General features: G+C 37.3%; 7 protein-coding genes across 14 annotated transcripts in view; 3 read left to right on the top strand and 4 right to left on the bottom strand.

Annotated features, from left to right (window-relative positions):
- Positions 1-43,816, bottom strand: part of coro1ca (coronin, actin binding protein, 1Ca) — a 48,476-nt gene extending 4,660 nt beyond the window's left edge. Inside the window, exons 1-8 of one of the 4 annotated variants that reach the window (XR_013784362.1) lie at positions 43,664-43,816; positions 21,426-21,625; positions 7,181-7,303; positions 3,858-3,987; positions 2,384-2,565; positions 2,066-2,185; positions 1,790-1,894; positions 360-1,283 (exon numbers count right to left, since the gene is read on the bottom strand). Coding sequence is in view for 2 of the 4 variants with exons in the window: in XM_079419835.1 (XP_079275961.1) it covers positions 1,138-1,283; positions 1,790-1,894; positions 2,066-2,185; positions 2,384-2,565; positions 3,858-3,987; positions 7,181-7,303; positions 21,426-21,625; positions 41,509-41,530 (1,028 nt within the window). In the remaining 2 variants the exon portion in view is untranslated. Of the gene's footprint in view, positions 1-359; positions 1,284-1,789; positions 1,895-2,065; positions 2,186-2,383; positions 2,566-3,857; positions 3,988-7,180; positions 7,304-21,425; positions 21,626-41,508; positions 41,628-43,663 lie in introns of those variants that run through there. The other 3 variants (XR_013784363.1, XM_079419836.1, XM_079419835.1) reach the window with 3 other exon arrangements.
- Positions 43,817-44,489: 673 nt separating this feature from the next.
- LOC306870755 (uncharacterized protein) lies at positions 44,490-47,117 on the bottom strand (the record flags this gene model as incomplete). The annotated part of the gene is made up of 1 exon (XM_079418179.1): positions 44,490-47,117. The coding sequence occupies one exon, from the start codon at positions 47,115-47,117 to the stop codon at positions 44,490-44,492; it is 2,628 nt and encodes an 875-aa protein (XP_079274305.1).
- Positions 47,118-56,566: 9,449 nt separating this feature from the next.
- Positions 56,567-88,252, bottom strand: LOC306871737 (protein phosphatase Slingshot homolog 1-like). 2 transcript variants are annotated; one of them, XM_079419860.1, is made up of 15 exons: positions 87,829-88,252; positions 82,812-82,849; positions 68,831-68,931; positions 64,433-64,497; positions 63,176-63,297; positions 62,995-63,063; positions 62,704-62,769; positions 61,742-61,936; positions 61,421-61,514; positions 61,066-61,194; positions 60,761-60,807; positions 60,310-60,456; positions 60,013-60,213; positions 59,131-59,809; positions 56,567-59,048 (listed from the first exon to the last, which is right to left on the bottom strand). In XM_079419860.1, exons 1-15 carry the CDS (start codon positions 87,907-87,909, stop codon positions 57,975-57,977), a joined length of 3,108 nt encoding a protein of 1,035 aa, XP_079275986.1. In that variant the 5' UTR covers positions 87,910-88,252; the 3' UTR covers positions 56,567-57,974. The 2 variants fall into 2 exon arrangements, with proteins under 2 accessions (XP_079275986.1, XP_079275987.1); XM_079419861.1 differs by lacking the exons at positions 82,812-82,849; positions 87,829-88,252 and adding an exon at positions 73,958-74,207.
- Positions 88,253-95,265: 7,013 nt separating this feature from the next.
- Positions 95,266-98,409, top strand: dao.3 (D-amino-acid oxidase, tandem duplicate 3; the record flags this gene model as incomplete). Its single annotated transcript, XM_079418131.1, has 10 exons — positions 95,266-95,459; positions 95,595-95,709; positions 96,119-96,195; positions 96,328-96,393; positions 96,650-96,704; positions 97,458-97,562; positions 97,646-97,725; positions 97,893-98,010; positions 98,096-98,194; positions 98,278-98,409. The coding sequence occupies 10 exons, from the start codon at positions 95,266-95,268 to the stop codon at positions 98,407-98,409; spliced, it is 1,041 nt and encodes a 346-aa protein (XP_079274257.1).
- Positions 98,410-98,572: 163 nt separating this feature from the next.
- Positions 98,573-116,493, bottom strand: LOC306871929 (synaptic vesicle 2-related protein-like). 3 transcript variants are annotated; one of them, XM_079420196.1, is made up of 17 exons: positions 116,439-116,493; positions 115,115-115,298; positions 111,009-111,169; positions 107,055-107,140; positions 106,711-106,809; positions 106,465-106,536; positions 106,223-106,347; positions 105,565-105,628; positions 105,283-105,408; positions 105,015-105,143; positions 104,061-104,134; positions 103,766-103,842; positions 103,217-103,321; positions 102,389-102,500; positions 102,205-102,286; positions 100,880-100,969; positions 98,573-99,940 (listed from the first exon to the last, which is right to left on the bottom strand). In XM_079420196.1, the coding sequence occupies exons 2-17, from the start codon at positions 115,147-115,149 to the stop codon at positions 99,728-99,730; spliced, it is 1,650 nt and encodes a 549-aa protein (XP_079276322.1). In that variant the 5' UTR covers positions 115,150-115,298; positions 116,439-116,493; the 3' UTR covers positions 98,573-99,727. The 3 variants fall into 3 exon arrangements, with proteins under 3 accessions (XP_079276322.1, XP_079276321.1, XP_079276323.1); XM_079420195.1 differs by having other exon boundaries at positions 115,115-115,384; positions 116,439-116,472; XM_079420197.1 differs by lacking the exon at positions 115,115-115,298.
- Positions 116,494-116,515: 22 nt separating this feature from the next.
- usp30 (ubiquitin specific peptidase 30) lies at positions 116,516-124,889 on the top strand. 2 transcript variants are annotated; one of them, XM_079420193.1, is made up of 13 exons: positions 116,516-116,606; positions 117,120-117,229; positions 119,300-119,482; positions 119,572-119,675; positions 119,844-119,942; positions 120,058-120,103; positions 120,422-120,516; positions 120,612-120,671; positions 120,829-120,915; positions 121,024-121,104; positions 121,223-121,445; positions 122,002-122,110; positions 123,691-124,889. In XM_079420193.1, the coding sequence occupies exons 1-13, from the start codon at positions 116,536-116,538 to the stop codon at positions 123,935-123,937; spliced, it is 1,515 nt and encodes a 504-aa protein (XP_079276319.1). In that variant the 5' UTR covers positions 116,516-116,535; the 3' UTR covers positions 123,938-124,889. The 2 variants fall into 2 exon arrangements, with proteins under 2 accessions (XP_079276319.1, XP_079276320.1); XM_079420194.1 differs by lacking the exon at positions 116,516-116,606 and adding an exon at positions 116,650-116,731.
- A 237-nt stretch (positions 124,890-125,126) lies between these two features.
- pxmp2 (peroxisomal membrane protein 2) lies at positions 125,127-128,953 on the top strand. Its single transcript, XM_079418544.1, has 5 exons — positions 125,127-125,336; positions 126,059-126,181; positions 126,810-126,972; positions 128,008-128,127; positions 128,225-128,953. The coding sequence occupies exons 1-5, from the start codon at positions 125,227-125,229 to the stop codon at positions 128,291-128,293; spliced, it is 585 nt and encodes a 194-aa protein (XP_079274670.1). The 5' UTR covers positions 125,127-125,226; the 3' UTR covers positions 128,294-128,953.
- Positions 128,954-144,179: the final 15,226 nt, after the last annotated feature.

Below are 144,179 nucleotides of genomic sequence, written 5' to 3'. Positions count from 1 at the left end.
GAATAATATACTTATACTTTTTGATGACTATTCATGTACTATAGTAATAAAGAGAAAGATATGATGGGTTTGCATGCCGCTTGAACGTCATCCCACATTAAAGAGCACCAAAACAGTATTTATTGTTTGAATTTCGTTATGAATTCAGCAGAAATTTAAAGCTGATACTTTGTTTATTAAAAGGTAACAGAGTACTAAGCTTATTGCGATTAATGGATAGCAAGTGCGCTACAAATAACAAAGTTCACGCATTAACAGAACAGCATATAGACTCTTGATAAGAAGTCATATCATTGGTATCGATTATAAACGAGAATTGTTAACGATACTGCTAATGTCCACACAGCTGACAGCTTTACCTGTTGTAGTTTGTTCAAGTTGTGCATGAAATTGGCACTGCTTTTCTGCACTTTTACTTCACACGTCTCCATCATTTTCGGTCTCTCTCATGCTGCCACAACTGGAGCAGCAGGTGTGCCGTCATCGCTGAGGGCTTTTTCCACCAAAACTTTGATGCGCATCGTCTCAGTTTATTACGTTAACATAACAAATGATGTGATCGCAAAACAAGCAGGAAAAAAGGCATTACATGCACATTTTTAACATTTAAATTTATATAGTCGCCAGTGGTGATCTCAGCAAATTACTATTTTTGGTCACAAATGCGGCGCAGTCTGGAGCCCTGAAAAACTCGGAAAACTAGCAAAACCTAGACTAAATCAACTACATAAAAACAATCAAAACAACAACAACATGCAAATCTTATAAAGAAACATCCAGGTCATATTTCACCTTAAAACAAAAAGAAAAAATTACATACATACATGTAAATACATTTTTTACCCATTACATTAACACATTATTTTAATTATTATAATTATGCATATCCTCTATTTGTCATTGTTATTACTATAATAAGAAAACCATCCTGTCTAGTTACAATTATCTATTACTTTATTTATTGTATTTAAATAAGTAAATAAGTAAAACAAATGCAATGTGGAAATACTATATGGTCCTAAAAATAGGATAAAACAAAAATAAATATAACTTATTTTGGGGTGAAATATGACCTGGTCATATTCCTGATGTTTCATAAGATTCTCCCACATGCTGCTATCATTTTTCTTGCTATACCTTGCGATCTCACACTTGTTGACGTCCAGCCCTCTCTTGGGCATGTATCCCATGCCCCTCTGAGGCTCCTTAGTGGTAAAGGTGCTGAGGTAATGGACAAAAGGAGCTTCGTCTGTGATCTCAAAGTAACGGATGCTGCTGTCACCCTATTAGAGACAAAACATCAGTCAGAACCAAAACACACCAAACCATTGTACCATTTTACAAAACAACATAACCAGTTCTAAACATCCAGGTGTACACTATCACTCAAAAGTCAGTAAGATACTTTCATATTCTTGAAAGATCTTGAAAGAGCTCACCAAGGCTGCATTTATTTGACTAAAAATCCAGTAAAAACAGTAATATTGTAAAATATTACTGCAATGTAAATGTACAATTTCTTTCTGAATTGATGAATAGTCAGGAGCCATTCCTCCCATTTTCAGTGTCACATTATTCTTAACAAATCATTCTAATATGCTGATTTGGTGTTCAAGAAACATTATTATCTATGTATATTATCTATGTGGACTGCAGTTGTGCTGCTACATGTTTTGAAAGAAAACAGTGTCACATTCCAAAACAGGAATGGAAATTCCAAAACAACAGGATTTGAAATATTTGAAACTTTTGACAGTCTTTTGAACAGTAACGCATGCGCTGCGTTTACCTTTCCACACAGGTAGACCACGTTAGTATCAGGATCATAGAAGGGCAGGAGGACTCCGTTACTGGTGTCCATCTCATGGACAGAAACTGGCTCCTCCATATTGTCCTGCCAGACAAACAGAGCAAACATGAGGTCTAATTATATTAAAAAAGACAAAAGATATGTTATTTTCTTAATTCGGAAAACATAAGAAAGATCTAATTAAGACTAGTCTTGGCATTTATTCATGAGCAGGTATTAGAATTAAATCGCTCTACTTTTTCCATGGCAACTTACCGGATCCCAGAGGGCGAGTTGTCTCTCGCTCATGCGGCTAAAACCAGTGGTGAACACTTTGCCGTCAGACAGGAAAATAGCTCTCATGGGTCTGGCACCCTCATGGGCCTTGTCCTTCTCCTGTCAGCGAAACACACACCATAACACATCACTGCTCTCATTCACTCAAACTGAGCGGCCGAATGCTTCGAGTCGAGCACAAAACACATCCGCACAAAAGCCAGAGAATCACGTCAGTCCATGTCATTCAGAAACTACTTTATTCAGATTTTACAATTAAAATTCAGAAATATTATCTGCCTATTTGCAAGCACTCACCGCAATGATCTCCTCCTTGCGTGGGTCGATGACCCGGACTTTCTTGTCCTTGCAGGCGGTGCAGATGAGGCTGCCGTTACGGTTCCAACAGACGCTGAAGATGATGTCAGGGTGCATGTCCTCCAGGGTGATCATGGCCTCTCCCGTCCCCACATTCCAGACGATAACCACATTATCACAGCCTGCAGACAAGCCCATAAGAAAACTCACGAGATGGGCAAATAATCACGTGTGAATGTTAAAGATGCTGTTCATTAGATAGCAGCAGGAGCGGCTTTTTCCATTTAAACTTTCTTTGACAGACACTGATAAAGGCAACTGAAGGATCTGAGGATCCTCAAATGCAAAATGTGCCTTGCATCAAGAGAGCAATCATGCATTTGTGTTGTTTTTATTTTTCTTGTTTTTATTCATTTATAATCATTTATTAGCCTTTTATAAAATTAGATTTTTTTCAATAATTTCTCATTTGTATCATTTATTATTTTATAATTTATTCGCATATTAGTTTGATGTTTTTATATTTCCTATTATTTTTGATGCTTATGCATTTTTATTATTGTTTGATCTTACGATTGTGGGGTTTCATGAACTATTTTGTCTGAATGATTGAGGCCCCATTTACACTAGTGCATTTTTGTTTTAAAACGCATAACTTTTGCTACGGTTACACCTATCGTTTACACTACTCCGGCGTTTTCAAGGTCGAAAACGGAGACTTTTGAAAACGCTGCAGACCCCATTTTAGTTTGAAAACTCCGGGGTTGCGTTTCAGTGTAAATGGACCAAAACAGACGCTCTGCGTATCCTTGATGACTGTGTAAACAATAACATAATACTCGTTATAGTACCCATAGATATGTATGGGTAGATTCCCCATTCAACTGCTCCAAGCACGCAGACAATAGGGAATCTACCTATACATATCTATGGTTGTACCTGCATGAATGGTCATGTGTTGTGCTTTTTCGGTTGTGTAGTGTAAACGGAGATCGTTTATGGAATGTTGTTGTGAATTAGTTTGGTATAACACTACTTGCTGGATTTGTTTTCATCAGACGAAGTCTAAGCATTGAAACAAACAACTAAGATTATACAATAAGCTCCTTTTTATCATCATCACTTAGTCTCTTATTTCTACCCTTCACTAGCTTTGCGCAGTCAACTGATAGAAGACTGTTAAACACTGCTTTTGGGTACAAGACAAGTATTGCTGTTAACAGGTTTTGGGTATTAGACAATTTTACTGACTAGTTGTTCAGTTACTAGACAAAATAGATATTTTCTGACATGATCTGGCGACCAGAGCTGGATCTAACAGTGTTTAAAATTTTCAAAACATGAACGCAACAGAGACTGAGGTGCATCATTTCCTCAACCCCATCTCCTCTCTGTTCCCTTTTATTTCTTGTCTGCTCTGTTACGGGTTCCACCAAGTTTCCTTCTCCCTGATGGATCAGGTGAGGCTTCTCACCTGCGCTGAGCAGAATGTTGCGGGCGGTGGGATGCCAGGTAACGATTCCCACCCTTTTAGAATGACCCTCCAGCACTACCACTGGCTCTGACATGGAGGTCACCAAACCGTTCTCTGGGATCTGCCACACCTGAAAACAACAAATATTCAAAAATACTCATTTTCTTATAAAAACATTATTGAAGCGCAAAGATACATGGCAGGGAATTAAATCCAATCTGTTTACTTTTGGTAAATGAAATAATGCTGGAAAAAAATGAAATGTTAGATGAAAAATTAAAATGAAAAATAAAATGACAAAAGCACATTACTACAATTACTACAACTTAAACGAAAAATGAGCATTGAAAATATAAAAATAAATGCAAATAATATGAAAAAACACCCAGTGTATAAATATCATTAATTTAAACAATTATGTTTGATTCAGTTTTATAGTAATTATATTATGATGAAATCTGAGATTATATATATTGTTTAATTTTAAATGATTCGTTTTGACTCGTTTCATTAATTTTCCTGAAGGTGGCAGCAGAGCGCAAAGAAAAGTTTTTTTTCCCAGCGGAGTTTTCATTTTAAACAAGGATTAAAAGTACAGATGGCAGAAAAAGTTAAAGTACTATGCTAGCATGGGATTTTGAAGTCAGCCTCTCTCTCTTTAACTTCCTTTTGTCTCCTTATACATAACACTTATTCTCATCATTTATTAAATGGCTCTCTAAAAACACTCGAGTCTGATTGGATAATCACAGCATTTTAATTTTTCTGTATAATGACCGCTGAACTGTGTAATAGAGTGGAGGAGTGTACATTATTCCCTCACACAGACTGCTAAACCCATTTAGTGTCATAATCATAGGTCACTAATAAAATTACCCTCCAGCATGTCTATACCTCAATATAATTCAGATTTTATGACTCTGGGAAGGTAGGGCAAGGAAGAACAGTAGAAATAATCAACTTCCCAGGCCTCTGTATTCCCCAAGAGAGGACGAGAGACAGTGTCCTATTAAACTCAACACTTGTGCACTCATTACACGTACACCAGCACTGCAGTTGTTGTTTTTCAGCACACTGGCCAAATATGGGCTAGTAGCATGATAAACAGACCCAGAGCCAGCCAGACTGACCTCAGAACTATAAAATAGTAACTGCTGATTCAATGACTTCAGGCTGGGCTCAAACTAATCTAAAACAGTCCAGAAGAGCAAGCCTTCAGTTGCGCTGTGATCCCATCAACTGCCGTTCACATGAGTCATGGGGCAGACTTTGCCAGCCACACATGGACTCAATGGATGGGTGGAGATGTGATGCCGGCTATTCAAGGAAACTTATCAACAAATGCTCATATCCACCCATCAATAAACAAGCTTTAGAATGACTGCAGGAGTTTAGCTAGGGTTACACTACATGCAATAATAATGAGCCGCACAATGCCATCATCTTGTGCATTTCTGTACAGAATCAAAACTAGCTGCTATTCAACATCTGGTCACGCTTTATATTAGGTGGCCTTAACTACTATGTACTTATTGTGGTCATATTGCATTGCAAAACACATTTGCTGCTATTGAGGTGGGATACGGGTAAGGTTAGGGACAGGTTTGATGGTATGGGTAGGTTTAAGGGTGGGTTAAGGTGTAAGGGATGGGTCAACAGTGTAATTATAAATGCAATTACAGAAATTAATTACAGATGTTATTACATAAGTATTTAAAAATATAAGTATAATGTAAATGTACACAATAAGTGCATTGTACCAAATTATGAATTGAAATGCAAGTACATAGTTGTTAAGGCCACCTAATATAAAGTGGGACCCAACATAATTTAGTCAGTCAAATTAAGTGTAGAAGAAATGGTCACAATTAGGGGTTTAAAAAGGTGTATAATTCTGACAATTAACATCACATTATGTTCATTACAGAATTTAATAGTTTAATTTATATACATTTAGCCTATAATATTTATACATGTAATATTAACAAAAAAACTTTAGCATTAAACTGATTAAACATAACAATAAAGACATTTACGTTACAAAAGATTTCCACTGAATGATGTTTCTAATTACAGAACCCTAAAAATATGTTTTGCACACAAAATTGAGCAGCACAACTATTTTTAACATTATTAATAATAAATGTTTCTAATGCACTAAATCAGCGTATTTGAATATTTTCTGAAGATCACGTGATACTGAAGACTGGAGTAATGATGTTGAAAATTCAGCTTTGGCATCATAGAAATAAATTACATTTAATAGATATTAAAATAGAAAACGGTTACTTTAAATTGCAACATTTCAAATAATTTTGATCAAATAAACAGCTTTGGTGAGCATGAGAAGCTTTCTTCAAAAATATTTTTAAAATAATCACAGCTATATTCTCAAGGAAAGTTTTAGCTATAGCTATTAATCTCTTTGGCCTTATCCACCATGAGAAATTCAATGTACCATATATTTTCATTAGTTTAAAGGGGTCATCAGATGCAAAATTCACTTTACAAGTTGTTTGAACATAAATGTGTGTTGGAAGTGTGTGTACACATCCCTCCTATAATGATAAAAATCCGCCCAGTGATTTTTTTTAAAAAATCCCCTCTCTCAAATCAGGCTGTTCTGAGATTCCTATCAGAGTGACGTAGTTCTGCACAGGCCGCTCCTATGTTGATTGACAAGGCCGTCTTTCCTTAGATCCGCCCTGAGTGAGCTTTCATCAGTCCGCCATTGTGTCGACTCCGGTGCAGGGGAATACAAGAACGTGTCGATTAAGCGATTGAGGTGTTTTGTTGTTAGATGTAATAATGAACATAGCAGTCATCATTAACTCCTGACATCTGAGCCGCTGAAGATGCAGAGGATTAACGTTACTTTCGTTTTGAAGGGAATGCGCCGATCCCGGTCTACATAAACGCGTCTATGTTCGCGGGAATCATTTATGATCCAGCTTCATCTACAGAAGTAGTGAGTATAAGGGTTTTTTATGAATCTTTGCAAATAGCCTTTCCTAATAATGTACTAGTTAGCCAGTTTCACAGCTGAAGTTTACGGTCTGCTCGTCACTCCACGGAAGAGAGGGGCGGGGTCTGCAGAGCTCATTAGCATTTAAAGCAACAGGGACTAGAATGGCTTGCTAAAAACAGAGCTGATTTTGACAGGGAAAAAAAAAGGTGTTTTTTACACGACCATTGAGAAATTTTAACCAAAGCACGTTATTGACTTTTCATTAAGATCCTAAAGAATCATTAACTTGTGTAAAATGGGCATCCGATGACCCCTTTAAGTAAATGTTAAGCAAATGTAAGGAAGAGTGACGTACCATCACGGTGCAGTCTTCAGATCCACTAGCGATGACCTGGTCATTGTGAGGGCACCAGTCAATGTCCAGAACAGGGCCAGTGTGGCCACATACTGTAGGGTAGGCCTTATCTATACGGCCCGACTGCAGAGAGAAAACAAAGACAATATTAGATTATGAGAGCGTTCGGCCCTTTGGGTGAATGAAATGAGCTCTGACAATGCCAGCCAAGCTCTGCGTAACACCAAAACAAGAAAGCCATTCTTCTCCAAATTTTCAAACAATAGCTCATCCGGTCATTCAAACCGACAGCAGAAACATTTACACACGACAGCTGATTTGTAATAAAAACAGAATGCGGGGCTTTTGTTCTCACAGCTTGGCTTCCAAATGCAGACACAGAAATATGCGTGCAACAGGCCCTTGACCCTTTCACTCGGAGTGAAAGGTCACGAGGAGGTTTGGGCGTGAAGGAAGTGTGAGAAAGCTAAAATGAGCCTGCCACTTGAAAAATGCAGATTTTAAAATAAAAAAATATCTTTGATAACAAAAAAAATAACTATAATTAAATAACCTATGAAATTAAATAATAATAATTAAATATATAATAAGAATAATAAATAAGTATAACAAGAAATACTAAGAATATATTAATTCTATTTTATTTTGCTGAAAATACACATTTAACCAATACTGGGAATAGAACAATTAATTACATTTTATTTTTGTTACCACAGTGAAATAATGAATACATACAACATACTAATTATATTTTATTCAGCTTTGATTGCATCCGAAGTTAAAATATGCAATATTTAATATTATTTAAAAATATTTAATTTAATATTCAAAATGTAATATTTTAAAAAAATAAACGTAGGCAAATAGTATTGGTGCATATAAATTAAATCAACGGTGGAAATTGATTTTTACTGTATTTTACTGTGCTATATTTCAATTACCATTTTGTATTTAAAGGGATATAGGCTCATGCAAACGCAGCCAGATTTGGACCGTCAAATCCAATGCGACTGTTTGCACGCATGTTTGTGTATGAAAAACAGTGTTATTCTTCATTCTGAGCACATCATGTAATGCCATTATACAGTGCACAGGCCTGAAGACTAGGGGAAAAAAATACAACAGAAGATTTCCCTCCTCTCCCTTGTACACAGCTAACAAAGAAGCCAAATAAAGGCACGGCTGCGGTGCCATGCCCAGTCAGCTGACTGGCTGATGACATCAGTGCCCTCTGCTCTCCGAGTCACGACCTTTGATCTCTGCACAGGGCTACGTGATCAGGTTTCATCTGATGGAGAGACGACCACACCCACACTTTTGTCCACGCGGCTGCTGTGTTTATGGTGCCGTGTCTATGGTTTTCTCAGGCCCAGCTTGTACAAAAAGACTCTACCCACCTGTGCGGAAAACCACTCTGTGTACACATTCCTTCTCAAGTCTGGGCATGGTTATAACATAGCCTTCTGAAAGAGAACCACCCCATTTTCGAATGAGAAGAACGAATAAGGCGCCAAAACAGCATTTCACAAACAAAAGATCAAAGGTAATTGGAGAGAAAGGGAGATATACGCAAGAAGATGTTCTTAAAACAGAGAAAATAATCCAAGACTCACACACAGAGACCTATTATGAGGAACGCTGATTACCAAACATGAACAGCTAAACAAACACTCAGACATACTCATACAGCGCTGCTGCTCGCCAATAAAAACAGAATTCATTTAAGGCTCCTACTTCACAATCCAGCTGTGGGCAGCAGTTGATCAGCCATCACATGCACCAAAAGACAACAAACCAAGATACGTGTTGGCATGAGACTAGTGTGAGAGAATCACTGATGTTGTCTGGGTTGTGAAGTTATGACGATGTACTGCTGGTAAACTATACATGCTATACGTGCAGAAAGGAATGTAACGCAACTACCTGTAAAGCGATGCAGGAAAGTGTCACGGAAATAGAAAGTCGTACATCTACAAATGTATTAACACCTTTCAACAGTCCAAGAATAAGCATTTTACTGAAGAATTCATGTGCTTTTGAAAAAAAATCTAGATAAACAGTTCTGCTTTTAAACCCTGCTTACTGTAAATGTAATAAAAACAAAATATATGTAAAATAAAAAAAAAAAAAAAAAAATTTAAATAAAAGACGGGATATAGGCAATCCGTGGGCAGCAGTATCATCATGCCGTGCTACAAGAGAAAACATACCAAGAACCCTTGCTATCTCATGATCTTTTGCATTTGGTTTTTGGCTTGTTTAGTCAGTCATGTGGAAGGAAGCAATGGCAGAAAAGATGGGGGGAGGTGATATAAGGGCACTAGTTCTCTCAAGAGAACCAGTAAGTAATCATAACTCAAAGCCTCCAAAAGAGGAGCATCAGGATGATGCATATGCATTAGCCTCTATATTGATTTCCTAACATTATTGCCATTTGGTTTTTATGGATCGCTGACATTGGAGCAGAAGGTCATCAGTCCATCAGTCATCCATCTGCTTATGGATTCTAGATCAGCTTGCTTTATTATTTATTAACACATGCAGAGATAGTATATAAAACTTGTCTGTGTGCTTACATAGGCAGGCTTGTGATCACAACGATGAGCAAACTGTAAAAACAGCTCAAAAAACTAAAAAATTTGTCATTACATGAAACATCAAAAAGACATCTATATGATGTGTGCATTTTCACACATTTTTAGAATGCCTGCTAATTGAAGTACAAAAAAAAAAAAAAAAAAGTTACAGCAGTTACAGGTAGATTTTCTTTCTTTTTTTTTTGCAACGTTTATGATTGTGGAAAAATCCAGAGATAAACCCAGTATGCATTATGGTAAATTATACACTTACAGGGGGGCTCTGCTATACTTATCATGAATATTTATGTGAATTAATTATAGCTTACTACAACCGGAGCCATCCAAAAATCACTGCTGCAGTGAGTGCAGCGAGTCTAACCTGTTGCATAGCAACTGTAGCAGCATTACTGCAGATCCCTCACCTCGAGTAACACAGGTCTGCCTTGACTCATACAATCAATAAACCAGGATTCCGCGCCTCAATATATGTGTGAGAGAGCGAGAGAGCGAGCGAGCGAGCGAGAGAGAGAGAGAGCGAGCGAGCGAGCGAGCGCGAGAGAGAGAGAGAGAGAGAGAGAGAGAGAGAGAGAGAGATAAGGAAAGGAGGAAATGAAAGAGACAGAACGACGCGACACACTGTGGAGGCTGCCAACAAAACGTATTACAGAAGCAGAGCCGCTTTCGGCAGAAGCATGTCTGTCTTATCTAGTCAGTGTGGAAATTTCCATTTCCTCTGCGAGCCCAGAGGCAGCAGACTACAGCTGACCTGACTGAAGCACCCCAGCAGTCGTCCAACCAGATGTCATGAGCCACACCAACAGCCAATCAGGACTGAGAGGGCGGGGCCAGCCGTGTGTCAGAATGAGAGCTGCTCAGAGCCAGCAGGTGTATGCAATTGGCTAATACATATGACCTGAATGGAGAAGGAGGGTAGAATATGAGGTAATGAGGTAGAAAAATCACCAGTTATGAGAGATCCTGAGTTGTGACACTGTATATGTATATGTACAGTGCCCTCCAAAAGTATTGGAACAGTAAAGACAAAATTGCTCTGTTGGCTGTGGAGTCAAGACATTTACAAATATGATTAAAAGATGAATATGAGACAAAACTACAGAATGTCACATTTTATTATTGGGTGATTCAACACATAGATGTTTTACCAGCTAAGAAGTTCAGCACTTTTATAGTTTCATCCCTCTATCTGATGTGAGCATAAGTATTGGAACAGTTGCCTCACAGGTCTTTCTAAGTGATCAGCTGTGTCCTGTTGCATTAATTCTTCAGATATTAAAAGCAGGGAATGTGTCGTATCAGTTATATTCATTACTTCTGTATTCTGAATCTTGCATTCGATGACGACACAGACAAACCAGGATGAAGATGAGGGAGCTGACTCTGAGAGAAAAGCAAGTGATTTGGATGCTAAAAGAAAAGAGGAAGTCAATTAGAGCTCTAGCAAAAACAAAGGGCATGGAGAAATCAAGAGTTTGGAAACCACCAGCGACACCAACAACCAACAACGACCTGATCGGCTGAGAAAACAACAGTAGTTGATGACAGACAAATCATAAAAGCTGTGAAAATGAACCCTAAAAGACGTGTCTGTAAAATCACCAACAACTTCCAGAAAGCTGGGGTGATGCTCTGACAATCTACTGTCCTCAGGAGACTTTGACACATAATTACAGGTGCTACACAGCAAGATGACCTCTGACATGTGACCAGCACCAGAAATAGGAAGGCAAGATTAGAGTTTGCAAAAAAGCACAAAGGTTCTTTTTATTTGGTCAAACATTTATGTGTTGAAACGGCTAATAATAAAATGTGGCATTCTGTAGTTTTGTCTCATATTCATCTTTTAATCATATTTGCAAATGTCTTGACTCCACAGCCAACAGAGCAATTTTGTCTTACTTTTGGAGGGCACTGTGTATATGTGTGTGTGTGTGTGTGTGTGTGTGTGTGTGTGTGTGTGTGTGTGTGTGTGTGTGTGTGTGTGTGTGTGTATGTATGTATGTATGTATGTATGTATGTATGTATGTATGTATATATATATATATATATATATATATATATATATATGTACATTTGTACTTTAAAGAAACATTCCATTTGGATATGTAGTAGTTTATTATTATTATTATTAACATAGATTTATTATTATTATGATTATTATTTAAATTTTCTCTATTACCTTTTAGGTTGTTCATCAAGACTAAGCTGTATAATAATAATAATAATAATAATAATAATAATAGTTATTATTTATTATTAAATGAGTATTATTTTTGTATTGTCATAAATATTATAAACAATAAGAGTTAAAGAAATCTCCTAATGACCACAGTGGACTTGTCACATTAACCAAAAAATTCCCTTCACACTGCCCCCTTTTCTTCTACGCTTCTCTCAAAGAATCTATTGGGCGCAAGCACTGTGCTTCAGCCAATGGAAAGAAAAGAGGAAATGGGTCTGGAAGGCTGACAGGCGGGAGCTGAGAATGACCATATAAGGTAAAATCTGCAGTCAGCAGCCGCCGGAGCTCAGTCGCTGCAGCAGGAACAGTAGGGGGCTGCTGGAATACAGACTGGGAATCAGAATGACACATCCATGGCCACACACACACACACACACACACACACACACACACACACAAGTTCAGTTCTGTCCATGTGGCAGCACAGGATATATGGAGGTGGACTCTGAGGAGACTGAACTCTCACTTCCTTCCTGTGTGCCCCTTTTTCTCTCTTCTCATCTGTGGTGCTCTCATTCTCCTGCTTTTCCGCTTTTCTGTGAAGTGACAGCACGAATCATATGGGTCTTCACAAGGGCCCAGTTCAGAGGCAGGAATCCCAAAAATGTGTCCAACATATGGTTGGATCAATATTAAATATTTTGGCTTTAATATGATTCTAAATCAATACTAAAGCAGCAAATAAACAGCCTAGGATTGCTGATTATTTGAAAACAGGGCTGTAGTACAGATTTAATTTCATTAATATCAGTAATTTGTAACCCATCCAGCTTCAACTTAAATTCTGTGCAAATGTCGTGCAAAAAGTGCTAATCTTTTTTTAATAGCTAAATTGAACTCATCAAAACTGATGAACTTCACATTGTTACTCAGGGCTGCACACCGTTAATCACAATTATTGTGCTCAAATTAAAATCATGATTATCATTTAAAAATATATATATATATTTTCATCAGAATTATTGCACTTTCATATAAGCACAAATCAACTTTCATGGTTTGCTCACAGATTTAGTCGCAGAAAACAGCGCAAATGTATTACATGAAAACAGACTGGTCACATTTCATATAATTTCAGCAGAATATCTCAATAGAGATTGCTAAACTCCAACCTGCATGCTTGCTGGTGTTTTTTCCATAATGCAGAGAGCGTGTGCTCATTGTTGCATGGTTGGGTAGATTAAGTAAAGCACCGGGCAGAAAATGTATGGATTTAATAGAAAAGCTCATTTCAGAATAAATTACCAGTGGGCAAATATCACAGTCATTTATGCCTAATAAATTGGGAGAAGCAGAAATCATGATTACTATTAAAATATGATTTATTGTGCAGACCTATCTAATCTGAACAAACACTGAACTGATTTGAGCTGAATAAAGACGCTACTGTCTTTTAGGGTCTCCATAATTGATTCTGCTATTTTCATCTTTATCTCTGTGAAGCTGCTTTGACACAATCTGTATTGAATAAAGCACTATTGAAATAAAGGTGACTTGACTTTTTGTGAACATTTTGTGATTACCTGACAAATGCTGAACTCGAAGCATAAACTGCAGAAGACTCACTCAAATGACCAGACAGTAAGTTTCAAAGTCACTAAATACATGCTCTGGAAGTCTGGTTCCTGGTTTCTTCAGGATTTGAGTTGCCATTTTTCATAACAGAGACTTGGCATAAGTGTAAACGGGCAGTTTCCTGTGCATTTGTGTGGTCAGGCAGAGGGGATTGGTCAGTGTGAATGGAAAACATGAATGCATTGTCTGCGGAAGACTATGGCCATCCGTTTTCCACTACTTCCTTCATACATTAATGAGAGAACACAGCTGAGTGAAGGGGGATGGTGTTAGACACCTGATGGTCTCCTGAGGGGGAGAGACAATAAGAGTCTGATTCATGCTGCTCTGCCTCCCACACAAAGAATCCAGCCACAGCCCAGCTCAAACTCCCTCCGGCTGACAGGACGGCATGACAGAACTTCACTGCTCTTCAAGGCAAAACACACCAGAGTCAGTTAAAACATACAAATGCATCCACTGAAGAGTAGGGTATCATGCCATGACATGCCACATTCAGGTAAAGACAGAAGGCAGCTCAGTCTATCAATAAATAAATCAAAAAGAAGCGTTTAAAATTAGCATATTGCCTACAGAGTGTCTATATCAAAAACTGTCTGTGTCTGTCTATATAGAACAAAACTAACTGACAGCAAACAAACACTTAATTGATAATTACTTTTGCCAAAATTAGTAGTAAACAAATGCAAAAAAAATTAAAATAAATTTTAGCAAAAACACCAAAATAAAAGAAAGATTAATAAAAACAAGGATGTGAAAAAAAAAAAAGTTTAAAATACTAAAACCAATTTTTGAAAACAACAACAAAATGGCCAGTATTAAGATTCTTTATTATTTAGAATAAATCTTGCCATAAATAAAATGACAAAACACTAAAAACTAAAATTACTAAATTTACACAATATTATTCATTTATTTTAGAATAAATAACAAAATGGGCAGAATTCTATATATGTAGAATAAATAACAATTCATAAATACTTAAACGCTTAAAACTAAAATTAATAGTTTCAATTAATATAAGTGAATTTAGGCTCACAACACTATAAATTAAACTCTACATTTATTTTGAAATTTGCAAAAATTTAAGTGAGTGTTAGATAATGGCAAAAATAATCATGTTAAAAAAAAAAAGGACATGAGCATGTGCAAGGAAATAACCAATATCAACTCATACTGATGTAAAAATAAATAAATAAAAATATTGAAGAGAACTACAGGAATGCTGTCTCAGATGCAGGTCAACTAAATGCTGACCCACCCTGGGCCTGCTGATATATACGTCTATCACTACCTCATCAGGATAGTCTGTCATTGTTATTATTCTGTCATTATTAACTCACTCTTATGTCGTTCCAAACCTGTATTAACTTCAGAGCTCCCTAGGGATGGGTACCGAAACTCGGTATTAAATCGGTTTCGGGGCTAAATTATGAAAGACCGGAGTATCGATAAACTCTGACGTTATCGGTTCTGCTGTCGGTACTGGAGAAATTAAGAAAACACACATACATTTATTGTTGCTATATACACAATCTCGCCAGCTGTTTTTATGTGCAATAATATTCAAACACTTGTCTATGATGCATTTTTGCTATTCGCAATTCAGAAGCGAGATCGCGCTCACAAGGAGGAGCTTCTGCACGGGCAATGAAAGCCCTGTTTAATTATGACAGAAGAGAGAACTAACTATTCAAACATCTGCTTATGCTTTAGACCTGCGGATGTTATATTAAGCTAAGTTTATTTTTTTATTTCGATTTTGGCTTCTAAGGATTATAGCCGCATTTCTTCTAGCACAACTTCCTTCCCTTCACCGGCACGCATTCGTTCCTCCCCAACCAAAACTTAACGTCTGAATCAGCTCAATCGGTGATTGTTGTTAAATGCCGTCTTTACTGTTGCTAAATTGCAGGACACGTTTGATAAAACGCTGAAAGTACAATCCGCTGTTCCCCAGGCTGAAATGTGTGTGCGTGCAAAATGGACAAGCAAAGTACACTTTGAGCTTCGGGCGCATCAAAATAACACACAAAAATGTCAAAAAATACACACAAAATGTGTCAAAATGGCCGGCTACGAGAGTATTCACTTAAACACAGTTTGTGTTTTAATTGGACGAGAACAGTTGGGAGAAAATCCGATGCGTGTCAGTATATTCTTTTAAAGTGACAGACTGGAGCTTGAGCCATCAATGTTAATCAAAGAACAAAATGGAAAGAGAAAAATCACCCACAGCTCTTAATCTGAATAACGTTATAGCTTTAATAAGCATTAATCTATCAATACATACAGTGAAAACTATGCAGTGTTCATTTACATTTGATTACTTTTAGATTTCTTTTGTAGCTATTACTTACCTGAACATTAATATTAGTAGACCTTCATGGAAAAATGAAAGCACTGTTTATTTTATTTCATTTGTATATTTGTTTTATTGTATTTGTCAGTTTGTTTAACTTTGTTTCTTTGTTCATGTTCTTACTGTATCTTATCTTATGTATATAAAACACTAAAAATGCCTGCACACTGGTACATTTACAAATTGATGTTTTATATTAATTTAATAAAAATTAATATAAAACATCAGACATATAACAATATTATTCAGAATATAAAGCAAATGTTAATTCAGCTCCTAATCGGTCATGTATATATAAAACAAAAAGTACCGATAAGAATACCGTTAAAGTACCGGATCGATAAGCAGTATCGGTAAGAGTAGTAATACCGTTAAAACCTTAATGATACACATCCCTACTGCTCCCTGCTGGGAAACAATGGACAGACGCATAGGTCTGAGGATTTTGGGGAATGAAGTGAGGATGAGGAGTTCCCATACAGATATGAGCTGGGAAACAAAGAGCAGTGCAGAACCTGGCATACGCACAGGGACAATAGCTCCCCCAGAGCCAGCTGTCCGATTGCAGGGGGCTTCTGGGAACGGGCGGCCTGGGAAGACGGACATAGACAGATGCAGTGCTGCAATAAATCAGAGCAGATACTTAGGGAGGGGTGCAAAGCGTCAGATGAAGCAGAAGGACAGCAGACAGGACATAACCCAGACACAAAAGAACTAAACAAAAGACACTGAAGTGAAGAGTTTCTTTTGAAGGCTAAATTTAAAGAAACTAGGGATGTAATGATCACTCAACTCAAAATGTGATACGATTCATGATACTGTTTTCATTATAAGATTTTTAACTAAATGAGATTCATAAATTATGAATGAAATAGTGTCGTTTTATTATTTCTCAGACAAAATTCTGCACATTTCTTTGTTTAATTGAAATATGCCAAAAAACAAAACTAAACTGAAATTTTAAAAAAATCAAATCAAATAAATAAATACAAATAAAATAAATCTCTTCATATAAACAAACTAAGGCTTTGTCTGTGCTCTTTCCTTTTTAGAGGTAACCACTGAATTTCAATCATGATCCAAACAGAGATGCTGCGTACATGCAGCATGAGCAGTTTTTAAAGGGATCATATGACGTTGCTAAAAAGAACATTATTTGTGTATTTGGTGTAATGCAATGCGTTTATGTGGTTTAAGGTTCAAAAAACACATTTTCCGCATACTGTACATTATTGTTGCTTCTCTATGTGCCGCCTTTCTGAAACGCTCCGATTTTTACAAAGTTCATCATTCTGAGAAGCGAGGTGTGCTCTGATTGGCCAGCCATCTAGTGTGTTGTGATTGGCCGAATACTTCAAGCGTGAAACGGAAATATTACACCCCTCGCCATATTGTGATACCATGTCCCAGCGCGACAACACAAAAACAATAAAACCCATTATAAACTATGCATTTGTTGCATCTAGTGGGGACATAATTACTGATTATAATGACTTGTACTGCCTTTTTATGCTTTGCGTTGCATTCGGCCACGTAAACATTACCATGTCTGCATTTGTGATCGGAGAAACCACAAACAACTAGCACTACTCTACACTGCTCAAAACTCGCGTTTGAATCGTCAGTGGCAAATTCTTTAAATAAGAAAACATACTTACAGGCTGTGAGTCAGAAGCGCCAGACTGTCCTTGCAAAGTTGGAACTGCCCCACTTTATCGAAACAGCCTTTGTGCAAGCCAGCATTGTAGGCTACTCTTCCAGGATCAGGAAATAGTTCTCCGTAAAATGCGCTGCACACACTCTAATATTTGGGTTTAACTGTTCTGGAACAGTGTTGTAAATACAACTTAACCACTGATTTCTAGTTGTGTCCTCTTTTGGAAGCCCAAACAAAGTACTTTCGCTTTCACAACGAAACACAGCGTCTCCAGGACATGGCGCCGGTGGAAGCAACAATACTATACAGCGAGAATAATAGTTCCGCCTTCTTTCATTGCGTATACATTTGGGAGGTGTTTTGCAAATCTTCCCACACCGTGACGTAGACATGTGGGGCGTGTTTGAATGAGCTGTTTTAGGGGGGTGTGGTCGAGTCTTAACTTTTATAAAGAATATATTTTTGGTTTTGAGACTTTGCAACTTCAGGGATCTTATCGATGCACAAACAGCTTGTAACACTCCAAAGAGAAAGCGAAACTTGAAATCACATCATATCATATAACCTAAATTAGTTTGTATAATTTGGGAATTTGAACTAAACTACATTAAAGTGCCCCTATTATGGATTTTTGAAAATTACCTTTCATGCAGTGAAACACAGCTCCAAGTAAATGAAAACATCCAATGAGAACATACTTTGAAAAAATTCATCATTGAGCGAATCGTTTGGGAGTTGAGCAAGTAAGGTAAAAATAAATGCATATTATAAGACAATGAAAGTGTTTTTTGACCTTGCATGCATGTCAACTTGTTGGGGACTCCCAAAACCAAAATTTCATTACCCATAATAGGAGCACTTTAAACATCTGCATGAAACAAAAACAGCAGATGGGCTGAATGAAGCGCAAATTCACTCTCTGGCAGCAGATGGCACAAATGGAACAGCAGCAAAATGGTGCTTCGTTGGTTACCACTAAAAGTGCGCTTATGAACGTTACTTTAATATGCATTATACAGAGTCAAGATGAAAAGAAAATACCATCTAAACTTTTCTGAAGACAGCTCAGTTCCCATTAGAAATACAGTTTATAAACTCCCACCCCTACTGTATCGCGATTCATTTAACATCTCAACCAGCTCGAATAGTCACATATTTGTATTGATTTTTAACTGGCTCGGGGGGCATTGTTACGTCCCTAAAAGAAACCTTACAAAAAGCAAGCTATGACAAGCTGTCCCAACTGATGCACATACTGCAAGTATGACAGTCTGAACTGGTCTAAAAATGCACTAAACTAGGAAAATCTGTAGAATACAAAAGCAATGACATACAGATTCATTCAAAAAACCCTTGGAGTCGCAGCAAAAACGATTAATCCCAGCTCATTTCAGTCCTACGTCAAAAGAACGGACAGATGGATCAAGCAATCTGCTCGGGGAAGACACAACAGTGAGAATATGAGGACAAACATGACTTATTTTCACAGATTAATAAATTCCCCTCACACTTGCATTATTCGTCTGAACATTAGGGTTGGAATGACAATGGATTTATACTTGTGTAATCCATCACATTTTTTAAGTTAACCTGAAACCTGAGCTTCAAGATCCAACAATAAAACCAATAATGTTAATAGTCGTTTGTAACTGTCCTCAGTAGCCTGAGCTCGTCTGGCCGGGCAGCTGAGCGTTTGAGTGTGACATCATTTACGAGCGAGTGCGCGTGTGTGACGCTGATGACAGGCTTCGGGATCCAGGCGAGAGCCCGAAGAGGTTTGGATGTCACAGTCGCGTCTGAGCGCTCTCTAATTACAGAGAACTGTTCCGCTTGTCAACACCACTGCTCTGGGTTGTCGTGCTAATCTCGCCAGTGTTACCACAGTAATCTGAGATGTGCCAAATGACACCATCAGACATGTGAATCCAACACTTTCTACAGATGGACACCTACTAAATACAAAACTCATAACTAAGGCTTACAGGAATAGTTCACCCAACCATGTCATCATTTACTCATCTATTTTATGGTGAACATAGAAGATATTTTGAGAAATACTGCAATGCTTTCTTTTTTGTCCATAAAAGGGAAGTCACTGGGAATCAAAACTAACTCTCTTCAAAATATCTTCATTTGTATTCCCACAAAAGAAATAAAGACAGGTTTGGAACGATATTAGGCCAAGTAAACGATGACATTTTTCAATTTTGATTGAACCAAAATTAAGTATGGTTACAGTCCATTCTTACAAAATGCTATGCTCACAGGAAGTGAGTGTCAATGCACAAGTTAATGTCAAGTTAACGCACAGATTATAAAATATAGAGATTTGCTTAGAGAAGGTGACTGGCTAAACACAATGTCCTGACCAGAATATTACAGAGATCTAAAGAGAACTAAAACTGAATTACCATAGAGAAAATAAATGAATACAATTATTATTATTATTATTATTATTATTATTACATGAACATTATTACATTATCACATTAATTAAATGACAGAGCGCTGCAGATTCAAATCACAAATTCGACTTTTGTCATCACAAGCCATTAGGAAAGAAGATATCCTCACATCACTGGGTAACAAATAACTTTGGGCTCGACAGATTAGTTAGAGTTGGAAATACTGTCACAGTAATGTTGATTGTCATTTTGGTAGTGATGCACCAAAATCAGCTTTTACCAAAACCAAAATTTTAAATTAGCTGAAAACCAAACCCAGAAAATGAAGTTCATTTAAAAATCAATTAACACACATAATTTTTTTTTTTGCAGTTTCTGCTTAATATTTTCAGTTGCTGACATTACGGTGCATCACTATATAGATGCAGCCTGGATTATGTGAGGTTTTTAAACATCTAAAGTATTTCTTCAATAAGGTAGAGCAAGTATAATTCAGCATGACATGGCCAGAATATGCTCACCAACACTGAGACTTCCAGCAGAGAACCATCTACTTCTAACAGCTCTGATACAAACAGATCAAGGCAGACATCTGATGAATCATACCCATCATAATCACCTCCATTTGTAGAGACGCAGGGTTGTAATTACATGTGTGTACATTCAAACATGGACAAAGAACATAAGCGTAACAAAGCTGCAGCTTGAGACCGCTTAAGGGGAGGTTGCAGTGAAGAAAGGTGAAGGTGTAGAGTTGATCCTAACATCAATTTTGCAGAAACAGATCACAAATCCATTTCATGGTTTAGCTCTTTAGCCACAGTTAGGATATAATCTCACCTCAGCTTCTTGTAGGTGTAAGGCTTCTCTTCTGCTAAAGCAATGTTCTTCTCAAACTTTTGAGGAGTAGTTCACCGGAAATGTTTACTCTTTATACCAAACCTGGATGCTGGTTACTCCATGCAAAAATGAATCATCTTGTCCCACTTCCCCCCTCAGACTGGACCAAATGGTTCACTGAAAATTAGTTTTTACCCTTTTTTCTCTTGTTATAACTTGACAACTAACTGTCATTATATGGAAAAGGGTGTGATCATTTATTGATAATAAATTACATTAAAATAGAAAATAATTTTTTTATTGTTACGATATTTCACAATATTACAGTGTTTAATGTATCTTTGATCAAATAAAATGTTTAGCTAAATGTTTTGACAGGACAAAACACTAGCATTAAGACATCACCCGTTTCTCTCCCCTCCATATTTTTTTTTTTAATAGGCCTACTTTTAATAATTCCAAACCAGAATTTGACTAGCCATCTAAAACAAACAAACATAGGATGCAACTGCTATATAACCACCAGGAATTCCACTTAAACATAGTGCCATTCTACACATCTCTCACCTTATGAAGAGGCAAAACCATGAACGCTCCTCCTCCGCTGGCTTCCACAATTATGGCAACAAATTTGGGGTTGACTGCGCAGAATGCGCTATCCCACGTGACCCGGGACACCCTGATGTCATCATAGCACTGGTCGTTCTTCACCGCCTGGCCGAACACATGCCGGAATTTACTCTGTCGCACAACCCGTTTGAACATATCTGCAAAGAAAAACAGGACGAGAATGAAAAATGAAGTCATAACATGAACGCTCGAGTGCTTTCACTGAACAGACATGAGCCATGTACAGGAAGAAATGGTTTAAATGCCACGCATTCATACTAACTTTTCTTAAATGACAAGTAAATCTGAAAAAATTCAATGCATTTCAAGTGCCATTCAATGCAAATTTCAACTAAGGCACACCATCATCACATTAGTGCACTGCAATCCGTAATCCAATGGTGTTGTGTGTAAATAGCACTTTTACAGTGCTTAAACAGGATCTTAATCCACTAGCTAGTTTAAATATAATCCTAAAATGTGACAAGTGCTGCAACAGTTGCACTAAAAGTCAATAATTACCTGAGCAGAACAGTGGCACTTCAACATGGCACAGTTAACTGCTAAAACTGCCAAACACCGACATGATTTCAAAGTGTCTGGCACACAGAACAATAATGAAATCCATCTCCAAGAGCTCTGCTGAAAAACCAAAGCCAGTTCAAAGTGGGACAAGTTCGTTTTGACAGAACACATAGCAGATGGGTTTACCATCACCAATGTGGAAAAGAACCAGAATAAATCCCCACTCAGAACGCATTACTACCCTATTTCTCACAGCAAACTCCATGTCAGCATCAACACTACACATTGGTCTCTATGCTATCTGTTTCGGCTTGTCTTGCATCAGTTCTAAAACAAACCTGAATTACGAGAACATTGTCTTTGTGCCATTTCCCAATGAAAACAACTGAGGCCCAACTGAAACAGTAGAAACTCTAGGGCTGGATAGAGTCAAAAGCAAAATATTACCCTCATTGCTCAGGGGGTGAGAAACAATGCGATTACAGTAAGTCTCTAATGTAGTTAACACCCAGATAAGCACATTTATGGTTGGTTGATCTGTATATATGCCGCAATCCTTGCAAAGCCCATCAGAACATGTCTCATAAACGTTTTTTAACTCTTTGGTGAATGAGTTGACTACAGTGAACAGAACTTCAAAGGCAATTTTTAAACTCTAAAGAGCAACTCTAAAGGAACACACAAACTACAAATGCGTCAGTTGGACACTCTTTTGTTTCTGTGACATTTTATTAACAAAAGGCCGCCTGATATTGGGCAGATATGGTCATGATGCTACATCTCACACTTCCTCCAGCACCACAGAAGGCCTCGCACAGCGCACTATTATAGCAGCAGGCTCGAAATACCACACACACTCCAAACTAACTCAACTGCTGCGATTTCCTCATTCTCACCCCTTTCATTGCCTCATTTCCCAAAGCTGGTGAGGTCGACTGCCTGAGGGTAACTCAATCTCTTCGGAAGCACATGTGGAACCGAAAAAGGTTGTTTGGGCAGCAGAGACAGCCCTTCACAAGTTCTCAAAAAGCAGATTTAGGTTTAACAAACTGTCTTTTGTGCAAATAAGGATGTACACAACAACAGACACAGGAAACATTGTGGTTACACTGCTTCTCATCTATGTTACTGCTCAGCTGATTAAAGCAGCGAAAGAAATGAAGCAACAGAGAGCTACAAGACAACAAACCCTAAATTTACAAACTACCTTGCCTAAGACAGTATGCTAGCTTAGCATACTAATTGAATTGCTTCTTAACTGTAAATTAGGCTGAAAACAGGAGACATTTAGCCTATGTAACTATTTGTGACTTAAACAATTAGTTACAAAGGGACAGAAAACCAACAGTAAATTACCAGAAACGTTCCAGATTTTTTTGGAAACTTTAAGAAAGATTTATTTGTGAATATTTCAGTTATAATATCAAATTATTTAAATTATTCACTGATTACACTGCAATAATGCTGCAGGTTACTAGGGGTGTAAGAAAATAGATACACGCGAGTATCGCAATATTTTGTTTGGCGTTACTGTATCATGTGCGGGGCGCAGCGGGCGGCTGCAGCTTTCTCTCGTGTTGGGGGTGTTTTGTGCAGTTGGGGCGGTGCTCGCGTCGTGGTCGCAGCGATTCCACGCAGAACATAAATACAAACGGAAAAACCTGTGACATCCAAGTTTAAAGGTTCTGAGAATGTTCAACATTTGTATTTATTTTGTTTTACAAGCGTTTTGTTTGCTTTAGGAATCCTGCAAGCCCTTTATTTTTCATTAAAACTAAGCAGATGTAATTTTTTTTTCAGATCAAAATGTTATGACATTGTATATTACAATTGTGAACTTAAACTGTGAACCTTTAAAGCAGGGTATAAATATATATATGGTCTTTTTTATCAAATACATTTTATACATGCATTTAACTAAAGAATCCTGCAAGCACTTTAATTTTTCCCCTTGACTCATACTGCATAAAAAGTGGTTCAATAATGTTGAATGTTGCAGGGACTGATTATTGCAAATGCAGATCCCAGTGCGTTCTGGTTAAAAAAAAAAAAAACATTTATTGCTAAGGTTTGCATATAGTGGTGTGCTCTTATTGACAGCTTTCCAAAAAATATATCCTATTCCTAAAATAAGAAATATCCCAATATATCACCTTGCTTACAGTAATCGCAATATATCATATCACAACCCCTGTATCTTCCAGATTCTTGCCAATACAGAGGCCTACAGGTTACAACTCTGAACTGTAAGAATCAACATCACATAGCCATATTGAAAATTGTGACTGATCAGGAAATTAGTAGAAAAATGAACAAAATAATGTGGGTTTATTTATTGGCCATTAACTTCATTATAAAGATTAGACTACAATGCAAATAATACAATATTTTAAAAATGGAACAAAACAGAAACTTCAAAAACGTTCTCAGTAATCCAAACTGAGATAGAATAAAAAAAAAAATAGGAGTGAAAAAAAGTGACAAAAAATGCTTAAATTTAAAATTATTTAAAATGAACAGGAATCAATTGAATTGGGGAAAAAATTTATCAAAGTGGAGCAATAAATAAAAAGTGAAATGTGGGCAGAAAAATACATGGAATTGTAAGAATCTTTAAAAAGGCATCACGCATAACCCTCACCTGGCTCAGAACATTTTCCTTTGCAAGCCTCTGCAAAGGTTCTGTCTAGTGTTGCATTCGTCAACAAAAATTGTGACTAAATATCCTCGTCAACAAACCTTTATCACGTGACGAAAACGAGACGAGCCGCAACGTAAATGCTGGTCATGTGACGATGACAATAATTAAATATATAATGCAATAATTGTGTTGAGACTAAATGTGTTTTGCAAAATAACTATGCTAAAATGTCTCTTCATTTTCGTTGACAAACGAGACGAAACGAAATGTTATAACGTTATTTCATCTCGTTTAGTCGCGTTATTATTATTTTGCAGTACTTCTGTTTCCTGTGTCTCTTCTGGAGCTGCATCAGGTTGCACTGCGCAGACGCAGGCGACGTCACTTCCTCAAGCCCCACTCGCGGCATTATTTAGAAGACGACAACAAATATGTTAACATGTTTGGTTGGTAAAATAAATGTTGTAAATTCAAATCAGAGCATCTTCCTCGTCTGGAATGGATGTATTCTTAAGTCTATAAGGTAACATTAATATAATAAGATAACCTTGTTTGAAATGGGTTTGGCTAAAATAAAATGTTGGTTTCGTCTATACTACTAGCGCAGTGGTGGGCCGTCAGGGGAAGCAGGGCCTTCTCTGCTGGCCCTATAAAAAAGTAAATTGTGTGAAAAATGTTTTTATTGATTATTTAGGTATCATTTTCATTTGTGTAATGTCCACTAAATTGCCTATGGTTAGTTTAGTTGAGGTTGAACTGGAATATCCTTCATAAAAAAAGTCTGAGGCCAGTACTACAGATAGTGCTACCCTTTTGTTGAAAGATGTCACATCTGATTTGTTACAAGCATTAGTGACAGAATCATCAGCCAATCAAATTGACGTTCAATGACAGCCCGCCCTCTGGGTCCAGCTACGTGCCCAGTGCTACCCCCAGCGTTAGACCGCCTCTTTAATCAGGGATTTCTAAGGTACGAACATGAAAGTAAACGAAAAGAAAATGACAGCTGCAGTCATCGGCGCATACACCAGATCCTGTTGCCGATCTACTAAAATCGTCTTTTTCAAGGCGCTCTTTTGCAGACAAAAGAGAATAACTGAGAAAGGAAGACCTACACCCAAAGGGAATTCGCTAACAAAGGCCAGCAAAAGGTTTTATGCGCCATTTCAACGATTGCAACTATGAGTGCTATCAGTGGCTAACAGCTAGCACCGAGCACAAGTTATTTTGTTGGCTGTGTTTACTTTTAAATCCGAGTAAAGTGGGATGGAATGACAGACCCATGGACTTTATTTACAAGTGACAGGTGAGTGCTTTATTTGAGGAGTATTGTATCATGCACATTATTATGGAGGTGTAGGTGGTGTGTTGATAATACTGTGGTGTGTGGATGTCCAGAGTTTGTACAGTTTTGCTGCTTTGGGCGCGTCGTCATTTTAGAGTGACATGAATGTGCATAGTGACTCGTGTATTGGCGGATTACTTTTACTGACCATGTATGGAAATTTACTCTGCATTTAACCCACCCCAATCTAGCCTACTATTAAAATAGTTGATCAGCCGTCATTGTTTGTTGAGAGCCTGTGTGCAGCATAATGTGCGCATTATATGCATATAGCTGTGTTAGCTGTAACATGTGTAAGATGTGTACAGCTGAAGTTGAAGTTGAGCTTTATTGTCATTCCGCTACATGTGGGGACATACAGTGGAGCGAAATGTCGTGCCTCGCAGGACCACGGTGCTACATAAATACAGACATACAACAATGAAGTAAAAAAACACTATAAACATATACACAACTAACCTTGCTTACTGAAGGCCCTGACTAAAACCCCACGGTATGCCACTGCTACTAGGTACTTATACTATATTGACTGGGTTAAATAGAATTACTAAAGTGACTAAAATGCAATTTTCATTGACTAAAACTAGACTAAATGTCATCAGTTTTCGTCGACTAAAACTAGACAAAAATAGTCATGGATAATTCTGACTAAAATAAGACTAAAATGCTCAGACTTTTAGCTGACTGAAACTTGACTAAACTAAAAAGAGTATGAACGTGACTAAAACTAATAAAAACTAAAATGACAGCTTCACACAAAGACTAGACTAAAACTAAAATTAAAACAGGCCGCCAAAAACAACACTAGTTCTGTCAAACATTCACTCTCGCCTGTAGCAACATTATGCTTGCATGAGCATTCAGAGGCACTGCATGCATTCTTTTGCCTGTGTTAATCAATCACTACATCATCTCTATGGTATAAAACAAGCTCAATATACATCCCGAACAGAAAGATGTAATTCACAGCACGTGTAAGTCAATACCTCATGATTGTGAAATTTATCATTCACCACACCTCAAAATCAAGATAAAATCAAAGTGAATCACAGTTTTCCTCTCAATCCACACCAGTAGCAAGTGGCAAAACTACATTGCTACTATGACAATCACTGCAAACAGTGATTTTGCCCAGTCCAACTGTCCAACGTTGCTTCACTTGCAGTGTAGATTATGTGTAAAGAGTGCACTATATTATTCATAGTAATTTCCTCTGGGAATAATGCCACATAAAGTGATAATCAGATGGTCTTACGGTGCCAGAAGAACAACCTCACACAAACAGCTCCGGAAAAGATCCTGTCTAGAATGGTGTTTAGAAACAATAAAAGGCAGCAAAGACTGGAGTGAACTCCAAGAGAACCTTTGTAAAATGCATTTAAATTCCAACGACGCCATGGGCTATATAGAGCGACCCAAACCGATCATGTTCAACACTGCTAAACTATTAATGAGATAAGACTCTCTGGCTGAGTCAGAGCAGCAAAGAGTTAAACCATTACATCTAGTCTAACTGAACAGTGTAGCCTGTAGTCGTTTCCAGCTAAAATGAGGCCTCTATCTATGATATTGCTTTCTCCAGTCAAAAGGTTGACTTCTGAAAGGGAAATGTGCACAGATCAAGCACCATTTACAAGAGAAAACACTTTTAAACATATGTTGGTAGATTTTAATGTGAGAGGACAACAGGGAATGGACGTTTTCACTGGAATGAAATGTTATGATGAATTATGGAATTTTGTCCAGAAGTGATGGATTACAATTAAAGGGATAGTTCACCCAAAAATCTGTGCAAGAAACTGAACAGTATTTATATAGTTTTTTACCTCTGATCATACTGTTCAGTTTCTTGCACAAACCGATCGTTTCGTGTCTTTAGACCTCAATGTATCGTCACGAGCCGCAGGGTTTAATTTGGTTTTGTCTGTGTATGTTTTTTTTTCTCTCAAAGCCGCGAGTGCCATTGACTGACATTATATGTTTGACAGACTGCAACGTTTGAGTTAAAAATCTGTTTGTGTTCTACTGAAGAAACAAATTCACCTACATTTTGGATGTCCTTGGGGTAAGCGGATAAACATCAAATTTTCATTTTTGAGTGAACTATCTCTTTAAAAAGCCTTAATGATAAATTTTGTTTATTACAAACATGCATCATTTCACTTCACCAGATGTTAATTGATGGACTGCAGTCATGTAAATTAGCATACTTGTGAATTATTGTGATATTGCGTTTGGACTCATTCTGATGGCACCCATTCACTGCGGAGGATCCATTGGAGAGTAATGTAATGCTAAATTTCTCCAAATCTGTTCTGATGAAGAAAAACTCATCTACATCTTCAGCCAATATTTATTTTTTACAACTATTCCTTAAAAAAAAAAAAAAAAAAAAAAAGTCTAATATTTGATAACTGATATTGTACCGACATATTGTGGATCCCTAGGAAAAGGTGCCAAAAACGTCACGTTATGAAATATCAATACAAAGAAGCAACCCCACAATTATTGGACCGTTTCAGTAATGGCATAAACTAATTATGACTAAGGAACACAAGCACCAAGTGGAATGATTCCACTTCCATGTGCACATGTGGAGATAGGATTCACTTCATAAATTAGAAGAGCTGCACTTGATTTGACATCTGCACCGCTCTGAAGACCTGACGTGGCATGTGAATCCAGATGAAACGTGTTGACCTTGTGCTCAATCTGCTCAGCACTATCCTGCTGCTGGTATTTAGTCTCTACGCCACACTAACAAACCAGAATGTCACACAACATCTCTTCCGCAAAGGCAATTCAGAGATACTCCGCTTCACACTTGCATCTGCTGTGCCAGAGGTCAGCATGGGGTCACAACCATAGCATTCTTGGCAGTCATGTTGCAGGCCAGGTGGAATGAGAAAAGCAAGTGATAGCGAACGGGAAGGAAAGAGTGCTTTACGTAGATTTGAATCAGCAGGTTCACGTAGTCGAACTGCGGCCTGCTTTTTGAAGGTGGAGTCTGGCTGTAGTCAAAGTAGAGCAGAAGACTACTGCCAAGTAACACATGGTGAAATCCAGCCTGTATTTACCAACACTCATGAATCGCCTAGCAACACCAGCAAAATACCACAGTAGGAAAGAATGGAGAAAAAAAATGTAGAACCAAGTAGATGTAACTTTGGCCTTTTAAGTACAAAACGTACCCAGCTGATGCTGAGACTCAATGGAGAGCTCTCTGATATGTTACTGAATCACACAGAGATTATTTTCAGCCAAAAAAGGCTGCAGTACAAGGTCTATTTTAGGAGACAGGCCTATCAATCACTCCAAACTTAAATAACCTGTCAAATGACTCCTTCACGTCATCTTTGAAGGTTTTAGTTTTCTTTAACCAAGAGCACACAATAAAACTCAAGCATTGAAGGGATAGTTCAGCTTCATGTCACTCCAGTTCTGTATGACTTTTTCCTTTTTGGAAATAGATGATGTTTTGACAAATGTACCGGTGTTTTCTGTCTATACAATGGAAGTCAACATTCTTCAAAATATCTTATTTTTTGTGAAAAACTAAAGTCTATCGATTTGGAGAGACCAGAGATAATCAACCCAGAAGTTAGCGCACTTTCTTGTCTCCATTTAAAATAATAATAACTCAAACTCAAATGTTCGATGTTAACTTGGGTAGCACCTAAAAAAGGATTTAGACTGTGATTGCCATTATAAATTGACTCTAAATGTGGAACTTTGAGCAGTTTTGATTGTTACATTTGGATTTCAGCTCCAAGTCTATAAGAAAATGTGAAAAAATGTTCATATATGTACTTGAAATGTCATCTAGATCAGTTGTGGTTCCAAGAAGCTTGGACCATCCTGAGCTGAGATATTTGGATGTTTACGGAAACTCCAACAACAAAAAATTGTTGTGGGCCAAAGTCAGCCACTGTGGTTAAACTAAGTAAAATACAAAAAAAAATTGTGGTTTTGCAATACCAATATATAGAGGGCAACCACACACACACACACACACACACACACAAGGGGAAAAATTAAAAACTGAACCCACGGTGATATGCGAGGGGAAAAAAAAAAAACACTTTCAGGATTGTAATGGAGTATTTTATTCCACACAGGGCTTCAGTCTTACAGTGTACGCTTTGCATTAGATGTATATTAACTCCAAATCTCGTACATGTGATTGTTTCACAAAGGTTAACAATGACTTCATCACTCAACAGCCCACATTCTGACAAGCACAAAACGCAACATGCTGTATCACTCCAGCACACAATAGCCATCTTGACACTTCCATGAGTCATAAGGCGGCTGCCTAGACCATCCAGCAGCCATTAAGACAGTAACATAACACCATAAAACATCCATTTATACAAATAGAGTCCCCTGTATAACTTTACCACATAATCTGGCCATAATCGACAGCTGAAAGGCTTGACATTGTTGTCATCACATATGTCGAAGAATCTTATTCAGCAAGACACTGACTGGAATGAAAATGTCCCCTAAAAAGGCAACAATGGGAGTCTCAGAGCGTTGGAGAATGGGAAATGATAATTGTGCGAATTCATTGCCAAGCAACACGATATCAATTCACAGCAGCATTCTGAATTCAGTTGCAAACATGACGTATGAGAAATGTTCAACAGTACAAAGAGAGGGATAAAAGAATTAGTATGAAAACAGATCCATGATTATCTGACCTTTAGCCAGCTGAACATGGATTTGTTGGGAAAACAAACTGAAAACTATGTTTCAAACGTACTGTTTGAGTAAAAAGCTTATTTAAATTTCAATCATATTAGGGTTGCACTATTTGGCCACAAATATTGTGATTTTATCAATTATCGCAATTTGAACTCATTAATGCATAATGACACTGCTTTAATAAAAGCTCATAGTAAAATCACATTGCACAGCTCAACAAAACAGATGGAAACCCTGACCAAAAAACTCTGCAACAGGTCAAGCACAGTAAAATGTGATAAATGACACTTATTTTTTGCAGTTATCCATTAAATTTGGTTCAATCTCAAGGAATCGGCCTTGCTAAATGTCTCCAGATTCCCTGCACAAACTGATATTGCTTACACTTACACAATACAGCACAATTCCAACAAACAAACCCACCGAGACTGTGATTCCTTTGAGCAGCACCAGAAGTCGTCAATGTTTACTTCAGTTTGCACTTTTGTCAGCAAAAAGAGAAAAGCAGACATTTACAAAAGGAGTTACAGAACGTTTCCATAAAGCATTGTTCTTAAACATTTCCCAAATCTTGAACAACACTGACAGATTACGCTACTCCTAATGTCTACAATAGCTTATTTCACTGGCTATTGAAGACATGAAGACTCCATACCATTGTTTCTTAATATTACACAAGATGAAAAATACATTCTACAGTAAAAACCTGTTAATAGGTTAAATAAGTTACCAACGAATATTGCAAATGGTTTAACATTGCATTATAATTAATTTTACTGTTAAATAATTTAAGGTTTATAATTTTCAGAAGTACAAACTATGAAGAGCCATATCATTTATGATCAAAAAACAGTGAAAGTACATTTCTAGAAGTCCCTACAGTGGAATGTTTTGTGATATGGATATAAGAAATGATTTGGAGGTACGATTGTGAAGAGGTGTGCTAATACCAAGAGACCAGACTCTTGCTCTCATTGTTTCCTGACAGGTTATAATGAGCATTGCAAGCCAACTTACTGCCAAATCAATCCTGACCATAAACTGATAGCAGTCTGTGTATATTCCAAGCAAGTGTAGGGTAATGCCATGCATTCAGCAATGCTTTTCTTTCTTAATGTGCAACTCTGTTTGTCACCATTACGGAAATGCAAAACAATCTACACAGTAGCCGAGCAACCTTGGCAAAGACTTTGGGAATTTATTGCAACGTGAACACAAAATGCAAATAACATCCAATAAGCATAATGGAGTAAAAGTTTCTGATTGCAGCTACTTTGCTTATCCATGCTTGTGTTCTGGGTTCGGCAGTTAAACCTAGCCTGGGCACTAATGCATAAAATTCCAGACAATGTCCAGAAAGTTTTCCAAGGAATGTTGTAATGAGAACAATGAGGCAGGGCTTGCTCTCACATTCCTCACCCATTAAAAACTGCACAAATAATACCACAAAGAAGCGAGGAAGGAATTTACACCAGCAGTGTGAGTAGACTGCCTACATGAACAAAAGTTACAGATGGCCAGAAGTGTTGTCATCCAAAACAAGCTGGTTGGTCTAGGATTCTCAGCCACATAGTATTAGGAAAACAAGGGTCAGACTAAGATGTTTAATCGTAACCTGCTTCAAGACGGATACAGCTTTGTAAGATGGGTTACTGGGTCAAAACCACACAGTTTCCTCTGCTTCAAGTCATTTTCTGCAGGCCTACACTACCATTCAGAAGTTTGAGGTTGATAAGAATTTATTTGAATTGATTTTTAAATTCATTCAGATCACAGATGATTATGATCACAAACAGAAATAGTCAAATATTACTACAATCTATTTTAACATACTTAAATGTAATGTAATTTATTCTTGTGATTCAAAGCTGAATTTTCAGCAGCCATTACTCCAGTGTCACATGACCAGAAAGCATTCTAATGTGCAGATTTTTCTATTATTATCAATGTTGAAAACAGTTGCTGCTTAACGTGGAAACGGATCCATTTTTTCAAAATTCTTTGATGATTAGAACATTTAGAAGAACAATTGTTTAAAATTGAAATATTTTGTAACAAAAGTCGTTTCACTTTTGATCAATTTAACCCTCAATTTAATCCTTGCTGAAAAAAACAATAAAAAAAAAAGTGTTGACTGACCAAAACTTTTGAACCGTAGCGTATATAGAGACACAAGTACTTTATTCAACTTTATGTCATTCCAAACAGTATGACTTTTTTTCTTCCACGGAAAACAGAGTTAATTATATAATATCATCTTGGAAGTCCTTATCGTTAATGACTGGGTCTGTCAGGTGTTGAACTTGACAGAACGCTGAATTTTATTTTAAAAATCTGCCAGTCGAATGTGCCATACAGACTTCCTGGCAGCCAAATAAGCATGCTTGACCGAAAGAGAGGCGAAAAAAGATGATCTAGGCATGTCAAGTCTGCAGTAAAAAAAAAGATGGAATCAATCAATAAAGCCTGAAAAGAACTATAGAGACTGCAAAAATGGGAAGAGCTTTCTCCTAATGAAAATATGAACACAAATGCCCACTCTTGTTAGAATGCGTTCATTTCCTCACAGCATATTCACAGTTTCACTTGAATGTCAGCAATCCACGCTGACTTGAAGAAATGCCTCCAATTATTAGAGCATTGAATCCCTGCTTATGAAGAGAAAGATAAAAGAGCTACTTCATCAAAATCTTGAACTGGATACCAACTAATAAGCGCCGCCAGCAAGTCACTAAATGATTCATAGATTCCTGACCACAAGCTCAATCCAGCTACTGTCTCCCTGTGAACAGATGTCAGAAAAGAGCTGAGATGCTTGAAAGAAACTAGTCGCGGTTATACTTGTACAACAAAAGTAGGAGAAACAAAAGAAGAAGTAGGAATTATTTGAGAGACCTAAAAATGAACCTTTGTTTAACCAACAAGAGGAAAAGCCTTTATTGTGGCGACTCTCACTTCACATCGAGTTCTGGGCAATGAATCAGAGTGATACCGCCTCCACACCCATCTGAGGCGATTCCTTCACTTCCTGAACCCAGCCGTGCACAAAGGAAGCCTTGTAACGCAGCACTGTGGCATCACTGGTCTACCGGATTCATGGTGAAACACAGAGAGTGAAGGCTGGGTAGGCCTCATCCAAAAACTGATTTCCTTTTTTTCAAAGAAAAGTATGATCTGGGTCGGTATAGAAGGGTAGCATCATTTTGAGGTGACAAGAGTGTAATGAGCCCAGGGCAGATGTGCAAAAGTAGCACCCTAGGTGTACTCTACTAGGGCTGGGTATTGTGACCAATTCTGCGATTTGATTCTTATTTTTATGGTTTCGATTCGATTTCGATTAGCTATCAATATTTCATTTAAAATGTTAGTTTTGCAGACATGGGATCCATATTTTGATATAAATGCTGGTAACTGAAACTCTCCTACTTAAGTTTTTTACTGAAATACACATCTACATTAATAATAGGGTGCACACAGGGTGAACCGCCTTCTTGATCATGGTGTCTCCCCTGCCAGGTAAGTATATCTATAGATGGTGACACCTTCAGGACGAGAGGTGAATATTCATATCCTCTTACTTGAAGCACGCTCATTAAGATATCATTAAGATATCGTTGCGTTAAACTGAAGATCGATTAAAATCGGAGAATCGATATTTTTTACCCAGCCCTATACTCTACCATTCAAAAGTCTGAGGACAGTAAGTTTTAACTTTAAGCCATGAGGACATTCATAATGTTACACAAGATTGATTACAAATAAATGCTGTGCTTTTGAATGGTCTACATCAAAGAATCATGGGGGGAAATAGCAATGAACTAAAAAAAAAAAATAATAATAATAATAGTAAGGAATGCTTCTTGAGCACCAAATCAGGATATCAGAATGATTTCTGAAGCGTCATGTGACACTGAAGACTGCTGAGAATGTAGTTGCGCCATCAAAGGGATAAATCACATTTAAAAAATATATTAAAATAGAAAACAATTTGAGAAGATACATTTTAAATTATATTTTAAATATTTGTAATAATAATAATAATAATAATAATAATGCTAAATTAAATTATAATATTACATAATTTAACAATAATATTACATTATAATAAAATTAAATAATATTTAATATTAATACTAGGGTTGTGCCGATAGACGATAGTATCGACGATAGCAGATGTCAATAGTCAAGACGATATTAGGCTCATTCGCATATTACTGTATAAAACTATTATTATTATTATTATTATTATGAGGCGGCCTATTATTATTGGGCTATTATTATCAAATTGACCCGCTATTTCACCTCAGCGCCACACTTCACACACACAAATGAGGATTAGGCTTCTCCTCATTGGAAATGTTTTAAAAATGGACTCTAAAACTAAGCCCACATCGAAATTGAACTGCAGGGTGATAAACCTTTATTTACAAATTAGGCTATGTCAAGAGTGCAAAAAGAGGAGTCTCTCATCTCTTCACCACTTATTTCTAGTTATTTGGGGCCTCTTTCTAGAAATGTTCATCCATTCGCAAAAAATCTGGGTTTTTTTTTTTTTTTATTCAGAGCTGAATTTTGTCAAACAAGTTAATACAGTGGTGAAAACGAGTTTTTATTACTTAAGGTTAATATCTAAGATTAGACCAATGCTCTCATCTAGAAATCTGGAGACAATCATCCATGCTTTTATATCATCTAGATTGGATTATTGTAATGCTGTGTATTTAGGAATTTCTCAGTCATTGGTAATTCGATTACAACTTGTTCAAAATGCTGCTGCCAGACTATTGATTGGTAGGAGAAAGAGGGATAGAATATATCCAATTACACATATAAAAACCTATATAATTTCTAACAATCCACAAGTTAATCATTGTGACATGCCTGCTGCATGCAGGTGGGCCCTTCCATTGGCCAGTCATGCGTTTTTTTACTGCTATAAAATCCAGACACATTGCTGGGCTCTGACATAACACCAGCAGAGAAAAGGCACAAGACAGAGCAAGTGACAGCTCCAAATGCAGGAGTGCAAGAAAGTAAAAGATAGGGAGCGTGTTTTCACATATAGCCAGACAGAGCCATTTTACACTTGACTCAGTTCAAACACCATACATGGCTCGGTTTAAAAATTCCATTTACCAAATATTCTCAACAAAAGCACTCCCTTCAAACCTGCCAGCCGCAGTCTCGTATATCTAGAACTCATTTGACACTACTGGGCTCCTTATGGCACCCTGACCGCTGATATACACCACTACAAGGATACGGGAATGTTGTTAACGAAGTTCACTGCTGCCATATCCTGTTGTCTCTTCACCATGAAGGCCAAACCCAGAGGGAAGGTTAAGTGTTGGGATGCACAACCCCGATCAGTCCTGGCGTCATCACACCAGAGGCTGATACGATGTTTCTAATCAAAATAAATGCATTCTCTGACTGAAAAGTCACTGGAATCCATAGAGATGATTTATCTGCAGGCCCGCATGGAGTCTGAACCCACTGAACTCTGCAGAGAGCTCTCCAAAAAAGAAAAGCCCATCATTCACAAAACTTGACATCCCTCACCCTTATGTGCCTATGAAATATTTTGTCTAATTTGATTATGCTTTCAAAAATGTATATTCTTAATATTTCTGAAATTTTAATGATGGCACTTTGAGCATATTGTGAAGATTTAATATTTTGGGGTGACGAAGTCATTTTTTTTATTTTATTTTTTTTATTAATTTTTCTAATGATATATACTATATAGTTTCAAAATAAATAAATAAACAAACAAAATGAAAATGGTGAAATTTGGTGAAAGACCAACGAAAAAAGAAATGGTGTTCATTAACTTTCTATTCATCAAAGAATCTTAAAAAAAAAAAATAATGTACCATGGTTTTAACCGGTAATGTTTTCAACATTGATTGAGCACCAAATCAGCATAATACAATGATTTCTGAATTATCATGTGACACTGAAGACTGGAGCAATGATGCTGAAAACTCAGCTTTGCCATCACAGGAATAAATTACATTTTAAAATAATCAAATTCAAAACTTTTTTTAATTTTCATAATATTTTACAATATTACTGTACTTTTGATTAAATAAATGCAGCCTTGGTAAACTGAACTCAACATTCTCACTTAAGCCACAATTCATTTACACAAATCATGACCTTATCATTCTCCTTGCTCAAGTTTAGCTTGTTTCATAAAACCTTTGACTGCAAGTGTGACAATTTGACTGTGGCTTACACTTAAACTGAAGTTTATAAGCTTGTGCCATGTTATGTGGATAGATAATACTGCTTCGTTCTTCGTCAGACAGGGTGTGGTTCATCACGCGGTGCAACCGGTGACAGCAAGTTTCTGTTCCCTCAGGCATTTCAGTAAGAGTTCATTTATCCGTCCTCGAGTCAGGGAATACCTTGGGTAGCCATGCATGTAATATAAATCCCACACCTTTCTGACAACACCTAACAAATCTTAGTTTATCCATATTCGCATTAGCCAATCATTGGTTCAGATATGCAAATAGGAGCCAATTCATCAGCCATGCAAACAGGCAATGAGAATGAATGGGGACAGCGACTTTCAAGCTTATTTAAAACAGGACACAGGAACACATAAAATAATAAAAGTGGACTTATAGTGAGATAACAGCATGAGCCATTTAGGACACTTTTATGACACTTTGGGTCCTTTTTGAAGCTTGAAAGTTTCCGTGTCCATTGACTGTAATTGAAACGTTCATCAGAAATTTGTGCACAGTGGCAGTAGTAGTCAGCAGCTTTTGGATGACATGAGAATGAATAAATGAAAGGATTCTACCAGCCTGGTGAGCCACGGGCCACTCTGAATGTCATTGGTTTTGAATACAGCAGGTGGATGACACCACCTAAATCCTCTTCCTGCTCTAGGGCCAAAGCGGGCGATTGTGATGGAATTCCAAATAGGATTTTGCTGCCTTGCTTGCGTAACAATGAGATATGTACGAGAATCTCTGCCACTGCTAATAGCTGCAATGCGGATACCACCACTGAAACACCAGCTAATTATTTAGCAATAAGGTCTAACATAAAAATTACTTAAAACTGACTTTGAAATCAGAGAGCAGTTACTGTATTAATCACAAAAAGTTGGATCCTATAATAACAGAATCCAGTCATAAATTATGGAATTTACAATATATAGGCCTAGGGTTTTATTTTTTCTCAAATTCCATTTTTTGTTTTTTTTCCCAAATTCGGTTTAAATTTTTCTGGATTCCATTTTCTCCCATATTAAGTTTTCTAGACTCTGTTTTAATGGTTAAATATTCCTATTTAAATTTTGAGGCTTATTATTCACAGACATTAGTCTATAATGCATTTTGACTTAAGTGCGCTGACCTACTTTTGATCATCCATCCAAAACTGATCAAATTCTGAGACATTCCGCATTATAAATTTTTATGACTGGATTCCACTATTCTGTCTGCGTTGTCCACATCGCAGAAATCCTAAGACCCTAAATATAAAGCAGAACATCACAAAATTTGCCAATAAATCAAATGCAGCGTTTCACCTACCGCTCATACTCAAACACACACACAATGCTCCTGCTGTCTCACTATATGACGACATGAACCTCATCTCCAGAGCTGCTCCATAAGTCACTTCACAAGCTTTACAACATTTTATTTGATAAAAACTACTGTTAGATACAAACGAAAACTCAAAGTTTTTTGCTACAACTTGCAGAAATTTAAGTTTGGTTTGAAATCATGATGACAAATATATTATTATTGTACAGTAGGGGTGTGCGATACAAAGATTTATGATCGTGGATTATTAAAATGTCTCCACGATCTGCTTTTGAAGAAATATCGTAGTAGGGATGGGCGATATGGGCTTAAAAATATATCACAATATTTCTGGTATTTATTGCAATAACGATAACAATTACGATAATTCAGGGAATCCTGTTTCGTTAGGGAAAAATATTATCTTTCCTATTTTTACCCAAAATAGGGTGTTGGGAGCATTGCTGAGTACACACTGTTTAATTCATACTGGAAGCCGGAGGGCGATATAACTCCCCATATCCATAGTAGAAGTAATACTACGGACAACGCTCCATGAAGGTATCCAGTTATCACTGAATAAAACGCAAAACGGGGATAGAGAACATTTAACTGATGAAACTCGGAGACAACAAATCTCGATTGCACAAAATCTATTTTTTGTGTTCTTCAATCTTGAGTATTTTTATAAGTATATTTATAACGCAATGCTAATCGATATTGCCTTTATCACTGTATATAATACTATCATTCTGTAATATGAAACCACGTCTGGTCATAAAAAAATATATCAAACACTCGACTATGTTATTAAGTTATCCTCAATTTCACGTCCAGCCTTCGCTCCGCACTGTCGCGCACATAAATATGTCAACAGCTACACTTTATCGTTATTATTGTGGGAAGACTAATTCTAATCGTGGGGAGAATTTTTACCGGTATATTGCAAACGATAAGATATCGTCCATCCCTATATCGTACTATCGTGCTACAGTGCATATTCTACACTGAAAAAAAATAAATTTATTGAATTTACTGAATTTTTTTTTATGTAAGTGGTTGCAATCAACTTATTTTGCTACATTTAAATAAACAAATTTAGTTGACCAACTTTCAACTAAATTTATTTAAATGTAGCTAAAATAAATTGTTTAACTTAGTAGCATTTTTTTCAGTGTTATCAGCTGCAGTTCTGGCGCCTCAGTCTCGATATACTGTACAATGCGACATACATTCACATCAAATGTTAACCATGCGGTAGAGTTACACTCACGGGACACAGCACTTATTCGCAATCACAAAAGTACATTATATGCATGTGCTTTAAAGCCTTGCTTCATTCGCATTCTGTTCTGACATGCGCTTTCTCTTTCAGCTGAAGCACTAAAAAAAAAAACAGCACATGATTACTGGAATAAGTTATCTTTTGCATCTAATACTGTAAAAAAAACGCACAAGTTTACATATAAACACAGTAGTGCTGTCAAACGATTAAAGTTTGAAAGTTTTTGTTTGCATAGTATACGTGCGTGTTCTGTGTATATTTATTATGTATATTTAAATACACACATACAGAATATATTCTGAAAATATTGACATGTATTTACATTCATATCATTTATATTATAAAATATGTTTAATATGTAAACATAACATTTTCTGAAATATATAAATGCATGCGTGTATTTATATATACATAATAAATATACATGAACACGCACATATACAGTACACATACAGGTATTTTGTAAACAAAAACTTTTATTTTGGATTCGATTAATCGAGAATAATCATTTGACAGCACTAAAACGCAGTTGGTTATGTCTAAAGTGAAAGTAACTGAACCAGCAACTGTTTGGTTACCCACATTCTTCAAGAACACATTTATGTTCAACAAAGGAAAGAAACTCATTCAGGTTTAAAAACAAGTCGAGAGTGAGTAAATGAATTCATTTTTGGGTGAACTATCCCTTTAATGTTCATAAAACAACACGAACTTTAATCCAGTTGCTTTAGTGTATAATTGATGTATTTAGGGTTTTATTTTTATATTTGTTAATTCAGTCCCTTGAACTCTACTTCTAAATACACTTATTGTCCCTGAAAAATAAAGTACTGTTTGTTTTATTTGTATATTATGTGTATTTATAATGTATATCTTTGTTCTTATTTTTTTAATAACAAAGATAAAATAATGTCAAAGATTTTTGGCCTAAATATCTGCCACTCTTTTATTCTATATCTTGTTTCCTTGTAAGTCTTTGTTTTTAAAATAGGGAAATTAGTTTGGCTTTACCGCTCAGACAACTTGCAAAATAGTAAAACCAACATGGCAAAGAATTATGATAAAACCGCAAATTGTGATATTCCTGAAAAAAATCATGATATGATATTTTTGCCATATTGCCCACCCCTATTATACAGTAAAATGTACTTCAAAATCAAAATAACAACAACAATAATAATAATAGAGTTATTAAAACACTTTTTAAGGGGTGTAACATGATTTTTAATCCATGTTTTTATTTAAACTGTAAACATCTGTTGTGCAGCACTTTGTAAAAAATGAATGCAATTATTCAAATTTTATTTGATTACATTAAAAGATTAAGTTCTATGCACTCATACATTACAACAGTCTTTGATTATAAATGTATAATGAATCATAAAACAGAATCCAGAAACATTCAATCAGAAAAGCCAAATTTAAGATAAAAGTAAATAAAATAAAAATAAAGCTGATTTTATAGAGCCCTAAATACAGATTATAAATAAGATTTATGACATTAGGAAAACATTAGGTTTTACGGACAAATACATATGCTGGTTAAACTCTACAACCTGTGAATTGAGCTTAAATGTTTAGATTTATAAACCCAGTGGGCTAAGTGTCTATACAAACTCACTTTACCACAAATAAAGAGCCATGTAGCATTCAGAACGGAGCTCAAAATCTGGATCTGTTGTTTAGCTCATAACCAACAAACAAAAGCCCCTGTTTTGTTGACATTTCACCTTTCAATGTGGTTTTACAGCTTTACTATTCAGCTAAATGCCATGCAGGTCAACAATGAACAGAAGCAAATCAAACTAAGGGTAGAGATGTCAAAATACTTCAGTGATGCTGCTAACTCATTAATTGCTGTAAAACAGTTTTTAATCATGCCACATAGGGCAAATCTTTCTCAATTGAGCAACAAGAGTTTCAGCAAAGACAATGCTGTATAATGACAGCTGCAGGTATTGAAAAAGGTTGCTTTTAAGTCTGCATACCTGCTGATGGTGAGACATCCATCGTAACGCTCAATACTCTGATGAATGCAGCCTAAACGATACGTGCTTAACACAAAAACGATATTTGGTAAATGTGCAATGCAACCTGAAACTGTCAGGCCTTTAGAGGAAACAAAACTTCCTTAAACTCTCAACAGATTCTCCCTGCCTATATATGTTCAGTTGTTTCTCTCTATCGCTCGCACACACACACGCTCTCGAAGCTGCATCCTCTCCAGCCTTGCGGCAACTTCCTGCATCTCCTGACTAATTTTACCCAGCATCCTGACCCATTTCCCAAGGAGCACAAGAAAACAGGCACAGAGGAGCCGATGCAATGATGTCCATACGCATAAACAGGCTAATGCATCCTGACGGCCAGCCCAAACATTACCATGTCAAGATTTCAGCGTGGCCTCCAGCTACATCATGCACCAGCAACAACTAAACAAGAACAAAGGAATAAGAAATAAAGACAGCTATAACTGAACCATAATGCACTTTTAACCATGTACAATGAGTTCTTCCATCCTTCTGGTTCTATAAAACATTTATTTGATAAATGAAATCCATGTAATGGAATTGTAAACGCCAAAAGTTAAAACAGACAGTCTGCAATACTGCAAACAGAAAGCAGTCAATACAAACATATCTGGCATTTCTTCAACTTTTTTTTATGTCCCACAATTCGTCAAACCACAGAAAACCCTGCACACTACATAATATTCACTAAAACACTAACCGGGTGTTGCAGCCCAAACACTTGTCCTCCTCCTTCGAGATAACTGAAGGTTAATGCAAGAAGTACAAATGCAAGTAAACCTCCAAGACAGTGTACTAACGCTTTTAGAATGGATCTGAAGGAATCAAACTCAGAGGCATACTGAATGGAACAATGACAACCAATCAACTTTTGCTCTTCCAGCTGAAATGACAGAAACATTTTGGCCTTTTTTTGCATCACAAAAAAAAATTGAAGTGTTTCTAAGGAAAGGGGAAGGTTTTAAACAAAAACCACATTGCATTGAAGGTGCACTCAGCAAGTTTCTGTTCACATTTATCTGGTTTTTATTCACTCCAACTGATACATTTTCATTAGTCCCTGCATTTATTCTCAATCTCAGCTCTGTTTTTACATGAAATGTATTTTTAATAGTAAATCTCAATTATAGGTTGTCAACATGGCAAAGGGGCATATAAAATAAAACACCTTTTTCTTAAAGACTGATAAGACTTGACACTTTATCTCAAGTGTATCATCACTTCAACATAATTTCTCAAAAGTGCTGATCATTTCACAATATTTAAAACTTTACCTTGCATTAGGTTTCAAAGATGATTTTTAATGCATCCACCCTCTTGGATCTGACAAGATATCCCACACCTACAGGAAGTTCAGCCAGCTTGTTTAAACTAGTCTTGGCCACTAATCTCTCCATGTATTGATTGATTAAACGAATTTGATGATTCTGCATATTTTCGGACGAACATTTCTTCCAAGGCTTGATCTTTTATCTCCAACTGATTTAAACTTTAATTTTCTCATAATTCAGTGAAAAGAGGACAAACCAGACCAGACTGACAGTTCCAACAACTGACTTCAGCAAAGCAAGCTAAAAGTTGACAAAAATTCAGATAAATCACATTGGCTTTGGTTGCAAATTAAAGTGGTTAAACTTAAGCTTTATTTGTTTAGTGATCACTCGCTCTCTGTTCTTCTAATGTGATCAGCAAACAGAGATTCCAAGATTCGAACGTTCCAATTTCAAATGAAAGATTCTAACATTCTAAACTAGCAATTTAAAATAGAAAAATCGAACATTTCATATTATCATTACAATTAGTATTATTTTTAATTCAAAAATTCAAACAGACCCAGCTGCAGCAACTTTCGCTTCCCACACTGTTCAAACACAAAGTCAAAAGGGTTACCTAATCCATCCATATAATCACAGCACTACACGTTCCACCCTAAAAGCATGTCAGTTCAGATATGAAACATTAGAATTTATTAAATCAATCCCCCGTTTTGAGCCCATCTGGCCTGATCCACGCTGCCATGATCCCTTCGCATGCACAGATTCTTAAACTTACGCACAGCAATGCAATCTTCGCCAAACATTACGTGACAGAACGAGCATGCGCCTGTTCTCACCTTCTCAGCTGTCGTAGGAAAAATATATCCAGGCCCGACTTTAATTTTGTACTAAATACAGCTTTAGTTCCCCAGCAGCAGTCCCTGATCGCGCGTACGCTCCCTGTGCCTCTGCCTCACTCAACTTGTCCGAGACTCGCCGGAAGCCACGCCTTGTTTTGTTTTCCCCGCCTCACGTAGAACGTGATTAGACAAAAGAACAATGAGTGGCGTCAAAGTCAACCAATCACAAAACATATTCATCGTAGCCCTGCCCACTCGGAGCGTAAACAGGTATGAAGTTCAATCTGGACGACGTGACTGCACCTACTTGTCGAGCCAGTTTGAGGACGTTATACGTGCAGTGAAGTCAGTAAACGTTACGTCGATTAGCTGATAGTATCATGGTGGGAGTACAATGAGGTATAAACACGAACTTTGGATATCTATTTGCTTTTTTTGACCTCAACCTATATGTTGAGGTTGGTTTTCCTATTCGGAAATTACCACAAGATGGCACCATTATGCAGGGATGGAATTCACAATTTCATTATATTCTGCATTCCTACATCTAATAAATAAATACATTTGCTTTATAATATACGATATTCTGTTTAATTAAACAATAACCTTTTAAAAGTGGTTTTAAGTAAAAAAAAAATATCTGAAGAATGTTCCCAAAAAGATTAATGTACAAGAATCTGACTATATGTCAATAATGATTATTTTAATGGCTTTGCAATGCAAATATGATAAATAATAATAATAATTTGGTACTGTAAGCATGCCATATTGGTCTGGTTTAATAGCAGCACAATGCAACACTAGAAGTTTCTGCTCCATCCCTCTATCCACCAAGGGGTCCATGCATTACATGAATAGCATCCTTCTCAGAAATGTTCCTACCTTTTCTTACTGAAGGTTTTCTCTCTAGCGCTTTGTCAGGTGATTTCTTCGGTAGATCAAATGCTGCTTTCATCTGTGACACTTTCACAGACTGTGTTGGATCTAAGGTCAGATCGACCCGGGCCTCAGCTGGCTTGGTCCACTCCTTCATCTTCTTCTGCAACTCAATAGTTTCTTTTATCATATCAGAGACATGTCTTTTCTGTGCACCATGTGGTGCTTCCATGATGGTGGTTGGGCTGCTTTCTATTGCGTGCTTTTGGTCGAGCTGGCTTGAAGGTTTCTCCTCTAATGCATGATTATTTGCTTTTGTCGACAGCTTGTTCTGGTCTTTATCTTGTTTCTCGTTAGCTTGCATAGTTATAAGGTTGCACATGGAGGAGGAATGTTGCACATCTTGTGCAGCAGATGTGTTTGCTGCGTTGTCTGCTAATGCAGCTCCGGCAGCACAACCATCCCGCACCTGATCGGATACGTCTGTCGGGCTTACAGTGGAATGGGTTGTTGCATTTGTTAAAATCTTCAAAAAAGATTTTTCTTGAAGCTGAGAAGAACCAGACAGAGTGACTTCTGTTTTCTTGTCCACACTTGGCCTATCATCTATGCGACCAGAAGTTGTCTCAGGACCAGCAATGAGCTCAGAGATGGAACCAGTTGCAGATGTTTCCTTATGCAAGCTGAGAGTAGACTCTGATGGCGTCATCATGTCGCCCGAGTTAGCGTTTCCCACTAACCTCTGTTGTCTTGTAGGATCTTCTACATCAATCACTGCACTTACAGAAGAGGAACATTCTGGATCCATCTCATGTGTAGTATCCTTCACTGTCTCTGGAAGGGGTTTTATCACTGCTTCAGTCAGAAACTGTTCCAGACTTTTCTCTGTGTGTACTTTGGCCTTTGTTGAAAGAGGGGAATCCTCTTTTTCATTTTTTTGCATAACTTGAACATCAGATTTACAAGGGGGCTTCAAATCCGTAATGTCTTCAGAGAATGCAATACATTTCTCATCTTCATAGCTTTGTAGCCGTACTTTGTTTTCACCCAGCATACCTACACTGGCAATATTAGATGTCACAGAACAACCCTCTTCCCTTTCTGTTCCACGCAGAGAAAGGTCTTTTATCTCGGTTTTCTTTGCATGGTAATGATGGGGACCCTTTGAAGCAGATTCCAGATTTTCTCTTTCTTTGGTCTCTCTCATGCCATCTTTATTTTTATGACCTCCAGCGGGTGATCTCCCAAGTGAAGGTTCCTCTGTCCAAGGGCTCTCCAAGTCTGACACGTTAAATTGCCATTCTTTCTGAAGCCGGTCCTGTGTGAATTCGCCCGCAGATATTTGTCGATGGCTCTCTGAGTGACCCCGAGGTGACTTGGATGCCACTTCTAAGGCGCTGAGGTCCTCTGAGCTCAGACTCACAGCTTTGCTTTGTAAATCCGCACCTGCCAGAGATGAACTAGTAAATCTGGTCTTTATGACATCATCTGTTGGCTGACGCCCCGTAACGTTTTCTCTGGCTCTGCAGACATCCTTCATCGACCGCCCCTGGGTTTCTGCATTCATCAGGGACGAGCGTTCAGCGCTGGAGGTTTCTGCTTCTCTGGCTCCGTAGACATCCTTCACTGACCACCCTTGGGTTTCGACGTTCTTCAGGGAGGAACGTTCAGAGTTTGAAGTTGCTGTTACAACCTCATCTGGATTCTCTGGCAGCTTCTTCTGTATTTCTTTGTTGCTGTGCTGAATTGCCTCAGTGATGTCCTTTGATGTTTCTGCTTGTGAGTTCATCACGAAGTTTGATGTTGTGGGCTTGTTAATCGGCCTCTTGTTTTGCGATTCAGTCGTGCTGGTCTTCAACTTGATGTTTTCGGTAATGACTAAAGCTTGGTCTTGAACTGTGAAGTGAACATTGGTGTTGGCGTCCCCACCACGTGGTTTTGAAACATCCTTCCCTTCCAGAATCTCCAAGGTAGGACCTGTAACATCACAGGCAGCGTTTCCATTCTCTTCCTGGCTCTTTAGCTTGTCGTCATCTCCACAGACAGACTCCATTTTGTTCTTTACATGTGAAGCGCACTTCTTACTCCTGTTTTCTCTTTTGCGACCGCTTTCAACTTTGTCTTTACCAGGAAGGCCACACCTAAGTTTCCCCTGATGGTCTTCTAGTGTACTCTCCAAGTTTTTTCTCTCGTGGTCTGGTTCACCGTTAGACTGTGCGATTCCATTCAGCTGCTGTGGAGCCAGCAGTCCAGCCCTGGCTTCCTCACAACTCTTTCTTCCTGCCTCTTTCTCGCCATACCCTCCCTCCGCAACCCCCCCATCTGTGGGAGCACACACCTTATCATGAGAATCCAAACCATGCACTGGTGTAGGTGATGGTGACTCCCTGTCTGGGCCTCCATCCAACCCTCCACCGCCTGTGTTCTCCTCATCTGTCCCGATACCATGAGTTTCAATGTTTAGATTTCCTTCCTCTTTGGCCCCCCCAGGGTCTGGGCTTGGTCCCTTTTCCTCTGGTCCTGCAGAGCTGTTGTCCTGCCCTAGCTCCCCCTCCTTGCCCTGGTTTTGTCCCATTCTGTGGAAAAAAAAAAGTGAGAGAGATGTTACTGGCAGTGTGCTATTGCAGACCACAGGACGTTAATGATGGCATGACTCTGGCATGCAGGTTGTGCCAGTGTTTATCTGAAATTCTTCCACACTTTCACTCCCCTGTACTGTGTCTTTTACTGATGCTCACTAACTGTCTTTTTCACCTATCTGTCTCTACTTGTCATTTCGGATTAGTTTATTCTTATAATCACGGTCAAATCTGACTTGTTCTGTTTGCTTTAGCTGATGTTTTGCTCTTAAGTTTTGCTCTTAAGTCTCTTAGTTTCTGGTATGAACTACTAAAAAGCTCAAAGTGGGGGTTGACAGGGTTATTATAGTTAAATAAAACTAAAAACAAAACTCAAAACATTTCTATTACTTGAAATAAAAAAAACATTACTTGAAATAAAATATAAAAACCTTAAAGTTATTTTATTGTAGCTAGTTGCCAAAGCAACATTTCATCATTTTCATTTAATTTAAAATATAAATCTAAAACTGAAATAAAAATGAATAAAATAACAAACACACAACAAAAATTCTAAAACGTAATTTAAAACTTTAACTAATTTAAAACTTCAATTAAGATTAAAATGGAAAACAAAATTAAAAACAAATGTTATTATAGAAAAAGAACCTATAATTGTATCTCAGTGATACTGAAGTAACACTGGTGGATGAAGTACAAATATCCTATACATGAATGAATATACAGATACCCTGCTGAAATATATCCAATAAAAGTCCATTTTCACTTGAGTAAAAGTATAAACATTTTACTTTTGAAGTTGATGATATTTCTACCAAATAAGAAAAAAATCATACATTTGTTAATCAATTTCAATATACAATTTCATAATTATGACATAAAAAGTCAACATTGTGAGATACTCAATAGTTAAAATGAATTAAAGTCAACATTATGACATAGGAATCCCAACAATTCTATTCATAATTATGATTTACCAAAGTTCTGAGTTATAGTAGGTTACAGCTCATTGTTATGAATTATGAGGAGCATACTTAAGCTTTGAGGATCTTTTTTTTCTTTTATTGCATTGAGAAAAACGGTTCATATTACTCCTGGTTCATTCGTCATCATTTTGAATGAGACAAGACCAATTCAGTTGTTTGTTAGACTCACTCTGACCGGATCACTGATCAGTGAGTTTTTAATCAGATCTGTCAAATTCACAAATTAATCATTCAGTGCAATTTATGAATAACCAGCTCAAAAGATTGATTTATTCACAAATTTGATATAACCTGCTTTTTTTTTAGTACAACAACAAAATGCAAGTTACCGTTCACCATTGTACAAAACTATCCAAGTGAAACAGCAGCAATGTGTTTTACTTGAACCTCGACTTTGGTGGGAACGGTGTTCTTTCCTCGGTGTCTTGTGACTGCAGCATATCTGAGCAGCCATGGACTGTTCATGCTTGTCTCGTTACATGAACTGTACTGTCAGCAAGAACACCAGGAATTAGAGTCGTGAGATTTTGCAGAAGATCTCTAAAGCACTGTCAATCCCAGTCCTCGCAGAATTGGCAGGTTCACACCTACATTATAAAAATAATGTATATTTCATCCGTTTGTCTGTTGGATTGTCAGTCAAAGAAACCCTAAAAATACTACTTTATGTTGTTCTGAACATATATATTTATTTACATTTATGCATTTAGCAGATGCTTTCATTGCATTCAAATTACAGTTTTTACATTTTATCAGCGCTTGCTTTCCCTGGGAATCGAACCCATGACCTTGGCGTTGCTAGCACCACGCTCTACTATTTGAGCTACAGGAAAGCATATAAACATATAAAGTATATATTGAGATAAATATTGACTGTTTGATGCTTGATCCCGTATATTAAATGTTTAAAGCACTAGATTTGAGAAGTGAAAAAAGGTCTGAAAAATTACAGAAAATTACAGTATCTTGGTGACGAATAAGGGACACAAATAAGTGCGTCAGGCGATTCAATCCCCAGACACGCATTTGGATCATAATCTTGCGCTCTGTCACACATTATTTGAAGGGCTTATGGGCTCATGAAAGCCACTGATGCAATCTTTACTTTGGGTCACACTTCCTCTCTATTTCCTGTCTGCACATCTCCAAAAAATTCTCTTGATTCCTCTGCTCATCTGTCAATGCCTCCTCTCTCTGACCCAAAGGCAGTGTGAACATAAAAGTGAAATTGTATTTTTCTGTCATCATTACTGCATTTTGGAACATTTATGGCTAGTTCATGTCCCATTTACTAATAATTCTGCTTTTGTTAGGGCCAAATACTACTAGCGATATTTTGTCTCAGAATATATATTGAAAATGGAATTTCACAACCATTTGATATTTGAAAGACACAGGTACTTTTTCAGCAAGGACACAATAAATCGAAAGTGTCAACAAAGACATTTTATATTTTTTACAAACAATTTGTGTTTTAAATAAATGTTGTTCTTTTGAACTTTCTTTTCATCAATGAATTCTGAAAAATTGTATCATGGTTTCTCCAAAAAATATTACGCTGCACGACTGTTCAAAAAAATGACCTGTTTTAAAAATGTTTTAAGTAGAAAGCAGTTCATTTAAATTGTAATAATATTTTACAATATTGCTGTTTTAATGTAATTTTCATCAAATGAATGCAGCCTTGGTGATCATAAGAGACTTTTAAAAATAATAATAATAAAAATCTTAATGACCCTGAACTTTTGAACAGTTTATGTAAAATGTTTAGGACTGTAAAACGTTCAGTAAAAACAAAATAAATTCATTAAAAGAAAGAAAGAAAATGGTTAACAGGATTATTTTTTCTGTAAAAAATATAAATATTAAATATATATATATATATATAATAGGGCTAATAGTGAAACAACAGCAAAAAATTATCTTTTATTTAAAAATGTATCTTGCATTGCATATTACTATTGAATCTATTAAATCTATGAAATACTATGACTAACTTGGGCATCTTGTTATTTTATGATTCATGAGGACACACATGGCACACATATGTCATATTCTGAGAAATATCTGCTTAAATTTTAAGTGCAGCTGAATTTAGAATCAGTTTCGATGTAACAGAATATATGCATACATTTACAGTAGGAGTAATGCAGAAGGCCTCTGCTGTAAACACGTACAAAATATAAGTCTCTAAAATGATATTGTGTTTCCTGAGCATCTGCTTGGACAGCCCTCACAAACACATTTACAGGAACCCGCACGCAGAACTGGAGGCTTCCTCGTCATATGACAGAGTTCAGCAAAGTTGAAACGTGGCTATACAGTGACGTTTTCAATCCTGTCCTGGGACAGACTAGAGTAGACGATTCATTTGCTCATATTACAGTGTCTCACATTAAAACCTTTTTTTAGCTTCCTTTTTTCTTTGTAAGATCTGTGGTTTATATATCAGACAGTTGTTAAATGGGCTAGCAGCATTAATCATTTATCAGCCTTTAAACAGTTCCTCACTAAATTCTCTGCAAAATGCTCACAGACAGCAACAGGATTCCCCGTGCAAGACCATCTCATCCTAAACCTCCACAACGGCACCATTGTGCTGCATCCGTCACCCTGACACTTAAAGCAAGTCACTTGACTTCCTTGTGGCTCACTGCCTCTCCCATGTATGCAGAATCCAAATAACATGAACAACAACTATAAGAAACATCTCTACACTGACTCAGAAAGCTTATTGTCTCAATCAACAAGTGTTCAGATCCAAACCCGAGCAACCTTAGGTTCTACTCAGTGGATGGCACCCCACAGAATCAACCTCTAAGGTAACAATTTGTCTCAAGTAAAGAAGTGGATACTCACCGATACTCCTGTGACTGCACCGTAACTCCAGGACAAGACCACTCTTTGTTGGATGGATGGATGTTCTGGCTGAGTTCTGCTGGCAAATGGGCTTTTATTACTCTCTTGTGATGTCACAGTCACATTTGCCTAATGCAGTAAGTTAGTCCTCTCCCTGTACAGAAGCACAACAACTTACTGCATTAGGCAATTAGACACTTAATAGAGCGTTCACCCAAAAATGACATTTTTGCCTTCGTTTGTTCATCTTGTATGATCTCCTTTGCACTGAAGAACAAAAAAGGAGATGTTAAGCAAAATGTCCACACTGCTATTTTCCATCCCATAAAAGTGGATGGACACCAGGGAGTCCAAAAATGAGAAAAAGCATCATAAAATGAGAGTCATTGTTCATGCTACACTCTTTCTTGGCATTTATGGTTCCATGAAGACTTTAAGAAAATAATGACTTTAGTTTGGGTCCATTTATCACTCAAGATCATATGACTTCAATAGACTTGAAATAGTTTTGATGCAGACCTATTATTGTGACCCCTTTTTACAAGATGTAATATGTGACCCTGCCTGGACCACAAAAGTAGCACGGTTATATTTGTAGCAATAGCCAAATATACATTGTATGGGTCAAAATGATCAATTTTTCTTTTATGCCAGAAATCATTAAAGATCATATTCTATGAAGATATTTTGTAAATTTCCTACTGTAAATATATTAAAACTTAATTTTTGATTAGTAACATGTATTGGTAAGAACGTCATTTGGACAGCTTTAAAGGCAATTTTCTCAGTATTTTGATTTTTTTGCACCCTGAGATTCCAGATTTTCAAATAGTTGTATCTCGGCCAAATATTGTCCTATCCTAACAAACCACACATCAATGGAGAGCTTTCAGATGATGCATAAATCTCAATTTCGAAAAATTTACCCTTATGACTGGTTTTGAGGTCCAGGGTCACATGTAAGTCTCAGGTGTCCCCAGAATGTCTCTTTGCAGTTTCAGCTAAAAATACCCCATAGATCATTAATTATATAATTTTGAAAATGCCTATTTTGAGTGGAAGCAGTAACATGCTGTTTTCCTGCATGTCTCTTTAAATGCAAATGAACTGCTGCTCCCACCCCCTTTTCCAGTATCTTCGCAGCTGGTTCCTCTTCCTCAGATACTCTGCTATGGTGCTGAAAATTTTTGGAGCTGGACAACTCTTGATATGCAAAATAGCAACAGCCTAACATCTCATTTTATGTTCCATGAAAAAGATAGACAGGTTTGAAACAAGATGAGGCTGAGAAAATGATGGCAGATTTGTCTTTTTCTGCTGATCTGTGCCTAATAAAACATCTGACTTAATAGTATTAATAATAACAGATCTGTCCCAGTCCTTCAGAATACTGTTTCTATTCAAAGCAAAAAACATGCCATCAGCCGACTCCATTTTAACCCGCAGCAGCTTTACTGAGCTGTGATCTGTATATGCTTTATATCCTACTACACTTCATAGTTATTCTCAGTTTAAGAATCACTCCCTCTGTGTTCAGTTTGGTTTTTTACTTAAAGATTAAATTGCTCTGGGACTTTTTTTTTGGAGCTGCATTCCTCTGATCAAATCCAACACACATTCCACCAAGGGTGCAATGATACAAAGTAGGAGTGAGACTGTCCTGGGGCTCTTTGCTTCTCTCAAAACAGCAGTAATCGTAAAGTCTGTGTAAACTGAGACACTAAAAGTCACGGTAACAGAGATACAGGAAGTGAGGACGGCGTGATATCAGTGTGGTACCACCCTGTTAGTATTACAGCCGTGCACCAGTCTCCACGGTCAAAGTTTACTGAAAGTTTCCTGATATGATTCACAAGTTAGGAGGGAGTAGAGATCCTGCTGAGAGGTACTGACTAAAGTTTGCCTGAAAAGAAGCTGCAAAAACAATGGAACAAATCCTTATAAATCTCCCTGTTATGCCACTGGTCGCCATGGCAACGATCATAACAGGATGCTCTCATTCTCTCTCAGATAATAATAAAGGAGAAATGACTTCAGCACACAGTTCACCAGACACAGAGGCTGAAGAGAGAAAACAGGCCACAGAAGTATTGCAGGCTGCTGTGGAAGAACCTGCTGAATATCAAGGTATTTTACAGAACTTACAAAGTATTTGGACACTTAACCCACACATCAAAATGAATGACACCGCCAAGTGGCAATCACTGTTAAATAATTATAAATTATTTTATTTCTTTATCACTTAATAATACACATAAATATAGCATGACATCAGTAAGAATTTTTAAGAGAAATTAATATTGTTATTCAGCAGGGATGCATTAAATTGGACAAAATTGACAGTAAAGACATTGTTTCAAAACATTTCTATATCAAATTATGTTCTTTTGAATTTTCTATTCATCAACTATTCCTAAAAATATTTTAATATTAATATGTTTCCTAATATTACTATTTAATAATATTAATACTTTCTGCAAAAATATTAACAAGAAATGTTTGCGTGCCAAATCAGCATATTAAAATATTTTTTGATAGTTTTTTTACAAGCACGCTTTAATTAAAACATACCAAAAATTTGTTCAGTTTAATCTGATAAAACAACACATTAATATATAATGACATTTAGACACTTTGTGTCCAGAAATGTGTTTGCAGATGCCATAAAATATCTAACGAAATGATATTCAGACATTTTTATATGTGACAAAAGTGTACAAATATATTTTAAGGCCACTGCATCACTTACTTCCCATATCAGTAACAATTAAATACAAAATAAAATCAAAACAACGCATCCTCAGATCATTAATGACAACAAATGTCTATTTTTCTTCACTCTCATAACTTTATTTCTGCTTGTAGTTTTTTATTCCTTTACAAAAAAAGTAATGAGGTACCAGCTAAAATTTTATCCCTATTAACAAGAAAATTAAATGCAATGAGCAATCTTATTCTGATAGGATCGGATGGTCCCTGTCTTTCCTACAGCCTCAAAGCCTGTGGTTAAACCTCTGACGTCACGTATGCAGGGAGGTCTAGCCTGTAGTTGCATAACTGCACAGCCAATGCAAGAATATACTGCCAGAGCGCAGATGGCACCCTATGATGTCAGAATACTAAAGTGCCCTCAGCCAATCAAATCAATAAGTCACATTAGCGCATTCTGCAAGTAAATGTAGCAAACATGACAAGAAAAACAATAAAGACTGAAAGAAGACGTTTATTCCCATAATAAACACATACAGTACATCAACAAAATGTACAAAGTGCAATATGCATTGAAACTACAGCAAATCTGCAGTACAAAGGACAAAATTACTGCATACTTAGTGATGACAATGGTGACCGGATGAGGAGCGAGCGCTCCCTATTTGGTGAGCATCGCAATTTAACAGCATTGCTATTTGACAAAAAAAAAAGAGGCTCAATAACCAACTAGAGGAAAGTCAGTGGATGATTTGGGAACAGACCAGTGTAATATTCTGGAAAAAAAAAAGCCACTGTCACAATCTTTCCCACGCATGTAGCTCGAATCTACAGCATCAACAAATGTGGCATTTAATATCAATCCTAAATGCAAAACTTTGGTTATCACTTCATACTTGAATAGCATCAAATCTTTCATGAGTTTGCAGTGTCTTCCTCTTTAATTAAAAGGAAATAATGCCAAATATCAATGACCCTTTTCTATTTTCTCTAATACAACAATAAAATGTAGGAGTGTATGACAGGAAACTGTCTGCCAGCTTTAAAATGTGCTCATGTAACCCATTGGCCTCTGCCTTAACTGGCAAGATTATCAAATAGGAGTCAACACAGAACAATGCCTCTAGTGCTTCTAGTAAGGCACTTGATGTAGATGACACGAGACAATGCAGACAACCAATAACATTTCATCTGTAATCTCAGACTCACATTTGACCTCAATATGGCATCAGACACAACATGGCAAAGACTTGGTCGAGAGGAGCGCGGCTTGGGGCACATTTAAGAAGGATGCAAGTAACGGTTCATGACACTAAACAGCTTTCTGGCTTATTTTTCCTCTCAGTTTTTATATTCAGGCCCCAGAAGGAAGATGAAATAGTGTTGAGACTCGTTCAATCAACCAAAAATCATTCAGGCGAGCATCTCCTGAAGGAAGTTGACTTTCAGATGCAAGTACCATGAACTTCCAGAAACTCTGTTATATGACCAACATACATATTTACATACAGTGTATTGCTGTGTGTGTAGAGGTGGAGACTGTGTGTATACTATGAGCCTGCTCATGTTTTTAACATTAATGCGCGCACACACACACACACGCACACACACGCGCACACACACACACGCACACACACACACGCGCGCGCACTCTGAAAGGGTTTTGGGTTCATAAATAGTTCACAGTAACGGTGTAGCCGCTGTGCAAGGCATCGCTCACTCGCACACACTCGCAAACTTCACATTTCTGTTGCTCAAACTGGAGGTGGTAGCATAGATACATGTACAAAATCAGTTTTAAAAAATATTGGAAAAGTATGCTGCATAATAAACCTCAGAACTCGAGCTGTAATCAGCCAAATGATTGGTAAACAAAGGCCTGTTGACACATTGACATGAACAAATGTCATTTGTCAAAGCTTTTGTGATTACATGCACTATATTGCCAAAAGTATTGGGTCACCCCCTTCTAATGAACATGTTTGACTACTTTAGTCATTTCTGTGCGTACAAATCTTAATGTTTAAGCATATAATGATATTCTAGGGAATTGTGTGCTTCTAATTTTATAGCAAGTTTGGACAGGACCCTTTTCTATTCTAACATGACAGTGCCTCTGTGTATAAGACACGGTTCAAAAAGACATGATTGATTCAGTCAGTGTGGAAGAACTTGACTGGTCTGCAGAAAGCCAAGTCCTGATCCCAGCTGAACACCTCTGGTGTGACTTTATATGCAGACCTTGAGCCAAAAACTCATCACCAAACACCAATGACTTGTACATAAGGGTACTGTTATTTTAGACACATCCAAAACTGTTGCAACAGAGATGGAAATACAATTTTTAAATACATGAATTGTGTTTCCATTTTTGTTGCCACAGTTTTGTTAGTGCCTTTTTCTGTTCTAAAGAAGGGGGTGTCCCAACACTTTTGTCCTTATAGTGTCTATACAAGTCATTGGTGTTTGGTGATGAGTTGACAGAATCTCACTGTCAAGAACCATGTCTGGGACAAATTTAAAATTGCAAATAAAATATATACAATCCAAAATAAGTAATTACATTTTGCTTCAATGCATAAAATGAGTCAGATTTTTTCAATTCAAATAATGTAACTTCTTTTTACTATATTGCAAAATGAAATATTATCAATTTATTATTTAGATTAAAAATATTTATAAATCATTGTAATGGCTTTTATTTTATGCCAGTTTAAAAATGAATATTATTGTATTACAGTATTTTTATTGCACTTCATTAATGAGAATCTAAAGGGAATCACCACTGAGAGCAATGGGAAAGAAAACAAACAAAAACAAGTAAAACTTTTTTAAATGTTAATGGTCATAAAAAATATGGTCGAAATATGATTTCTTATTTTTTCTCTTTTGTGAGCAGGTCCATGCTTTTGTGAGATTCGCCCATACAGATACACACGCTCACAGTTGAACAGTTTTTGAAACCAAGCCACATCTTTGACTTGTAAGTGTTGTTTGATCTCGTTTCAGAGTGTTCTTCTTCAGTTCTATTTCTGTATAGATTTGATTCAAAGGCCAATCTACCTTCCATTGATTTCATTGCGGAAAACTGACAGAATGTACAAACAGGACAACGAGTTAGAACAGTAGAGCCATAGCATGGTGGGAATCAGCAAACTGCAAACAGCCTCAGCTCAGGTGGGCCTCAACAAGCTATTGCCTCTGGAACAAAGGTAACAAGTCTTGAAAAATAACAGTCGTTCTATACCTGGGTAAATGACTGATTTTTATCGCATTTGGAAACACGGAGTAGAGAGGTGCTAGAGAAACTACAATGGAGGAGCTCCCTTTGATATAAAATCTGTACAAGTATATGTATGTGCTATTAGAGACTGTAACAGTAATAATGACCCAAGCACTTCTCAAAAACCCTACTGCTATTTTGACAGCAGCATGGACAGTCACATTCATGAGAACAGCAACTGCATGTATAAATGTCTCAGTGGAAGGAGAACAGCAGCTTGAAGTCGCCTCTGATTTTCTTTATCCTTCGAAATGATTGTCTTTCATCACCTTCCTCATGAAGTATTAGTAAGATGGAAGAATCCCAAACAAACGTGCTCTTTCCGAACGAGCCTCCACACACTGAAGTGCTGCCAGTTGTCCTGTTTCGTGGCTTATCTGCCTGGCTTATAAACAGTACTGTACTGGTATGAGGTATTGGTTTGAAACCTGCGACTGAATCATCAGTGCTCTGCGAATGATAAAAGAGTCCATCGGCACACAAATAACTTTCCTAATCACTGCAAAGAGTCCATTTCCTTTTACCATCCAGCCAGGAAGCAAAAACACAGCAGGGTGTATGATTTGAAAACCCTTTTCAAATGTGTGACTCATACTGCACCACAAATAAGTGATTTTTGGTGCGATAAATGGGTGGGCTGATGGAAACATTACACAATGGTCTATTTTGACGCTTTCAAGTAATGGCATCTGGGATGGCGAGTGCTTATTTTGCTTCAGAACAGCAGAGAGGAAGAGCATTGAAAATCTCATGAACTGTTCGTCAGTCAGTGCAATACACATCCATTTGGGTTCCATGCAACGAAAGCCTGTCCAGAAGGTTACCTAATGAATATTGTTTATATTCATAACAGAAAGCAATTCTTTTGTAGAAGACACTCTTCCACTCAAGTTCACTCTTCTGTAAATGGCCAACGTTCCCAATTGGCTGAAATGTTTAAAAAACCTATAAATATCTAAGAGTAACATTGCTGCAAGCTGAAACCAAAGGTACTGTTGCGCTAAAATCTCCCGCTGTCAGCTCTTGGACTCTTCAGGTCCTGCTTCACCTTGGTTGCAGACCTCCATGTTTGTGGAGGTTGAGGAGGAGGAAGAGGGCCAGGGTCTGGCCCATTCCGGGCTGAGCGAGCGCTCGGGTTCTGGGGACAATGAGAGCATGAGAAGGGTCCCGGCGTCGGAGGAGCATGCCGAGCACAAATCCTCGGATGAGAAGGTTAGGCTGCCTAGTTTGGCGAGCGAGTTGGAGCGTTTCAGTCGAGAAGGTACAGTAAGTCCTGCGAGTCGCATACGGGCTTCGATTTCTTGCGTACGTTGGCGCACAAGGCCCGGTTTGCCACGGACGCTGCGGAGGCTGTCGCTGCTGGAGCTGCGAGTGAGTGTGGAACCGTGCGGGGACGAGACCGGCGTCAAGCCACCTGAACCGAGGACCGCCAACAAGGCCTCGTTTGTCAGCGGCACCGCCGCTTCGGTAGCAAAATCTGCCCGTGCTCCAAAGGGCCTGTGGAAAGGGTCGGTTGTGTCGCTGGAATTGTTCATTGCATCCTCAGTTTTGCTTGAACTGGCTCCCCATTGCTCATTTGCACGTGCACGCTCGTGAAAGAGACCGGAAAGTTTTTCCAAGCGCTCTTTTCGCCGACGAACGAGGCCAGAGCGTTGCAGCTGTACCAGAGTCTCTTGCTGTTGCACAGAACAAGATGCCTCTGCCTTCTCCAAACCCTTTATCTCTCCTTCGTTCCTGAGTAGAGCCGAGGAACCCTGTGCATCAATCTCTTTCTGCCTGGAATCTCCTTCCCCTTTGGCTTCAAGCAGCATTTTCCGGTTATCAGTTTCTTGGTCAAGAGGTTTGTTTTCTGGCTTATCTTTATGCCCTAAGGGCATTGCATTGGCATCAAGGCACGGATCTGAGGCAAGTTTGCCACACTTGGCTGTCACGGACAAGTTGGCACAGGGTGGCGTCTGAATTGAGATACTGGGCACACTGTTGAGGGGTAAAGGGGCAAGGCCTCGTCTGTTAGCCTCCAACAGAGCACTCTGGGTGGGCTTGGAAGCGAACGATGAACCAGAACGATGCTGCTTCAGATGGGCACTTTCCTAAACAAGAAAAGACAAGGAGAAACTATGTAACACAAATGATATGTAACGGAGCAGTGATACAATCGTGTGAGATACTCACAGTAAGATTTTGTTGCGTTTTGAGGTGGTTGTTGTTGTTGGAGTTCTCGTTGCACAGATGGTTTAGGCTTGCGAGATCAATCCCCTTTTCATGTGACAATTCTTCACTATCATTCCCATCTCCTCTCTTCGCTCCCTCTGCTAACGCCTCCATTTCTGCTTGCTCTTTCTGAGCCTCCTCTTCATCCTCCTCCTCCACCGTACTGAACTCCAGTCGCAGACGTAGTTCCTCCAGAGGCTCCGCCCCTCGAGAACAGGTCTGAGCGGCTGTGCCCTCTCCTGGGACACCGAAGTGTGGTAAAGGAGGACCCTCGCGCCCCTCGAAGGTTTCATCGTCAAGGAGCGCATCTTGCTCCACATCTGCAACCTCGATGTAGACGCGATCTACGTCCACCAGAGGCGGTGCATGGATCGGTGTAGAAGGGTCGCTGTCGAGGGCTGAGTCTGACAGACGACGGAAGTAATAGTGGTAGTTTTGCGGGTGGCTGGGGTCCAGATCTAGGCTAATTGGAGAGGAGTGGGTGGTAGGCTCGCAGCATACGGTGACTCGGGGGTTCGTGGGCTCTGGGGTGACATGATCCACAGTCTCTGAGTTCACACAGCAAGGGGAAGCAGCTTGCTGGCAATCAGGATGATCGCAATCTGAATCAGGGTGCCACAGTCTGTTATGCCGCTGCTTACTGAAGGGAAAAGTATAGAAAGGGTTAAAAAATGATTTAAATGAAATTTAAATCCAACATTGGACCCTATTGACTTTCATTGTATTAAAAAAAAAAAACTGTAGAAATGTATCCGAGTAAATGATGACAATTTTTGTTTTGTGGGAAAACCTTTAACTACAAATATACACACCAAACAATAATAAAGGAAACTTCTCTAGTACCTGGCATCCAGTATGCCCTCATACTCTGCCAGCTGTCTCATGAAGCTGGCATTGGGACGGGTGATACTGCGCTTCTGTTTGACGAAGTTATACGCTTTCTCCAGAGACCAGCCGTACTCTTTCATGGCATATGCTATTACTGTAGAGGCCGAGCGGCTTACGCCCATTTTGCAGTGAACCAAGCATTTGGACTGATTCTTTCTGCAGAGTACAGGACATGAGAGTGTAAAAAGTCACATTGAAAGAGCCAAGTACGTTGCTTGTTTTTAATGAGAAAAATCTTAAATAGAGCCTTACTTTGCTTTGACAATGAAGTTGTAGGTTTCGTTCCAGTGGGCCAGTAAGTCTGTGGTCTCGTCGTCATACACTCGGACATTGTGGTAGCAAAAAGTTCCTGGGAAAAAGTTATCTATTTCCCTCGTAACATTTAAGATGTAGCCCACCCTAAAACATCAATGTATTTAGAGATCACAAGTTACATCAGGATGCCAATAGAAAATCATATGCATGCAAGTTTATTTTTATTCCTTAGATCAGGTACCCTGCTTAAAAAGTAACAGCTTTGATGGATTTACTCTGAACTTTAGCTGAAACAGGAGAAAACGTTGCCCTTTAAGAGGCGATACGATACACACCCTTAAACTTTCACCTTTACCAAACATTAACCCATTTAAAGAAGCGGTGTCTTGAGAGACACAACAGCATGGGAGGAAAGCAAGCTGTGGATGTCAGTACAGGTAAAACTCACCCAGTTTCCTGAAGCTCCTCTAGATTTGAAGCATTCCATTCAGAACCCTGAAAGACAAACGATGCACATCACTGGCTTTTTAGGGAAATTGACATCTAGTGCCCCATATATAACAAAAACCATCTGTCCTGTCACACAGAACTAACAAGCTTTATATTGAACTTCTTTAATTTGTTTAATTTTTATTTGTGCCTATTTAACTGATGAAATTTGTCAGATTTTTATATTTTGGGGGTAAGATGAGCTAGGGCAAAGGCAATAAAAAGAGAGGAAAAATTGGCAGGTCTAATAAAAGCAGCACTAACCAAATAGAGGTGGTCAAAGATGAGCGTGGCTTTGTCCATCTGCCCAAGAATAAGCAGCATCTCATTGTCAATGAACTCTTTGTACTCTTTCAGGTTGCAGTTCATCTGTTGCTCCAGCACATTACGAATCTAAGGAAAAATACACAAGGTTATTGACTTAGTCTCAACAAATGTTCTGTTATAAACCCTGCTCACATCTGCCATCAAGATGCATCTCAGACAATCTGATCACAAGAGGTCAGCCGAGACGCACTGATGGATCCTGTGTCTCCTGAGACAGACCACTTATGATCGGATTTTGAGGAGGAGGGCCTGTTGTGACACTTTTTATGCACTCTCTGTATTTCCTGCTGACCTCTTTGGACGTGACATTTTCAAGGTCCTGGCACATCATGATACTCCTGAGTTTGGCTTTGATTAGACATTCTGTTCTCTCCCTCTCTGTTGGCCTGAGGAACAGAAACATCAAAAAGTCAAAATTACATATACTGTATACAAAGAACAACACATAAACATAAACATATTAGATTAAATTGTGACAACAAATATGTCTGGCTTTTGCTCTTAGTTGGTCACGAAATAATAAAATAAATAAATAAATCACTTCCAAAAAAACTAATCAAATTTAAATCTGCTGGTAGGTCAAAGACTCTGGGCTTTCAGGGTTTGCACTCACTTGTCAACGAAAACTGCAGGAGAGTCTGGTCGCAGTGTTTCCAGATCCTGCATGGCGTTCCACTCATTGATGCAGCTCTGTTCAGAGCCGATACAGCTCTCGTAGTACCCCATCCATGTGAGTGCCATGCCACCAGGGAAATAGTTGTACCTTCGTGACACCTCACATGCCTTGTGTAAAATCTGCAATGCTGACCTAAAGGAACAGCAGGTTAAAGGTGAGCAAGATGGAGAGACCTTTGCCAGTAGTGTCAGAAATTTGTTTAAATGATCATGGTGTCATCTTAAAAAGAATCAAACTGTATCTTAAACTGATTTTCAATAATTCTACACTTCAAATGATGATAAAGAGCTTAACCACAATTGCAAAAAGTAGTGAAAATAACATAATAAAATTAAACAAAAATGGCCAACATAGCAATCATTCAGCAATGTGGTATATATCAAGGCATCACTTTAAACAGGGTTTATATCAAACAATATCTGATATTATATTTACTGTACCACCATGGTACTGCAATTGTAGTTTTTTTTTTTGAAAGAGTCACCAGGTGGCAGTGTGGAGCTCTATTATATTTAAGGATGTCAAACTCCCACAGCACCTGTGAACATCTGAAAAACAGTCCACTCACATCATCTTCAACCCCATGAGGAGCTGTTTTATTTCTACCCCAGTAACAAACAAGAGCCAAAATTCACCAAGCAGACAAAGGCTCTTGTTGGTAAAAACAATGTTACTTGTCACCTGATTAAGAGAGATGACTGTAGGATTTATCATAACATGAAAGATTGTGAAAAAGTATTTAGAAAGCTTTAATCTCTTAAATGATCACACCAAGCATTTAAAAACATTTTTAACAAGTAAACAAATCATTCTGTATATCAGTATTTCCACTATAGACTGAAATGCCTAAAATGCAAGTTTGAATAGCTCTAGTTCATTATTTGATGTTATTTTCTCACCACATGGCCTGGACTGACACCGGCTTGAAGATGTGCATGTGCCCGGCGGTAGTCACACTGAAGCCCCTGGAGACATGAGAAGAGAGTTTAAATAAGGCCATCATACCATACGTCATTACAATAGAGCTACAACCTTTCTAAATAACAATAACAACGTGGAATACTTGTTAATATTGTCATTGGCTTCAAATCCATTCAACACGGTTTATCTAGAGTGGTGCATCAAAAGTTGAAGCGTAATCAGACCAGCAACAGCAATTCCTTTCCATTCCCAGAGGGGGCAGTACTCACCCATCACCATCTAAATGAATCTTGGTGTCACTCCACAGTGGCAGCACCATCCCAATAGAGCAGTTCTTACTGTAAGTGAAAGAAAAACTCCATTATTTGACTTAATGAAGTGTGCCTGCAGATTGTAACAAACTTTTAAACTTGTCTGTTTGATGATATGCTAAACTGTAACTGGTCTCACCTGTCTTTGTTGCTGAAGTCCATGCCCAGCAAGATGTTTTCCTCAGTGTCTTGACGGCCATTTGTGTAGACTACCACCATGTACCGCACACGGTCCGACCACGCGCTCTCCAACCGCACCGCCTGAGGATCACAGTTTGGTTTGTGTAAAAACAGGGCCCATATAATACACACACATGCAAAAGCTAAATATATTAAACATTAACACACTGAACTCTAGAATAGATCACATGAAAATTAAAATTCGGCCTTTAGTCACTCACTCTCACATAATCTCTCTCTCTATACAAGACAACAGGGGCATTTTGAAGAAACTTCACGCAAATAAGTCTGTCAAGCTCGTCAAACCTTGTGCACTATGCAGTTCTCTACTTTTTTAACTCCAAGATCCCTCACTGTCAAACAATATTATAGTAAGACTGCCCTATTTAAGCTAATTTGCACCTCTTGTACTTCTACTGTAATAATGATGTTGTTTAGTCTTTGTTTTTAATATTACTACCCTAGTAAAAAAAGTAATATATTTAAAATACATTTATTTCATACTAAGTATAGTTCAAATCTTTTAACACTGACATATCGTTTGAGACTTACTGATATAAAAAATTATAATTTACCTTTATTTTACCTTTAACGTACAAAAGTTTGGTGATGCCACCTGATTTGAGGACGACTATTCTAAAGCCATACGGTCATATTGCTTCGCGAGGCACAGACCAAGTTTTTACATTTTTTTTGCAACTGACGATCCTTCCAGTGCTGTCAAATGGACTTTAAAAATGGTTTTTGAGGTCAAATGTCACTAATGTCATATTTGAGAGAGACACCGGAAGTATATAATAATAGTAATATAAAATTTGTCTCTTTGTCACACAGACCTATTATGATTTTGTAATAAACTTGGAATTCATCCTACAAGTCACAATGAACCACTTTCATGATGCATCTTTGTCACCACAGGTCATTGATGCTTCAAAATTTTCCAGCTTGGAATCTCATAAGGTTTAGTAGATAATGACACAAAGTTCTTTCTGAAGACAAATGCAGCTCCGTGCACGGTAATCAACACGTCCCAGGTGACTGATATGTAGTATTAGTACATATTTCACCATGGAACAGCAGGTGAGACATTTTAACATGCCTTGATAGAAAAGAAAACAGTCTTCAGGCAACACTTTGACAATGAAACCCATTCAGCCTGACTGCATGTAACTTACTGCCAAAACATTAGTCATTGACAGCGCGTGTGTTCTCTCACCAGTTTGATGCGATCTTCAGAGCGAAGAATGTTGATCATCACCTGCAGATGCTGAGGTAAGTCACCTGTTGAGTGAAACCAGCGTTACAATCCAAACAAAATCATGATGACTACTTTGCTTAACATTGACAACAGCGGCATCTCAAAACCCTGTTGAAGAAAACCAACCATAAAAATAAGCAAAATAAATAAAGATGATGTCATATTAGTGAAATAAGGTTTATAAGAGAAGCCGAGCCTAGACGAACGCCCACGGAGTGATATAAATCAGTCTTTAAATGTTGGGTGGGAAGACAACAGTATGCTTTTGATTAACTCCTTTATAGCACTGCTGATTTGACTGTATTCCAGAGTACAAAGTGTACAGAAAACACATGGCTGTGGAAAGATATGAACATGTTTACATATCTCAGATAATCTTATTTAGTTCAATGATTTAGTATGACATGACTAAGTGACTTTCGGCGGCATTGTGAACAGGTATGTGCAAATAAGCTCTACGCTTTGTGCCAAAGGTATCAATAATTATAAATCTGACAGCCCCTCCCCTTTTGATGCAAGTCAATACGAGATACCAAACAAGATCTGTTTACATTTCATTCTCCTCCTTAACACAGACAGACTAACTCCTCTGACCTCTGACTGTGGTGCGGTCCTACCCAAACAAACCTCCTCCTACACTTGTGAGCTTTGGCAGAATCCATGAAGCAGTGATGTAACTGGTGTGGGACGTGTGGGAGGCCAATCAAAGTTTACGAGCAGGTTAAGAACAAAGCCAAAAACGTGAAAACCCAAATAAACTCAAAGCTTAATAGCCAAAGCCTGTCGTGTACACTCAACACAACAGATGATGTTCTCAACGGTTTATTGGCTGCTTTGCATTTGAAACATATATGAAAAGAACAGGGTATGTTTTCTCCTCAAACAAAACAAGCTCTTCTGGGTCTCCATGACAAGAATTTACATAACTTTACATGCTTATCTGATAAAAACTGATATGTATAAGAATCGCTAAAGCAGCGTGGGATCCCAGAGCACAGCTTTGTTCAGAAGCATAAAAGTTTTTGAGAGTTATTACTATAGTTTCCAATTCACTGTAAGTACACAGAAAAGAACGACCAGTACATCATTTACAACCTTAGCTTCACTCAAGAAAGACTTTCAAGTTTGCAACAACATGAGGTAAATTAGGACAGAATTAGCATTTCTGGATGAACTATTAGTTTAATAATTATTTAATGCACAGTTTTCTCCATCACTTATGATTTTGACAGCAATTCGTAATTTAATTTGTCATGATGAGTCAATCCCTATGACTGACACTGAAATAAGATGCGTTTAAAATCAAAGTATTCTAAACCTTATTCTTTTCCAAATCTACTCATAACAATGATTTAAATGAAAGGTCAAACAATTTTATCTCTTTTCAAAACCGCACTCACTTAAAGGAGTCATTTTAAACATTTAAACCCAATCAGCATTTTAGAATTATTTCTGAAGGATCATGTGACACTGGAGACTGGCGTAATGGATGCAAAAAATTTAGATTTGCCACCACAGGAATAAATTACATTTTAAAATATATAAATTTAAGAACAAATTATTTTAAGTTGTAATAATATTTCACAATATTACCGTTTTTACTGTACCTTACCTTGGTGAGTGTAAAAGACTTCCTTCTAAAACAAAAAATTATGCCGACCCCAAACATCTGAAAGGTAGTGTACTTTTATAAGTACATTGAACACATCTCAAAAAATTAAGAAAAATGTAATTCCATATAATATGGCCCATTTAACTGTTTTGGTGCTTTACTTGATCCTCTAAAGAACTCAAACAGACAAGCAGTACGGGTGTGAATCCATCTGCAAATATTTAAGGTGTATCTTGCTTTAGGAAGTTGGTCATCACCACTGATGCTATTTTTGACTGTCAGGCTGCCGGTGCCATGCAAATAGAGGTGACTGATGACGTCCAAAAACAAACAAACAAAAAAAAATTATTAACAGGACAAAAATAAGATGAAATCTATGTCATCAACATCTAAACGCAAGGACATTTTAAGACGTCAACATGGAGAGAAGATACTAGACAGCTCAACTTACATTCAGAACGAAACACAGAGGATTTGCCTCATGAATAAATGTTAAACTGTAAGAAGGTCTTGTTGAGAAAAAAGCTGAGCTATTCTCACTGTCAGAGAACATTTTGTACTTAGACTGTCACAGAGGAAGAGAAACCCTACATCGTCTAGTCTAACACAGACATCCGCAGTTTCTCAACGGAGACAGCTGACTTCTCCACCTTTTAGTGCTGATGCAATTGTACATTTTTCAAATGATTTAATTCTCGTAATCTAATTCCAGATCTTCTAGACTGTCTGCATATGTCACTAGTAGGAAGTCTTTGTCTTGTTCCTCTTGTGATTGATGGGCAGTTGAGTTATTCACACACTGTACAAAAAGCTCATGACTCAAGCGATGCTCCAACCCCACAAGCCCTGAGGACAGACTGTATGTAAAAACAAAACCGTTTGTCAAACCTGCAACAACTCGCTTGTAGTAAGCACTACTGATGTGTTCAAACCGGTCAAATCGAAACTTCACATCCCAACAAGTCAGGTGATGGTATAATATTATTCAACTGACAAAACAGATGCTTGATAATATCAGGGGTTTATAACAGAAAAAAAGTCTAAACCTGCTGTGATATGACAAGCTGTCTGAAAGCGTGGCGAGGTAGTCAATGCATAAAGCCCGAGCACTTGTTGTGTCTGCATGGTGTTTAGTTTCTCTCATAACAGATTCAATTCGCCCGGAGCAAATCTACACCCTTCTGTTTAGCAGTAAACATGTCCTTTAAATTAGCATGTTTAATAAATTCAGTTAGACAGTGCTGGATGGATGGCAGCTAGGACATCTGTTATCATGCATTTGTGTTTGCGCTGTTGTTGCAGAGAAATTCCTTGATTCATTGATTGATTAAATGTCTAAAAAAATTGGATTTAAAAAGTTAAATTAAAAAAACTGCACAAATTAGATACACTTTCCCTTTTTCAAATGTTTTTTTTCTACCAGTGGTTTCGTATTGCTGTTAAAATTGCAGTTGTATTGTAGAACAGCTACTGTAATTAAAAACTTTGTGAATTTTATCTTCCAAACTAATATCTTGAAATCATTATATTTTTATAATATTTGTTGAGCAAACATGTGAGAACACACTGCTATATCAAATAGCTTATCTATATGTTTCAGGTATAATTTTAGCAAAACACATTTGTATTGGGGCAAAACAATGGTTTGACATTTTTGTATTTTATCTTTTAATATTTCTGCTGTTTCATGAATTGGTTGTCATAACCGTTTTACAGTTTGCATTTTCCTAAATTAAGAATTTTAACTGGCAAATTGTGACAACTTACTCCATAAATGACAAAACACGCCTAACAATTGATATGCAAGTTTAATATATTTACATGTTAATTATGCACCTACTGTATAAGAAAGTATACAGAACAGCCTTTCTACTCATATGTTCCTTTCTTGTCTAAACATTATAATTAGAGACAAATAAAATTATTCAAATAGGCAGACATCCTTCAGACATTCTGTTGACTAAAGGTAACTTTGCAACTACATGTCAGCTACCGCTCATTCAAGTATTAAGACTGTCTGATTAATATCTTATAACACTTACAAGCACACGTCAACCCTCCTCCAACCGTAACCTAACAGGGGACCATCATAATAAAGTATAACCAAAAAAAATATATTAACATCATAAAAAAGGGATAAAAAAAGTGTTTTTATATTTTCTTTTCTGAACAAACAGGAAACTGTTAACTCTGTATTAACATATCTGCACCAAAAACCTCGTAAAAACACCAGGAAACACATAAAACAGAGACATCCCATGTGCCTTGTTCTATAAGAAGTGATGTTCTCACAGTGCCAATGTGCTGAGCTAAACTGCTAATCTGGCTAATCCACACACACACACACACACACACACGCGCACACACACACGTACGTACGTACGTCTGGGACATGCTTAGCCAGCACTGAGTCTGTCCATCAGCCGGACAGCACCTGCTGCCCAATTTCTGAATTTCTCTCTCAGGACGGACACACCAAGCCAGGCAGTAAAGTCACCCTTACAAAATTTACTATAGTAACCATAATTTCCACCAAAACACCATAATTCCAACACAAAACTGAAGACATTTGAGATACACTCAGATAACAATGAGCATTCGGTCCAAAAAAATAAAAATAAAAATCACGCCTGTGCTGCGATAAAAATTCAAGTATACTTGTTGACTTTTTGGCTGTTCATCTAAATGCAGAAACTCACTAATGTGTGATGTGAGAAGATTTTATCGTGCAAGCATGGACTCACCTGCATGTTTGTGGTGAGGATGACCCCTCTGACCCTGTGGACAGCTGCCCTGCTGCAGAAATAGAGCAGCCCCCTTGACCATGAAGAAGCTCTCGCTTAGACTATAAAAGAGAAAGAAAAGGTAGAGGAGACAATGTGAGAAACGTGGCTAACAATGAAACAAAACATGCTCTCGTGACATTTCATAAAATGTAATACAACAAAACCCACAACTCAGAGAGATACATTTATATATACAGAGAGAGAGGAATGTTTTGAGAGTATAAAATCAGCATGTTAGAATGAATTCTGAAGGATCATGTGACACTGGGGGCTAGAGTAATGGCTGCTGAAAATTCAGTTTACCATCACAGATGTAAATTACATTTTAAAATATCAAAATAAAAAACAACTATTTTAAATTGTAAAAATATTTCACAATATTGCTTTTATTTTTGATCAAATAAATGCAGCCTTGTGAGCACAAGAGATTTCTTTCCAAAAAAATAAAAATCTTTGAACAATGGTGCAAATGTACATATATAAATATAAATAAGCATACAACGAAAAGCACAGTCACACTTTATTTTAAAGTCCAATTCTCGCTATTAACAAACAATTAACTACGACTTTTGCCTCAATAAACTCCTGATTTGCTGCTTATAAATGGTTAGTAAGGTAGTTTAGGTATTGGGTAGGATTAGGGATGTAGAATACGGTCATGCAAAATATGATTTAAGTACTAATAAACAGCCAATATGTTAATAATAGGCATGCTAAAAAGCAACTAGTTAATAGTAAGAATTGGTCCTTATACTAAAGTGTTACCAAAAGCACTATACAAATAAAGTTGACAAGACATCAAAATCTGTTATTAATCAGTCACGTTAAATTAAAGAGAGAGAGGGTTTCTGATAAATATACAGTATATGGGCATGTGTCCATTCTTTCCATAAAAAAATGAACTATGACTGCACATCTTTAAAGCTCTGAGGTTGAATTTTGCATGTTATACAACCCATCTCACCATCACTCACCTGTGTGCTCACGACAGGTGCCTTAGGTCTGTGATTTCAGGTGTGGCAGTAATAATTAGCCTCACATGCAGTTAAACACACTTCTAGAAATGTGAACCACCTGAGGCTCACTATTATTCTAATGCACTGTGGCACAAGTAAATCTGAACAAAAAGGCAGTGCTGGGAAATGACAGGACTACAGCTGGTAAGGTGAGAAATGCTCTCAATATCATGCAGAGCTTACTGAGCTGTCAAGAAAACACTCTAGTCTATTATCAGACTGTCATAACAGGGCAGGGATGCTTCACATTAAGACTGAACATGGTGGAGTAGTACATGACCTTGGTTGTGTATATCTATATATGGCCTCTCCCTGCCCTCGGATTTGGTCTGTATACATCATGTATATTTAAAAACAACAACAAAACAAAGAGAGCAAGAGAAAGTGAGAGAGTGACAGAGTAAATATTGTGCAGAATATTTTGTACATATGTATGTTTTATGTGTACACTGCATACAAGTAATGCCTGTAACCATAACAGCAGACAATATCAAGACTTTTTATTGAACTTTATGCCTAATTTTTTGTCATAACTGGCCAAACATTACTGACTGACAATCTACAATGCTCACATGCATGTCATATATATGTCAATGACTTATCAGACAACTAGCTGTTGACTGTGGCTCCATTCATGCAGCACACGCTCTCTAAATCACTCTCCTGAATATTTAAAGCGGTCACATCAGTTAAAGAATGAAGCTGTCACTCTCTTTTATAGGAGAACTGTTTGTCAACAGAACTGTGATTAGGACTGGTCTACTTGCATGAATGCAGCCTATTTATGCAATATGTTCGCTACTGCACATTTGTCTCTGGTCATGTTTCTAGATAAATAGAATTCACACTAAATCGGCGACAGCAGCAAGACAATGCTTTTCTTCTGAGATTCATTACGGCCAACTTGTTAAACAACCCAGTGTCTAGACAAATTTGAAAGTATGTAGTTTTGCACATCCCTGCACTATTCCACAACTTCAGTTAATTTCAGTTTAGGAGTGGCTACTCAAAACCATCATGGTCTAGGCAGGCAAAATATTTCAGGGTCACATTGTTTTCTCGGCCTGTTGTGGCTGTGACCCGTTGCTGACTCATCCCTCTCATTTTTCCTGACTGGACTTCCAGTGTCTCAGCATTCAGAGGAACAACCATCACATGATAAGCAACCGGCAACAAAACTGGCATTGTACCCCCGACCCCCCGGTCTCTTTATTTCTCTCCTAATTCCTCCTCCTCCCTTTCTCTTATTCCCCTCTTCAACTTTCTCACCCTCCCTCCAAAGGCCTCGAGGGTGTCAGCGGATCACAGAGGCTTTTGTTTCCATCCTCCTCTCTTTTGTTTCTCCTCTCTCTGTCCGCCCCTCTGAGCGATTTATGTGAAGGCTGGAAGCAGCTCAGCACCGTTGGGCTGATGGATTGAGTCATGACTGAGAGACAGACAGCTGTAAATCACGATACACGAGCCCTGTGCAGAATACGCTCATCTCCAAGGGTGTAATTATGATGCGAGTAAGAGTTTTGAGAAGTAAACCGCTCTAAAACGCCTCTGTCCACGTTTCACTTGTATGTTTAGAGTCGGCCACAGATGGATACGTGGTAGCTGCTGTAGGATAAACAGCTCTTTGGTAGAAAATCTGGAATCAAACCTGCACTGAAACTCAGGTGTACTGTAAAAAAAAAAAAAAAAAAAAAAAGTTTATAATATATATATATATATATATATATATATATTTTTTTTTTTTTTTTATAGAAAAAAGGATACAGTAAAAAGCTGGTAATTGGTTAACTGTAAAAGCTACCTTACCATGTTCCCATTACGTGTAATTTTATTATAAAATAATGTAAAATGTAGAGATTTTAAAAGTAAAAACTACAACCATAGAAATTAAAATTCCTTGCATGATACAAAACATATGTTACTTTAATTTAATTGTTCAAATAAATTATTTAAATAAATAAATTTATTTATTTGCTTAAATTTGGTTTCTTTTTATCATCAGTAACGTACATTGGGGTGTCTTATTTATTTGCATTTCATGTTGCTTAGTAAATGTTTGTTGTATTATTTTAGAAGTATACTGTATATGATCAATATTTTTTATTTTTCGCTTAATTTCAATCAGAGGAACAATCACTTGGACCAAATTGTAGCAAAGTATTCAAAACATTTAAAGCAGGAAGTAAAATCAACGTAGATGTTATAATTCTAATGAATCACAGAATTTTGAATAGATTCAAACAGACAAGTTGAACTGATCCATGGAATTAGTTGATCTTTTCAACGCTAATACTGTTTTTGCTACTGGAGTTTAAACTTAACTTTAAATTTTTAAGTTTTAATGCTCACATACTCATGAGTCACAACACAAAAATGATATGCAAATTAATATACCTACAATGACATGCCTAACTGATATACCAGTAATGACAATGGCTAGAATACAAGTGCATTAAAACAGTTGCAATTCTCATTGTGTTGCTTAATTTTATATTGACAGCAACTCATTAAACATATCTGTCCACCCAAGTAGAGGGCCAACTTTCTCCCAAACACACATATTTTGAAAACAAACCCTCCACAAATGCATAAGCCAAAAATAATTTCCATATCACAGCAAAGGACAGTATCAAACACAAACACACATGCAGACCTAAAAAGCCCACATACTGTAAGTGTAATTCATGTGAAGGTTATGACTCATTTGGCACTGCATCATCTCCCTCTGACAGTATTTGTGAAATGACCATCTGCAGGAACAAAGTGGTATATTGACTCTTATATAATGCACATAGTTTGCACCTCAAACATAACCCAGGGCAAATACAAATTGCAAAATCAGACAACCGCATGACTTTCATTCCGATATGCAAACAACATCATTACCTCTCAGGTATCACTGGCAATCGTTCTTACGTAAGAGCAACAAAACTCTGTTCTGATGAGGCAAGAAAAGATTTCACAGGTCAATGCAAATCTATAGTATGTGACCAGCATAAAGAACAAACACACATGTAAGATCAAATAGCAAATATACTTGCCTCAGACAAATATGAAGTAAACATGAATTCTGCCAGCTGCTATAACTGGGCCACAGATCACCTGTAGTCCAAGATGATGCTGTCCAACAGTTATTACTCAAGCAATTGTCCAGAAGTTACAGTGGGGTCCAAATATCAAACCACTAGTGAAAATACTTTATAACATTTTTTATTAAGATTTTTCTTTCTTTCTTTCTTTCTTTCTTTCTGAAATTAATACTTTATAATGTTACAAAAGATTTCTAATTTCTAAAGTATCCTGAAATCGTGTATTATGGTTCCCACAAAAATATTTACCAGCACAATTGTTTTAAATATTGATAATAATAAGAAATGTTCTTGAGCACAAAATCAGCATGTTAGAATGATTTCTGAAGGATCATGAGACAGAGTAACAGCTGCTGAAAATTCAGCTTTGCATCACAAAAATAAATTATATTTTAAAATATATTCAAACAGAAAGCAGTTATTTTAAATTGCAAAAATTATTTAAAATTTAAATTCAACCTTGGTGAGACTTCTTTCAAAAACATTAATAATTCTACCACCCCCAAACTGTATATTATTACCATAATAATTTGAGTGAAAAGTTAAACTGGAAATAATCATTAATTAACATTCAACAATGTCTTGGCATTCTTTTTTTCCCCTTTGTACTTTAATGACAGCAGTTGGAGCTCTATAAGAAGTTGGTGTAAACCTGCTGATCATATTCTCCAGCATGATTTGAGAATAATCCATACAGCATCTTGAGCTTCAATAGAAGAAAGAACATCTGACCATCTGTAAATAGTTCACATATCGCAAATTAGTTTTATTAGTAACCTAGAAATAGTCCAGAATCTTAAATATTTCATATTAACTGCACACCAAAATCCTAAAACAATGTTCATTTCCAGATTTAAAAATCAGAATCCCTGATTTCTGGATCTTACTGTACAAGCCATGCATCACAAGAATCAATCAAAGCCGTAAACGCCACTGCAATCTGCATCAGCACTGATTTCACTTAAGACTCCGATTCAACTCACATGTGGTAGATCTGCCTCTGTGTGACGAATGCATTATCCACAAAGTACGGTAGCATCTTCAACACAACTTCCTGACAGGAGTCCACGACCAGATGCATCCTGCTGCTGGCTGCAGGGAAATCTCCCTCGTCCCGGGCCGCAGCAGCACGCTTCGCTCAGATCTCCAGTTGCTTACGACAGAGGGAGAAAAACAGCACGGAGAGGAGAGGAGGAGCGCATCTGCAGCCCCTACCTCGGTCTGACGTTCTCTGAGAGTGTGTGAGTGAGCCAGTTTCTACTGACGCACACCCTCCCTCTCTCTCTCTCTGTGTCGGTAAATAGAGAGAGGAGGGAAAACCTGTTCCCTTGTCTTTGCAGGAAGGGATGAGGCACTCTGTGTGTGCGCATGAGATCTCTCCACTGAAATTAGAGCACTCCAAACAACTCTGACACTGCAAAAAGCCCAGCAGGCCACAGAGATCCTAGTGTGTCTCTTGGAGAAATAAAACAGCTTCACTCCAGCAAATCTGACAGGAATGATAAAGAAAAATGGAGAGAAAAAGCATAAAAATCCCACTTGTTCCTAAAGACAATCAGTCAGACAAAAAGAAAAAAACACTAACAGCTGGAAGAAATGTGTTGACCTTCTTAGCTGGGACTCCTCGTTGCTTGCCACTCCCTAATATGATCTGTCCCAGAATCCTCACATGGGCTAAGCATGGGCAACAGTGCCTGCTGCTGTCGGACAAAGCAGGGAAGCCTCTTTAAAATCTCATTAGGAGCAGAGACGGGGGATGAGCTCCTCCTTTGAGTGTCCTAAGTAGACTGCAGTAAGTGCAGAGACTGGCTGACTGTCTGTACTCCACTATCTGCCTGTCAACACTGCGGCTTGACTGAGAAGGACAGAGTACTGGGTCTCTCTCACACACACAAATGAAGAAGCAGTACTCAGATGAAGAGGGTTGACGCTTTCTGTCTAAAAGCTGATAAAACAGGACAAAGAGTAAACTGAGACACCAAGGAACAGAAACAGCCGGGGGGGGGGGGGGGGGGGGGATCTACAAAAAAAGGGGGAGCTCTTATTTAAGAAGGAAGAAAGGATGAACAGAAAGAAAGATGAAGAGAGCCGTCTAAAATAACTAAAGAAGCCGTGTGACTGGGACTTACTGAAGGGCATTTAGAATTTTTAGCTTTCTGGATCAGCGAGATCTGTGAAACAAGCTAACAAAAACACCAAACAACAAAACGCTGCCAGGTTACTCTTTGAGGGAATGTTCTGGGTTCAATACAAGCGGTATGCTGTCAATTACCACTAAAAAATAACCCTGACTTGTCCCTCAGTTTATCAAATTAAGCAGAAACCATGTTTACAGTAATGAACTTGGGTAACACTTTATTTTACGGTGTCCTTGTTACACGCTACATGTATTTACTATTATAATAACAATAAATTATGCATAATTACATGCAAGTAACCCTAAGCCAAACCCTAACCCTATATATAATAAGTACATGTAGTTAATAAATGTTACTCAGTACTTAAATGTATAATTACACTGTAACAAGGTCACCTTAAAATAAAGTGTAACTTGAACCTGCAATGGAAGCCTATGGAGCAAGGAATTACGATGGGGTTCTTTCAGAAATGAGGGTCAAAAATGTTGGCCACATTAACATATACTGTAAAAAATAATTTCCTTAAGCGTTTATCGAAATTTCATTAAATACAGATTTAGGACTTAGGGCTTGTTTTCAGAGAATATATCTTAGAATTAAGTTCATTTTCATATGTTTTCCAGATTTTTCTAAGAATAAATCAAAAATGATTGAGGTTTATTTTTAATACAAGATGCCAATGTGGTGATAAGCATAACTTACTGTATTTTTACTTACTGTAACAATTAGGGGTGGAACGGTTCAACTTTTTCAACTTTTCGGTTTGTATCATGGTTTAAGTGTCACGGTTTCAGTACGGTTTGGTATGTTTAGGGAAAAACTATACTGTCAAATAAAAATAAAGAAAACAAGAATAATCTAACTACAAGCAACAGCACAAATAAATACAATACAGTAAAGACAAAATAAAAAGTGATTTTCAGTTTTTTTTTTAGGTCTATAGCTTTAGGTAGAGAAATTGAATAAAGTAATCAAATGTAAAACAGCATTGCATATTTGACTATAAATTAAAGATGAATCTTTATTAAAGTTACAAAAGCGATTCAATCAAGAGCAGTGAGTGATTTCTTGTTGTTGCGGTTTTTTTTTCCCCCGTCGCTGTTGTTGTAATGTACTGGGAAGCCAGAATTCACATCCATCAACAGAAGCATACAATAGCCGAACCCTGTTTTTTTGGTTATAATTGTTTTGTCCCTGTTTTGTCTGGTAACAATTTACTGTATTTTCAAAAATACGCCATTTTTGATCACATAAATGCATCCTTGATAAGCATATGACACTTCTTTATTTATTTTTTTATTTTTATTTTTAGACAAAAATTTTTAACGGTGGTTTAAAAGTAAATTTATCATATTATAAGCATATTTTATAGGCAAATAAGAGAGAAAAAAAATACTCATTAAGAAAATTACTTTTGCAGTATAGTTATGTTACCAAAAGAATTCCTGTGGAAATTTCAAGGGTTTAATTTGTTTGTTCAGTGTACAAATTAAAGAAAAGGTTGTCTTGCTTTGAGCCTGGAATATTCATTGGTTAGGTCACAAGATGTTTGTTTTAAATTCAGAACAACTTAATCTGGAACGATTTACCACCAACAAAAATTATGTGGAATTTGCTAATGACCTCCTTTGAAAACAATCAAACATCGTTTTTCGAATTTCAGTCTATCCCCTTCATCCTAACAAAATGTCCTAATAGACTACAACAGTTGGCCAAGTGGTACTTGACCAGCCATTCTTCTGTCTTGGGCATAATGTGCTACTGTAATATATATGACAGGAGTAAGCATTTAAATATATTCATGATGTATATCCCAGCTCGATTAGCCTTATTTGCTCACGCTTTGACACACTAAGTCATGAAGCACATGACGACACTTACGGAGCTTCCCATGTGACTCAGTATAACCATGGCAATGCTATCAGGCAGACTCCAGAACACCTGACAGGTGTCCCGATTAAGGACGCCTGCATGTGGAGCTTTAAACAGATCAGCCATGTATGTGTGTGTGTGTGTTTGTCGTAAGGTGTGTGTTCACTGGATTACTTCAGTGTGCTGAGACTGCACTGGTACACAAAAGTGGCACAATCGCTTTTCTGCACACACAGGCTCAAAAAGATTAAAAGCTTCTTTTCTGGGAGCAGATGTTACATAACATTTCCATTATATATTTGCCGAGCAACGAAGGAAAAACGAGGGACAAAAAGAGGGAGGAGGGCAAACAGAAGACCAATCTTTTCTCAGGTGTCAAGGCGAGAATGATGAATTGCATATGACATCAGTGTTCACCAATCTACTGGCCAAATGCCTGTCATATTAATTAATCATATGAATTGTCACATACACTGGCCTTCGTTCGAATGATGTTGAAAACAACTCTCAAGAAATAATATTAATGCAGTGCGCTGCACATTCATGCAGTTTTTGAACTTGCAGTAAAACATGTGATTCTAAGAAAACAGTAATGTTATTTTCAAAGAATAGTTCACCAAAAATTTAAAATTTGCTGACAATTGACTCACCCTCAGGCCATCCAAGATATAAATGATTTTGCATCAACATCTTGGATGGCCTGAGGGTGAGTGCATTTTCATTCCAGGGTGAACTAGTCTTTAACAGGCAGCAAAAGAAATAAAAAGGTCATGCTATTGAATTTAATTGCTATGCACAATAGGCCAATTGCTTGCTCATGCAGATTGGTCACTTTCTATCCTGCTGACAGTTCACATTTGTAATTGATTGCAGTCTTTTCCTCTCATAGTTTAATATGTTAAGCAGTGGATCTCTTGTTTGATTTCTGTGCATATGATCATTTTAAGATTAAGATGTAAATGGCAATACCATGTTTTGGTATCAAGTACATCCTGCTGAAAAAACGTTGGTTTGCTGTTCTTAGCTGCCTTAATATTTTCTCACAGTATGACCAGCCAAAATGTTTCCAAAACTGCTCTGAAACCAGCCAGCAGCCTACCAGACAGGAAGACCATTTGAGACCAGCAAACCAACTAAGGCTGGTTTAAGATTAGGTTTTGATCAGCAGGGATGGTAGCAAGATATAAATGTAATCATTGGCTGAAAGTGCAAATTCTTAGGTGAACTATTCTTTTAGGTCAAAATTGATGTTCAAAATTAGAGCACCAAGATCAACTGTAAGTCATGTTTTGTTTTGTTTTTCAGAACAATACTGCAACATTTTAACTTGTATATTCCCTAACAGATCAGAGACATACACACACCCAAATACTCAAACCCTGATATACACCTAAACATAAAAACAATTTGCTGTGCTTGGCTGCTCCTGCCTCGGTGTCTGTTTGGTGAAATCACCAGCTGGCTCAATGCTGTGCCGCCTGGTTGATTCCACAGGAAAAGTCTTTGGCCGGTTCAGCAGGCATTCCTGTGTACATCTCACAAAGGGTAAGATTAGGGTTACAGCTATTAGAGGGGTTCTGTCTCTGATAAGGGTCAAATTTGGGGGGCTCCTCTGTTTAGCCTATTTCTGTTTGGCTCCTCTGCCTATTTATTCATCCAGATACCATAAAATACTTTCCTATCCAGCTATGCCCGTTTCAAAATGCTTGAAGGCATAGATCACAGTAGAGCTGCACAACTTGGGAAAAAGTAATCAAATTTCAATTGCACAGGTTTAAAAAAAAAAAAAAAAAAGTTTGATGTGCTTGCTTGCAATTTGCAAGACTATGCAATTTGGCAAAACATTTTGTGACTAATTATCATTATGACTATAAAATGTTAATTAACAAATGTATCAACCATAAATCAATATAATAACAAAAATAGGTGTATTTCACTGTAAAAAATTATAAATTAGTTAATATCTAAACTATTAGATTTTTCAGTTTAACAGTAAAATTACAATATTTATTAATATATAGAATTTTAACATATATACAAATACAAAATATTTAATATTGCACAGTAATTGATATGGGACAAATGTATTGTGCCACACAGTATTTCAGGAAAGTGCAAGATAAGTCAGCCTTAGGTAAGAGAAAAGGAATTTGTCAGGTTCAAACCGTCTTCTACTAGCAATGGGTGTTACTTCAGGAATCAAAGAGTTCAGGCAGAAGGACAGGACTTTACATGTGTGCATAAACGAATTACATCAAATACTGGGTATCTGTCACATTCTAATAATTGCACAACATTGAATAGAACAAGCTGGAATGCTCAGTCCAGGACCTATTTAGCATTTAACAACTAGCAGTTTGTATCTTCAGAGCAAACTCCAGACTGACCAACTCCAAAACTAGTGTTTCAGTTCCTTCTGAGGTTCATCCTAAATTTAATCCAAGTTTTACTGTCTAAAATGCTGTTTGTGTGGAAGAAGAGCTGATGCTACTGTTCTTACATTGTTTTATTTAGCTCCATGCATCTGTTGCACTAGTGACTTTATCTGAACCTTGTTTTTCCTCATTAAAAGAGGATTTGTTTTACATGAGCCTCTAGGACATCCTGTTTCCAGCAAGCACACAGAACTTTTCTGTGCTCTGGATAGTTCCATGAACACATAGATTTTTAGAATTAAGGTTGAACATTAGTAAAATTGGAATTTCTATTCTGATTTTAGAAGATACAGTGGCCTCAATAAGTATTCAGACTAATTCAAGTTTAATAATGAAAATTTGCTGACAATGTACTGACCCTTGTGCATCCAAGGTGTAGATGAGATTGTTTTCTTCATCACAACAGATTTGGAGAAATTTAGCATGACATCACTCGCTCACCAAAGGATCCCCTGCACTCAATGGGAGAGTCCAAACAGCTGATAAAAACATCACAATCCTCAAGTAATCCACAAGACTCCAGTCCATCAATTAATGACTTGTGAGGTGAAATGTTGCAATACAAATGTTTTGTAAGAAACAATTCCATCATTAAGGCGTTTTAACTTTAAACTCGACTGTTTACTGGTGTTTGTCAGTTAATGGTCACATTACCTGTAGGTAGACAAATATAATCTTTATAATGAATCTAATATTTTCTCTTTATTTCATTTTTTGACATTTATTTATTTGAATATCTTTATTTATTGGAACTCCCTGCAGTTCAAGTGGTGCTGAAACAAATGATGCTAGAGCTCTTCTCAGAGCAAACTTTACTTTCTTAGTCACTTTTGCAATGCCTTTTACCCAAGCGATCTCAAAGTGATTTTTGGAATTACTTTCATTTATTTTTAAGTGTAGCTTAAGTGCCCACTACTTTTTGGGTTCACTGTATGTTCTCTCTAATTGGTCTTTGAAAGAAACTCTTTTTGGTTAAGAAGTGCTGAGGGACTGAAGTCTTATCTATGAGTCACAGGAAGATACAGAAATCAGACACAGCCTCCATTGTGTTTGCAATCTCTAACGCTGGAATCTCAGTCTTTTTCTCATATCCTGTTTTTACAGAAACACTAAGCGCTGCCTTCTAAACCAAACACAGGGCAAACAGAGCGAGAAAGAGACAGAGATGGACAGAAAGTACTAAAAGCACTTAAAATGTGCTGAGGGAACAACTGCTCTTTCGCTTATCAGATGACCTGATGTAGGTCACACACGCCACATGTGCTGACATCCAGCAGAAAACAGACAGATGGTGTTAGTGGGTTCATTCAGGTAACTGGCACAGTAGCTCCTCCACTCCCTTTTCTAAGATTGATCAAAATAAAAAAACGACCCATTTCATTTTAGTCTTTAACAAAGTACTCATTTCTCTCTGTGTTCACACGTTCTGGGGATTAGTTCGTTTGAATGTGCTTCTCACAAGCCGTTCATTCACAGACACTTTTACTAAAAGCACAAAACAAACAAGTCATTATAGTACATCTACTGTCTTTTAGACAGCAAATGTAAATGTAGGACAAAAATTGCTATTGATTCAACTTGCGTTGAGTTTACAGTTAACACAAGAGTTATTTCCTGAGCAATGTGACCTTCGAGGATGTCATGTGACCTTTAGAATGACAAATCTTCCTCTGTACACATCCTCTTCCTTTAGCTCCTCCATCTGTACTGTACATAAGAATTCCATCTGTCTTCACAAGTTGTTATTTGACCTTGTTTGACCAATACCTAGATGGCAACACTGAAATACAGAGCTCAGAGTTTCACAAAGTACTGCACATCAGCGAACAACTTGTCTTTTAAGAACTTTTCTTCCACCCTTAGTGGTGACCTAGATTCAAAGTTTGAAAGGACTGGGACATTAGTCCAATCCCAGCAGACACAAGCCCTAGTTTAATAAGTCCTCTAAAAGATATGTTCAATAAAAACATTTTCCTACTGGAAAAGCCTTTGGCCTTACTAAAGACCAAGGCTGTGACTGTAAAATTATATATACTGCACTGATTCTTGCATCAGCATATTTTTACATTTGTGATCAATTACAGCGGAAATTTCTCCACTGTCGGCGTCAATAAAAACAGAGAAAAATAATGATTTTCCAATCCAAACATCAGTCAAAAAAACAGATATTTTAACATAAAAAAATTCCACTACAATGTCATGAAAAAGCAAAACAAATATGCTCAAAGTCCAAGACTAACATTGGAGCCACCACTCCATCAATTACATTTGAAGTGCATGAGAAATACTTAGAACTGTTCTGCAGTTTCTCTCTCTTTTATGTGTTTGATGCAGTTTCATTAATGATTTATGATGCATCGCAAAGTTCTGAATCAACATTAATCTGAGTGAACTGGTTGCAAATGCAACAGTAAAAAAAAAAATTCCCAAACTTTCCTCAAACTCACTTGTGACATTGAATAAAACGGATTCTACAATTTTACAAATAAAAACAGAAATCCGGACTCATTGGACAAATATCCTTGTGGCGACATTTCTGCACAATGATAATGCATTGCTGTTTGCTAGTTTCATGCCACTTTCAAAGTGAAATGTCCAGCGAGAGGCGCTAAAAGGAAACGTACCACCTAGACTCACATGAGCATTAACATGAGATAAAAAGACACATTTGCTCAACCAATCACACCTGTTTAGCTTGTGTACAAATCTTTGAGCTGTTTTTGAGCACTTTGTGACAGGTGACCAAGTTTACTACATCCGAAAAGCCATACAATTTTTATTCCGTGCGCAAACGGAAAAAAAAAACTAGTGGTCATTTCAGCAGGAAATGTATAGGAACATTTTTGAAGTTTTGCAAAAAATGTAGGTAAAGGCATGTTTTTCCAATGAGCCTAGATTGAAAAACAGTCAGTTTGGCTCCTACATTTTTAATTTTAGAAGCCAATCCAGTCTGGAGCTCTGCAGAAGGTAGTTGGCAATACTCAACTCTACTAAACACTATGTCACCCATCTGTCCACTACAGTCACTGAATTACAAAGAACCAGATACTGTAGCTCTAATAAGACAAATATTCATTAGGAACGATACAGGGTCTGATATGGGAAAGCCAGCAAGATGTTTGTCTCAAATTAAACCCACTTGATCTCACTTCAGTCGAAGAGGAACTGAAACTGTAATAAAAACCCACTCTGGTGTCAGACGCCTGGGCTCAGATATCTTTGATTATATGTGTTAGAACCACCTCGCAAACTACAGGGTGCGATGAAGACTCCTCCCATCATGGAACTGACAGACTCTTCATCATCTGCTTCTGACAGATTGGACCTTGGGAACACACTCACACACACACACACACACACAGAAAAACTTGCATTTAAATGTCAGTTGTTACCTCTGATTTAGCCGGCGCTCATCATCACTTCCAAAGTCCTGGAAAAACAAAAAGAAAGTGTGATGGAAACAGAAGTTAGTCATCTAAGACAATAGATCACTAAGACTTGTCCACACGGTTCTATTTTAATTTTATTGCTTTGAGCCTTGAGATAAATAATAGAGCAGGATGTAGGATTTTCTGATGTAATAAATCTAATTATGTCTTCATGCATCTTATACCTAAACCAAATTATAAGTTATAAATTCAGCATCTGTTGTGAAAATGTCAGAGAGGCCAGAATCCCTCAGGCCTCGGAACTTTTCCAAATTCCACAACCTCACCCGACTCAAACCCAGCGCAACGCACAACAATCTGGCCTAAACATGGCTCTTTCCCCCTACACAATCTCTCTCTCTTTCTTTGCTAAATGTGTAACCTTTACACACAATACAAGACCTCTGTGTCCCAAATAACAAAAAAGCTTTGATATATCACTATTCACAGCAGTGAAATATGACAAAGAAGAAATGTTCTCTGAAAGCTGAAACATGAAGAATGAGGCCTCTCCTTAAGATAAGGTTTCATCAAAACAAAGAGTGTTTTTAAAATAGTTCTTCACTGTATGTGAACGTGAAGACCCTGATTATTAGGTTACTGATCATGGTATGAAGGCCGGGGAGTGTGCCATGGTCAGATGTGACAGATGCCTGAAGGCGAAGAAACCGTGTCGGGGGAATTGGCTGTGCCAAGCTTTCTGTCACGTACCAAAATCTCTCCCTTCTTGCAGAAGCTAGGTTTATAAAACTTTATAAGTAGGGCAGAATGAGGAGTGGAAACCATGAGGTTTGTGAACAGAAACACATTTTGGAGGCGTGAAGTTTCCCTGTGATTTATAACACATTAAGTGGATGAACAGATTGATAGTATGGGGCGAAAAGGTGATAAATAAGAAGACAGAATATGTTGCTGAGCATTTGAGTGAAACTGGATGTTCAATTCAATTCAATTATCACAAAAAACAAGACGTAAAATTCAACCAAGAATGTTAACTGAAGTAGGCAACATATTTTTGTTATTCATGTCCTCACAGGGATACTAGATTTGCACATTTTAGAGAGCACAGAAAACAAAAAGACTTTCTTGATTGTTGTCATTGTACAAGCCAATGACGTGCCATCATCAGTCGATGATCACGTGCAATTTTTTTTCAATTACTTTATTTTCTACATTATTAAATAAACTAAAACTTTTTTTAAAGATCCTACTTGAGTTATAGAAAATTACAATAAAAATTAAAGACCCATTTTTCAATATAAAAATAAACACTAAACTTGACTAAAAACCTTTTCAAGGTAAGGGTATTAACAAACTGACAGTTTCTCAGAGTAGAAATATTGCAATAGAGCAAAAAATGTCTAACAGAAATAAGCTCTGATGTGATGGACATATGGGTGGGTTTTCTCCTGACAGTAAATATGTGTATGTAAATCGTGTGAGTCTTATTTTCCATCAGGTGGAAATAATTTGTCTTATCACTTAAAACACAACAAAATATAAGTTGTTATTCTCTGGTAACCTTCCTGTCCAGCGAGATTAAAAGGATAGATAGATATAGATAGTTCACCCAAAAATGAAAATTACTCACACTCACTTCATTCCAAAGGGAACACAAATGAAGATATTTTTGATGAAATCCGAGAGCTTTCTGACCCCCCCTACTGTCATGAAGTGGCTTTGCTGTATATGCAAGGTCAGAAAGCTCTCGGATTTCATCAACAATATCTTCATTTGTGTTTCAAAGATGAAGGAAGGTCTTAAGGGTTTGGAACAACATGAGGGTGAGTAATTAACAACAGAATTTTCATTTTTGGGTGAACTAACCCTTTAACCGCTGAGGCCAGATCATTGAATCAGTGATTTGAACTCGAGAACCAGATCATTTGTGACTAAATGATTAAGAATAATTATGTGAACTAGATCAACAGATTAGACACAAAGCTATAAAATTTCACAGGTTTCAGAAAATTAGTAATGCAAGAGTTATACGGACCACTCCTGAACTAGGCCTACTTTTATTTTGTTTTTTTGTCTTCAAAAATTTGACTTCAGTGTTTTAGGCAAGGTCATACAAGTTTGGGACAACATGAGGGTGAGTAAACAATGAAAGCATTTTAATTTTAATGTGAACTAATACTTTAAACTTTCAAGTTTCAATTTTGATTTCATGGTAAATTTAACCCAAATAACACACACAAAGCTTCTGCAGATTTTTACCCTTGAAACCTTAAAACCAATATTCCTCCAGCAAGTATTTTTTTTTTTTACATCTCTCTCTCTCTCGTTACCTCTCTACCCATCCTTTATATCAGTCTATCCCTCTCTCTCTCTCTCGCTCTCTCTCAGTCTCTGCATGAGATGACATCACTGCAGCTGCATGTTCCCCAGTCCTCATGTTTGAGGTTGTGCTGTGAATTCTAAATAGTGTGTGTCCTCATAGCGTAGCACATTACGCAATTATTCTTAAGGCCCATTCACACCAAGAGCAATAACGATAACTACATTAGCATCCACACCAACACACAATAACATTCCATTTATTATAAGCTTTCGGGCTGCAGTTTTGACATCTGCCGCTTGAAATGCTCGAGCTCATTAAAGCAGGATGGATTCTGATTAGCTATCAATGTTTTTATCATTCATCAGTTGGAACAAAATCATTCTGCATGTGATTCCAATGTTATCGTTGCTTTGTGGCATAACTATTATAGTTGAGATGTGGATTCTGCTTTTCTTTTAAATTAAGAATGATTTTTACAACTATATCTTCATCATCATACACCTAGTCGTCGTCTTGTGTGTAAATGGGCCTTTAAATTTAACACAATAAAGATTTAAACATTAAAGATCTGAACCTAATCTGAAAAAAAGAAGGTTTAGTACAACTAAGAAGCAAAATACCACATTAACTCTCAAGCACATTGATAATCTGACCCTGGTATTGCTACTGAACTGTGTTTATCATAATAATAGTTTGCACAATCTAAAATATCTAACTAATCTGCATTAGTTAGTCACATAGTAGAGCATTCATCCGACCATGTCACTGTGCTTCGTGCTCTCCCATTCAAATGTGTAGAGATAGCGCCCCTTACTGGGTGTAAAATGGATTTCTAAGGCAACTATGATGTCAACGAAACTATTATGAAGGTGGGGTGCTTTCATGAAAGAAAGACAATTAAAGCCTACAAGAAAATTGCTTTTCACTTTTTAGAACCACCACCTGAGAATCACTAACAATGAAAGGGAATACAGCTCTCCTGGTGAGACTGGCTAAAAGGCTCTCGCTCCTAATGAAACGGTAAAAACAGGAGGCCTTTCATCGCATGAGAGGAGCTTAGCTGTGCCAGGGCACAATGACTTAGATTTAAATTTCTGTCGAGCAGAAATGCAGGCCTCAGGGGGCAGACCTTTAACTTTCACACAAAGAACGGCAGCTCATGAAGAGCCACTAGTGTAAAAAAAAGTGAACGCTTGCAAATCTGCACAATACAGATATAGTAGAGATGTTAATGAAATTATAACGTGATAACTTGGCTAGGTGCATGTGTGGAAGCACAAATTTATAATTTCCTGTGAAGGGTTAATAAAGTATTTAATAAATTAGGAACTGTGTGGTGTAGGGAATGCAATGATTAGTATTTCTGTTGTTGGATAGTTTCTTTTGTATACAGAACAGCTCATGACTGAAAAGGACCCAACCTTTTAACAGTTCCCCTTTTAAAACAGCTTGACCAAAAGAATGGAAACACACAGTCCAACACAAAATCATGAGGTGCAAACAAACTTCTCCCTCTACTATTACTACCTACAATGACAGGAGCAACATTTCAATATTTTCACAAAAAAAAAAAAAAAAAAGTTTAGTTCCTATTCATCCCACCAATAACAACTGTTACATTGTGTCTGTATGTAATTAATTGTGTTTGTTTTCTTTAGATGTACTTTTATTTTAATTATTTTATTGAAATTCCAAAAAAAGGAAAAGAAAATAAATCAACATTAGTGTGTAAATATAGTTTTCAAACAGTCTTGAAAAACACTAGTATAATCTCAAACAGTAGCAATTTTATAGAGACATTGGAAAGAAAAAAACATGCTAACATTAAATATATAATTCACAGTTCATAAGAAAATGTACATTTCTTTTTATTAAGTGTCTTTGAAGATTTAATTATTAACTATTATACCAGTAATTTTTAAGATATATTTTAAGATTTTTTTTTTAGTAACAAATACCATTCCTAATACAACGAACATAGTTTGTATTACTGTTATGTTCATGCTTTGCATAGCACCTTGCACACTGGTCACGTGATGTCAACATTGCGGCGCCCATAAAGGGGCGACCCGCTCCATATCAAATAAAACCTTTTTTTTATATATGTCTTAAGGTTTTACCTTCTGTGGATGTACATCATTTTAATCATTTTTACAAATGGTGTTCTTCATGTATGTGTATGTGTATACCGTTTAAGTAAAACCTACCAAGTCCATATTTATGGCTTGGCATGATATCCATGAATAATAGTTAAACAAATCTGTACCAAACAAAACGGTGTTTTAAAATCAGACATATTCTTTGGCAATCATTAAACCACAACAGCCTGGAAACAAGCCATTACCTCAATAATGCCCTGTCAAACACTTTCTGAGCTCAAGAGCATCACTACCACAAACACTGTCTTAAGCACCATCACAATCCAGACAAGATTAGGGTGAATGATCAAGTTAAATTGAAGAAGTCACGTCAAGAATGCCATGTTTAGTGCACAAAATGCGAATCATGTCATCTCACAACACAGAGACACCGCGTTCAATCCTAAATCAACCCTGATGGCATCCCGCTAGTTAGCTTTTCAGCCTGAGCTGTATTAGCATTGGGCCTAACGTTACGTGACTCCTATATATGGGTGCAGTTGTGTTTGTATTAATCATTACATCATCGCATCTCATCTCTGTGTTTATTTCCGCTTACCTCCCCCGCGTTGGTGGTGGCGGTGCTGGAAGTGGACGCGGCGCTGGGAGTGGGCGAGCGCTGCAGGGTTACCAGAGCCATGGATGGAAATCTCCAGTAACGTTATATCTGTCACGAGCTAAACCGACTAGAGGATTTCCCCCAGGAACAGCAGCACCAGATATACGGGGATTGCGCTCGATGGGACCGCTGTTAAAAGACCATGGCTGAGCCGCTGTTCGGCGTTTTTTGTGTCGCTGATTCCGTTTTGACATGAGCTGGATGATATTTTGGTGCTTCTCACTCTCACTCACAGCTCACACAGCCTGTAGTGTTGTCTCTGTTGTGAATGAATCTTGTAAGTGAACGATTCACTTCCATCATTTTCAGTCAACGAGTCTCTCCCTTTGAAAGCGCGCTGACCGTTTTTCTGACTTCAAAGACTGACAGTAGTATGGACCAATAGTATTCGAGTACGAGGTGTGTAGGCGCTTATCATTGGTTGAACTCACTGAACAGACACGCCCCTTCACTGAACGAGTCAGTGTTTTGAATCTAATTTCGTTGTGCATTTGAATGAACTGGGAGTCTAGTACCTCTTTTATGTGGTAAAGTGAAGCTCGGTTTATTTAGGCTGCTGCTACCATTGTTGTTTTTTATAGCTTTATAATAGCCATGCATTTGACAAAATTCATGTAGAAAATGTAGACTGTGAAAAAAACGCTTATAGATTGTTGCGGTCGTAAACGACTCAGTCGAAAAACGAATTGAATGAATGGTTGATTCAATAACTTCAGTGATTCAAAGTCGCACATAAAGACACTTGTCGCCACCTACTGGCATCACGATGTTACGCCACTGGACCAATCTGAACCAATCTTTTTCTCTCTTTCTTCTGCCTGAAAGGAGATTCAGAAGACACTGAATCAAAATACCCACTACTAATAAGAATAAAATCCACTCAAGGTGGTGGTTTCCGGTAGAATAGTAATTTTAGTTGTCAATAAGGTGTTGTGTATATTTGTAAAGTGTTGTTAATTATCATATAAATTCTAATGTATGAATTATTCATCTTGTTATGTGTATTTTTTTTTTAGTTAACATAGATGCAAACTCACCTTTTTGAGATCAAAATGTCACCTATGAGATTTATGTATGTTAGATCCAATGAGAAAGTGTTTTTGGCTGGTGGTGGTCTTTTTACAGTACCATTAGTACTAATTAATATCTGTACCCGCTTGTAGTCAACCACTTTCAAACGTGTGTTTTTGCGCTCTGGTTTCATAATTGGAAGAATTTGGACAATTTGAAGAAAAGTTTTGTTTGTCTTCGAGGACCGAATGTCCTCTAACTACAACAGCAACAAGTCTGTGTTGGCCGAATATATTTAGCAGCTTCTACAGTTAAAACACTCTTTTTGATGTCATTTTCAAGGCAATGTTTAAAAAAATTGTAGTTTTTAAAATAAATCTAAAAATATTTAATGCATTATTATTTAATCATACTTGCTATATATACAGTACAGTACTAAAAATGTTTATAATCACCATTTTATAATAAATTCAAAATCAAGACCTGAAAACTAGGGAGTGGAAATGGCAACTGAGCTATTGAGTGATCCTCTGCTGCCATCTACTGGATATAATGGTAATTTCATGTCATTTTCCTTTCAAAAGTCTTTGTTTTCCACAAGGTTTTTTGGCACATTTTTTCGTCATCTCCATTAATGAAAAGTGAATTTTACTGCACAACTGTAAAGTTAAAAATAATAAGGCTTTTAACTATTGTTTTTTTTTTTAAATTATGTTTTTGTGGGGTGGGTGGGGGGTTGTGTGTCTTTGTCACCTTTTTCACCTATGATGCGTTTGCATCCTTGAAGTTAACCTTACATATTAATACTACTGATGATAATTTTGACCAAATATAGGTTTCCCAAAGTTGCCTTGTGAATGAATTAGGCTAAATATATTTACTTTTACTTTACTGTACTTTACTTTTGTCATTTAGCAGACGCTTTTATCCAAAGCGACTTACAAATAAGAAAAAGTAACTAAAACTAAAAGTCAACACTCTGTAAATACTATATACACACATTTAAGAAAATAAAGAAATTAAATAAAATTGACAAATGCGTACAACAACATTTCAATACTAAACATTTAAATGAAAAAAAATAAGCTAAAAAAATTCAAAATATTAAAACAACAAAAGGTTTGAGTATAATAATGCTTCTAACATAACACTAAGCCAAACACCATAAAAACATGTACAGCCACACACATACATATACAAATTAATTCAATATATATATTATTTCATTTCCATATTTTTATATATTTTCATATATTTGCGTCAAGTGAAACTTTTACAGACTTCAAGAGGCCACTAGAGGCTGGTTCTAATCCGGTGGACTTTACCCCATCACCAAGCTTTTTGTGAAGACAACGAATGAATAGGCATTTGTTGCTTACGTTATGGGAGTTAGGTAATAAAGAATATATCACCCTGCAGCCCAAGACCGGTTGCCCACTGAAGCTAAGCAGGGTTGAGCCTGGTCAGTACCTGGATGGGAGACCTCCGGTGAAAACTAGGTTGCTGTTGGAAGAGGTGTTAGTGAGGTCAGCAGGGGGTGCTCACCCTGTGGTCTGTAACGCCCCGGTATAGTGATGGGGACACTATACTGTAAAAAAGCACTGTCTTTCGGATGAGACGTTAAACCGAGGTCCTGACTCTCTGTGGTCATTAAAAATCCCATGGCACTTCTCGTAAAGAGTAGGGGTGTAACCTGGCCAAATTCCCTCTACTGGCCCTTGTCTATCATGGCCTCCTAATAATCCCCATACACTTGATTGGCTCTATGACTCTCTCTCCTCTCCACCTGTAGCTGGTGTGTGGTGAGCGCACTGGTGCCGTCGCATCATCCAAGTGGATGCTGCACACTGGTGGTGGTTAAGGAGAGACCCCCCCACATGATTGTAAAGCGCTTTGGGTGTACAGCAATACACAATAAAGCGCTATATAAATGCATCATTCATTCAATCAGTAAATTCAGTTTTCTGCCTAAATCCATCTGTGATTGCATTGCACACGGCAGTGTATGTAAGAGAGAGTGAAGAAGAGCTTGCAGGATTGGAGATAACGTCTGGTCAACTTAATTCAGGTGAGTGAAACTGTTTCTTTAATAAATTCTTTCCAGTTTGTATTACAGTACATGCAGTGTATTACCTGTTAAACCATAAAAAGCTTACATGAAGGTGAACAACAAGGAAAACTAAAATAATGTCTAAAGTTTGCATATAGGCCTATGTAATATTTGGTTGTGCAGATTTCTCTGAAATACATAAGCACGTCTTTGCACGTTATTTGCAAAAATAATTTTCATTAGTCAAAATAATGTCAAATTTTAATATGTGCTAGGTAATTATAAATATACATTTATTTAAATATAATTATTAATACTTCATGTGTTTTTCATGTAATATTGTAGTAGGGTATGTTGTTTTGATTGTTGTGATTGATGCTGTTGTTTGTTTTGTGTTATGTTTTTGATTTTTGTGTAATAGGACCGAGATGAAAACGAGATGATGCATCTCAAGGAGGTTATCCCAAATAAAATTTGTTGCAAATCAGCTGCACAAATAAATACATGGAAGCACTGGTGTCTGGTGATATTTAAAATAGAAAGGGCTACATTTTATTTACACTGCAGGATATAGCAGAAATTAATTTAATAAATAAAAAGAACTGCTGATAAAAGTACAAAGTACCTTCCCACATTTCAGGTATATTTTGTTTCAGGTACAACAGTGACATTTTAGTCATTTTCTGGTGTTCTCTATACAGGTTAAAACAAAGAAATGTAAAGTTTAATCAGAGAAAGACTGGTTCATTTAAAGAGGTTTGCACATCTTATTTATAAACTAAAAATCATTCTGTATGAGTGGCCCCTTAGACAAGTGTAGCAAAGCTAATTTTATTTTTGAGCTGTGTGAACATCATCTATCCTGTTGTAAAGTGACTGTGGTCACAGTTTGTGATTTACTCAAAAAATAGATAGTGGTGCTGATGTTATCATCAACTGCTCTGGTGTCCGATCAGGAGACCTCCAGCCTGATCCGGAGCTCAAGCCAGCCAGAGGACAGATCATTAAGGTGAGGTTTACTGGATAAAATTCAATCAGGTTTTGAGTTAGATAGAAGAGGTTCGTCTCTGATTTTGTGCTTTATGTCAACAGGTAGATGCTCCTTGGATAAAACACTGGATCTCCACACATAATTTATTGTCTAGAGGCAATTCAACTTACATCATACCCGGGTGAGTTTATTTTTCATTACAGTCAATGTATATTTGAAAACAAAAGACATTTAGAAATAAAGGCAAGCATGCTGTGTTGGTTCCCATTACAAGTTTTGTTTATTATAAAAAGGAAAATGCAGTCTTGTTCCAGGACAGATGCACATGACCTCAGTTTGTTTCTGCAGGAGTCGTTTAGTCACTGTGGGTGGAGTTTTCCAAGTAGGAAACTAGAAAAAGTTTGTTTTTCTGACCCAAAAGCACGTCTCCACTGTAAAATAATATTTTCAGAAATATGTTCAGTAATAAAGTACAGTTTACATACATTTGCCCACACAAAGCCCTTGCATTTACATCCAGCTGCACAGTGTCTCTCTTGATTAGTGTATTATTTAAATGCTGCAAGCATGAGGTGCCTGATAATATATTTTTTTACCACTGTTTCAATAACCTGACCCCCGTTTTAGGTCATACAAGGAGGTGGATATTCCAAAACTCAATCTGCAATGCAATGTCATTTAGTAATGTATTAAAGAGCAGCATATCTTTTGGCCATCAGATTTTTGATTTTTTTGACACATTTACCAAACAAACTGGGTGTATTATTCTGGTAGTTCTAACCTGTATCTGAAATGACTGAATCAAAGAAATAAAAGAAAATGTTGAAGTCACAGTAATTGACTGCTAGAGCTGGAAAAAGGATTATTGTAATGCTTGTGCTGGCATAAAGCAGGCCTATATGTGAAACTGCCGTGTTTATGGTAAGGTTTCACAAATACCCAGAATTACCTTGGAGATGATGCAACAGAAATAACACAAAGGTTTCTGGGACAAATGACTCACAAAAGATTTGTTTCCACCTGCTGGAGTAATGATGGAACACAAGTGTATAAACAAATCTTTTTAGTGAACAAATTAAAAAGATGAATCAAAACGCCCACCACTATGGCTGAACTGGGAATAGCATACTAGCATAGCTTCCAGTGTAGACAGCTTCTAGCGTGATATGGCATGAGCGACAATGGTGTAAGTAATGGTGTAAAAGTGGTGTAAGGTTCTGTGAACAAAGTTTTGCAAGTAAATTATTTTCATTTTTCCTTCCAGCTCATTTTTTTCCATCATCTTTTCCCTTTAGGGCTCCACAGATTCACATTCAATGTCGTTTTCTTTCACCTCAGGTCATTCATAACTACGGACATGGAGGTTTTGGACTGACCATCCATCGTGGATGTGCTGAGGAAGCTGCTCGTCTCTTTGGACAGATCCTGGAGCAGAAAGGCCTGCTAGCACACTCTAAATAACATCTCTCATAGATCTATGCCTCTGGATAAGGTTATCTATCAAGTTTTATTCTCATTCTAATCTAATAAATAGTCAATGTAAATCATTGTCACTGATTCCAAGAGATAATGAATCTCCAGAACTGAATACACTGATCTACATTTATCTGCACAAATCTATAATAAAGAAACATATACTCGCTTTCTTTTGTTGAGCCATAATTTATTGTTATCAAACATGTACATCCAGTGCAGTGGCAAGAGATCTGTGCACACAGTCAGGGCCTCTCTTTGAGCGGTGCAAGTGATGCGGTCGTACCGGGTCCCGCGTTTTGAGGGCCCCATGGCGAATGGACCGAGAGGGACAATGAGCAACCCCAACTGCACACTTCCCATCATGCAACACACATACCCACTGTACAGTTGAAAAGGCAGAAAAATAAATAACCGAATATAGTATTGAGCAGTCGAGCGGAATAAACAAAGACTGTTGCTAAATGATCAAGTTGAGTGTTTTGATGCATACCATTGTTTGAAAAATGCGCATGAAGCCTTATGTGTTAGAATAGACAATAATAAAATACATGTGACCTATAGACCTGCTCTGAGGAAAGTCACTTGCTATAGTTTTATTGTTATTGAGCTGTATTTTAAGATAAGAATCCAATAACCTATATGCCTGATTATAAGGTATCAACTGGAGTTTGTTTTATGATATATAACAAACAAGTCGGATGTACAGTATTTTTATGCATTTGAAATTACTTCAAAGAAATAAAATAAAATGGTAAAGTCAAGATAATTAGAAAAAAAGGTACAGGAGGATACACACGTGTACAGAGAAAAACACAAAATTGCTCTCTGAAGTCTGGACACACAGGAACAACTGCTCTCGTTACAAATCTAGAGCTAGGGGGGAAAAAGGACTATTGTAATGTTTGTGCTGTCATCTATGTGAAGGTGGCGTGTTTTGATAAGGTTTGACAAATACCCAGAATTTCCCTTGGAGTTAATGCACCCTGGCTTGAAACAGTTTCTTGAGTAAATGACTCACAAAAGATTTGTTGTCATCTGCAGGAGTAACGATGTAACGCAAGTGTATAAACAAATCTTTTAATGAACAAATTATAAAATGAAAGGGTATCAAAATGCCCACCACTACGTTTGAATTGGGAATAGCATCTAGAATACTACTTTTACTGTTTCTACCATGCAAAAATAGTAAGACTAGTATTGAGAATGGAGCCCATTCTGAGCATCTACTGAATAACACACGAATAGTGCCACCTCAGCGTCACAGATGACGTTACGTAACATGGGAAAAAGTTCATTTGTAAGTTTTGCACCCTGTCCTTACACTGTTCTTGCAAGAGAGAAGATAAGGACGTGTTCAGGACAACGTCGATCTCTTTTTGGAGGTAACACGACAAAAGTTTGGTGAGTAAAGCTGTCCTTTTATAAAATATGAAGTATACCTTGAATGCAGTCTAATGTAACTCTGACACATGCATTAATGTAAAAGTGTGGATTATTTCCAGTTTGGCATTACATGCAGTTCATTAACTATTAAGCAAAAAAAAAAAAAAAAAAAAATCACAAGGATTCAACCAATAAAAACAACTCAAGCTCTATAACCTTTTTAGTTGTCATTGTATATTTTAACTTTGTAATTGTGTCTCTTTGGGGTTTTTATGGACATAAGACTTAATAAAACAAATTAAGCCTTTCCCATGACAATGCAAACATATGGCAGCATTATGTATTCACTGGTGGATGATTCAGAATACACAGGTTTGTATTGAAATTTTTCTCCAATCAGTTTACAACATTGCAATATGTAATAAAACCATGCATTCATATTTATACTTGCATTTAGTTAGCAGACATGAGGGTGTGCATCATTGGAGCGGGGGTCATCGGCCTCTCCACCGCTCAGAGCATCTACCAGCTCTTCCACAGCAGGATCACCCCCCTCACCATAGAGGTGTATGCTGATATCTTCACTCCACTCACCACCAGCGATGGGGCAGCTGGACTCTGGCAGCCGTATCTCTACGACAAGGGGAACACGCAAGAAACGTGAGCTTTCATTTCTGTTAAGTTGTCTGAATCTAAAAGTATCAGTGAATCGGTTGAAGCACATCCTTATGTTTCTCAGTTATCCTGAAGAACCCAAGATGCTGTATAACTTAATGTTTTCTTTTCTTTTCTCAGTAAATGGAACAAAGAGACATTTGACTATCTACTAAGCTGCCTCAGCTCTCCAGATTCAGTGAAAATGGGAATCTTCCTCCAGTCTGGATACAATCTGTGCACTGAACCCCTGCCAGTGAGAACATTATATCTTTCCATTGCATGTAATGTCATTATCTACAGAATGGTATATAATAACCCTCAAGTTCTGACACACAGGACATACTGTGGTATATTGTCAGGTAAATTATTTCACAGTTTGGTCTCTGCCTGTGGGCCCTTAACTATAGTATGAAACATGTTCCAGTGCAGTGCAGGGCCTGTTTGAAATGGCAGAAAGGAGCATAAAGAACCTTATTGTAAAGCTGAACAAAAGAAGAAGTGGTCGGGAATTAAGAGACCTGAACATCCACTTTAAATTGCTGAGGCCTCTCTCTGGCATTGGTTAAAACCAGTATAAAGTTAGAGTGAAAATAACTGACCCATGTCACTGACCCAAGAGAGAATAGTGAAAATGGCTCAATCTCTCTGCTCCCCTCAAACAGGACCCCTCATTTAAAAACGCTGTGTTAGGTTTTCGCCAGCTGACTAAACGTGAACTAGACATGTTCCCAGGATACAGGTACTTATCAACTGCATCTCATCCCAATTTGATGATGCTGATTTGTTTTGTTGTTTTACCCTTTGATGGTTATAGTAATTATTTTTGTAAAATTGCATAGGCTACTTTTCTCTTTTCCTTCTATCTTTTCAGTTTTGGTTGGTTTAACACTGCTCTCATGATTGAAGGAAAGACATACCTGCCCTGGCTTATGGACTGGTGAGAGATTGCTTTTATCTAATCAGTAACCAACATTAGAATTGGAATGAAATAGAATATATAGTGGAGTTCAAGAGTCCATAGTGAAACGTGTCCAATTTTTACATTCATATTTTTTTACTGTATATGCATCAGAATAACTGTTATGCATGTATATAGTCATGTAAAATCTGTCGTGAATCTGTTACTCTTTTCTGGTCTAACAATGATTAACACTATCTTTGACACCTTGGTCAAATTCCTGTGTTTTCTGCAGGTTAATACAAAGACAGGTCAAGTTTTATCAGAGGAAAATTGGATCATTTAAAGAGGTCTGAGTAATTCCTTAATTCCTAAAAATCTTTTTTTCAATTAAAAGATCTTAAAAATGTACACTACCTATTAAAAAGAAATCATTAATCAAGAACACATTCATTTGATCACAATTAAGTGTGAAAGTTGATACATTTACAATGTAACAAAATAATTATATTTCAAATAAAGACTGTTCTTTACAACTTTCTATTCATCAAAGACTCTTGAAAAAAAAGTATCATCATTCCCACAAAAAAATATTAAGCAGCACAACCTTTTTCATCATTGATAATATATATGTAAAATTAAAAATGTTCATATTAGAATGATTTCTGAAGGATCACGTGACACTGAAGACTGGAGTAATGACTGCTGAAAATTCAGCTCTGACATCCCAGAAAAAAAATAATTTTAACATGTATTTAAATAGATGTCAAAATATATAAAACAGTTATTTTGTAATAATATTACAATAATAATATTGTAATATAACACACGGTTACTGCTTTTACTGTGTTTTATACAACATAAGAGATTTAAACCCCACACTTTTGAATGGTAGTGCATGTGTTAACTGGATTGTTAAAAGTGTAGCATCTGGTTACCTTATAGTAGTTTTAACATAACATATTATAAGCAGATTCTCTAAGTCTTATTTAATTAATTTAATGTTCAGATTATGCTTGCCTCATATATATATATTTATATATACTGTTATAATGTAATCATAAAATGTGTGTATTTGTAATGACCTCGAAAATGGGCTCCAGTTGGCAGATAGTGGTGCTGATGTTATCATCAACTGCTCCGGTGTCCGATCAGGAGACCTCCAGCCTGATCCGGAGCTCAAGCCAGCCAGAGGACAGATCATTAAGGTGAGGTTTACTGGATAAAATTCAATCAGGTTTTGAGTTAGATAGAAGAGGTTCGTCTCTGATTTTGTGCTGTATGTCAACAGGTAGATGCTCCTTGGATAAAACACTGGATCTCCACACATAATTTATTGTCTAGAGGCAATTCAACTTACATCATACCCGGGTGAGTTTATTTTTCATTACAGTCAATGTATATTTGAAAAAAAAAGACATTTAGAAATAAAGGCAAGCATGCTGTGTTGGTTCCCATTACAAGTTTTGTTTATTATAAAAAGGAAAATGCAGTCTTGTTCCAGGACAGATGCACATGACCTCAGTTTGTTTCTGCAGGAGTCGTTTAGTCACTGTGGGTGGAGTTTTCCAAGTAGGAAACTGGAATCTGCAGAACAGTTCTGTTGACCATAAAAACATCTGGGAAGCGGCCTGCAAGCTTGAGCCCAGTCTACAGGTAGGAGATCACATGCTGTCAAAATCTGCTATTTAAGGTGTGATTTTCCATATTCCCAGATTTGCTCAGTTTTCTCTCTCTTTAGCACGCGCGGATAGTAGAGGACTGGACTGGTCTCAGACCGGCTCGCAGCAAAGTTAGACTGGAGAGAGAGACCATACGATCTGGACCAACCTCGTTTGAGGTGAGCTCATAGTAAAGAGAGCAGTATTTCTTCTCCTCAACTTTGCCTCTTTTCACACACCATGCTGTTTTCTTTCACCTCAGGTCATTCATAACTACGGACATGGAGGTTTTGGACTGACCATCCATCGTGGATGTGCTGAGGAAGCTGCTCATCTCTTTGGACAGCTCCTAGAGCAGAAAGGCCTGTTAGCACACACTAAATCACGTCTCTAATAAATCTATGCCCCTGGAATGTTATCTACAGTATCAAATCTTATTCTCACTAATCCAATAACATCATCATACTGATTCCACCAAGAGATAATGATGAATCTTCAGAATTGAATACATTTATCTGCACTAATCGATAATAAAGAAACATATACTCGCTTTCTTTTGTTGAAGCATAATTTATTGTTATCATACATGTACATCCAGTGCAGTGGCAAGAGATCTGTGCACACAGACACAAAACGCAGTACTAAATCGCAAAAGGTAGGCAACTCTCTGCACTCACAGCAACAACGGCACACTTCCCATCATGCCACACACATACCCACTGTACGGTTGAAAAGGCAGAAATACAAATGACCGAATATAGCATTGAACAGTCAAGCTGAATAAACAAAGATTGTTGCTAAATGTTGTGTGTTTTTTGATGCAAGCCGTCATTTGAAAAATATACTTGAAGGCTGATGTGCTAGAATAGACAATAATAAAATATATTTGACCTACAGACCTGTTCTGATGAAAGCCACTTGCTATTGTTTTATTGTTATTGAGCTGTATTTTAAGATAAGAATCCAATAACCTTTGATATGCCTGATTATAAGGGATCAGCTGGAGTTTATACACTTTACATGAGTGATTGCAGTTGGCAGCCGGTGAGAGGACAAAGAGAGGTGCTCTCAAGTGCTGAGCGATGACAAATGCAGACTTTGGTGTCCACTAGATACGTCACTGTTGTCAGCGAAAGTCTATAACTGTGAATGGATAACACTTAACCAGCTTAAAATATGGTAAATGGTTGAAAAAAGAAAGATAACAGACCACAAACTGGTGCAAATGTCTGATTAATAGCAGCAGTTCTCATGACGTTGCCAAAGGAATGCTGGAGTGTAAAGCCCTCTTAAAAAAATGAAACAAATCCTCTTTCTGGTGCTAAACTTGTCGCAATCGTACATTCTATCGTGCTATCTTTCAGGTTCAAATGCTCCTCAGATCCTCTAAACATGTGAGAGTGATTTCATGTGCTAAACTGCATAATGCAATTTGTCATGTTTTGGATACATTTTCAACCCATTTCCTGTTGTAGTTCCTTAGGGCAAAAGGGGAGTATTATGTGATGGCAATCCATTCCACTCCATTTCTCTGGTTTGGAGGTTCATAAAAAGAAACCCTGCAAACTTTGGTGGAGGAATGTGTCATTGATGGACGGATTTAAATCAAAACTAAGAGTTTTTAAACTTTGTGGACACACATTGCTTTTTTTTTACAGAAAAGATTCCCAATTTCTTCTACAAAGTCTTTCCAAATCTATCTGTGGTGTTTCTTAGTCCTGTGATCCAGAGCTGGAATGTGGAATCCCTCCAGGACTGTGGTCTGAGGCCCGTCCCATCATCTCCTGACCCCACTCTCTGTGACTGGACTCCTGGAGGCCTCGTCCTGTGGTCTCTATGGGCAGGGCACAGGAAGCGATAGCAGCCAGCAAACAGCAGCAACAGTACACCGACAGAGTCAGGTACACAGATGATTCCAGCATCACCTTGAGGAAAGAAGCAGAGATGGACAAATTCTTCTAGGTCACACATTCAAGAGTTTAGTACGATTCAAATTTGGTAAGGGTTATTGAGATTATTAATGCTTTTTAAAAAAAGTATCTAATGTTCACCAAGATTACATTTATTTGATCAAAAATACAGTAACACTGAAATATTAATACAATTTAAAAGAACCGATTTCTTTCAATACATTGAATTAGTAATTTTTCACTTTGATGGCAAAGCTAAATCTTCATATTCATTACTCCAGTCTTCAGTGTCCTATGATCCTTCGGAAATCATTCTAATATGCTGATTGACTTCATGCTCAAGAAACATTTATTATTATTATTACTGCTGAAAATGATTTTGCTGCTTATAATTGGAAACCACAACACATTTTTTTCTGGATTCAAAAGAATAATATATTAGAAATAATAGTATGTAATAGTTTAGTGTACAAAAATGTGAACACAAACCTTGCTTCAAGGTTTTTTTTTTTTCATAAATGTAAAATAATTTTAGGTAAAAGCTTATTAATGAATCATAATTTCTGAAATAATTTACACACATGCAGTTAATGAATGAGCCCCCTTGTCTTTCTTCTCTCTTTTTAGTCATATTTCTGGTATCTCTTTGACTTGTTGTCTGCAGAGTGAGTTTTTTGCAAGCTGGACTCAAAATCATGCAGCCCACATGAGCACCACAGCTCAACATATCAGATCATTTGCCCAAACTGCCACAGATTCAACACCACTGTATTACAGGAAGTGTTTTAACTGTTAAAATATATTAAAAAATATTAAGTATATTGGAACATTTATAATATCTCAAAATAATTTTTATAACGTGTTGTTTTTTTAGTCTGTGCATATTTTCTGTTTGGGTATTTACATTATTCTGTATTTTATGTCTTTTATATGTCTTTCTTATTGTTTCCACACCTGTGCCACAAATGGTGTGATGAGAGCTCCAACCCGAGCCATTCCACTACTGGTGCCCAAACCCAGCGCCCTCGTGGCTGTGGGATACACCTGCAAAAGAGACACTGAGTGATTTACATCAAAGGTATTCTCATTGAACATGGAACCATTACTTAACCACAGGGTGGTTAGTGAATGGACCTACGTGACCTACATGGATCTATAACTTCACTAAAGTTTCTTCAGCATGCTGTTATGCTGTAAACACTTTCAAAACCAGTTAAATATATCACTGACAAAGATTAATGTAGTTAGGTAAACTGCTTCGCTCCTTCAGTTAATATACAATCAGTAACTACGTTCATAAAACAACTACGTTCTTTAACACCCTACAGACACTATGTGTAATATTCAACCCTCCAATCCTGATTTTGAAGATGAACTCCAGTAGTTCATGAAAAGTAGGATGACAAAGCACCCTGTTTTATGTCAGGTGAGCTGTTGCAATGGCTGCCAGGTGGTGGGAGTGAACCAGGAACTGGACACTTCCCAAGGTAAAAATTCTTCTCCAGCACAGCTGTTGCCTTGAGCAAAACATTTAACACTACACTGACAGTCTACAGCAGGGGTCATCAAACTTGATCCTGTAGGGCCGGTGTCCTGCAGAGTTTAGCTCCAACTTGTCTCAACACACCTGCCTGGAAATTTCAAGTATAAATAATAAGACCTTGATTATCTGCTTCAGGTGTGTTTGATTAGGGTTGGAGCTAAACTCTGCAGGGACACCGGCCCTCCAGGACCGAGCTTGGTGACCCCTGGTCTACAGCATTGGTCTCAAACTCAATTCCTGGAGGGCCGCAGCTCCAAATCACACCTGCTTGGAAGTTTCTAGTAATCCTGAAGACCTTGATTATCTAGGATCAGGTGTGTTTGTTTAGGGTTGGAGCTAAACTGTGCAGAGCTGTGGCCGTCCAGGAATTCAGTTTGAGACCAATGGTCTACAGCAGGCATCCTCAAATCTGGCCCACTCCTGCAGAGTTTAGCTCTAACCCTAATCAAACACACCTGAGGATGCTAATCAGAGTCGTCAAGATCATTCGAAAATCACAGGTAGGTGAGTTTGATCAGGGTTGGAGCTAAACTCTGCAGCAGATTGGCCGCCCCAGGGAAAGATTTGAGGAACCCTGGTCTACAGGCTCTCCTTACAATTTATCAGCCAAGAGTGTCAAATTTTCAATTACATATTCCTTTGACAGGGCAAAGAAGGATAGAGCTTCCCTTTGGGCCTCAGTTCTTCCCAAAAATAATTATATATCAACTGAAATGAATTGAAAAAGAGATCTCACCTCAGGGGTGTACACATATGCAGCCTGGAAACCTCCAGCGATAAAAGCCCTCGCAATGAATATAAATACTGTCAAAGAAGTCCTGCAATATAGTTAATGTAGTTATTCACAGTATGTTCACAAGTGTGATTACCACAGGCTTGAATGCCCTAGAAACATGACAGTAATAGAAGTGCTTTCTGACCTTCCCACACAGCCGTAGAGCGGCACAATGCAGAGGGAGAAAACAAAGAAACACAGTGCCATAGTCTTCCTCCTCCCTAATCGATCAATCGCCCACAGGGTCACCAGCAGGCCTGTGATGCATCAATCAATACGTTTGTCACATTTTATTTTTTTGCCTGCCATTCGTTATTTAAAAATAAGATGTTAAAGGAATAGTTCACTCAGAAAATGAACATTTGCTGAAACCTTACGCCAAAATGTTTTGATTTGAGTTTGTTTCTTCATCAGATTCGAAGAGATTTAGCATTGCATCACTTACTCACCAACGGATCCTCTGCAGTGAATGGGTGCCGTCAGAATGAGAGTCCAAACAGCTTATAACAACATCACAATAATCCCCTGACATTTGTTTAGAATTGTTTTGGACTGTTTTTGCTTGTAAACGATGCATGACCTTTGCATATTTTCTTGCTGATTTTCTCTGGAGATATCAATATTATGGATAGAGGCCTCATATTTTAGCTGGACGCAACAATTTGAAGTTAAGAACGTCCTAATGATGGATTTATTTCTTACAAACAAGTTATTCACTTCACAAGACGTTAATTGATGAACTTGAGTGGTGTGGATTACTTGTGGATTATTGTGATGCTTTTATCATCTGTTTCGACTCTCATTCTGACGGCACCCATTCACTGCAGAGGATCTGTTGTGAGCAAGTGATGGAATGCAGAATTTCTGTGCAATGGGTTCAGAATACCTAGAGACTCCACTGAGCCTTAGAGTGAGTAAATTTTCATTTCTGGATGAACTATTCCTTTAATGGCATTATAATTCAAATGTATACCAGGAAACTCAGAAAGTGTGGTCCACAAAAGGTCTTTGTAATCATCTGAATTCAGATATTTGCACTCCAAACTGCAACCTGGCTCCCTTTTACTGCCCTTCGCCCCTAGAGGGGGACACAAGACAAATATATGCACACATTAATTGTGTATGGTTAGCATTCTACCACTCTATAGTTTGAAATGATATTAAACACACTGGTTTACATACTATTTAAAAAAAACAAAAAACATTACAGTATACAGGTTATACTGTACAGCAGGGATGGGCAACTTCGGTCCTGGAGGGCCACTGTCCTGCAGAGTTTAGTTCCAACCCTAATCAAACACACCTGAACCAGCTAGGTTCTTGAAGGTCTTCAAGGTCACTAGAAAGCTAGAGGCAGGTGTGTTTGATTAGGGTTGGAGCTAAACTCTGCAGGACAGTGGCCCTCCAGGACCGAAGTTGCCCATCCCTGCTGTACAGTATTGAATACATTTATTCTATACATGGTCCTTACATTCTCACTATGCTCCAGTCTGTTTTTAAACACACAAAAACTTTCACTCACTACCACAGGCGCCTCCCTCCTGGAAAAGCTCAGTGGTCAGCAAAACCACACCATAATATGAGAATGCATTAGAGAACCTGCATCAGAAAGCAGACAATAAACAGAATATGAATGAAAGCAGCAAGAACAAAACATTGTGGAATATCTGAGTGACATTGCGAAACAAAATGTGACAAATCTCAGGGAACAAAAAGTCATTTTAAGCTTTAGTAGCAGGCATTTACTGAAAGACATGTGATTGAATGAGTGTTTGTTTTCACACAGTAATTAATAGGAATTTGGAGGACCATCTTACCATATGAACCAGAGCAGAACAGTGGTCAAGCGGAAGTGTGGAGAGAAAAGATCTTGGATTTTCCCCCTGTCCTCCTGAACACAGAAAATAACAGTTATACCCAAAATAAGGAGAGATAAAATGTCAGAATGGTTAAAAGAGAGAGAGAGAGAGAGCATTGGCAGCACTGAATTTTTCATTCTTTACTCTAAATGACTCAGAGAAACTCTGCTATATAGTTAGAGAGGACGACATGCACAACAGCCAAACTAGCTGCAAAATATGCATACACCATACGCTTTATTCGCAAATGCGCTAATTATTTTACAGATCTATTCTTGTTTTATGTATTATATAATCGTTTGTTCCTTATTCATGTAATGGACAATGCTTTGGCAATACTCTGCAAATCATGCCAATAAAGCTCATTTGAATTTGAATTTGAGAGAGAGAGACATTGTGATATTGTGATTTTTTTTTTTTTTTTAATGTAATTTATTCATGTGATGGCAAAGCGGAATTCAGCAGCCATTACTCCAGTTTTCAGTTAAATATTTCTCACTATTATCAATGCTGAAAATGGTTGCACCACTTAATATTTTTGCAGAAGCCATGAAACAATTTTTTTTCAGGATTCTTTCATGAATAGAAAGTTCAAAAGAATAACAATATAAGTAATATCAATAATATTATCTAATAGTTTTGTATAGACAAAAACATGAACATCTGGTTTAAGTTGGTTCAAAGTTGTTGTTTTTTCATAAAATTAGAATAATTTTAAGTACAAACATATTAATGAATCATAATTTCTGCATGAAAACATTCCCACACTAATGCAGATCCAACACTTATAACATATTGTATTATAGGAAGTGTTTTAACTATTTTCCAAGAAATAAAGTCCAATAAAGAAATCCATAAATGGCATAAATTATATAAAGCAATATACACAAGTATATTTAACTAGTGTTTTACCTGTCTGGCCACTATGAGTTTTCCCAGCGGCATGGGGACATTATTCTCTGTTGCAATGCGTTTGAGTGTGTTTAAAGCCTTCTCCTGGTTTCCTGTCAGGACGTCGTAACGAGCGCTCTCCGGCAGCCACTGTTGATTTGCATTTGACATTTTGTTTACTCTGTTGTTCAGACAATATATTGCTCACACCACAAAAAAACTGCTGTGGTCTATCCATATCTAGCTTTAAGAGAAAGAACAAACTGATATTCGAGAACTTCATACTTACAAAGCAAAGAAAAGCAAAAATGAAGAGTGGAATGGTGGAAAGGGCCAGCAACCAGCGCCAGCCCAATGTTGGCATCACCAAAATAGCCAGCAGCACTTCAAATACTGTACCCAAAGCCCAGAATATCTACAGCAGATCAGAGAGAAAGACATATAGAGATTTAGGATCTCCATATTTTGGTTCAACTTATAACTTCTGACTGAAACAATTTAATCATTCAGGGCTATGATACCTGTTTTTAATGAATAGAATAGAATAGAATAGAATAGAATAGAATATTACCTCTATCAACAGAATGCAAGTGGCTCTGGACCGCATGGGGAGAAACTCAGCATACAATGTTACTCTAATAGGAGAGATCAAAAGTTTACTGTAAGTCTTTAATTATTTCATGATATTGTTAAATAAAATGGCAAATTGTAATGGAGACGTTATAGATTAAAAGAACTTGCAAATCTCCTTACCATACTTCATGAAATGTTTGTACACCACCATTCAAAAGTTTGGGGTCAGAAGGGGGTTTTCTTTATTTTTTTTTATTTTTTAGCAAGGATGCATTAAATTATTTTTGACACTGTTTCCAAAAAAATTGTTTCAAATAAATGCTGTTCTTATGAATGTCTTTTATTCAGCAAAAAACCTTGAAAAAAAACTCAGAAATATATTAAGTAACAACTATTCTCAACATTGATCATTATAAGTAATGTTAGTGTGTGCACCAAATCAGCATATTAGAATGATTCCTGAAGGATCATGTGACACTGAAGACTGGAGTGATGAAGCTGAAAATTCAGCTTTGCCATCACAGGAGTAAATTAAATATTAAAATATATTTCAAATGCAGCCTTGATGAGAATAAGACTTTCAAAAACATTAAAAATCCTAACACCACCAAACTTTTAAACGGCTGCGTGTGTATTTAGATCTGTGTCACACTTACGATTGTGGAGCCCCTCCAATGCCGAAGCCCACCAGAGCTCTGAGGAACAGGATCCACCCGTATACAGGTGCAAACGCACTGAGGAGGCCGTAAAACAGGGTCCATAATACACTCATCTTCAAACCCTACCACAAACACACACACAGCTCTAATCAGTCCCCGCTAGTGCACAGTGAGATTATAAATAACATTCGTGCCGTTGGACATGCACATACTGCTCTTTAATTTATGAACATACTCACTGTTTTTCTCCCATATTTATCAGATATGTTTCCCCATAATGAAGAACTGATCATCATTCCAATGAACACTGCCTGTTTCAGAGAAGGTAAGAAACTCATTACATATGCGTCAGTGCGGTTATTCAGGCAAACACATTTAGGAACAGCTGATGCAAAGCTTAACGGAACAAGAACATTTCTACTGCCAAACCTGTCTAAAAAAGCACGAGGGGAGTCATTATTGACTCGAGGAGTATTGTACAGTACCGAAGTTAGCAGTGCCACCTGCCAGCTGGGAAGTGCCCACTCACAGTGCAGTTGAGGGGCCAATATACTGAGAATCATCATCTCCATGGCGTCGGCCATCTGCACACAAATACAACCATCGGCAATATGGAAACAAATATAGCAACTACTCCTTCTGACTACAAAATGAGCTAAAGATTTACAGCTTAAAAATGATACAGTGTTCATTTGAATAATATATCATAACTAAAAACAAATGTTTTATTTATACAGTGTCTTTCTAAAACCCAAATTAATTGTAATCATACAGGGTTGTGAGGACATGACAGTTATTCCCTCTCTGCATTTTGTTTCAGTTTTGTTACCCAGGAAAGTCCAGTCAGGATGGACAGTTTCCACTGGAATGTCCCAAAGCCAATGGCTTCCACTGCATCCTCAACCATGAAGGTATCTGTTGAAAGAGCAAGATATGGAGAATAGTTTAGCCTTAAAGGTGACATATGATGATAAGATATCTTTTTCCGTGTTTAAGTGCTATAGCTGAGTCTCCAGAGCAGGGGTCTGTCTCCAACCTTTCTGTGAGTGAGGGCTCCCTGAAGGGATAAAATAGTGTCAAGGGTTATTGTTTGATATACTCCTCTCTCCCTCTATATATATATATCTTGCCATTAATAATTTCTCACAAGCATTTAAATTTTTTTTAATCAATCCAGGAAAATAATCCAGATAAATTTATAAAAATAGGCTATTACAATATATTTTTTTTACATATCATACAAAACTGATATTTATCATGATATTCATCTACCATTAATGGGGAAGGAAATGCTTTCCACCATGAGAATGAAGGTAAACATAATTTTTTTCATAATTAAATTCCACAGAGGAGCTACGTTTTAATTTAGGGCCCCATTAAATGCATTTTATTTTTTCCTAAATTCTGTGTTTTCTATTTGATTTATTATGGATTCTTTGTTTTATGATTCAGTACAAATGTATCATTAAAAATTGTGTCTAGTGAAATGAACCAATAAAACTTTAACAATTTAATCAATCTTTTAAAATGTAATCAAATGAAAATCAATTTAAAACAAAACATTGCATTTTCATTTTATCAGATAAGATGCTGCACAACAGAACTGTATAAATTCATAATAATAAAAATAACTTGAGTATCATATACCTTAAAAATGATAATATTATTATTACTTTGAGAATTGCACTTTAGTATACAATAGTAATATATTCGATCATTATTTCTAGTTAAACCGGACTTTTAGCTTGACGGTTTGTCGTGACGGTCTTTCAGTTTTAGTTTCAGCGTGTATTTTATGGTAATTTTTCTCAAATGAAACTGCATAAAGCTGGTGAAGTGACTCTCAGAGCAGCTCTGGAGATGAAGTGCATGTGTTCATGTCCTCATATATTGAAACACAGATGCTGAAAACACTGCGAGTCACATGTGTTTGACTGGCTGCTGTAACTTTTATTCTGTTGTGTGATTGGATGTTAGATTAATCCATATTGAGTAAAAATGTCCAGAGTTTATCATAATTATTAAAATAAATTTGATCATAATCTCAATATTATATCATTTATCGCCAACGCTAATTTAGGCAATTTATAGAACGTGCTTGTCGGGCGACTCAGAGAATGATGCGGGCTACCAGGTGCCCGTGGGCACCACGTTGGTGACCACTGCTCCAGAGCATCTACCAACCCAGAAAACGTGAAAAAGAACAATCTAGTAAATTCTTTGGTAAGCCTTTCTCTGCAATCATGTGAAAAAACCAAACGAGCTGCTCAGAATTCGCTCCCCCGTGACGTAGAAAGGGGATTTTATTAAATTTATTACCGCCCCTTAATCTATGTTTCCACCTACGGCGCTGCCATTGTGTTTTTGCAAGCGGAAACGGTGTACTAGTTCTAACGCCATGCCAAAAGTTGAAGCAAAGCATGCTAACTGTTCTGTCTTTGGCTGCACTGATGAGCACAGAACACTATTTAGAGTCTCAGAGGAGATGAGAGCAATTGATTTATTTACTGTATATTGCTGTTTATGCTGCCACACAGACCTAATATAAACGTGATTTCTTTCCCAGCTGTTTACCTTCACAGACATAACCAATTGTTTTTGTAATTCCTGTGTTTTTAACATGAACTTGTGTATATTTGACAGTTTAAGTGCAATAAGACATGAAAGAGAACTTAGTTTAGTACTCTCATGCCGCGTGACAGCCGCTTTCTGTGCGCGTGCTTTGAATGTGTTCGCTCAGAAAACCCTATTTCAGTTGTTTAAACTAATATGGTTTAAAACACATTATTTCAGTGCAATATACATGATAATCAAAACCAAACAGATGTTATTTGGCAGAGTATCTGAGGAATGAGCTGTAGTAATGGGTCGTTCTTGAACGATTCGTTCATTTTGAACAAATCTTTGATGTGACTCGGGAAGAACGAGTCGTCTCGGGGAGTGATTTGTTCAGTTGCGCATGCACAACATCCTATAGGTTCTGCACTGAATTAGTTAACCTGTTTCGAGTCTTTGGGTTTTTTGAGTCGTTCGTTCATCACGTGACAGCCTCATAAGCTAAAGCAATGCAGCCTGAGGGGAAAATAATTAATAATAATAATAATAATAATAATCAACTCTTTAGTTTATTACCTTTGTTACCACATTCAGTGTTATGGAAAAGAACCATCATGACAGAAATTCACACATTTATAAACTGTAAGAAATAAAAAGCTACAATCTGACACCAGAAACGCATCACGTAACTGTAAGAGTAAATAATAATAATAATAATAACTATGCAGCCGTTTGTAAGGAAAGTTGTAAATTAACTAATTTCTCTATCCAATGCTGTTGTCACATGTCTGTTTGTTGAGTTTCTATTTTGACCTAGTTTTTGCTTGTGTCTTGTTAAGTTGATCGTTACCACCTGTTGTTTCATTAATTATCCCATTAGCCCCTGGGTTTATAAGTCCTGAGTTTTCCCCATTTCAGTTGCCAGTTATTGTCTATGTAACGCATTTGAGTGGATTGTTATTAAAGACTGTTATTTTGGATTATCTTTGCCTTATCTTTGGATTATCTTCGTCACGTGACAAAAGAACAAACGACTCAAATCCAAAGACTCGATAGATGAACTAATCAATTCTCTTTCCAGCTCTGACTGCATTGGTTTAGCTTATGGGGCTGTCGTGATGTACGAACGACTCAAACCCAAAGACTTGTCAGATGTGAGGTGAGCTAATCATAGACTAAAGACCCAGGTAAACAACATATTATTTTGTTTTCTGTTTCTTATACCATTATAGTTTTGTATTGTTTGTAGTGTGATCAACATTTGCATAAGTAGTAGATGTGTTAGGGAAGTAGCACATAACATTTTAATTATATTTTGTTAAAATTAACGAAATAAACGAAATGACTCGAAAAAAAGATTCGTTCATTTTGCTGAATGAGACTCAAAGGTCCGAGTCAGTAAAATGATCCGAACTTCCTATCACTAATGAGCAGTAAAGGCACAGCTCTATTCTTGAAAAGGGGGCCAGCAGCAGCAGTTCATTTGCATTTAAAGAGACATGCACTAAAACAGCATGTTTCTGCTTCCACTCAAAATTTTCACTCAGGCATTTTCAAAATGATATAATAAATTGTGTGAGGTATTTTGAGCTGAAACTTCAGACACATTCTGGGGACACCTGAGACTTATATTACATCTTGTAAAAAGGGGTATAATAGGTCTCCTTTTAAAGATGTTCAGTGAGCTGTCTGATAATGCAATCAACTATCCTGTATATAGGAAGCATTTTACATGCTCAAAAGTGTTATTTTAGTATCTTTTAAATCCTATTACTGTATTCATTAATATTTTGCATTCACTATTTTTTATTTTCGATTTTCATTTTAAATTTAGTTTACACTTCATTAATGTTATGTGCTTATTTTAGTTTAATTATATATATATATATATATATCTATCTCTGTTAAATGTCGTTTTAGTTTTAATGTTGGTAATTTTATTACTTCAGTTGAAACTTATTTTATTTCAGTTAGGCAACATTTCTAATTTTCAATTTTGTTTTAAAGTTTTTCTAATATATTTATATATTTTTAGCTTGATTTCAATTAACAAAAAACATTTTTTTTAATCAACGATTTTGGTTAACAATAACAGCCATGAATCAAAATTTCCAAGAAATATTCCTGAAAAACACATTTAGAAAGAAAAGAAACACCTTTTCTAACAAAAATATAACAAAGGAACATAAGCGCTGATCAATAAGCTATATTAATTAGCTAATCATACCATCAGTGGGGTTGGCAAATTCCCGAGGTACCGGAGCACCATCAGCCAGGGAAACAGACTCCATATCCGTCCGTCCTCCCTCCACATGCAAAGCCTCTTCCCTGCTGCCACACTCATCCTCTGAGCGAGTGCTTTCACCTGTACGCCGAAATTTCACCACTCTGTCAGAGAGACAAACATGCAGACAGATAATAAGGTACAGAATCAATCAGATGGACAAATTTCTGAAGCACTGCATATGAATGGTTCTGACCCGATGACTAAAAGAACAAATAAGAAGGATTCAGAATAAAATATGCTCTATACCTTTCTGCTGCGGCTGTTTTCAGAAAACATGAAGAAAGATCATTCAATCACAGATTTACAACCCGAATTCTGGAAATGTTGGGATGTTTTTTATTTTTATTTATTTGAATAAAATGAAAACTAAAAGAATTTCAAATCACATGAGCCAATATTTTAGTCACAATAGAACATAGATAACATAACAAATGTTTAAACTGAGAAATTGTACAATTGTATGCACAAAATTAGCTCATTTCAAATTTGATGCCTGCTATAGGTCTCAAAATAGTTGGGACGTGGGCATGTTTACCATGGTGTAGCATCTCCTCTTCTTTTCAAAACAGTTTGAAAACATCTGGGCATTGAGGTTATGACTTTCTGGAGTTTTGGTGTTGGAATTGGGTCCCATTTTTGCCTGACATATGTTTCCAGCTGCTGAAGAGTTTGTGGTCGTCTTTGATGTATTTTTTGTTTAATAATGCACCAATTGTTCTCTATAGGTGAAAGATCTGGACTGCAGGCAGGCCAATTCAGCACCCGGACTCTTCTACTACGAAGCCATGTTGTTGTAATAGCTGCAGTATGTGGTTTAGCACTGTCCTGCTGAAATACACGTCATCTGGAGGGGAGCATATGTTGCTCTAAAACCTTTATATACCTTTCAGCATTTATAGTGCCTTCCAAAACATGCAAGCTACTGATACCATATGCACATATGCACCCCCATACCATCAGAGATGCTGGCTTTTGACCTGAATGTTGATAACACACTAGAAGGTCTCCCTCCTCTTTAGCCCGGAGGACACGGTGTCCGTGATTTACAACAAGAATGTCAAATTTGGACTCGTCTGACCATAGAACACTTTGAAACAGTCCATTTTAAATGAGCCTTGGACCACAGGACATGACGGCGCTTCTGGACCATGTTCACAAATGGCTTCCTTTTTTGCATAATAGAGCTTTAGTTGTCATCTGCAGATGGCACAGTGGATTGTGTTTACCGACAGTGGTTTCTGGAAGTATTCCTGGGCCCATTTAGCAATGTCAATGACAGAATCATGCCGATGAGTGATGCAGTGTCGTCTGAGGGCCCGAAGACCACAGGCATCCAACAAAGCTCTTTGGCCTTGTCCCTTACGCACAGAGATTTCTCCAGTTTCTCTGAATCTTTTGATGATGTTATGCACTGTAGATGTTGAGATTTGCAAAGCCTTTGCAATTTGAAATTGAGGAACGTTGTTTTTAAAATATTCCACAATCTTTTTACGCACTCTCTCACAAATTGGAGAGCCTCTGTCCATCTTTACTTCTGAGAGACTCTGCCTCTCTAAGACATCTCTTTTATAGCTAATCATGTTACAGACCTGATGTCAATTAACTTAATTAGTTGCTAGATGTTCTCCCAGCTGAATCTTTTCAAAATTTCTTGGTTTTTCAGCCCTTTGTTGCCCTCGTGCCAACTTTTTTGAGACCTGTAGCAGGCATCAAATTTGAAATGAGCCCATTTAGTGGATAAAAGTGTAAAATTTCTCAATTTAAACATTTATGTTCTCTATTTTCTATTGTGAATAAAATATTGGCTCATGTGATTTGAAAGTCTTTCAGTTTTCATTTTATTCAAATTTAAAAACCATCCCAACATTTCCAGAATTTGGGTTGCAAATAGATCACAGATTTAAATATCACAGATTTAGCAGTGCCTATGCATAATATAGCAGCGGCCCATACAGCCAATAACATGGCAGGCCAAAATAAATCATTCAACAGAACAAGGATCTGTATGTGGAATACAGCTGCAATGTGCAGAGCAGAATGATGCACATAATAAGAGACTGTTGCCAAGGTGATGAGAGAGATTCCGGTTTGTGCAATCCCTCTTCTGGGGTTCTGGAACGAAAGCACAAGAGAAAGCCAGACGTGCAAAGAGACTGTAGAGTGATGTTTGAAACTGTGACTCACAACAGATAGCCTTAATGGGGTGACCAGATGACAGGCATCTTCTCACTGAATGAAATCTGCTGTTTGAAGAAAACAATAACAGATGCTCTAGCGATAATCAGGGGGTTTTTACTTTACAAATATCCTCACAGCTATGAAGACAGATTGGATCAGGGAGCAGTAAATAAGAGGAGCACACAGATATCCCATGGTGTAATTACTGTAATTGCAGTGCTCACAGCGACACTATGAGCAATAAAGCTTTCATGAGCAGACAGGCAGTGTAATTAAACAGATGACCTCTCCACGCTCAGCAGAGACAAACGTTTCTCTGGGAGCGTAAAAAAAAACAGAAACATCATCCCCAGATCATAAATCATCTGAAATTTGCAATGGTTTCAATGACAGAACAGACATGAGCTCCTGCAAACATAAAGATGTGACGATTTCATCAGTATTATTTTGAAAAAGACTGAAGCTCTACATCAACAATTAAGAGCGCTGCCATCATGATTTCTGCACACCGTCAGATGGCGACTGGGCCTACTGCCAAGCATCAGCAGCACAGGAATAACATCAGTATAAGCAGGCAGTGTATTCAAAACTCTACATGCATCAGTGGAAAGACCTTTACTGCGACACAGATGATCAATGACACACAAGGGCAGATTTGCATTTCTTTGTAACTTGCACTGTCTTCTTAAGATGCCACTGATGCACTGGGCGATCAGTCATCAAGACCAAGACGTTTGTCTGTTCATTAATGACCTCATATACTTTGTGCCTTGCTGAAAATCCTTTGGTTTTCTCTGTCAAAAATGACCGGCTTTTTAAAAACTGACTTACAAAACCTGTGTAAAACATTAATAAAAATTCCCAATTTTTGGGAACACTACAAGTGCAGCAAGGTGGGGGGGAGGGGGACAAAAATATTTTGGGAAGAGTTTATACCATTCGTGAGCAAACTCAGTAAGTTTTAGTCCACTGTGATAATATTAATAGCATTTTTGGAAAGAAAAAAAGGGGGAAAAAATCCAAAACACAACATAACAACATTTAAGCTTTTTGCTATAATGTAAAAATGTTTGTAAATTTAACAGAAAAAGTAAGTAAAAATGTTACAATAAAAACTGTAGCTTACCATATAATGTTTAAAATTATATTAGCTTTAACAGAGATAAATGCAATTTTAGCTTAAGCTTTTAGAAGCATAATAAAGTATTAATTATCATACAATAAAATACTACTTTATCATTTAAGAGGACAATACAAGTATATTTTTTTGTAGGCCTAAGTAAACTTTTTTAATTTAATTTGTGGAAACCTGCTTCTTCACAGTTTTTTTTTATTGTAAAATGAAGAGGGTTTATCATTTTGAAAAGTGCTTAGTGCTTAACCCTAAGAAGCAATTCATTTAAAAATACTGTCATTTAAAATATGAACAAAAAAGTCAACAAAAAGCAAATTTAAAAATCACAGACAGAGTTGAACATGTTCTATTAGGCCAATCAAATTGGCTACATGTTATTGCGTAAAACTATTTGAACACCTGTGATCTGAGCAGAATGAGTGTCTATATTCAATAGAGTCGTCATGTACGATGCAAATGAATCAATTGACGAGGAAATATTCTATGCAACAAAACGTTAGGGTTTTAAAATACATAATTAGTTGAATCTATTTGATCTGTTTACCAAACATAGGCTACACCTTTGCCAATCCATACAACCCAAATATTCATATTCTACATCAGCCTACATCAACAGCAGCCATTATGCAAGCAGTGGTTTTTCATATAAGTTGCATGAATATCAATGTCACATTGTGTAGGGCACAGTCTAGCAGCTGCAGAATGAACGGAACGGCATGAAAAGCAGACTCACGGGAGCTGTCTTAACTGAAACAAATCATCGTCCATTATCGGTCTGTTCGTCGGGCTGCCGGTGTCTTTGTCTCATTGCTGTCGAGTCGAGGCTGATTTCAGCACCGCGGGCGTGAGGACAGAGGGGCGGCGCGCTGCGGAGCGTCCATGAGTCCTGCGCCGGTCGCGTCGCGTCGCTGCAAAGACTGGAACCAAAGCAGCGAATACACTCCGGAGATGACGAATCAAGACAATACACCGCTCACTTGTTTTCCCATTCACGTTTTTATTTCTATATAATTTAATAATAAAGTAAATTATTTTAATAATTAAGTTCAATGACACAAAAAATGTTTAAATAATTTTTTAAAAATTAATAAAGTAAATTACATGTTTGGATTTAGCTATAGTGAATGAGGTCATGTTTATTAAAAAGATAAAGCTGGTAATTCTACAGATATCCAGATTTCTGTCGTACAAAATATAGGTTATAGAGTTGAATATTGAAGAACTACTGACAAATCTAATAAAATATATTAAAAAATGTACTTAGGCTACTGAAAGTATCATAAATAAAGAATATATATATACATAAAAGATTGGTATTTTGATGGGAAATATAGAGAGTATGTGTGTATATATATATATATATGTGTGTGTATATATATATGTGTGTGTGTACTGTGTATATTTATTAAGTATATATAAATACACACACATACAGTATATATTTTGAAAATATTTACGTTTATACATTCATATTCTTATATTTTATAGAAATATATTTAATAAATAGGCCTAAACATAACATATTTTTCTTAAATATATACATGCATGTGTTTGTATATATATATATATATATATATATATATATATATAATATTCACTGTGTAATCGCGATTAATCGTTTGACAGCACTAATATATATATATATATATATATATATATATATATATGATGGGTTTTTCATTTTATAGCTTTTATTTCTTTTCTTTTTAGAAATCCATCCAAAAAAATATCCTCGAGAAGAAGTAAATAAATAAATAATGAAAGTGAAATGCCTATAAAAGTCGGTCAGATTTTAAATCTATTCATATGTTCATTTGGAACACAAAACAAATCGAAATACACATAAATCCGTTAAAAGCTCACAAATATTTCAAGTCTTCGTGGCTTTTTAATCCAAATTCTGTCCGTCTGTGACCTGGTTTCACTTATTAAGACCATTATAGGCTAATTATTCAGCTAATCTGTAAAAACTAATATTCCTACACAGTTCAGGTAAGTTAGGTGTTGAACACTAAACATTGTTTTAAGTGCATGTCTGTTCTTCTGTAAACACAAACCCTTTCGCATTTCGTCATTTCCGCTTCCTGCTCCGCGGAAGGTCCGTCGCGCAACAACGCGCGATGTTTAGTTCCGCAGCTTTAGGCGCAGTGAAATATGCCTTGGTGCAAACAGGGAGCTACAGACAGGCTCGCCCGGGAGTTCTTACGCACTGGAACCGCTGCAAGGTTGGAGTTTGTATAAAAACGTGTGACATGACGGCTGTATATTGATTCTGTGTAGCTCTTCGAGACGCAGTAAAGATGGAGGCAGCTGTTGCTCTGGAGGCCAGGAGACATTGGCTTTTATGAATGTGTTTGTATTTCATTGATGACTGTCTTTTTTACTTTTATCTGTTATAGATCCAAGTGCTGTATTTATAGCTTGATAGTCAGCAGTAGCTTATGTAAAGTTAACATCTAGGTATTTAATGAATCAGAAAGCTTCAGCATGAATCAGAGCATGATATTTGGTTTTGCGTCCACAAAAAGTGTGTTGTGTAATGATGGCTTAATGGGGTTTTGCTGGAGAGTCAGGATTAATGTAAACACAGCTGTCAGGGTCAGAGGTCGTCTGCTGTCTGCCACATGTGTCCCCCTGACATGTTTGTTTGTGATGATTTGTAAATGTGCTGTTCATTTATATCCAGCTGTCTGTGCCGGATACAACCAAAACACTTCTTTTTTTTCTTTCTGTTTCAGGAACAGGATGATGAAAAACTGGGGTGTGATTGGTGGAGTAGCTGCTGCCATGGCTGCTGGAGTCTATGTGCTATGGGGGCCAATTTCAGACAGGAAGAAAAAGAGAAAAGGTTTGTGATTTAACATCTTAGAGCAAGTTTAAAGTCACCATGAAATTAAAATTTTATGGAATATAAAAGCAGTTTTTATTATTATTTGTTTATCCATGCATGTCAGAATTTTTTTAATTCATGTGCCTTGGTAATATTAATAAATCATTTTAAACATGAACTTCCTCTGCCCCTTGAAATTACATCTCTTCTCTGATGTTGCAGCAATTACATTTTTTTTTTTTTGCATTCCTATTTGCCAGAATAGAAAAAAACTACTTTAAATGTGGAGAGATTTTTCACATTTGTGACCCTGGACCACAAGACCAGTCATAAGTGTAAATTTTTCAAAATTGAGGTTTATACATCATCTGAAAGCTGAATAAATAATCTTTACATTGATGTATGGTTTGTTAGGATCGGACAATATTTGGCTGAGACACAACTATTTGAAAATCTGGAATCTGAGGGTGCAAAAAATCAAAATATTGAGAAAATCGCCTTTAAAGTTGTCCAAATGAAGTTCTTACTAATCAAAAAATAAGTTTTGATATATTTACAGCAGGACATTTACAAAATATCTTCATGGAACATGATCTTTACTTAATATCCTAATGATTTTTGGCATAAAATAAAAATCTATAATTTTGACCCATGCAATGTATTTTTGGCTACTGCTACAAATATACCCCAGCGATTTGTGCTCCAGGATCACATTTGGTCAGATGAGAGAGAGATGAGAAAGTGCTGTCACTCTTTCAGTTGTTGTATTAGAAACATTCATGCAGCAGTTTTGACCAGTTTTCTTTAATTTATTGCCCAAGTGATAAAACACAAAATATAGTTTTATAAATGTACATGCATTTTAATTAAAATATAAAAAGCTTGGCTAGTTTTGCAATGTTAATAACTATTGAAACACCTCTTCACAGTCTTTGTAAACTAAGAGTTATTCCTGATGGACAACTATTAACCTTAGTTTACATGTCAGGAACTGTCTCTTGTTACACAGATGGCACTTTTGCAAATTTGCTTTTCACAAATGAAAATATGTATTCTTAATGTTTAGAAGTATAATATATAAAGAAGTAGCCTTTTTATGAGAGCAATAAGGCTCAAGGCTGTGTTATATTTATATCTTTATATCAAGGGGCCAGATTACTAATCCACGTCCACACACCTTTACACCGTCTAACTCGATTTCCTTTTTATTGAAGGAAATTAAAGTATAATTAATGTAATTTGTTTTTCAATATTTTATTAACTATAAAACAGTTATGCTAATTCAGAAGGGAAACTCTGTTGTCAGTTGACAGCAATATTACCCCAACAAGCCAATCTCAATTGCATTGTCTGTAAATGTGCAACAAACAAATGTACAGAGGTCGTTTTTTTATTATTATTATTAGTGGCCTACAGAACATTCTCAAAACAACAAGAGGACTGTAACTGCATTTCACAAAGCCTTTTTAAGTTTAATCACATTATTAATCTATATAGCAATTCTTGTCTTTCCGTCCCCAAATTTAGGACCTCGTATAATTAAGACTTTTTGTACCGAGAGATTTCTTCGCTTTAAATTTAAACAATTAAACTGAAGACTTTTTAAGGACCCGTGGAAACCCTAAGAACATAGTTCAGTGCAAACATTTCTGTCATGCATTTAGCAAAAAGGTTTAGTTGACTATGCAATACCTTGTGAGCAGTGATGTGATGGCGATTTAAATAAAAATACAGATTTCCAAACATATGGGTATCCCCTTGAACTTGGTAAAAAGATATTCGGTTTACCATCTTGACAGGAAAATACTGCTTTCATGGTCAGTTTTTCATTTATTATTTGCTAATGTTAGAATTTTTTCTGGCTGGAAACTAGCAAGCTCTCCTTGTTGGAGATAGTGTTAACATCATAAACTGAAAGCAAATCTTTACGTGACTATTCCAGATGTTTTAAAATTTATCACCCGAGTCAAATATGATCCAGCGGGCCGTACTAAAAGACACTGCGGGCCGTCAGTAGCCCATCCCTGTTCTAGAGATTGCAGGTGTGTTTTGACTATTCATTGCTTAAATGCATTATTTCTCTCACAGGTATGGTTCCTGGTCTGCTTAATCTGGGGAATACATGCTTTATGAACTCACTTCTCCAGGGCCTGGCAGCGTGTCCTTCCTTCATCAGATGGCTTGAAGACTTCACAAACGAAAGCAGCATCCATCCAGAGAGAACTGAGAGAGAGACTCATCTGTCCAGATCTCTGATGCAGTTACTTCGAGGTTATTTCCCATTCGACAGATATCACAAATGTACAGAATGATAATGCACACTAACAGGGCAATCTCTCCATCTTCCCTCCTTTACACAGCCCTGTCGAGTCATGATCCGGGAGAAGATGATGTTTTAGATGCTGGAGGCCTTTTAGAAGCTCTCAGGCTTTACAGATGGCACATTAGCTCCTTCGAGGAACAGGTAGGATGTTCTCAAAAACAATGCAGTTGTAGTTTTTTCAGAATATTTATTTTTGTAAAGGAATAGTTCACCTAAAATGGACAAATTACTCTCATGTTTTTACATCCTTAGCTCAGATGTTGGATTTTTAACATGAAAATGACTGTCTGTTTTACATTTTCTCCTCAGGATGCTCATGAGCTCTTTCATGTTCTCACATCGTCATTAGAGGAGGAACGGGAACGCCAGCCCAGAGTCGCTCACCTGTTCGACATGCAAACATTGGAGGTAAACATGAACGGTCACCGCTAATGCAGTATTAGAACCCAAAAGATAGTTTGTAAACTAAAGAGTTAATAATTAAACAGGTTCCATAAACATTCTCTACTGTTAATTCTTTCAGAAATCTGTGGAGTCCACAGAAAAAAACATAAGCTGCAGAAGTGGAGGTAAATGAAGACTTTTTTTATTGCCTTGATTTAGTTTTTATTGGCACGGTTTCATAGACAGGGTTTAGACTAAGCCAGGATTAGGCCATAGTTCAATTAGGACATTTAAGCAATTTTTATAAACATGCCTTAGAAAAAAGCATTACTGGGGTGCATCTTAAGACAAAACAAAGGCACTGACATGTTTTAAGATCAGTCAGTGCAAGTTTCTTTCAGTTGAAACAGCTCAGATTTACAGTTTAGTCTAGGACTAGGTTTAAGCCTTGTCTGTGAAACCGGGGGATTAGCATTTAGTAGTTTAACCTTTTTCATATTCAGGTCCATTACATCCTATTCCAAGTTTATGGAGGACTAGGCACCCTTTTCATGGGCGGTTAACAAGTTATATGGCTTGTAAACGCTGTGAGCAGCAGGTGATCTTTTTTTATAATACAAATATTTATGATTTCAATCTACAGCATTTTATAGAAAGAATGGAATTGCTAAGCCTGTCTGTTTTTGATTTCAGAGTCCTGTGCACTATGATTCTTTCGACAGCTTGTCTCTTTCTATCCCATCAGTACAGTGGGTAAGTTAACTGGTTCTCTAATATGCAATCACATGTAGTTAATGTAGAAAGCTAATCTACACATTAAAATATCTCAGTTGAAGTCATATTACCCAGCTAGTATATTACAGACAAAGATATGTGTATCGTTTTCTTCACTTGTATTCACATGTATCAGGGCAGACCAGTTACTTTGGACCAGTGTCTCCAGCATTTCATCTCCTCTGAAACCATCAAAGAAGTGGAGTGTGAAAACTGTACCAAGGTATAATGTGTATATTTAGCAGGACTAGTTACTATAGTACCATTGTACCTTATTTATTTGCTGCAATTTCTGAGCATTACTGAGCTGATTCTCTTTGTCTCTTTGTAGCAACAGGCTGGAGAGCTTGTAAATGGAGAAGTCCTTGAGAGTCAAAGGACAACATTTGTCAAGCAGCTGAAACTTGGAAAGGTAGACAGGATTGTTATTCTTTCATTCAGACCAGCAAACGTTTCTAAACACTGACAGTTGACACTCTTCAATATCCTCCTGTTGGGGTGTGTGTGTGTGTGTTTATTTTCACCTTTAGTTGCCTCAGTGCCTCTGCATCCATCTGCAGAGATTGACGTGGTCTAAAGAGGGCACTCCCATTAAGAGACAAGAGCATGTTCAGTTTACAGAATATTTGTCTCTGGATCGATACAAACATTGTACTGCTGGTCAGAACCTCCAAAGCACCAACAGAACAAATAAGCCCATATCTGCCAAAGCTGCCGGAGACCCAAAAGACAAAACCATTGCTAATGGTGTTGGTAAGAGATGAGATGATTTTTTTCCCCCAGTGGTTATCTGATGCTGTGAATATGGATTTGCTCCATTTAAAGTAAAACCAATCAAATATCCTTGCAATCTTTTGGTATTTTTAATAATAAAAAATAAAATAATGAATGAATAACAGTAGTAAAAGTAGTAGTAATAATAGTAATAATTGTTTCCATTGTAAATGTTGTTGTTATTATGAATTTTTATTTGAATTATTCTCTAGAATATAGTCAAAATATATTTATTTTGATTAATAATAATAATTATAATAAATTACAATTAATACATATATTATTATTATATAGAATATGTACAAAATATAAATAATATTTTTAGTGTCCTAAGAACTTTATAAACTGTCGTCTACATCTGTGAATATGAACTTATTCCAGATAAGATTTCATCTTTAAAATCAATGTAATATCCTTGAATTCCTTTTACTGTTTTAATATAATAATAATAATAATAATTAATTTTATTATTATTATTTCTAGAATATATACAAAATGTAATGTGTTTTAAGATAAATTTCCATTTCTTTTTCAGATTCAGAACACTGTAACAACAATAAGCCACTGTCCAATGGAACCTTTCCCTCCATCTTTCTACACTCACCAGGACTGAGCTCACAGCTCAACCTCACTTATGACTACAGGTAGATACACGTATGCATGCTTTATGAGGAATGTACAGGTGCATCTCAAACAATTAGAATATAGTGAAAAAGTTAATTTTTTTTCTTGTAACTTATTTCAAAAAGTGAAACTGTCATATATTTTAGGTTCATTACATGTAAAGTAAAACATTTCAAACGTTTTTTTTTTGTTTTAATATTGATGATTAGAGCTTACAGCTCATGAAAGTCAAAAATCAGTATCTCAAAATAGAATATTTACATTTGAGTTTCAATAAATGACCATCAATACAGTATAAATTCCAGTTATCTCTTGTTCTTTGAAACCACAATAATGAGGAACACTGCTGACTTGGCAATGGTCCAGAAGATGAACATTGACACCCTCCACAAAGAGGGTAAGTCACAGAGGGTCATTACTGAAAGGGTTGGCTGTTCACAGAGTGCTGTATCAAAGCATATTAAATGCAAAGTTGACTGGAATGAAGAAATTGGGTAGGAAAAGGTGCACAAGCAACAGGAATGACCGGAAGCTTGAGAATACTGTCAAGAAAAGCCGATTCAAACACTTGGGAGAGCTTCACAAGGAGTGGACTGAAGCTGGAGTCAGTGCATCAAGAGTCACCACGCTCAGACATCTCAGGAAAAGGGCTACGAAGCCACTTCTGAAAAAGAAACAACATCAGAAGCATCTTATTTGAGCTAAAGAGAAAAAGATCTGGACTGTTGCTCAGTGGTCCAAAGTCCTCTTTTCAGATAAAAGTAAATTTTGCATTTCATTTGGAAATCAAGGTCTATAGTCTGGAGGAAGACTGGGGAGGCACAGAATCCAAGCTGCTTGAAGTCCAGTGTGAAGTTTCTGAAGTCAGCGATGCTGGTGTTGGTCCATTGTGTTTTATCAAGTCCAGAGTCAATGCAGCCATCAACCAGGAGATTTTGGAGCACTTATGATTCCATCTGCTGACAAGCTTTATGGAGATGCTGATTTGCTTTTCCAGCAGGACTTTAGCACCTGCCCACAGTGCCAAAACCACTCCCAAGTGTTTTGCTGACCATGATATTACTGTGCTTGATTGGCCAGCCAACATGCCTGACATGAACCCCATATGCAATCTATGAGACATTTTCAAGAGAAAGATGAGAAACAGTCAATCCAACAATACAGATGAGCTGAAGGCTCAATAGTGCCTCAGCAGAGCCACAGGCTGATCGCTTCCATGCCATTCCTCACTGATGCTGGAATCTGTGCTAAAAGGAGCCCTGACCAAGTATTGAGTGCATAAATGAACATACTTTAAACAACTTGAACTTTTCTGTTTTGCAAATCCTTTTTTTGATCGATCTTAGGAAATATTCTAATATTTTGAGATATTGGATTTTTTACTTTCATGAGCTGTAAGCTCTAATCAAAATTAAAACAAAAAACTTTTGAAATGTTTTACTTTACATGTAATGAATCTAAAATATAGGAAAGTTTCACTTTTTGAAATGTTACAAGAAATAATGAACTTTTTTCTGATATTCTTATTTTTTGAGATGCACCTGTAATCTATTTCAATTTACTTCATATAGTAACTTACTTTTTTTTCTCCTCACTCTAGAACCTCAGAGTATCTCTTCCGCTTGATGGCCGTTCTGGTTCATCATGGCGACATGCACTCTGGACACTTTGTCACTTACCGCCGTTGCCCTGCCGCTCTCCGTGGAACATCTCCTTTTAGCTCCCAGTGGCTCTGGGTGTCTGATGATTCAGTGAGAAAAGCCAGCCTTCAGGAGGCGCTCTCCTCTAGCGCATATCTGCTCTTTTACGAACGAGTGCAAAGGCCCGGTCTGAGGGTGGAAGAGTAGCGTCTCAGCTGATCCGAATTACTTATTCTTCGTTCAAAGCTAGAGCGTTAATCCTCGCTTCTCTCCATTCCAAACCATGCTACTACAGCCAAGTGCAACAGTGCATCCCTGTGCATGCAGTTCGGTATGCATGTTGTTTCTGATCGCTCTTTGTGACATAAAGAGAGGGAAGACGAGGACTCTGTATATCATAGTTTCCACCTTAATCTTGCTCCGTGTCTATGGCAGTTGTCGTATTAGAAAAAGTCGTTATCTGAGCATAAGAATGATGCCAGTCATGAGTACTACTAGTTGCCACTGATATGGGGATTCACACAGAGATTTGAACTTGTTTTTTGTTAGGAAAACACTACATTTCACGATAATGTTTCATTGCAAATCGACCTAGAATTGTTGCCTTGCCCATTAAGCTAACGATCTGTTAGAGGTACATTTGACATGGTTTATCATGCAGTTTTTTATTATTAATAAAGTGTCTTTGTCAATTAATTATCTATTGTTATTAATAATATATTTATGCAATTTGCATATAAAGTCTTTTGTAAGACATAAACACCACTAAGCTGATTTGTTTCACATTTTGAGGGTAATTAAGGGAGAATGAAAATTATGGGATGTATCCTCATCAGGTGTTGAGTGTCTATATATAGATCAGGTTTCCTATGAATCCTGTGTTTTTGTTGTATAATTGACATATCCCATGTTATTTTATCGTTAGTGAATACATAGAATGGAGACCTAGCAAGAATATGGGAATTCAATCCATATTTACCAAATAGATTTCCTGCTGACATAAATATTTCAGTGTACATCCATTTCCAGTGTTATTCTGTAAATTCCTTGTTATATGTTTATTGTACATGAAGCTATTTGCACAATTGTATATTTTTATGATATTAATGTGTGGAGGAACATTTTTTCACATGTAAATTAAATTTAATTCTGCAACAGTATTATGTTTTCTCTCACTTCTCTTTATTTTATATATATATTTGTGTGTGTGTGTGTGTGTGTTTATATATATTTATTTTTTTAAGTCATGCTGGTTCGGAACGGCGATGAGGGTGAGTAAATGACAAGATGTTCTGTCTCTTTAACAATTGGTTGTGCTTGTCTCTTTAAGAGACAGCACATGGACTTTAGGACGTGGTCATGTAGAAGTAAGCCAATAGGATTACGCGGAGCCCGCTGTTCTATGACGTACACATTCGGAGCACGTTCGATCCTCATTAAAGATTTGTACTTTGTTAAAAAGTGCAAAGACGGTGTACTATTAAACTAAACTGAAGATGCCAACGCAAAGTGTACTTATCCGAGACCCCTCTTTTCTGACGAGGGTACTGCAGCAGTACTTGAGTTTGTTAAAGAAATATCCAATCGTCACCAAATCGGTCACGAGGTCAGTTTATATCTTTAAGTTAGTTGACTTGCTGTAGATTTGGGAGAAATTCACTTACAGTACGTTTAATAAATTTTACCATGCTTATCGTAATTGTCTTGGTTATACCACTAACCAATTATTATGAACGAATATACTCAAACATTACACAATACTCATTAACAATACTACATGCTTGCAGTGATATTAGACAAGTAGAATTTATTCTTTTTTATTGTTATGCTCAAAACAACCTAACAGGTTTACTATAAGATAATATCATATATTAATACAAGAAAGTTATTATTTATTTAATAATTTCATACTTATGAATATATCTGGCTAACATGAGTGCATAATTTAATCATAATAATTATATAATTCATAACTATGAGTAATGTATAATTTTATACAATGTAAGTTTAAAAATAATATTTTATATATTTAAATGTATTTTAATTTTATATAAAATATTTGTAAGAAAATCACTAAACGCTAAGAAACTTTTAATAAAATGCTTTGTAGTAGTAACAATCATATATGAAGCTTTTTTTTTTTTAAGCTTAAGCCACAAAGGACTTTGCACTGTGTGTTTTTCTATTGGTTGTTTTGGGGGGTGGGGAAATCAAGTCCTGTTAAAAGTAACACTCACTTTTGGACCAAACACAGAAAAACAAGTGTCTTCATCTTTAGATGCAAGGCCATGTTCAATGATACAATGGCAGTTTTGTTCTTTCTTGCAGTGGTATTCTCTCTGCTTTGGGAAATCTACTGTCTCAAGCTTTGGAGTACAGGAAGAGCAACAAAGAAAATAGCCCAAAAAAGAAAATCAATGTTCTGGGACCTGTACACTTTGCAATATTTGGGTAGAGTGGCAATGCATTTTGATTACACACACCCCATAATCATGTAAAATATTTATGTTTTACATATGTGACCCTGGACCACAAAAGCAGTCTGAAGTCGCTGGGGTATATTTGTAGCAATAGCCAAAAATAAATTTTATGGGTCACAATTATCCATGTTTATTTTATGCCAAAAATCATTAGGATATTAAGTAAAGATCATGTTCCATGAAGCAATTTTGTAAATTTCCTACTGTAAATATATCTCAACTTCATTTTTGATTAGTAATATGCATAGCTAAGAACTTCATTTGGACAACTTTAAAGGAGATTTTCTCAATATTTAGATTTTTTTGCACCCTCAGATTCCAGATGTTCAAATAGTTGTATCTCGGCCACATATTGTCCGATCCTAACAAACCATACATCAATGGAGAGTTTATTTATTCAGTTTCAGATGATGTATTAATCTCAATTTTGAAAAATTGACCCTTATGACTGGTCTTGTGGTCTTCGGTCATATATTTGAAAGACTACACATACATGTCACAGTACACATTAAGTCATTTTACAAAAATATTTAATACCAGGACTGTTAAATGAGTAACAAATATGTTTCAAATGTCTCTTTTTAATTTTTCTTTTTCAGACTTTTTATCACAGGTCCAGTCAGTCATTACTTCTATCATCTCTTGGAGGTGCTGTTGCCAAACACTGTCCCATACTGCCTGATCAAGCGCCTGCTGCTGGAACGTCTAATATTCGCTCCTGCTTTCCTCTTGCTCTTTTATGTGGTTATGAATGCTTTGGAGGTAATGTTTCATAGCTCAGATGAATCAGATTTTCCTCTTTGTTGTACAGAAAAAAATAGCTTTTTTAAAAAAAGCACAACAATATTACTTCATTTCTGCATTTGTTTATACTTACCTCGTTTTCTGGGCAACAACTTTGTTGTAATTACTGTCATGGACACGTTGTTCTACCATTTACTGTCAAGCATGGAGAAGTTGGTAGTAAGTACGGTCAGATGGGTGCAGTGTGGATGAAGCAAGTATGTGAATTTCATAATTCTGTGGAGCGTGAAGCAGCAGGACAGGTTGTCACTCACCGATGCAGGCCGTGATCTTTTCATGAGAGGCAGCTGTAGGGAAATGTAAGGAAAACCTTGTAGGGAAAACAAATGTAGGGAAAACCTTCATGTTGTTCTGCTTTGACCAGAATATAGACTTCAGCTGCTGGTCAGTGAACTTCACCTGTTTGCTGCTTCTGATTAGTGTGTTCATTACATTATTTTATTTTTTACTCTAGTGTCACACCACATTGACTTCAAACTAATATAGTAATGCTGAACTTGTTTTATCTTGTGCCTGAAGATTAACTGGGTCAAGACACTGTTTAACAAATAAGAGAATTATTGAAATAAATGATGTAGTGTATTTTATCGAGTACAAAAGAATTAAACAGTTAAATGAATGTTTCTTAATAAAGAGGCATTAAGGCAGAATGTTTTTATCTATTTGTAAACTGACTTCTTCCTTGAAACAAAGCTGCTTTTCATAACCTAACAGGTTTTAATGTCCATTCATAATACTTAATCTGTCTGGCCTTCAAGGTTAGAAGAACTTCTGAGACATGTACAAGGAAGAGAACAAAATATTTATTATAAAGAATATGCAGATCAACTTAAAAGGGACTCAGTTATGGTGATTGTTTACAGCTACATTGATTTGCACTAAACTTATTTTATCTTAGATTTCTAATTTGTGAGATATGCTGCTGGTATAAGGCTGGACAGCCCACATTATCTCTATGATGTCCTGAAAATAGCGCAAATGTGATCTTTGCAGGGCAAGACTCTCGCAGATGTTCAAAACAAACTTAAAACAAGTTACTGGCCTGCGATGAAGATGAACTGGAAGGTTTGGACCCCGATTCAGTTTATCAATATCAACTATGTACCTGTTCAGGTAGGCGTAAGAACATAACACCAGTCCTCTCTTCCAGATTGCATAAGGCTTGTCTGATCCATTATCTCATTATCTTTTTCTCTTACTCTTTGCACAGTTCCGAGTGCTGTTTGCAAACATGGTTGCTTTATTCTGGTATGCATATCTAGCCTCGGTCAGGAAATGAAACCACAAAACCAGCTGCAGTAGGCCTTGGGTGAATCCAATTTGTGCCTTTAAAGGACTGCTAGACATCAGATATGTTTTAAATGTCTTCCAGGAAAACTGATGGGGAATATTAGTCAGTTTCTGTAAAATAAGTGTGATGCGGATCAGTAATGATATTCTGCTGCTACTTCCACTGACAGTTAATGAATTGTTGCTCTGTTATGAATCATTTTAGAAAAAAAAAACTTGCTGATATCCTTCTACTGCTTGTGGAAGCACTGACAATGATGCCAGGGTTTTGATTGTTGTATTTGATTAATTAAAATATATTTTTTTAGCGGTTACTAATACTACTGCTGTTATCTTCACTGTGACTTGATGTACATAAATAGCAGTGGTCTGCCTAATATATTTTGTATACTTTCATAACCCGATAAATGCATACAATGTTGTTTTTATGACACTTGGTTTAAAATAATTACCAGCACACACACATATTAATTTTATTATAATTTTATTCAGCACATTAATATTATGATTTAAAGACTCTTTACTGTATGACAGTGTTTTAAAGAAGGTAATATTGTTGTATTTAACATGTGAAAGAAACATTTTACACAGCATTTATAGCAGCTCTAATGTTAACAAATAAAATATACTTATTACTTTTTTTTGTTATAGAAATGAAGTTGCCTCTTTCACAAACACACAATCAGTTCTAAATATTCATGATTGTTTTGAAACTGGCCCCCATGCTTGCTGAGTTTCCTTTTCAGGGATTATTCAGCAACTTTCGGTTTCCATACTTCAGAAAAGCAGTGAGCATAACAGGCCATAAACATGACGTATGGTACAAACATCTAGGTGTGTTCAGAGCTTGAAATCTCATGGACAAGAATTACGTCATAGTGGAATTTTGTAGATTGAACCAATGTGAATGTATGTAGTTTGTTCCCTAATGCTTCTATTATTATTACTTTTACTATTATTTCTTTATTTATTTGTGTAACATCCATTAAATATGCAATTATACTCAATAATAAAGGTTCCAAATGGGAGTTTTCACAGTGATGCCATAGAAAAGAACCATTTTTGGTTCCCCAAAGAACCTTCTGCTCCTGAGTGAATCATTGGAAAGAGAGGGTATTCCCCATGATCACATGACGAGGGAAAGCCAGGTGATCCGAAACACACCCAACAGAGAGCAACCACACACACTCCGACGGTGTGCAGAGTAGGGGTGTGAGATACTGCAAATTTTGGTATCGATCCGATACCGAGTAAATACAGGGCCAGTATCGGCCCATACCGATTCCGATACTTGTCATTTAACAAAAACATTAATTTAAATGACCAACAACAATTTAAAAAATTAACAATACTAATGTTGATATGATTAATATTATATTCCCCTTAAAGCTACGTGGATTTTATTTGCCTTTCTAAAAGGACTTTGCAGGCAGAGGAGCCCAGAACATGAAAGCAATAAACAGTTTCATGTGAAGTATTTTCCTCCCATAGAAAACCATTATAAAGAAAAGTTTAACATAAGTGGCTTATTGAATGAAGACATTGATATGAAAAAGAACTATTAAACCATAACTCGTTTATTATTGAAAGGATTTTAGTATGTTATGTATGTACTGTATTTTCTGTTTGTTTTATACATACTGTAATGTTTGTTATTATCGCAATAAAAAAACTGTGATATGAAAAGGCCAAATTCAGTATAGTTTATAAAAAATATATAGGCCTACTATGTATGAACAGGTAAGCAGATGAACCCAGAACATGAATGCAACACGCTGATTTCTCTAATTGCAATATAAAAACATTTAATATGGTCCAATTAATGAATGGAGGAAGACAGTGATAAAGACCAAATAAATAAATAAAGACTAAATTCGGTATACAGCTTGTTAATAAAATATAATATGTTGCAAGCAGCTGAGCCCAGAATATATATGCAAACATGCTAAACAACATGTTAAGCATTTTACTCCCATAGAAAACCGTTATAATGAAAATTTAATGTGTCTTAATGCATTAAGAAATAATTTTAAAAAGCTAAACTCAGTACACTGTGTTTTATACATTATAACACAGTGATAATGTATAAAAAGGACAACTTTGGTAAACAGGTGTAAGAATTACAGAACCTCAGACACTTTAGTCTCCTGAGATGGACAACACACACACAGTGCATTAACATACAGACATCTGTCTCCGCACCCCACTGAGAGAAAACGCGGGAAAATGCCTCCCTCGCATATGCATAAACTCCTTTTCATCCCTTCCTTCCCATCACCCATCCTTCCCTTCACTCAGCTCACTCAGAATGGTCAATAGCAGAAATGTAATGTTCTGCATTAATGCAAGTGTTATTTACAGTCATGTTTGGTATCATTTGAATTGGCTCAGGGCGACTGGTACAATGGTCTCATTCTTATAAGAAGTAAACTAAAAGGTAATACAGATCCTAAGAGTTCAGAGATATTTTGCATACTGTAGAGGGTGGGTCAGTTCCCAGTGGTTTTCATGCAAATTACCTTCTGTCCCAAAAGGTGCTAACTCGGCTTGATCAAAGCAAATTCAAATTGTGAGTTCCTGCCTACATTTCAGGGGTGTTGGTCTTGGTTTGAGGTACTTATGTGGCAAAAGGGTCGGCGCGATTCTGTAACCAGAAGCCCGTAGTGTGGTGTCTCAATGCTCACACTATGTATTTCTATAAAGTCAGGTATGCATTCTTTACTCATAGGTTTATCTTTGAGAATTGGATGTTTTGTATTGCTATGATTTGATCTCTTTGAATTGTTGTGGAATTGACATAATACATACAGTATTTACCTGATTGATAATAAATTGATACATTTGACCTTATTCTGTTTTACTCTGTAATTATTGACTCTAGTAGATTACGTTGCATCCTTGTTAAAGACATGAGCAACCGAATGAACGAGTAAATTTAAAGTCAAGAGTTAACTAGAATAATCAAATATCAGAAGAATACTAATTAGAAATGGAGTCAGATTAAATAATAAAATGGAGTCAGATTAGAGTTTAACTTTAATTGAAGAACTTTGCACATTGAAAAGACCGAACACGCAGGAAACCTTCATCCACCATTGGATACCTTCTTTGGGCCAAATGTGTGGACCTTACACAGGTATATATAATATGCACTATGTGAAGGATTTCCTTCCTCCCCTTTTCATTTCTTTTGTAGCTCGGATCTCTCTCTGTATCTGAGCCGCTGAGTCTCGTGATGGCATGACATGTTTGCATACAAGATATGAAAAGAGCAGCATATACACCAACAGACACAATGTCTTCCTTATTGCTCTCCATTCCTGTGTGCAAGCATAAACAACTCGTGTGGCATTGTGAATATGAGTGTGATGAAATATTTGTTTACTTAGATCTATTTTGTCCTCAAATGGCAAGATCAGTGGTTCTTAACAAGGGTATTCCTGTATTAATATGAGCTAAAAATAAAGATATTTATTATGTTGTTTCATTTTTTCTTTGAAGAATCAGGGATTCATTTTGGAAAACCCTGATATATGAGGTATCCTAAGAGTGAAAGATTGATTTATATACCTGGATGTCATGTGAATTAATAAAATTCCACTTTCAGTTTATAAAGGATTAATATTTAGTCTATTACGTATGGCAAGCTTTTTGAGAAATTGTGAGTTAAAAAAAAATTCTATTCAGTAAATCACAAAAACTTGAGAACCACTGAACTACAAAAAAGTCAATACAGACACTTTCTTCTTGGGAATGATTGGAGCATTTATTATTTTAGTCACAGTTAAAGATAATTCATAATGCTAAAAGATACAGTTATATGCAGATAAATACAATGGAAATAGCCTACATGATTTCTGAAGAAATACTTTATTTTAAGGTGTCCTTGTTGCAGTGCAGTTACACATTTAAGTACTGAGTAATATTAACTACATGTACTTACTATGAATTAGTAATTACTTATATGGTTAGGCTTTGTCTTAGGGTTACTTGCATGTAATTATACATACTTTATTGTTATTATAATAGTAAGTACATGTAGCCGAACATGTGTAACAAGGACACCTGAAAGTGTTACCCTGAAGACATCTGTAGTTAAATGCAATTGAATTACATCAGTTCTGACATTATGGAGAAAAAAACAAACACATTTTGATAGAAAGTATAATAGTAGCCTATTTACATCACTTAACATATATAATGACAACACTTTTTAGTCCTTTTTTCAGACATTTAACCGATCAGCCTGTTCGCAGACGGAGGGTCATGTAAATGGTGCTTCCTGGGGTGATGTTGTATTCCTGCAACTTTCTGCCAGACTCCAGCTGTCTTCCGTTGAAAATTAGTCTCTGCTGGTCCACAGGGACTCTCTCTTTGCGGCAGATCTTAGCCTGGAGCTGATCTACGGTCTCGTTGACATCAACTTCATAGGTTCCGGTCTGGCCCTTCTCATTCTTGACGAACACTTGGAAAGGTGCAGGGTTGGTGATAAGCAGGCTGGCCATTGATCTTTCAAAATTAGATAAAATATAAAATAATTAAAATTGGACAACTACAGCATCATGTAGTTACTTAAAACTAGAGATTAGAGTTAATATTACTGCTCAATATTTTCATAGTTGTGCGGCTTACCTGGCTGGTTGTTCTATTGCTTTGTTGAATATGGCTTTCGTTGGATGTTTTCTTCAGAAAGTCTTGTAAGTCGCACCGAAATCAAATAATGTGCCTCTGGTAACACCGAGCAAAGGCATGCATTTATAAAGCATCAGCTCAAGCCCCGCCTCAAAACAATGTTTAGTTTCCAAAAACTTGCTCAGTCACTTTCGGTTTCCATTCTCACCAAATCACTGATGATAGTCCTGAGAAATCATTGACCAAGAAAATAAACAATTCAGAAATGGGTCATTCTAGAAACGTCCAGTTTTATTGATATGGCAAGATGTCTTAAAATGCATTTCTTTTTCTAACATTTAAACATTATTAGATTACCTTTTGACTTTATGAATACATATAAATGACAGCTTATTTTATTTATTTATTTGTTTTAGCTTTTTGTGCAATTATTTCAAGACCACATGTAGCCTACAATTTTAAATGGTAGAAAACCTGTTTTGACCTCAAAATAAAACACTTTCCCATGGCTGTGTGGACGAGCAGTTTTGTGGTGCTTGGAATTCTTTATAATTAATTAAAAAACAAATATTGCCTCACTGATGGCTCAAGAAGGTGTAGCCTAATTGTTCAAATAACATATTGTTTCATTTTAAAATATAAAGAAATTGTAAACCTAATGTGTTTTGTAAAGGCTAGGGGCAGAAAAAATGGACATTTCCATAAAATGACCCAAATATTCTTTCATTCATTCATGTATTTATTTATTTATAAATCTAGGTCAGCTGTATTTACGCAGCCAACCATTTGTGGGTCCCAAAACGTTCTGGGAAATTAAAAATAGCTAAAGGCTATCACCATTATAGAACGTCCTGTAGGCCTATTGGTTCCCTGCAGGTAATTACCAAAAAAACAAACATTGCAACGTCCTGGGAGCCCGCAGAGATCTTTCTTACTTGGATACATGGATAAACAAACAAACAAGATGTTAAATAAATGTAACAAACAATAAAACAAAAACTGCAGGAATCATATGAGTGCTCTGTTTTTGTATCTTATAGCTATATCCCATATCTGTTTTCTGTAATATACATTAAAAGCAGCGTATAGTTTATCAGTTTCATAAACATAAAAAATAAATGTAACAAAAAAATTAATTAGTCATCTACTTGAGAGTTTCATTCACACATAACAGGAAATCAGAGATGATTGGAATGTGAAAATGTTCCACCTGATCTCGGGGAAATCCAGGTAAAGTGAAGCACATCATAGAAGAGCAAATATACCTGCTCCATTGTGACTACACAGCAGTTCAAGGTCACAGTTTTGTTTTCTGTTCTGGTGTTGTTTGCTGTTAATTATGCCTGCTGTCCATTATAGCCGACAGTCCCACCTGAGAGGTGGCAATCTTGTTTATCTACTATTTATGAACAGTGTTTATGTTTATTGCCCCGAATGAGCTTATTCTTCTCTAAATATTCTGATTGAACACACTTTTGAAGTTAAAGCAGCCATATGGCTAAATAAACTTTCATTTACCAAGGAACTATTTTGAATTATTTAACATGAGAATATGTTTGGGTGCAAACTACTACTTTGTCTGTTTTGTCACAAAATGTGTATTTGTTACTCATACAACAATAATCTGTCAAATATTTATTATAAATATTGACAAATTTAGCATTCACCTCAATCAATTAATGAACCGAGACATTAGTCTGACTTCAAACTGAGACTGAATTATCACCACAAATAGCTGTTCCAACTATTTATTTACAATTTATATAAATGAGTTGACAGTTCATGCTTGTGACAGAAAATATAAGCAGTTACTTACAATTATATTTTTTAAAAAGTCTAAAATTCACAGAACGACTCACTAAAATGTGATTTTTTGAGCATAAGCATTTTTCTTATATTTTAATCTGAAGTTTTGAGTTATGGTCTGAGACAGTGGTATAGGCATAACAAGCCAATAAAACATACAAAATACACACGACTGGTTTGAGTTCAAGTCACCTTTATTTATATAGCGCTTTTAACAATACAGATTGTGTCAAAGCATTTACATTTTATTTAACAACAAATGTTGGCCAGCAGCACATATGTAGAAATCTTAAACTGGAACTGTATGAGGAAAGTTACACTTATTCCAGATTTATCAGTTTAATAAATGACACGAATAGGCTACATTAAATCAAAATAAAATAAAATAAAATAAATATTCTGGCACTAGATATTAAATAGAATAATATATAGTCATAAATGTGCATTTACAGATAATCTTATACAGTATGACTTTTCTATTTTGGCATATTTCATTTTTATTTATTAATGAATTGGATCAATTTTAAACCCTGGTCGTGCTGATCTCCTCTATGAACCTCCTCGGAGACGGAGAGTCATGTAAATGGTGTTTCCTGATGTGATGTTGTAGTCTTGCAACTTCTTGTCAGGCTCCAGCTGTTTGCCATTGAAAACCAGTCTCTGTTGATCCTTTGGGACGCTCTCTTTGTTGTAGATCTTAGTCTGGAGCTGATCTAGGGTCTCATTGACATCAACATCATACGTTCCTATTATGTCTTTTTCAATTTTAACAAACACCTGGTGTATGAAAGCCCAACAACGCCACCCAGAGGTATCTTTATGTCTATAACTTTAATGCTTGGACAAAGCTGAACAAGTCCAGACATGTCCAGACAAGTGTCAGGAGGCAGTGTATGTATGGGTGGAGCGATGGACTTGTTCATTGTACAAGAGAAAGGACTACTGCATGTTTGTTTCTTCTGTGAGTGATTGATTAAAAGTAAGTTATCCGTTTTACAGTCTATGCTAAGTCAAATGTTGACACTAGTTTAATGCTGCTAAACTGTGCATGTCCCACTGCATAATTTAGATACATAAACTAAAATTGTACACCCGTTTATGGTACATAGTTAAATGGAAAGGACTTTGCCAAAGTAATGCAACATAAATGCCTTTATTACTTGACATTTGATACTGTGATTTACTGCCACTGTGGCTGTGTATAACGTTAATTTCTTTAGGCTAGCCATATTATTGTTTATATTTCAAATCTTATATTGTATACTGTTTTCTGTGTTCATTGTAGACCACACACAAGCCCACATGCACCTCCTATGGGCAAGTGCCTGTAACCATTCATGCATGTAAAGATAATCACAATAAAATCCGAGAACTGAGACCTCCTCTTGCTCCCGTTTCTCTAACCGGAAACTCCTACCACCATTTCTACTAGTACCCAACCGAACCCTTGAGCATCCCTTACGTTCGTACATGGTCCTTCGAGCCGGATGTACTTCTGTAGAAATGGATTCTGATCCTGCCGGCACAGCAGATCCCGCGGTTCGACCCCGCACACAAAGATAGCGACATCTCCCGGCCCATCTAGAGGATTATGAAGTCCAGCTCCCTACGCACCTACAATCGGCACCACCTCTAGCTGACACCTCTTCACAGAGACATTCTAGACATTCCTCTAAATCCATCTCATCTGGGACAGCCTCCAGAGCTACCTCCAGATCACGACACAGTGCTTCAAGTCGATCTCCAAGACATGCTCTGTCTGACGTCCAAGCAGCAGTACTGGAGGAGAAATTAAAGGCCCTTGAACTAGAGGAACTACAACGTCAGGTTGAAGAGGACGCTACAGCAGACAAGGAATGTCAAAGACTTGACAACCAAGCCAGAGAGGCCTGGGCTAAACAGATTGATACACGACGTTGTCTCAAGAAAGCACAAAATGAGCTTGAAGTTGCCAAGCTAGTTACCTCGTTCCTTAAACAGGACAACAACAGCAGATCTGGATCACAGTCTAGCATCGCCAGTGATTTAGCTGAAGCACACACTGGAGTAAACTCACCACAGAGAGTTGTTACTAATGATATTTTAACATCATATGTCCAGGAAATGCACAGATGTTCCTTGCCACAACCTGTGTTTCTTACCTCTGAGGCATCAGTACTGGCTCCTCCAGCCCCACAGGTGGTGCAACAAACGTTCAGTGCCCAGGACTTTACTCCTGATTTTCGCCATCCCAATGTAGTGACATGGTCATCGCCTCCACGTGCAACAGCTCAGTTGACTTCAGACTTTAGAACTGTTTTCACTGGTCCATCATCCATTTACCCAGCAACTGTTACAGTGCAGCCAACCTCTCCTGTCACAACAGTAACTTACCATCAGCCACCTGCTGTCAGTGTGCTTCCCTCAATGGCCTCACCTGCAGATCCTGCAACCTTAGGGGCTTCTGTATTTCCTCAGTCACGCCAAGTACCATATCCTCACAATCAAGTAGCATTCCCTGCCCATCATCCAGTTCCAGATCATGCCCTCCCAGCTCAAGCAGCAATCTATGTACCTCAAGCTCAGCCACCCGGGCTAGAGATGTTAGCTGCTTCTGCATATGGTATTCCAAAACCTGTCATACCATCCTTTGAAAGTGGTCGTGAAAGTGACTTTGCACTGCTTAAAATGGCACTGGACAATCTGATGAACAATCAACAGCACTTAAGTGAACAATACAAATATCAAGTGCTTCTAGGGCACTTAAAGCTTCCCAGTGCTATCCAGCTCGCCAAGGCATACATGCATGATCCCCGGCCGTACACAGCTGCACTACAAGCGCTGCAAGATAAATATGGACAGCCACGCCAACTAGTCCAATGTGAGTTAAGTGTCATATTGAATGCTCCTGCTGTAAAGTTTGGAGATGCTGAAGCTTTTGATGACTTTGCCTTATCCATCCATTCATTAGTAGGGATGCTCAGGACTCTAGAAGGTCCAAATGGTTATGAGTTAAGGTGTGGATCGCATGTTGATCGTCTTTTGAGCAAAATGCCACCGTCGTATCGTGACAGCTTTGTTGAGTACTGTTTTAACCATGGCATTCTCCAGACTGGCACAGACCGTACCTATACCCTGCCAGATTTCTCTGCCTGGCTACAGCTGAAGTCTCAGGATAAGCGTATTTCAAATAGGGCAGCAGCTCTCTACCAAAGTCAGGCACCCAGGACAACCAAGAAGGAGTCTCACCCACCTTCTTGGCTTAAGGACAGAGCCACTTCGATCCTTTACTCAACTAACAGTACCTCAACTGTTCAAGGACGAGCAAGAGTTCAGACTCCCAAGTTCCAACCATACTGTCCATACTGCAACAATAAGGACCATTTCCTAAACTCTTGCTCAAAATTCAAGCTTCTGACTACAGAGCAAATATTGAAGTGGATAACGGAAGGAAAACGGTGTTGGAAATGTGGAAGGGCACATCCTGCAGACAACTGTACTCTGAAGCGTGCATGCAAGACTTGCAAAGAATTGCATCTTACCATTCTCCATGAAGCAGTCCAGCAGACACAACAGCGTGTTCTTCTAGTCAATGTTCCCCCTAACCAGGTCTACTTAGATCATCCTCACCGATCTCCAAAGGTGATGCTGAAGGTAGTCAAGGTTCTACTCCACTACAGAGATAGAACCATGGAGACATATGCAGTGTTAGATGATGGCTCTGAGCGTAGCATTGTATTACCACAGGCTGTGAAACAGTTAAACCTTACTGCAGTGCCTGAAACGCTCACCCTACGTACAATACGTCAGGAGGTACTTCACTTAAACGGAGCATCTGTTTCCTTCTCTGTGTCCCCGTTAAACAGGCCAACTAGGAAGCTTGAGATTAATCAGGCCTTCACAGCCGAGAACCTGAGACTGTCTGAACACTCTTATCCTATAGCTGCTCTCCAACGCAAATATGCCCATATCCGGTCCTTGCCATTGCCACAGATTGAGCGAGCACAACACTTGCTACTCATTGGGTCAGACATGCCTCATTTACTAGTGCCAGTCCAGCCCATACGAATGGGACCTCCTAATGCTCCTATAGCTGTTCATACCAGGCTCGGTTGGACTCTCCAAGGCCCTGCTGGGTACAACCAACAATGTCTGAACATCACTGTAGACGGTCAGAATGCTGAACTACTCAAGAACGTTGAGCGTCTTTGGCAGATTGACACCCTACCCTACATTAACGAAACAGCAGCCACTCGTTCTAAACAGGAACAACAGGCTCTCACACTACTTCAAACTCGCACTACTAGGGTAGAGGTTGATGGCATTCTACGATACGCTACTCCGTTGCTCAAACGACCAAATATGGTCACCCTTAAAGCCCCAAAGGAGGCAGTACTGGCATCCCTTCGCAGCACTGAACGGAGACTCGCCAAAGACCCAAACCTGTCTGAAGCATACTGCACTGAGATGGCCAAACTAGAGGAGGCTGGCTATGTGGCAGAAATCTCCCCCCAGGAAGCTGAGAAGTCAGCTGAATCCTGGCACATTCCACACCATATGGTGAGACACAATGGCAAAAACAGAATTGTGTTTAACTGTTCTTTCCAGTATCAGGGTCAGTCATTAAATGATCACCTCATTCCTGGTCCCATACTTGGTCCATCTTTGCTTGGAGTTTTGCTTCGGTTCAGGCAGCACACCGTGGCGGTGAGCACAGATGTGAAAGGTATGTTTCACCAGGTTCGCCTACTGCCAGATGACAAGGCAATCCTGCGTTTCCTGTGGAGAAACATGCAAAGGACTGAGCAGCCAAAGATCTATGAGTGGCAGGTCCTGCCCTTTGGCACAACATGCAGTCCTTGTTGTGCGATATATGCTCTGCAACGAGTGGCCCATGACAATGGTGAAATTGATCCTACTCTAGCCGAATCAGTCACACAATCAATCGGGTATTTAATTCCGTTCACTACACAGGCCAAGATACTCGTTCAGGATCTATGGAAACTTCACCTGGGATGGGATGACCTCATCGAGTCTGACAGCCTACAAAACAGATGGCAAACTTGGGTACAGGAACTGCCCAATTTGGAACAGCTAGAGATTCCCAGATGCTACACTCCATTTCAAGTGCATGAGGAAATGACCACCAGAGACCTGCACATCTTCTGTGATGCATCTGAAAGGGCATATGGCTCAGTATCATATCTACGCACAGAAGACAAGAATGGCCATATATACATTTCATTTGTATTGGCGCGTTCACGTGTAGCACCCAGGAAACAAATGTCCATACCAAGACTTGAACTGAGTGCAGCACTTACTGGAGCGCAGATGGCAAAAGTCCTCCAAAGGGAGCTCACAGTCACCATCAGGCAAGTCATCCTATGGTCAGATTCCACCACCGTCCTTCGCTGGCTGCTGTCTGACTCCTGCAGGTATAAGGTCTTCGTAGGCACTCGAGTTGCTGAAATTCAGTCCCTCACAGACATCAACTCCTGGAGATATGTGGATTCGGGAAAGAATGTGGCAGATGACATAACCCGTGGAAAATCCTTAAAGGAGTTGATACAATCAGGCCGCTGGGCTAATGGACCCGACTTCTTGCAGCAATCAGAAGTCTCCTGGCCTACCATGCCGGCTGCTGACCCTGAACCGGATACTGAATTAAAGAAATCCACACTCTGCCTACACCTGTGTACTAGTCTTGATGTCCAACTCCCAGGCGCAAACCAGTTCAACACATGGAAGGACTTGGTAAAGGCCACAGTAGCGTCCCTACACGGGGCGGCTCAGCCTTCCACCCAAACAGATGAAGCCGAGCATTATTTTGAAGCAGAGCGGCTACTCCTTCAACAAGCCCAAAGGGATTCCTTTCCAGAGGAGGTCAAGGCGCTCTCATCAAACCGACCCTTACCATCTAATAGCCGGTTAATGTCCCTGTCTCCAGAATACGATGAAGATGCTGGACTAATTAGGGTTGGAGGGAGACTACATCATGCTGAACACATCGACCTTCATGCTCTACATCCCATAGTTCTTGACCCCCATCAACAAATAACCAAACTAAGGAATACGATGCTAATCTCCTTCATCCTGGGCCAGAACGAGTCCTTGCAGAGCTCAGACGTCGCTATTGGATTTTGAGAGGTAGAGCAGCCATCAAAACCCATCAACTTGCATGTATGGATTGTCAAAAGTGGCGGGCTCGACCCAAGATCCCTATGATGGCAGATCTCTCACCAGCTCGTCTTAGGCTTTACAAGCCCCCCTTCTATTCCACTGGAATGGACTGTTTTGGGCCATTCACAGTAAAAATAGGACAACGAACTGAAAAAAGATGGGGAATAGTCTTCAAATGTATGACTACCCGATGCCTCCATCTGGACCTACTCGAGTGTTTGGACAGACTACCCGATGCCTCCATCTGGACCTACTCGAGTGTTTGGACACCGATGCCTTCTTGATGTCTCTACGGAGATTTGTTGCTAGACGAGGCAAGCCCTTTGAGCTCTTTTCGGATAATGGCACCAATTTCACTGGAGGGAACAGAGAGATCAAAGAGGCATATGAAGCTATGGCACCCCAACTGAAAGAACTCTTGGCTGAACAGAAAGTCTCTTTCAGATTTATTCCTCCCAGTGCTCCACATTTTGGTGGTATTTGGGAAAGGGAAGTCAAATCAGTGAAACAAGCCTTGAAAGTCATCCTAAAGGAACAGACAGTCCCTGAAACTGTCCTCCGCACTGTTCTCATTGAAGTGGAGGGTATCATGAATGCCAAGCCTTTGGGCTATATATCATCCGATATCGCAGATCCAGACCCTATCACACCTAGCATCCTGCTCATGGGACGCCATGACTCATCTCTCCCACAAGTGTTGTATGACTCCAGCAATCTTCTGGGAACCAGGACATGGAGACATAGTCAGGTACTTGCGGACCAGTTCTGGGCCAGATTTATTCATCACTACCTGCCAAGTCTCCAAGAAAGACAAAAGTGGCAAAAGGACAATGACCAGCTCAGGGTCGACCAGGTAGTGCTTATCATGGACCCTCAACTTCCACGAGCCCTTTGGCTAGTGGGTAAGGTGACTCGTACCTTCCCTGGACCTGATGGACGAATAAGGACGGTTGCAGTTCGGGTTCAGGACCGAATTTATGTCAGACCAGTGGTGCGGCTAATCCCACTTCCCAAACTTGAGGATGATGAGAGATCCAATCCTGCCACTTAGGTAGGGCTTACTAACATGTTCAAATGTCCCGAGTGACATTTGGGGCGGCTATGTATGAAAGCCCAACAACGCCACCCAGAGGTATCTTTATGTCTATAACTTTAATGCTTGGACAAAGCTGAACAAGTCCAGACATGTCCAGACAAGTGTCAGGAGGGGTGGAGCCATCGACTTGTTCATTGTACAAGAGAAAGGACTACTGCATGTTTGTTTCTTCTGTGAGTGAATGATTAAAAGTAAGTTATCCGTTTTACAGTCTATGCTAAGTCAAATGTTGACACTAGTTTAATGTTTGATATTTAGGATTTAAATCGGGATGATGACGGCTATATGATTATGTCAGTACTTTCACAATAGCCACTGCGCAACTGCAAAACAACTGCTGTACGGCTCCGTTGGATAGTGGAGACGGAGGAAACTGCTTCTTGAAGTTTAGTAACACTGTCTGTATAATGTGTCGAAAATGTATCACAACCGTGAGGAGAAAGAGAAGCGCTGGGGTGACATCGCCTCAGTTTTGAACATACCGGGTGAGTGCTAGAACGCTGGCTAACATATGTAAACATTGCTGACAAGCTGCTGTGTGAGATCACGTGAGGCGCTCCGTCTGGCATGATGATCTTAATAATATCTTGTAGTGTGTGATGCGCCACCATATTCAAATCTTGTAGTGTGTGCATGTTTAAGATTTGAGGGAAGAAGATCTGCGAAGATTCTCCTTGTGTGTGCTGCATCCAGATTTCATTATCGGTTAGGATTTTAAAACTCCTGTAGTGTGAGCCAGGCTTTAAGCAATCGTAAGCAAATCTCGTTATAACAGCTGTTCTAAAATGTATACAGCAGCCTCATGCTGCCTTCTAAGATGGCTTGTTTATTCTATTGACTACATTACACCAACACAAGACTGTGCTTAAAAAAACATTTTTGATGGATTGGTTGAGGACGGTGTACTGAAACAGATTATTGTCCAATAAGAAGAATTGAGTAACAGGATTGGTTGAAGTACTGAGATGTGCAGCAGCCAATCAGGAGAATGGAGTGACGGGATAGGTTGACACAATGGAACATGAGCCAACCAATCAAGAGCGGCAAGCAATGGATGGAACCACTAAGGACCTGAAAAAAAGAGCAGCAGACAAACAACCATCCAATAACCCTCTGGAATGTAACAAGACTAAAAATAATAAAAACTGAAAGGACAAAATGAAAGTATAGTAATAAAAACTTAATTAAAGCTGCAAGCAGCGATGACGGGCCCAAGCCGTCAATGCAAGGAAAACGGTGCCCAGCGAGCACACGCATTACAGTAACCCTCTGGCAGTTTGGTTTTAAGGGATACGGCAATTAAAGGGTTAATCCAAACCATCAACTCTGTGAAACACACACACACACACAGAACATAAAACTTTATAACACTTTACAATAAGGTTTCAGTTTTTAACATTAACTATATTAATTAACATGAACAATAAGTATCTAGTATTTATGGTAACACTTTCTATGAAGCCCGTATTTATAATACATAATAAAAGGTATTCTTAAGGCATTATAATGAATGCATTATAAATAACTTTATAATATGTTATATCATCTCAAGTATATTCATAAGAACAGTTTTAATGTATTATAATAGTTACTTATTTGTGGTTATAGCTTTTAAGAGTATGATGATTTATAACCCAATGAGGTAACACTTTATAATAACGTCCAGTTATAAGTCATTTATAAGTGATTAGTTAATGATTAACTAATCATTTACAAAACATTCATAAGCGATTAATAAGTGATATGCTAACAATTTGTGTATGTTTTGTTAAGTCATTTAAGTCATTTACAAGTAATTAGCTAATGATGAACTAATCATTTAAAAAACATAACTATACATTCACAAATGATTAAGTAATATGCTAACGATTTATAAATCTGTCATAAGTTATCTTTATAAATAGCATCATGAAATAATCAAACAGATCCTTAATGGTTAATAGCTAATAGTTAATATATTATTAATCACTTATAGATCATTGAAATGTCAACATTGTACTATTATCTCAATAAACATTATAAATCATTTACAAAGCTTTCTGCATCCCCTAATCTAAAGTGTAAACTACTCATCAGTTGTAAATGTTTTACAAACCTTCCAGGTTACAGGTTGTTTGTGAATATATATATATATTTACGCACACACGACTGGAAACCATAAAGAAAACATTTAAAAAACATG

The sequence above is a fragment of the Barbus barbus genome (genome assembly GCF_936440315.1).
Source record: "Barbus barbus genome assembly, chromosome: 6".
Lineage (NCBI taxonomy): Eukaryota > Metazoa > Chordata > Actinopteri > Cypriniformes > Cyprinidae > Barbus > Barbus barbus.
Note: the sequence above shows the minus strand (reverse complement) of the source record. Positions and strands in the feature narration are given on the sequence as shown.

Bases quoted from the DNA above. Each gene is read 5' to 3' on its own strand.
- LOC306871737 (XM_079419860.1), bottom strand. From the start codon at position 87,909: ATGGCTCTGGTAACCCTGCAGCGCTCGCCCACTCCCAGCGCCGCGTCC. The intron at 61,937-62,703 runs GTGAGAAAATAA...CTGTTCCTTTAG, and splicing joins GTGTCAGTCCAGGCCATGTG to GTCAGCATTGCAGATTTTAC. The intron at 60,457-60,760 runs GTGAGTTTTACC...TTGATGTTTTAG, and splicing joins GAGGAGCTTCAGGAAACTGG to GGTGGGCTACATCTTAAATG.
- LOC306871929 (XM_079420196.1), bottom strand. From the start codon at position 115,149: ATGGACGATGATTTGTTTCAGTTAAGACAGCTCCC. The intron at 106,537-106,710 runs GTACTGTACAAT...TCTCTGAAACAG, and splicing joins AGGTGGCACTGCTAACTTCG to GCAGTGTTCATTGGAATGAT. The intron at 102,501-103,216 runs GTATACATTTGA...GATGCATCACAG, and splicing joins CACACTTTCTGAGTTTCCTG to GCCTGCTGGTGACCCTGTGG.
- usp30 (XM_079420193.1), top strand. From the start codon at position 116,536: ATGCCTTGGTGCAAACAGGGAGCTACAGACAGGCTCGCCCGGGAGTTC. The intron at 120,916-121,023 runs GTATAATGTGTA...GTCTCTTTGTAG, and splicing joins AGTGTGAAAACTGTACCAAG to CAACAGGCTGGAGAGCTTGT. The intron at 122,111-123,690 runs GTAGATACACGT...TCCTCACTCTAG, and splicing joins AACCTCACTTATGACTACAG to AACCTCAGAGTATCTCTTCC.
- pxmp2 (XM_079418544.1), top strand. From the start codon at position 125,227: ATGCCAACGCAAAGTGTACTTATCCGAGACCCCTCTTTTCTGACGAGG. The intron at 126,182-126,809 runs GTAGAGTGGCAA...TTTCTTTTTCAG, and splicing joins GTACACTTTGCAATATTTGG to ACTTTTTATCACAGGTCCAG. The intron at 126,973-128,007 runs GTAATGTTTCAT...TGATCTTTGCAG, and splicing joins TGGTTATGAATGCTTTGGAG to GGCAAGACTCTCGCAGATGT.